This window comes from Gopherus flavomarginatus, chromosome 3 (assembly GCF_025201925.1).
Source record: "Gopherus flavomarginatus isolate rGopFla2 chromosome 3, rGopFla2.mat.asm, whole genome shotgun sequence".
NCBI classification, from domain to species: domain Eukaryota; kingdom Metazoa; phylum Chordata; order Testudines; family Testudinidae; genus Gopherus; species Gopherus flavomarginatus.
The window spans coordinates 62,385,285-62,529,463 of NC_066619.1; the positions used below are offsets into that span (position 1 = coordinate 62,385,285).

Sequence of the window (144,179 nt, forward strand, 5' to 3'; positions counted from 1 at the left end):
GAAAGGTTGCCGACCCCTGCTCTAATTTAAGGCTTCGCGTGCCGGTAATACATTTTAACATTTTTTGGAAGGTCTCTCTATAAGTCTATAATATATAACTAAACTACTGTTATGTATAAAGTAAACAAGGTTTTCAAAATGTTTCAGAAGCTTTATTTAAAATTAAATTAAAATGCAGATCTTATCAGTTTAGTGTGATCCTTGCCCTTGCTTTTCCTTGCAGAGTTTTCCAATGTCTGGCATGTATTTGGATACTTTAAGCTGCACACAAGCTTCTGAGTGATCCTTTGTTAACCGGATCCAAGAAGGACAGATTTCATGTTTGAAAATACCTGTTCACATAGATATGTGGATCCAAATGCTGAAAGCATTGCAAATGCAATTTTCATCAAACAGTTAAATTTCACTGGCAGGGACATCCAGCAGGTCAGAATAGAGGCCTCATAATCTCTCTCAGTAGCTTCAAGTGCGCTCTGCAGATCCACAAACTTTGATGTCCACAATTCTGAGCTTTTTAACTGAATGAGTTGCATTTCAAAATCTTCAACACCCATCCACTGAAATATAGACAAATCCAAGTTGCTTTTGTTGAACTTTTCAGGTTTAATTAGAAAAGAAACCATTGGGCCAAATCACTGGAAATCCTGAAATCTGTCAGAAAATTCTGATTCCAGTTCTTGCATGTACTTTCCAATCTCATCGACATTGACAGTGCAACGTGTTGATAGCTCTTTTATGAGTTTGAAGTAGTGGAAAGTAGAAGATTGAATATCCCTGGAAAAAAAACTGCTAGTTTCACAACAAAATGCTTTCCAGGCTTCATAAAGATTCAGAAATGTTTGCCCTGTACCCTGGAGATGGAGGTTGAGTTCGTTTAGGTGAGCGGTGATATCAGTTAGAAACATGAGCTTACAGCCATTTGTCATCATCCAGTTCGGGGTAGTTTTGTTCTTTTTCCGACAAAATGGCCTTGATTGTCTCAAAACAGTTTACAAAGTGCACCAAAACCTTGCCACGACTTAGCCACTGAATGTTGCTGTGAAGTGGGATGTCATTATAAGCGCTGTCCATCTCTTCTAGCAGTGCTTGAAACTGTCTGTGAGTCAAAATAGATCGAGCAACAAGGAAATTCACAATTCACACCACTGTATTCATCACATTATTAAGCTCTGAATTAGAAAGTTTAGCACACAGGTTTTCTTGATAGATGATACAGTGAAATTTGACTGTCGGACTGCCAATCTGATCTTCAAGTAACTTTACAAATCCCTTCATTTTTCCGACCATGGCAGGAGCACCATCTGTTGTCACACAAAATATTTTTCTGATGTCAACTCCTTGTTCTTCAAAATGGTTTACAAAACTTTCCAGTATATCTTCCCCCTTTGTTGTGCCATGCAGGGGTTTCAGGCTACAAAGTTCCTCTTGGATTTCATCGGAAGCACAGTATCTTGCAACAATTGCCAAACATGGAACGTCGTTTATATCCATGCTCTCATCAGCTGCAACACTAAACACTGATGTGTCTTTCAATTCAGTCGTCTGCTTTTCTTTAATGTTTTCTGCCATTTCACTTATGTCTCTCTCAACTGTTCTGGCAGAGATGGGCAGTTCTTTTATTTAGATATGATTGTATCTTTATTTGGCAAATCATTGAACAAAATTTCTGAACTGCGGAGAAAAACTTCTTTTATACATTCCCTATCTGTAAACAACTTTCCATTTTTTGCAATGCACTGTGAGATCTTGTAACTTCCTTCTGTAGATTGTAAGTAAAAATCACTTACGCTTTTAAAAACACTGCTTTGCTTCTCATAGGCTGCTACTGCCTTTTTGATTGATTCAGTCTTGTCTGCTTCGTCAAGAAAGGTTTTCTCATGCTTCGTTTCAAAATATCATCGAACACTTGATGTGCAACAAACATCACTTTCATAATAGAAAGCACAAATAGTATGGTCCTTCTTTTCAATAAATCCAAATGCGTCTGTCCAAGCAGGCTGAAATGATCGGACATCTAGCTTTGCTTTCTTAGGAGCTGCCATTTTGTCAAATGTTCCCTTCAACTCTCAGTGGGAAAAAAAAATGGTGATAGAAGGCAGGCACAAGGTCAAATGCAGTGTGGTCTGAGATAAGCAATTTTAAGATTGGAGTGCTGAGCTGCACGCCCTCTTGCCTGGTGGGGACAGTGGGCCACAGCGAAGAGGCTGCAGAGCACTGGGCCAAGGCCAGGAGCAGAGCCCAGGGTGGCCTGCTGGGACTCCAGGCCAGAAAGCAGGCTGAACAAGGCTCGAGATCCAGACCCCGGTTGCAAGAGGTCAGTGGCTGGAACCCAAGATTGGCAACTGAGGTGAGTGGAGCTGGCGGCTGGTAGGCCTGAATAGGGCTAGAGGCTTGGACCCTCCAACCGGAAGCAAGGTGAGTGGAGCTGCACGGTGGGGACCCCTGCTGGTGAGGGGCCAGCAGCTGGAACCCCAGAGCAGTGACTGAGCAGCTCAGTCCGCTGCCACTCTGGGGTTTCTGCCCCTGGCTCCTGCCAGCTGGGGTCTCAGCCCACTGCCAGCCTGGGGTTCCTTCCCCCAGGCCAGCAGCGGGTGCTGAGTGGGACCAGCGACAGGACCCCAGCTGGCAACGGGCCAGCAGCCAGAACCCCAGAGCGGTGGCAGACTGAGCAGCTCAGCCTGCCGCTGCTCTGGGGTCTCAGCTGCTGGCTTCTGCCAGCAGGTGTCTCAGCCCGCTGCCAGTCTGAGGGAAGGAACCCTAGGCCAGCAGCGGGTGCTGAGTGGGACCACGGCTGGCAAGGGGCCAGCAGCGGGAACCCCAGAACAGTGACCGAGCGGCTCAGCCCACCACCGCTCTGGGGTTTACACCGCCGGCTCCTGCCACCTGGGGTCTCAGCCCGCTGCCAGTCTGGAGTTCCTTCCTCCAGGCCAGCAGCAGGTGCTGAGTGGGACCGGTAGCAGGACCCCGGCTAGCAAGGGGCCAGCAGCTGGAACCCCAGAGCAGCGGCGGGCCGAGAGGCTCAGCCCGCTGCCCCGCGTGCCATCAAAATTCAGCTCGCATGCCACCTTTGGTACGTATGCCAGAGGATGCCGACCCCTGGTCTCGGGGTTTGGTTTTGTTCTGTTTTTTTAAATGAACATAGTAGCATGTATTTATCTTGGAGAGGGCAAGTCAAAGAAGCACACCTGGCACTGGGAAGAAAAGGGGGCAATGCCTGTGGTGATTTTTAGTTATGGGAGTTTGTCCAACAAGGACTGATCCCCCAAGAAAGCTCTGCCTCCTGTGCAGATGACCTTTACCTTGGTGGTAGAATGTTACATTGTGTTACAGAAGAGGAGTTGTTAAAGCACAAGAATGAAGGCTGTGGGTAAGCAAACTTTTCGATAGCTTGGATCCAAGGTCTGGGACCTTAAATTTGACTTGATATTCTATGGGAAGCTAGTGTAGACAGCAGAGGACAATACTAAGGTAGCATGGGTTGCTGAGAAGATGGTGCAGCTGTATTCTGGACTTCTTTAACTAAATTGATTTTAAATTGATCAGAGTTTAGAGTTGTGTAAGTGCATCTACACTAGGGGGTTAACTAGACCAATTTTACTTTCCGTTTAAAATTGGAATTTGTATTTTAAAACAGATCTAACTATACCACTGAAGCCCCCAAGGCTTCAGCAAGATTTAATCAACATAATGTTTCCAGTGACTGAGTAGACAGGGTAGTGGATGCCACTATGTCTTCCCACGGTTAACATTAGTAGAGCTGAGCTGGTTTTAGTGACAGTAGCCAGAGTAAAGTCATTTCTCCCATGCCCAGAGAGACTTAGCTGTAACCAGAACTGCAGTTGGCACATGGGAAGTCTTAGCTTGTTTAATTCTCCTTCATATAAAAATGAAGATTCACACTAAGCAGGTTCCCCTATACATATGAAGATTTATTTGTGTAAGAGTTGCATAATTTATTCTTCATGCACATTTACAGCATGCAATAGAATGTCTCCTCTCGAGCCAGTAAACTGCTGTGAAAGCAGATTAACAATCAAGCAGACTGTACTATAAATCCATAAGGCTGATTGCAAAGCAAAAATCCTCAGGAAAATAGCCTTTGAGCATGCAGGTACTCTAATAAATCTCACCTCTTTAGAACAGAAGTTTCTGAGTGGGAGGGGCGGCTGCAGTAGAAATGAAGTCAGTTTTATGTTTTTATTAAAGCTGTTTCTTAGTCATAGGAGTGCAAACAGCATCTATAGCCTTTACATTTCTCTTTATTTTTCCTCCTATAGCTTCCTTGCTGATTCAGTTTCTCTTCCATGGTTTGTTTAGTTGATGACGATGTGATCAGTTGCTGGGCCCCAACTAACTCACTATATATTTGAAATTCTGTATATAGATAGGAACTCGTGTCCTACTTCCACCACAACTCCTAAAAAGGACGCTGCCTGGATTAAAACCAAATGGAACATGGCATGATCTCAGTGGGGTGTTTGAAGCTTGTTAAGAACCATTTTCTTTTAATTTTTCATAGCTAGTTCCAGAAATGCTACTGGTACATAGCTTGAGTACTTTGCTTCCCGATAATTCTAAATTCAGTTAGGGAGTATAAAACTTGAAACAAAGATATAGCAAAAAGTGCTGAGATTACATCTGAACAGTTTCATTTTGTTAGTATTCAGTCACCCCTGCATCAATTGCCAAATTCTTCAGAGTGCATGTATGAATCAAGCATCTGAAATTAGAATTAAACACCAACGACGCTTACATAATTCACTGTGCAAAGTATAAAACAGGACGTGCTGAGAGCAGCTGTAGCATGGAATGTTGATAATGACAAGGATATAGATGCACGTGCCACTTTTGCTGACATCATCAGGAGTTATGTGTATATATTAGGGAAGAACGTGGAGAAATTCAAGAATTGGTTTCAGTTCTTAACACTAGATGTTCTCTCCTCAGTAGTGGATATAGAATAATTATCTTCTTCTCTGACCCCCTTTCCTGTCTCTCTGTCCAGCCCATTGCTTGAGGAGAAGTGGTTGGGACAGGATACAGAAAGCTTATGCTGATCTCTGCCAAGCAGCTGGTCAGGCAGCACTTCTCACTTCCTGCTGGGGTGAAGAGGCTTTTCCAGAGTGGGGTAGTGGAGCCTGGGATCTACTACTGAAGCGCTGAGCCTGGGCAGCAGGACCCCATCCCTCCCCTGGAATGTCAGTGCCCTTATTCCTCCTCTCTCTGCATCCCAGCTCCCTCCACCACAAGGAGAAGTAAGGGGTTCAAAAAATTCTCCCCTCCCCCAGCACCTTTGAACAGGTCAGAAGCAGGATAACCCTTAAAAGCAGTAAGAGGGCCCAGTCCCCCAGTACTCTCCTGTACATAAGAACAGCCATACTGGATCAGACCAATGGTCCATCTAGCCCAGTGTCCTGTCTTCCAACAGTGGCCAGTGCCAGCTGTTGAGAGGGAGTGAACAGAACAGGGCGATTTCTAGGATCCACACCCTCTTGTTCAGTCCAAGCTTCTGAAAGTCAGAAGGAGATGCATTCCTGACCATCTTAGCTAATAGCCATGATGATCTATTTCCTTTTTGAACCCTGTTATACTTTGGCCTTCACAACATCCTCCGGCAGTGAGTTCCACAGGTTGACTGTATGTTGTGTGATGAAGTACTTCCTTATGTTTGTTTAAACCTGCTCCCCTCAGGTGATCCCTAGTTCTTGTGTTTAGTGAAGGGGTAAATAAACTTCCGTGGTCTGGCTGGGAGTGTGAGCTCTGAGGTGGGGCCAGGGATGCGGTGTTTGGGGTGCAAACTGCCCCAGAGTTGCTGTGGCCAGGCAAGATGCACCTCTCCCCACCGCAGCCCCAGGACAGTCTGCACCTCAAAACCCTCATCCCTGGTCCCACCCCAGAGCCCACAACAACAGCAAGAGCCCTCATCCCAAACCTCTGCCCTAGTCCTGGCCTCCTCCCACATTCCAAACACCTTGGCCACCCCCACCACACATCACTTCCAGATTTGTGCACATAACAAAATTCATTGCACACATGGATGTAAAAAATTTGAGGGAACATTGCTCCCAACTTGCTCACCTTTTGAGAGTGGTCCAGTGTGGTAGGCTTGCTCAGAGCACATCTACCAGATCTGGGCCTGCAGGTGAGGTAGGTGGGGGAAATGCCTAGTTTGAGAATCTTACTGCATCTTAGGTAGAAGCTAGGATCCAAGCAGCTTTACATGGCAGGACTTAGGCAGTTTTGCACATGCCCTCTGGTGGAAACAGATGCCTGGGGAATTTAGGTGGCCACAACGTTAAGTGGCAGCTGAGCAGGCATTCTGTTGATCCTAGGGTGTCTAAATCCAACATTTAGGAACCACTAAGTCCTTTGCTGAACTATTAGAACTAGATCCACAACTGTACAACTGTATATTCCACACATAAGGCCCTACCAAGTTCATGGTCCATTTTGGTCAATTTCATGGTCATAGGATTTTTAAAATCAAATTTCATGATTTCAGTTATTTAAATCTGAAATTATACGGTGTTGTAGAGGTCCTGACCCAAGAAGGAGTTGCAGGGGGTGGGTTGCAAAGTTATTGTAGGACAGGTTGTGATACTGCTTCTGCTCTGCTATTGATGGTGCCCAGCTCTGAAGGCAGCACCGCCACCAGTAGCAGTGCACAACTAAGGATGGCATGGTATGGTATTGCTACTCTTACTTCTGCACTGCTGCCTGCAGAGCTGGGCACTTAGGCAGCAGCTGCTGCTCTCCAGCTGCCCAGCTCTGAAAGCAGTACAAAAGTAAAGGTGGCAATACTGTGACACCCCTAAAATAACCTTGTAAGCCCCCTGCAACGCCCTTTTGGGTCAGGACCCCCAATTTGATAAATGTTGGTCTCCCCAATGAGATCTGTATAGTATGGGGTAAAAGCACACAAAAGAACAGATTTCACTGTCCATGTCGTTTTTCTTGAATTTGGTAGGGCCCTAACCATGGGAATATTTGGTTCAATTTAAAGGAAAAATGTATTTATTTCAGTTTGACATGGATACAAAAAACATAGTTTAGCTGTTGTAACACTCTGGTGTTAGTCTTTTCTGTTTTCCTGTGACATACATATTCACCGCCTAATACATAGCTTCAAAGAGGATATTCATATAACTACAAATTATCTAGTTTACAAAGAGATTTTCCTGTTTAACAGCTTTTAGTACTTTTGAGACTTGTTTGTCAGAACTATATGAATTGAAACCAAACTTCAAGGTAACTTCTTAATCTCTGCCTTCTGGACTGGGTTAAGTTTTCCATTCCCAGTGTTCCTGAGTTTTCTGTACAAATATGTATTCATAGAGTTTAAGTCCAGAAGACACCACCATATCATCTAATCAGACTTCCACTATATCACAGGCCATTACATTTCACCCAGTTACCCCTGTACTGAGTCCACTAACTTGTGCCCGATTAAAGTATATCTTCCAAAAGGTATCCAGTCTTGAGCTGAAAAATCAAGAGATGGAGAATCGACAGGTTCCTCCTGTTAGTTTATTCCAGTGGTTAATCACTGGATTACTCACTAAAACATTAGTATCTTATTTCTCATTTGAATTTCTTGGGCTTCAGCTTCCAACCACTTGTTCTTGTTAGGTCTTTCTCTGATTAGAGTAGAGAGACTTTTACTACCCAGGAAGGTATCTTTACCCTGTAACCAAATCACCTCTCACACTTCTTTTTTGATAAGATGAACTGCACCGTCTCCAATTTTTCAACGTCCTTTTTAAAATGTTGACATCAAAACTGGGCACAGATATCCAGTATTCTCACCTGTGCCAAACAACAGAAGTAAAAATCACCTCTTTACACCCTACTCTCCCATTTATGGATCCATGGATCACTTTAGCTCTTTTTGCCACAGCATTGTAAATGTTGGGAGGCCATGTTGAGTTGCTTATCCACTCTGACCCCTAAATGCATTCTGGAGTTGTTGCTTGTATGCAGGGGTTAGCATTGCCTCCATCACCTACTATGTAGCTGTGGCTAGCCTTGTGGCTTTTCACCTATTGGAGTATGGCTGATTCTATAAGCACCCTTATTTTTAATTTTGTAGGAGTCAAAGAAAGTCAATAGAGAGTTTGTAGTTACCAGGCAATTCCTTGCTTCTATTTCATGCCACTGCACCCCCTCAGCCACCCACCCAATCAATATTTTTAAAGCTACCCATAAGCCTACATCTTGTCCAATTGATTAATTGATTCATTCTGGCAAATTGGTTTCAGACACATTAGGGTTATAAACTATTGCTGCATTATGTTTATAGAAGCAGTTAACTTTTAACCAATAGGCTTTAAAAGGAAACCCATATTTGGTGGATAAATGTTCAAGTTTATATTGGCATCGCTTACTCATGTCACTGGGCTTCGCTTCTAAGCAATCATCTTTTCTATCTTATCAGTAAGTTCCAGGAAATGTCCTCCCCATTGGTCATTATTGCTTAATTCCAAGTAATAAAACTGTCTCATACAAATTGCACCTGATAATACAAAGACTAGATTCAACAACAAAACAAAATGTGCTGGACTGCCAGCTATGAAACCCACTGAGGGTCTCCCAGATTAGTTGCCTTTGCCTTATAAACACTGTCACAGGACAGCAGCCAAACATAGCCTTTGCTGAATGGACAATTAGTAAACATTTTACAGAGAGGAATCATAGTCTTGTGATTAAGGCATAGTACAGGGAGTCAGGAGGCCTGAGTTCTGTTCTTGGCTCTGTGGCAGGTTTCCTTGAGCTTGGAAAGTCATTTACTTCTGTGCCTTAGTATCCCAACTGGAAAATTATGATAATGCCGCTTCCTTGGAGTGTAGTGAGCCTTAATTTATTAACTTTAGTTACATTACTATATTCTGCTAAAAGCCACAGGAACACCAACATGCACTAGGATCAGGACTGGCACTAGGGTTTCTCGCACCCTAGGCGCACGGCCATTTCGCTGACCCCCGCACTGATCCCGCGGCTCCGGTGGAGCTGCCGCAGTCATTCCTGCGGAGGGTCCTTTGGTCTGTGGCTCTAGTGGAGCTGCTGCAGGCATGCCTGAGGGAGGTCCATCGGAGCCACGTGAGCAGCCAACCGTCCGCAGGCATAACTGCGGCAGCTCCACCAGAACCGCAGACCAGCGGGCGGCAGGTCAACCGGAGCCACCTGCCGCCCCCCTCACCCCCTGGCAAAATGCCGCCCCCCTGAATAATCCTGCAGCCCTAGGCGATTGCCTAGGCTGCCTAAATGATAGCGCCGGCCCTGACTAGGATAACTCATCCATAATTCTTAAATCAGGAACTATTTGCGTGTTAGTTTCTCCATTTCAAGGAAACGTTATCAGCTCTCTAGGCTTTTCTCTACTCTGTATCATAGTGATTGTAAGAATTGCTAGTGCCATCTTGTGGAAGATGTAGCATCTTTGTTTTAACCACTCATTCATCCCTTCTGATCTAGAGCCGGATTGTATACACACATCAGGGATGCTCCTGGCACCAGCTATTCACTGTATGAACCAGGATTGAGTGAGTTTTTACAGGATATTTTACAGTAAAAAAATAGAAGCATATTTTCTAAGCATTTTCCTTGTGTGATGCTTGTTCTGCTGCCCGTCCTATACTTCCTTTAGAAGAAACCAGACCACACCACAAAATCGGCACAATCACATTAGTCTTTGCTTTGCACATCTGGCACAATGAGATATCCCTACATTTACCCAATACACCTTTCTCCTCACCACTTTCCTTTCATGCACAGTGAGCCCCCCACCACTAGGGTGACCAGATAACAAGTGTGAAGAATCAGGATACTTTTTCAGGGGGAGCATAGTTGTCTATAACAAAGCCTCTAATATTGGGATGTTTGGTCACTCTACCCACCACCAGCCCTCCAGTAGTATCCTAGGTCAGCTCTTGATGTCCATTGGGCAACCATGGGAAACAGACAAAGATTATTTTCCAACTTGTACATTTTGGCTACAAAACTTGAAGGATTTGCCTGTGTTTTCCTAAGAGTCAATGTCCGCCTGCTGCTACAGTCCTCCTTTTATACCAAGCCAATCTCTTTCTCCTTGGTTTACCTGGGGAAGCCCACTGCTTGTAAGTCCCAACTGAGTTTGTCTGTCATTTGAGTTAGGGAGATTTGCTACCGTGCTATCAGGATAAGCCTCCTCCTAAGACTGCTTTAAACAGTTACCAGATGAAGAGAAAGGCCTTTTAAAAGAAGATTCAATGATAGCAAAAAAGGAAAATCTACATAATAGATGATTACCCTAACACTGTAAATTACACAGGTTCTAAACCAGACAGAATCTTTAGCCATGTCTAAGCATTGCCATCACTAACAAAACATTATTCACTTCTTACTAATATTTGGCAAATTATGTAGATATAGTATTTTTGCCAATCTTTGTTTGGAAGGGATTTTCCATATTGTTACTGTCCTCTCAGGCTGGCTCATTGACTAATTCTAATCTCAGGCAAGCTTTAAATGCACCCAACTGATTTAAAACACTTGTCCAAATAGATTTGGACAGATACGTCAGAAGCAGGGGATATAGCTCACAAACAGCAACAAAAAAGGCATGCAGGTTACACCTACAGTGTATATTTATAGCCACAGCCGTGGTCCAGGGGCCCTGACCTCAGCAGTCTGTCAGCAAACACCAGCCACGCTCTAACTTCCAGCAGCCTTGGTTATTACTTGCAGGGTGACCCAACATGCTCCCAGATTCCCCTCCCGCTGTGCCCTCCCCCCCGCCAAAAAAACTCCAGCCTAACAAAAAACAACATGTTCTGCACTGTCCAGCCCTCTCCTGGACAGTTGAGCTCTATTAGGTATGTTGCCTCTTTAAGGGAATCAATATACTGCAATCTGCTACCTTAAATGGAGTTATCCAAACAATTCATAACACTAGCTTAATTTTGATTAAAATAAAACAAGTTTATTTAACTACAAAGAGAGAGGTTTTAAGGGGGTTTTAAGGTATTAAAGTTAGAAATAGTTACACGCAAAGATAAAATGCTTCCTAGTATTAAAACTTAAATTAGACTTGGTTTAAGGTGAAATCTCTTACCACATTTCCAGTAACATTGCTGACCAAATTCTCAGGATCTGCTCCCAAAATCAACCACTGTTTCTTTGGACTTCTTAGGTGAGAGAGAGAGAGAACTGTCAAACAGATAGCTAAGGGTTAATGTCTCTTTCACCTGGAAAGGGGTAACAAACAACACCTGACCAGAGGACCAATCAGGAAACAAGACTTTTTCAAATCTGGGTGGAGGGAAGTTTTGGGTACGAGTCCTTTGTTCTTGGTCTGTTCTCTTTCTTGGCTCTGAGAGTGACCACAGGAATCTCCAGGCTTTCTAATCTTCTGTTTCCAAGTTGTAAGTACAAGGATAGTAAGACAATAGGTTTATATTGTTTTTTTTTGTATTTACATGTGTGTAGTTGCTGGAATGTGTTAAATTGTATTTTTTGGATAAGACTGTTTATTCATTTTTGTCCTTTAAGCAATTGACCCTGTATATTGTCACCTTAATACAGAGACCATTTTATGTCCTTTTTCTTTCTTTTTATATAAAGCTTTCTTTTTAAGACCTGTTTGAGTGTTTTTCACTGGTTAAAGCTAAGAAACGAAGGGAGGGGGAAATTTCTTTGTGTTAGATTTACTAAGTCTGACTTTGCATACCCTCTGGGTGAGGGGGGAGAGGTTAGCTCTCTCGGTACTTGTGTTTCAAGGACTTGAAGCAGGGAGGGTGGAATCCCTTTGTTTAGATTCACGGAGCTTGAATCTGTATATCTCTCCAGGAACCCAGGGAGGGAACACCTGGAGGGGAAGAAGAAGAAGGGAAGTGGGTTATTTCCCTTTGTGGTGAGACTCAAGGAATCTGGGTCTTGGGGTCCCCTGGGAAGGTTTTGGGGAGACCACAGTGAGCTAGGCACTGTATAATTCCTGGCTGGTGGCAGCGATACCAGGTCCAAGCTGGTAACTAAGCTTGGAGGTTTTCATGCTAACACCCATATTCTGGATGCTAAGGTCCAGATCTGGGAAGAAATGTTATGACAAGAACACACGAGAACTTGGAGTGTTTTGTCTCTCACTTCTATAATTCAGGGTATGGCTACATTTGGAATTTCAAAGCGCTGCCCCGGCAGCGCTGCGGGAACGCTGCCCCGGCAGCGCTTTGATGTGTGAGTGTAGTCGGAGCAGCAGCGCTGGGAGAGAGCTCTCCCAGCGCTGCATGTAAACCACATCCCTTACGGGTGTAGCGTGCAGCGCTGAGAGCCACGCTCCCAGCACTGCCGCCCTGATTACACTGAGGCTTTACAGCACTGTATCTTGCAGCGCTCGGGGGGGGGGGGTTTCACACCCCGAGTGCGAAAGTTGCAGCGCTGTAAAGTGTGAGTGTAGCCATGGCCTTAGCCACCCATTGAAATGTATTGTCCTGAGAGTTGCCCCTAGATAAAGTTCATTCCCATTGTGTGGACAGCAGCAAGGAGTCTGGTGGTGAAAGAGATTCCATGCGGTTTGCTAAGATGCAGATCTGTTTCCTGCTTCCTTCCTTGCCCAAGAATGGCCACTTGATAGGTGATGGCCCATCAGCTTTGATGGCACCTGGCTAGAGGCATCTGTTTGTCCTTTGTCTTTGAGAAACAGGTTTCCCCACTCCCCAGACTTATGTTCATAACTTTACATATACTGTTGCTACATACATTTTACCATGCTATTATTGACCAGCAAGTTATTAGTTTTCAAATGATACCTCACAAGGCATATTTTGTACAGATTACTACAATGGTGTGTAGGGTGTGAATTCAGGGGTGCACTCCATCACACCCCTTCTCTCCCCTCCCCAGAATTTTGGTACTACTTCACCATCTTTTGTTAACTCAAGATGGCCAAGTTGTTTTTGATAAAAACAACTGATTCAGACTAACTAGACAAAGACATTTTTGGAAGTCTGAAAATGTTAACTGTATTTCCCTTCCTCTCCCTCCCACAACCCCTATAGAGACAGATTAGAAATGGGAATAGCGGTGCCAAAATACAGTGAGAGCTCATTCTTGTGTTTCTAGCCAGCTGGAAAGAGGAAGCAAGTGAAAAGTACCAGATGCAGAGCTGGTCAAAGTGTTTTTAAGCAAAGAACTAGCCACCGTTTCTCTGTTTTCCACTGAGCTTTTTGATGAACTCTAGTCATGAGAGTGTTCTAGCAAGAAAAGGCACTGATCCTGCAAACTTTTCCATGTGGGAAGACTCCTGTGCACACAGAGCCCGAGTGACTGCACAAAGGAGTCCACCTTTGCAGAGTAACTTTCAGAAGTGGGTTTTTAAGCTAGACATTTTGTAGCCTCAAGAAGCTTATATAGATCAGAAAAACATCCAGATTACTGGGTGCTTGTCTGAAACGAATCTTTTCAGGCTCACTCATCATTTTATATTTGCTTCTATCCGTCTAACCAGTACCTGTCTCCACCCTGACCTTCCTCTCCCTCCCTGCGTCATCCCTGATGTCTTAGTACAAGGTCAGCAACTCTTTCTCTCTCAAGCAGCCACTGGACCAGTTAGGCAGGATACAGTCTATTGGAACTGGCAGCAAAATATATGGGCCTGAACTTACAAGACATCTAGGTCAGACAAGGGTATCAAACTTATTCTGCAAATGCGGGCAAATTCCATTCCTTCTCTATATGCAAGAGTTGCACTTCTTTAAAAGAGTATTAAAACTGTGTTAGTTAAGCTAGTGGAATATCCTGTATGGACAGATATTCAGATTGAAGCCTGACATATATTGATTTAGAAGAATTTTGCAGATGTTTTTTAAACCAAATTTACAGTTAAGCCTATGCAACTTCCACAACTCCTTCGCACTTGCACACAGGAGACCACCTAAATCTATACTTTCCCCTACCCATCATTACATCAGCAGATTGCTCTCATATCCTACCTCACTACTGACAATACCCATGGCAAGATCCCAGTGCCCTGCTACTGACACAATTCTGTACTGAAATGATGTAGACTGAAACCTCGAGGCACACATGCAGCACCTCTTTACTTTGATAACACACTGGGCTGGGGGGCGGGGAGGCAGGGAGGGGCACCGCAGACCCAGATCGCCTCACATCACAATCACAGCTCTCCCAACTCATTTCTTCACCACCATTCAGTATAGCTACACTTAGCACAGTTAATGCAGCTGGAGAGCATGTGGATAATTTCCAATGGCTATTGCCAGCTCCATGGGGACAGAATTATGGGTGCATAGGTGTTTATCTGAAGCCTGTATTTCTTGGATGTCAGAAGTCTGAATTCTGCTGAATTCAGTATTCTGAAGGACATGAACTGTTACAGGACAATCTTAACTCAGTGTTAAAGGTTTTTGCCATTTCATTATACTAAAATCCCAGTACATTTTTGCTATTACAATGTTTTACTGCTCCCAACCTTCAAGACAATCAGTTGTGTGGCAAAGTACCTGTCTCTCCTCTCCTAGCTCAGTCCTCCTCAGCCTTGGAGACACAGGCTTGGGCAAAGCAAAAGCCCTTCACAGTCACGCAGGGTCTGGCTGATCCCTTCTCAGTCAGGCCCTTGTTCTGTTTTCCTCTCCTTCTGGGGAGAGTGCAACCTGCCTTGCAAGAAAAGTTTTTAGAATTCAGCTGCCTCTACTTCTCTCCTCCCCCCCCTTGCTTCCCTGCCAGGGAGGGTTTAAAAAGGTCTCCAGCCATTGGGGCCAGCTGAAACTAATTACCTCCCTGGTAACCCCTGTTCCAGCTGAACCTATTCCTCCATGGTTAAGCCTTCTGGGACTAATTACTACCCCACTCTTGGTAGCTAAGTGCCCTGAGTTTGCCACAGTTATAATACACCTTCCCCTCCCATCCCATTTTCCATTATGAAGAAGGTTTTTTTCAGAGCTAAACTCCAGGCATTTCAAATATTTGAACTGGGCCTCTGATGCATTAGAAGGGATTAATCCTCACTAGCCAGCCTCTTTTTGCTAACCATGGCTTGCCCTAGACCAAATGGCAATCCAGGCAAGGAGCATCTTTGCCCCCAAACACTTTCACAATTACACAATAAAACAAGGTTCACAATACTGCAACTAGGCTCTCACTTCACTTCATTCTTATATCACACTGACTGACTGGCAATGCCCCACCCCTTATATACCGCAAGGGCATGTCTGACAACATTCTAGGAGGATCGATGAAAATTTAGTTCTCAGAAAGTCTGGAAGGTTTCATGAGATTCTATCACTGTCCAGAACATTCTAGGTTAGTGAAAAATGAATCCACATACAGGATACCTGAAACATTTTACTTCAAACATTTTATTTTCCCTTTTGTTGCCAACAAAAACAGCACCCAAGCCTGGCACTCCCCCAAGCTGGCACCCCAGGTGCTTGCCTGGGGCACCTACAATTTAGAAAACTATATTTAGGTATTGATCTAAGTGCATCTCAAAATATCTGAACGGCAGTGTATTTAGTTGTTATGCTTGTGTTTTGTGTAACAAGTACTCTGCTGGTTTTTGGAAAAGGCAGCCATTTTATGTTTCATGCATGTTACTAGAGATACACACTAAACTCACTCATGGAGACAACTCTTCTTCTCATTTTAGATTGAAAAAAAATCACTTATTGAAAGCATCTGTTTTCTTTGTGTGTATAAAAGACTCTTCCCTTACACTCTGGCAGTAGATTGCATGTATGTGAACAGGAGAAGAAAGCAAAGCTAAAGTAATTCTGAGAGCCTCAGCCTCCACTCCAGCATTACTACTACTTTGATTAAAGGATTCAAAGTATCAAATTGACATGAGCCCCCTTTCCCTCACTCTCATTTGGTTTCCTTATAGTTTCATTTCCAGGGCGTAAATGCATTTGTCTAAGCTTTGTTGCACAGGTCCATTTTGGCTTCAGTCACACACTGACTTTTGGATTAGTCACAAACTTGCATTTTGACTTCTATTGTATATGCATCTCCTAGCTTGCCCGTTTCCTAGGGAAGCCCTGCTCCTTCAAGTCTCTCCTGTTACTATGTCACATATCCATTATTACCACATTCACAGGAGTGCAAATTGCTTAAAAAAAACAAAGTAAGCTGGGGACATTAATTCAGAGATCAGAAGAGCAACACCTGCCTGACCAAATCTCTCTCCCTGCCATCAGCATCTCCTGTGGTCAGTGTACGCAGTGGTGCTTGCTGCAGCTGGCTCAGACCTCAGGCTCTGTTCTATATAGTAATAGTCATACAGAGAGGAACACTTGCATTCAAGTTGAGCAGGATGGTTGTGAGAGCTGAGACAGTTCATGTGAGGAGAGGGGCAGGGAGCCCATCATCAGAGACTTGTTTTTGTCTAATCTCAAGGAGAAGGTAGTTCAGACTCTTTCTTACTCACCTTATAATTATCGCCTGAGTTCCAGTGACCCAACAAGCCCAAGAACTAGGGTAAAACACTCTGTCACACAATAGCAAGGATTCAGACATATTACTTGTTACACAACCCATAACATGCATGATGAGTCACAAGGAGAAAGTGATTGAAGCAGAGACTAGAGAGACAAGGTGGGTGAGGTAATATCTTTAATTGGACCAATTTCTGTTGGTGAGACACACAAGCTTTTGGACTTACAGAGCTCTTCTTCAGGTCTGACAGTTCAAGTGAGACCTAGACACATTTTTGGTAGAAAACTATGAAGAAGTAAAATGGCAGAGTGAAGAGAATGACAGGTGTATTAGACCTATTAGCCTGGTCTCAGATTTTCTGGCAAATGGTATGATACAAGTGCTGTGACCTGCTCAGGTCACACAAGGCTATTTCATGGCAGTACAATGCTGGGATGCTTCAGAAGCCACTGAGATTTTAGACTGATTCTGAAGTGTTAAAAGTTCAGAATATCTGCTATTTACTAGAAGATTCAGTGCCAGATTTTCCCTTCACTTAAATTAGTAGAAAGTCCATTAATTTCCATGAAATTAGTCCTGAATTTATGCCAGTGTAAGTTAGAATCAGGCCCACAGGGACTGGCTACATGAAATTTTCCAGCAGGAAGAACTGATTCAGTGTAAGAAGAGGACAACAATGGCCTACTATATTAGAGCTGCCCTGGGAACAAGTGCTGTTAGCATTGTAAATTGCAGAGAGACTAAAAGGCACATTTACATATGCAGAGTAGAGGCGGGTGTGGAAATACTCCAAGGGCACTGTCCCCTTTAGAGTTGATCTAGGTTAGAGATAGGAAGCTGTACACTTTGTTCTACCGGCAGCTACTTCCAAGTTGTTCAGAGTAGACAAAGACTGGCGATGGGTAGCAGTATAAAAGTTTGCATTCCACATCATCTGAGTGCCTTATACACAAAATCAATAGCAGTCATGAAGTCCCCTAGTCTCTGGCTCGCCTCTCTTTCCAGAGCAAGTTGTTATTTGTGTCATCACCCAGCAGGCAGAGCATTCTACTGCCACACAGCATAAATGCTCTTTCCTCTGAACTCTGCAATACCTCTACACTCTTCACCTCTACCCCAACTTTCAAATGACACACATTTTTGAATATAATGAACCAATGTTACTCCTGGGGGCTGTTTATAGCCAAATCTAATAGCCTTTGCACACAAGTAATCCCTATTATTGGAGAAGAACCTTTGGTGTTTTCTTGGAGTGGGGAGGGATGGCGGAGGTTAAGAACCTCTCTTACTAGGAATTTTAGCCTATTTTGTAGCGCCATGGTGTGGATGCTTTCTACATCAACAGAAAGGGTTTTTCTGTCACTGTAGTTAATCCACCTCTTCAAGAGGCAGTAGTTAAGTCAAAGGAAGAATTCTTCCACTTACATAGCTGTGTCTACATTGTGGGCTAGGTCGATTAAATTTCTAGGCGTAGAAAGAAAAGGCATATGAGATAGTATTTATTGGACTAACTTCTGGTGAGAGACAAGCTTCTCAGTCTCTAACTCCTATAATAACCCATTAAATTGATACATAAACAAGGAAGCCATGTTCACCAAACTATTAGAATTCTTTGAGGGTATCAACACAGATGTGGACAAGGGTGATCCAGTAGATAGAGCATTTGGACTTTCAGAAAGCCTTTGACAAGATCCTGTACCAAAAGCTCGTAAGCAAAGTAAACAATCATGGGATAAAAGGGAAGATCCTCTCACGAATCAGTAACTGGTTAAAAAATAGGAAACAAAGGTAGGAATAATTGGTCAGTTTTCACAATGGAAAGCAATAAATAGTGGGATCCCTCAAGGATCAGTGCCAGCACCAGTGCAGTTCAATGTATTCATAAATGATCTGGGAAAGGGGGTAAATGGTGAGGTGGCAAAGTTTGCAGACTATACAAAATTACTCAGAATAGTTAAGTCCAAAGCTGATTGCAAAGAGTTATAAAGGGATCTTAGTAAACTGTTTGACTGCATAACAAAATTCCAGATGAAAGTCAATGTTGATAAGTGCAAAGTAATGCATGTTGGAAAACAATCCCAACTATACATACAAAATCATGGGATTTAAGTTAGCTGTTAAAGAGATCTTGGAGTCATTGCAGATGGTTCTCTGAAAACCACTCAATTTGCAGCAGCAGCCCAAAAAAAAAAAAAAGCCGACAGAATGTTAGGAACCTTTAGGAAAGGGGTAGAAGATAAGACAAGAAAATATCACAATGCCACTATATAAATCCATGGTACTCCACCACCTTGAATACTGCATGCAGTGCTGGTCACCCATCTCAAAAGAGATATTAAAATTGGAAAAGGTACAGAAAAGGACAACAAGACTGATTAGAGGGATGGAACAGTGTCCATCTGAGGCGAGATTAAAAAGACTGGGACTTTTCAGTATAGAAAAGAGATGACTATGTGGGGATTTGACAGCGGTCCAGAAAATCATGAATGGTATGGAGAAAGTGTTATTTCCCCCTCATGTAACACATGAGCCAGGGGACACCCAATGAAATTAAATAGCTCGCAGGTTTAAAACAAAAATAAGGAAGTACTGGCAATGAGTTGACTGTGTGTGTTGTGAAGGTAAAAAAATATAACTGGCTTCAAAAAATAATTGGGTAAATTTATAGAGCATAGGTCCATCAATGGCTATTAGTCAAGGTGATCAGGGACACAACCCCATGCTCTAGGTGTCCCTAAACCTTCCTTTCTTAGAGAAAATGAATGAGTAGTGTCCCCAAGCCTGATTAATTCGTTAGTAGATTCTGATCCTTCTACTTCCCAAGATGGGACAAAAATATTTGACTGGGAAGACACTGTTCTAGGTGTCCCTAAACCTCTGACTGCTAGACACCGAGGTTTAATCACTTGATAATTGCCTTGTTCTGTTAATTTCCTCTAAAGCATTTGGCACTGACCATTGTCAGAAGACAGGATACTGGGCTAGATGGACAATTGGTCTGACCCAGAATGGCCATTCTTATGTTAATATCAATTTCAAATTAAGAAATACATGCACACTTAGGGGAGAGTCTTGTCTAGCTTCTAGGGCAATAAAAATAAAGTAAAAACTAAGTATAAACTAGTATTAGACATTCTCCAGCGCTACTGGAAAAATACCTACATGTTGTATATATTTCCAAGCATGGGGTCTCCCCACCCAGTAACAAAGTATAGATGAATAGAGTGCTGAGACTGCAAATACCACAAGATGGCACCATGTCATGCAGCTTAGTTTGGGACCTTGAAACATAGCAGGAAAAATGACAAACAAGACATTTCTCATGTGGAAAATCAAGTATTAATGCAATCTCTCTGGTTACATTGTTTTGAGCATTAACATGAGATTTTAAAGGGCATTTTCTAGGAAATAAAAGTCCACAAGCATATGCCACAGCTACAGTGTATGTGTAATTACTGAATGGATTCTGTGTGCAGCCACGGTATTTGCAATATGCAAGTACCACAGCAGGCCATTCTCCTCCATAGTGCATGATCTTGGAGGTCCACACTGTAAGCAAGTGCCCCATCTCCACCTTCTCTCCATTAGAAGTGGCTTTATTCTTATCCCTGGCCTGTTGGTAACTCTGGTGGTTCTTTGAATCATCCATCACACAAGGCCTTTGCTTTGTAATTGCACTGATTTCTTTTTCCTCTGTTGTTCCTTTCATGATCATTTGAGGTAAAAAGTTTGTATTCACCTGGGCATTAGCCCATGTATTGTGCTGCTATTTGTGCCTTCAGCTGGGATATGGCACCAGCTGACTGGAACTTCTCAAATCTTTACTGCCTCCATTTCCTTTATCAGTTCTTTAGCTATTTGACTGCAGTTGGCTCAGACTCCCAGTTCAACGACTGCCATAGGACATCTGGTTATGTGTTTTAACTCCCACTCTTTAACAAACTGAGCAAAACACATTGCTTGCTAATTGTGGACCATCATTTGCCACTATCCCAGCGAAGTCATAGCAACTTTAATGCCTCTTGTGTCACTCCACAAATGGAGCAGTGGGTGTATAGGAGGCTAAATTTAGTAACCTAGACCTTTGGCTGTAAGCAAGACCATACTAACATTTGATGTCTCTGTATTTAAAGTCTCAGGTATTTTGAATTTGACCTTTGAGAAAGGCTTCCTGTCTAGAGCTGCACAAATATATGTTCGATACCTTTTAGTAAAACACATTCAGATTATTTTTCTGTAACTGCAGCAGCATATACGGTAATGTTTAGGGATAGACTGAGGGTTTCACAGACTTGTTCTCTTCATGCTTATTCCTGAATTAATATGGACTATTTCCGGGGTGCAGACTGATCCACTCCTTTTCAGTTTATGTATATTACATGTATGTATGTGCGAGAGAGAGACACAGACAGATAGACACACCACACACACACACACACACACACTACAAACTGCCCCTCTTGGAACAGCTTTAGGCCTCGTCCACTTCCCTGATCACCTTTTTTCAGTGTAATATCTTATGGGGGGAAGTGGAGGGAGGGGAGAAAGAGTGTGACACCAAACATTTAGTATCTATTCAATGCCTTTGTTACTCCAACGTTAGCACTTGTAATCTGTCATTGCTGGTTAGGCACGGAGGAAGCTCTCATCTGCAATAGTGGGATAGGAATGCTGAGGGATAATTCAAACCTCAGAGAAGCCATGCTGATTGCGAGTTGTCTAATTTGAGCATATCCACACCAGCTTGAACTTCCCCCTGAATCTGCGGTATGAGCAGGTGCCTAGTATAAGAAAGGCCAGTCAATCTAGTTTTTTGTTCAGCTTGAAGTTATTTTGTGTTGTTCCTCTAGCTGCCTGTAGTCTTGGTCATCTGCAATTTTTTCAGTGCATCTCTACAGCCAGTCACCAATGTCATCTACAGTAAACTCCATGCCACAAGCTAGCCACAGCTTCATGCAGTCACCTCAGCTACTCAAAATTACAGCAAGTTCAGGAAACTGGCATTCCAAGCCAATGTTAGCTTAAGTTTTTTCTGGACCCTATTATATGCACTGTTCCCAAAGCCATCTTTGGATTCAGGATGGAAGAGACTTGCTTGGCTAAGCAAAATCTTCCTTCCTACCCCCATCCAAAAATAGTTTTCAGGGAATGTGTACAGTTCAGTGGTCAGCTGAGGTCACCAGGATGGATACTTAGTTAGAAATTAACTGGATTTCTATAACCATACAGATCCAGTCAGCTGGCTCTGATGTTTTTCAAACACCTGATTCCATGAGGTTGTCCTGAGCTCTGTTTTAGGAGTCTTGGTACTTTACATGGGTTACAGTGTACTGACTTAGCTTTAGCACTCAACTCCCAACGCTACTCACTTAGTAGGCACTTGAGTCCAAGAAACAGATTAGTGAGCCACGCCTTATCACATCAGATGCCTTTTCCCCCAGGTCACTATAAAGTGTTTCTTCTACATTTGCTAGGACACTCATTTCCTCATGCATGGTTTGGGGATTCTGCATCATTTTTACTACTTATAGGTCAAAGATGCATAGTCTAGGGAGGCCCATTGTGCCAGCAAGAGTGACCAGGGTTGATGGTGTCATGTAAAGATGTGAAGCAGTCTGGCCCAATTCTTTGAATTCACAAATATCTGGGGCAGCCCTGTGAACGGTGCTAGGTAGTGTCAGGGTGTGCACCCCCTTGTGAGTCCATGAAGAGTTTGGACGGGTGGGTGGGTATGGAGGGGAGGATGTTTTTGTCCATCTTGGAGACATGGCTGAAGAGCATTCAACACCACTTTCGAATGTAGTGAGTGAGTGAAGGGCAGGCCAATTTTTGTAAGATTTTGACATTTTGTACAAAGTCAAACCACTTTACACTCGGATTTGGCGAGAGCACGGCCAATGGAACGCCACCAGCTACTTCAAGTCTGCCTGGAAGAGGGTCCAGGTTTCTGAAATGTATAGCAATACAAGTAGTATTCAGGATCTATCAAACCTGTGCTTTGTCTCAGTGCAGAGATGTGTCTGTCCATAAGCGAGATGCAGACTTTGTGCAGGAGGCAGCAAGACCTATTTGTCAAAGAACATCTAGTTTGCTGCAACTTGGACTCTGCAGAATAGGAATATCATCTGTTTTATCTTATGTACAGTTCACTGTGCACAGGATACAAGAGCTTCATATAAAACCTATAATGAATTCTCATCTTAAGATATTTACTGTGTGATTGAAGAGGTTACACAGTCCATCTAGCACAGGATTTCCTCAGAAGGGTGCTTGTCAGTGCCCTTGTTCAGAATGATCTACCACTACTTTCCTGTGATTTATTCTGTTCTGCTGTGTACAATATGCAACATTTATTCAGCCATTTGCATCCTATTTTGTCAAGCACTCTGAACAGCAACACTGATTTTTCTTATTGTATACGGCCTTCCAATGTGGGACAGTTTGCCATTCCTACCGTGCTTGGTGCCATAACAGTGGCACATTAGAGTTTGCTTTTGTACTTAGTGCTTGCTTTCTTCTTCTTCTCCTCTCCCTGCTGTTACAAGCCTTGGCGACATGAGTAATTTAGCATTAGCAGCAGTGCAGCTCTGCTGGTGGCGCTGCTAATGCAGACCAGTCACTAGCACTCACACCAGCTAAAGTTTAGATGACACCAAGAAGCTGACACTCTGCATTAGTATTGCTACTGTTACTAATGGATCTTGCACTAGCATTTTTATTAATCTTCCAGCTGTTGGTACATACATCTCCAGAAGTCAGCCCTAGAGAACAGAGTGTCAGTTTATCATTTGAATTTTCAGTAGCACAATTCTTGCTTTTTGACATCCAATATATGGGCTCTGAACATCCTCGGGTTATTGTAGTAGAGATATTAGGTAGCTGGACATGTTTCTCAAGTGGTCTGTATGACAGCCCCATTTCAGCAGTGAAATACAGAAGCACTATTTCCTCATCTAACAAAGCAATCCTTATCTCAGGGCCTCTTTCACTTTGGTTGGATCTTCATTATTTCATGGAAAAGATTAGCAGACAGATCTCACTTAGAGAGAGATTGGAGATTGAAGTGGGACTGCAGTGTCCCCACTGCAATAGAACACCTAGGGCTGGCCTGTGTCAGCTGACCTGGGCTTGTGGGTCTTGGGCTGCAGGGCTAAGAAACTGCCATGTAAACATCTGGGCTGGCGCTGGGATCCCATGAGAGGGGAGGGTCCCAGAGTCCAGGAGCCAGTCTGAGCCCAAATCTCTGCATGGCAATTGTATAGCCCTGCAGCCTGGGCCCTGTGAGTTTGAATCCACTGACAAACACCTGTGGCTGGCCTAAGGGTAGGTCTACACTTCAGTGAGAGTCCAGGCTCCTTCTCTTCTCTAAGTCTTCAACAGCATCTTAAACACACAGATGTACTCAGTTCCTCTGGCACCTTGTTTCAGTATAAGAGTTAACAACTTGAAGCACACAGAGCTTTGTGGCAGCTGTATTATCTCATGGGGTTGGGGTGGGGTTGTGGAGGGGGCACACCCCACACTGAGCTTAGTTCACTTTTCATCTTACTAGCTACAATCACAAGCTCCTTTCATATGTAGTATTGTAGAGCGGTGGCCTTAGCATCATGGAGGTCCAGGCTCAGAGACGGGAGCAAATAGAAGAAACCAAGGATAAGACTATCTAACCAATAGACTTTTTAGATATGTCATTAAATCCCACATTACAACTGTACTCCCATTTCTTAGCAAAAAGGCTTACCTACAGTTTCTCCACTGGTATTTTCTCTTTATACTGGTATTTCTAAGTCTTCAATAGGATCAGGCCTATTATTAAAGTCATGTATTCTAAATAATGAAAGCTATTCATAGCTGAGACACAGAAATGAAACTGAATTCAATAAATTTAGGTCTTCATTGACAGAAGGTTGTTCATTTGTTTCAATAGATTCACCAAATCAATTAGGTCTTTGCTACATGATTAGCACAAGCGACTACCACGCAGCCATGAATTAGAAAGGAAAGAAAAATCCATCCATAAAAATTTTAAAACCGTTCTTCAGGGCTTTTTCTATCAGGATCCAGAGATTCAGTTCTACTAACCCATCAGAAAAGGAATCCCCCCCCCGCCCCAAGAATGAACCCTGATGAGAAAGAAATCTGCTAACCCCTTCAGGTCCTCCCTTGCTGTGAAGAAGATGAATAACCTGTTCCACCAGCACACACTGCCTGATATTTATATTTCTTAGTGAGAGAGAAAGCTCACCTTGTCTTGTTAAGAAGGAGAGAAACAAGTCACATCTGAAGGTCCTTTCCCTATTAGCTTCCAGGCCTGGCAGAAAGGACCTCCAGATTCTTCTGCTACCTTCAGATTTAGAGTGTTGGTTCAGGCCCCTGTCAAGACTAAATCTGAACACATTTGAAGGTTGTGTCTGAATCAGGCTTTCCCCAATCTTTGTGGTTCATCCTCTCTCTAACTGACCCAGAGCATAGACCTAAACTTGACCTAAACTTTGTGATTTGAACCACTGCAAAGGTATTTTTGTAGCATGAATAAACTTTTCCATTAGGATAGCATTGGACCAAGACTCTGAATTCATTTCACTCCCATTAGCAATTGGAAGTAAAGAAAGTCAAACAAAATAAGAGTTCTTACTGACCAAAGATTTTGAAGTCCAAGATGTAGCAGCAAATGATCACTAAGATTCCTAGCCTTCTCTTGTCAGATATTTTTCAGTGAATCTATGCTAAAAAAGGTGTTCTAAACAAATGCTTTGTTGATTCTGAAGTCCTGATCCTGCAGGGAGCGCCACATGGGCGGACACCTCTATCAACATGCAGTCTGACTGGAATCAACAGGGCTTCGCCCATACAGTGTGCTGCAGGATCAGAACCTATGGAATGAACAAACTTAGCAGCATACTAGATATTAATTAATTGATCTTGCTAAAGCTTTTCCTTACTATTTAGGAAATACATCAGTTTTGGATTAAGGTTATGTAGAGTTTCTTATGGTGATGTGATATTCTTCCAGCTAATTTGCTTAATTGTAGAACTTTTAGTATTCCATCTTCTTGCTTTGACCTCCCATTATGAGCACTATGACTAAAGGCAAACTGTATTTTAATATTTAGAATTCTAATTCAAGGGGGGAGTACATCATGCATATCAAGCAGATAATATTCTATTCCCTGACCACATCAGAAATCAGTGAAAAAGTTATTAGTTTCCATTCCTAGTAGTCTCAAGGAATACTAGAAGTTTGGAAAGGTCTACAGTCTTCTCTGAAAGAACAGTTTTGCAAGGAAAAAACAAGATCTTGGGCTACTTAGAGCTTGTCTACATTACCTGCAGGATCGACGGGCAGCAATTGATCCAGCAGGGGTTGACTTATCATATCTAGTCTAGACACGATAAATCAACTGCCAAGCGCTCTCCTGTCGACTCTGGTACTCTACCAGAGTGAAAGGTGCAGGTGGAGTCGACAGGGGAGCGTCAGCTGTCGACTCACCGCAGTGAAGACACCTCTGTGAGTAGATCTAAGTACATCAACTTCAGCTATGTTATTCACATAGCTGAAGTTGCGTAACTTAGATCAATTCCCCCCCACAGTGTAGACCAGACCTTAGCATTGTTAACACCTTGAGACAGCATCATCAGTGCTGTTGGCTCAGTGAAAGTTAATGATGCTTGGAAGCAAAACAGCAGCTGCAAGATGTCTGCAGAAGCTTGTGAAGTTGCAGAACATTTCTAATAGCAAGATAGCTCCCTTGAACAGGATGATGCAGAAGCTGGTAGACATTCTTTGGGCAGTGTAAGAGAGTCACGTGTCCATGCCTCAGTTTATCCTCTTTCTGCTGGCCCTTTGCCTCCAGTAGATGGGGGATTAGGGTCCAGCCCCTCCAAAAAACCTCAGTAATAATCCTTCTCCTTTCAGGGCTGGAGTTTCCCCAAAAGACATCTGGTTAAAAGACCTACACCTAGAGACTGAAGTGGCATTTGTTACTCAACCGGCCTCACTAGGTGGAGTTGCTTACCCTTACATCCCTTGGCCTGCGTCGCTTCCCACAGCCCCTATTGGCCTGGAGCAGTGAACCATGGCCAGTGGGAGCCATGATCGGCTGAACCTGAGGACGCAGCAGGTAAACAAACTGGCCCGGCCCGCCTGAGTGAGGTTGCTGATCCCTGTGCTAGTGCATACAAAGCAGAACTCTTCACCTCTCAGCAGATGCCCCTAACCACAGGCTCCAGCCTGTCAGAATTGGCCCTGTTGCTCTCTTCATCTTCTTTCCCCATTCATGCCTCCTTTTCAGAGGACTAATCTGCTTCTTTAAAAGATTCCCTTGTTGACTCCAAGGCTCAGTCCCTTTGCCATGATGTCCATGGAGGCAGACTCTGCACCTGCCCTACTGAAGGGTAGAAATTTGAGCAATCTTTCACTTTTCCCATTTAGCACTGTTTCTACCTCTAAACCTTTCTTCAAACCCTTCCCCCGCACCCAAATCCTTCTCCTACACTTATCTGCTTATTAGTGATCACTCTATACCTTTCCTTACCAAACTGTTTCATCTTTGTCTTCCCTCCTTACCTGGCATCGTAAGGCACACTAAGTGTTCTGCACAAAAACAACGTGAAAATTGATCAAAGGAATATTGTCCTATACTCATATGCTGTATTTTTTCTGTGGAAATATTGGATCTGTTCTCACAGCCACTTCTGGCAGTGGAATTGCATACTAGATTTTATTAGTCAGTGAAAGGAATAGCAGATTATCAATACAGAAATGAAACTGAGGTACCAAATAATTCATTAAGAGAAGAATCACTAAAGATCTAAAAGGTAACAGAACCATGAGTAACAAGCAACCAATGAAACCAAATTTGATTCTTTTAAAACCCCAAAAAGCAATCACAATGAGTGTGAGTAGGGGAAATGCATTAGATGAGCAGATATATATTTGGATTGTAGGAAAGCATTTGATGCACTAATGAAATCTTCACTAATAAATTAATGAAAGTTGGCTTCTGTAGGAATATTCATATGGCAAAAATAAATGAAATGGCAATATACTAGACTGGAGAGAATTATCTCATAAGTAGTGCAGGGACAGGTGTTAGGACTCATTTTATTCAATATCTTCATTAATGATCTGGCAAAGGAAGTAAACAGGGTAATGAAATTTGATATTTGGGAAGAGTTGCAAACACCACTAAACTGAAAAATACAAAGGACTCTAGAAAAATTAGAAATATGGGCAGCAAATAGAGACTGACCTTAGAACAACTAATAAATATACACAATGAGAGAAAGGAAGAGGTAGCACTGAGAGAAACCCATGGGTGATGACGTACAGCAAATTACACAATGGTTGCAACAAAGCCCAAAGCAATTTGCGGCTGTATCTTCCGGCAAAGAGGTAAGTCTCTCCCTACATGAGTTTTATGCTATTCATCCTGGGATAGTGTGTTCAGTTCTGGGCAATTCACTGCCAGAAATATAATACCAGATTGGAAAGAGCTCAGAATGCAGTAATAAAAGTGATTATGAGTGGTCAGGATGGACTGATCTATGAAAAAGGATTAAAAGCACTAAATAGCTTGACAATTGCAGCTCGCTTTGGAGAAGCAACAACTAAAGGGAAAGGGAAAAGAGAAGCATGGCAGTTTGCATCTAAGGAGTCATGAAAACAATGGTGCCAACTCCTGCAATCATAGGGCAGGTAATATTTTGTTTTTCATAAAGCCTCAACTCCTGGAGTCATGTTAGTACCTCAGAATCTCAGCTTTCATTTTAACAGTAGCTTTCTAGCCCTCGTGGTTTCAGAGAACAGTTTGCAAGACATGAAACCCAAAGGCTCAAAATCCAGAAGACAGATTAAAAATATCAAATTGATTTTTAAAATCTCAATTTTTAATCAATATCTTTTTCGGGGGAGGGGGGTGTCATAAACAGATAGTTAAGGGTTAATGTCTCTTTTACCTGTAAAGGGTTAACAAACAGGGACCCAAACACCTGACCAGAGGACCAATCAGGAAACAAGATACTTTCAAATCTAGGTGGAGGGAAGCCTTTGTTTGTGGATTTTGGGTTTGTGGGTTGTTCTCTCTGGGTCCTGGACGGGACTAGAGGTGCAACCAGGTTTCTGCCAATCTCCCTGCTACAGTCTCTTATCTATTCAGAATAGTAAGTAAGTAAAAAGGCGGTTATAGTCTTTTAACTTGTTTTTCTTATTTGCAGATGTGTACTTGCTGGAAGTAGCTTAAATTGTGTTTCTGCTGGAGAAAGCTTCTTTCTATTGTCTATAAGCTATAAAAACCCTGTATATTTACCATCTTGATTACAGAGACAATTTTTATGTTTTTCCTTCTTTATTAAAGTTTTCCTCTTTTTTTTTTTTTAAGAGTCCAATTGATTTTTTGGTTATCTTTTGTAAAACTCCAGGGAAGGGAGTCTACACTCACCAGGGAATTGGTGGGAGAAAGGAAAGGGAGGAGGGAAGAAATAAATGCAGAGAGCAGGTTTCTCTCTCTCTCTCTCTCTCTCTGGGAGAGAGGGAAGAAGGGTGGAATCCCTTTGTTTAGATTCACGAAGCTGGAATCTGTCTCTCTCTCCTAGTGTACCCAGGGCGGGGAGAATTTGGGAGGAGGAAAGGAGGGGGAAGGGAAATGGTTTATTCCCCTTTGTTGTGAGACTCAGGGAATCTGGGTCTTGGGGTCCCCAGGGAAGGTTTTGGGGGAGACCAGAGTCTATCAGGTGCTCTACCTAAGTCCTGATTGGTGGCAGCATATCAGATCTAAGCTGGTAATTAAGCTTAGGGGAATTCATGCTAGTACCCATATTTTGGATGCTAAGGTCCAGATTTGGGAATTATACTATGACAGGGGGTCAGACTCATGATTTTTGAAAGGTTTGGCATTGGCAACATTGCCGCAATGAAATAAAGCAAAGGAGAATATAGGTTGAACACCAGGAAAAACAGGTAGTAAAATCTATTGTGCTGAAGAAAGTTTTCCAGGGGGACTAGTAGAAGCTCAGTTACCTGAGACTTTTGAAATTAAACTGGACAGTTGGGCAGAAGGCTGCCTTTAATGAAAGGAAATAGAATGAATCATCTAATAGGTCTTTACTATTTCTGACAAATAATGGAGCTCAAAATGCATAAGCCATAATCTACACTGCTAAGCAAGGAAAATGCAATATAGTTTTCTCTGAATTACTCTAATTGAAATATCAATGGGACTTGATAAATCATGAGCCTTAAACAGTAGATCGAGACAGGAGGACAGTAACAATGCAATAAGATACTATAGTTCGTGTCTAAGTAATTTTGGATTGCATGATAAAGGCCAATGATCAAGTAACTTTAAACATCTGAGAAGTGCAATAACTGCCCTCAGATGCCCTGCCAGGGATGTCTTAACTTCTATTATGAAATGTGATTTATTAATAAAAATAAGGCAAAAATTCAGGCCAGTAACTGACTGAGCATCATTGACACTGCTTCAGCATAGCTGCCAGACAGTGTTGAGACACTATTTGTGGTCAGAGCCCATCTGTGAGTTCCTAATTCTAGCTAGTATTGACAAGACTCCTTTTCTGGCACACTCTCCACATACTAAAGAAGCTGGCCTATTGTTGTGTGATGTCCATTTCTGGGAAGTCTTTAGTGAGCAGATTTTCAAATCATACTGCGCAATACTCGCTAGCCAGACCAGCAACACCAGAGGGTTGCCTGGAAAAGATGACATGGAATCTTAAGAGACTACAAATCTATTGCATTATATAAAGTTGGTATTCGCTATAACATGGACATGGTTCCCAGGCTTCCCCTCCCCTGCATATTATAGTAAAGACAAGACTGCTGTAGTAATAGAATATTCTTCAAAGCAGCGTGACATGTCAGTTTTCACAGGTACAGTGATAATGTAGACAAGCAACGGGGTTACTTGCATAGTAATTCGCAATATGCAGCATAAGGAAGGGGACTAGAACTGGGGCCCAAGGCTTTGTAGCTGACAGGCCAAATCCTGGTTTCATTTAAGTAAACGGCAAGACTCCCATGGACTTCAAAAGGAGCAGGATTTGGCTCTATCAGCTTTACAAAATCTCCTCCCCTGCTGCAAAACGTTAGATTTTTCTGGGTGAGTTCAGTGGTTTCCTCCTGATAACATAACTCTCCTGTCTGGAGCTCTGATATGTATGTTAGTACACCTCATGGACCGGATTCTGCTTTTACTTTCCCTCATGCTGGCATAGCTGACATAGCAGTATCAAGCTCAGTACTCTACAGATCTGTACTGCCAAATTAGCGCTCCTGAACTCTAACAAGGCTCCATGAGTTGTAGAATCCTGCAACGCTTTCTTTTAAGACACATATGGAGGGAAAATGTCTGATAATCTCTGTCAAGGCTGATTCCCCACTCTGGCACTTTGGGTGCAGAAGGTGGGGGCCTGCAAAGATTCTAAAAATTAATACTGGCCACTCCAAGCTTGTATTAAACTCAAGATTACAGTTTCTCTCTGACCTTGGATGGGTAGGTGCTGCCACCACATAAATACACAAAAAAAAACCCTTTGAAACCAGAAAGGGGCACTTGGGAATTCCTTCCTGTGGGGTACCCTCAAGCCCTTTCACACCCTTCCCTCCCCACCTTCCCTTCCAGGAAAGAGCTAAGAAAGAAAAACAAAGGAAATCAGCTGTTGCCACCAGCTAATTTAACAACATATGCACAAACCTCTTAGGACACCAAAAATCCAATCCTGTTCTTAAAAAAAGGTAAATTTTATTAAACATGGTAAATTTTATTAAAAACAAAAAGAAAATACATCTGGAATTTAGGCTTTTGCTAGATTTAAAAAACTCACATACAAAATTTAAGTATCAAGAATAACCTTCTTGAGGTCCAGCTTAAAGGTTACAAGCAAAACAAAATAACACTTGGGGTTAGCACAGAGGAATCCACAAGCCTATAAGAAACAAGCAGAAATAAACCTAATCATGTCTTTCTAGACATTCTCTACTTCACTTACATATCTGGGGTTTCAGATAAGCAACCTCAAGGTATGATATGATGTTTTTTTCAAATCTGGCTTAAGCTTCTCACAGCATAACTGCTCCCTGTTCCCCTCTTTCCCGGAGAACCACAACACAGACAAAGGGAAGTTTTTCCCCAATTTTAAGAAGTTCTAGCCCTCCCATTGGCTCTTTTGGTCAGGTGCCTACTCCTTTCCTTTTACCTGTGGGCTTGTTAACCCTTTACAGGTAAAGCAAGTAGAGAGCCACTACCAAGGGGGATTCCACAGCCAACTGGCTGTCTGTCTGTCTACAAAAAGGAGCTATCCCCCCCTCTCATTTATCACAATCTTCTTTCATCATGTGCTCAGTCATTCAACGCATAGAGAGAATTTCTCCGCTGGATGTAGGCAGGGAAGAATAATTATTGCAGTCAATTATTTGTAATAAATGAATACAAGTGTCCTGCTTTGCCCTTCTATATGCCAAGTGGGCTCAGCTATTCATAGAGAGAATTAGGAGTTCTAATGAAGTGAACACGTTGGTGTTTTCATCATTAGCAGTGTGGGATGGTCTATTCACTCCTGGGAGGTGTTTCCCAAACCAAAGTAAACAATGTCTGTAGACAAGTATACAAAATGGCTGTACTGGTTTCATGGACTCTTGGTGACTATTCTCAACTCATACTTTCAGATTATCCCTGGCTTGAAAGAAAAAGGTTCCCCTTTCCTCTCCTCCTATCTGCTTTAGAATGACTGATTGGAAAAGAATACAATAAAATGCCAGATTTCAGAGGCCAAGTTGAACTTCTTCTGTTTACATTTTTAAAACATTCTGAATTGTTTTGACTCCTTTCTAAGGAACAGCACATGCTGTTGGTCCTCAGTCTTCAATTTGTTATGGCTCTTGATTAGGATTCCCCTGTGAGAAAGTTGAAGGTGATGAGCATACTGTATTGCAAGTTGTTTATGTATCACAGTAACACCTACAACCCCAGCTGCGGTTGGGGCTTTTTTCTGCAAAGTGTTTTATAAACACGGTCAGATTCTGATAATTAACTTCAATGGATCTACATGTGAAGAAAGGGACTACTCCTAGTAAGAGATGGTTCCTTCCCCATACTGCTTACAATCTAAATAGAGATATACAAAGGGTGTGAGAAAGGTACAACATATCAGCAGAGAGCTTCAAACAACTGACTTGAATACCCTCCGGAAATCCATTTTCTCCTCTTTGCAAGCAAGGGGCTTAATAGACAGGAATGGAGGTTGTTCACAATTCTGAACAAAATGTTATGGTTGTTCTTTCAAAAGTTTACAACTGAATTTGACTTAATACAGCTTTGAAACTTTACTATGCAGAAGAAAAATGATGCTCTTTATTTTTGTAGTCTGGTCAGTTTGTAACTCTGGTGTTCATAACTCTGAGGTTCTACAGTATGTGATTTTCCCACATCCCATTGTGGTTATAGAGAACTGTTTATGCAGTAAATGAACAGCTATGAAGTGAGAATCTCTCTGAATCTCGGCTAAACTTGGCCCTTTGTGTCTGAGCCTGAAAATGCTGTGCTGAGTACTCCCTGGAAAAATGCTGAACAGCAGTCAGAAAGAGTGACTACAGAGCTCCCTGGAAACTGGTAACAGGGGCTTCTTGTAAAAATTTCCTGTTTTCCTATCTGTACTAAACAAAGGGAAACCATTTTATTAAGAAAATTCAAGGCAATAATTTTGATTCTTCAGCAAAGTAGCAGCATTTCCCCTGCATGTGAAGGATTTGCTACCGGGGGATCATGACAACAGTACCAAATGGGATGCTGTAATCACCAGCATGGACTTCACTCAAACAAAGCACTGCTGCTGGGAAATGGGATAGATATGATGAGCTGTGATTATGGTGATTACTGCCGCAAATTGGGTATGAACAGTGCACACAGCTAGTCTATACTAAGGCATCCTATTATTGTGCCACCTCTGTCCTTCTCCTTGCCTCCCTGTCCATTTATTTCTCTTTATTAGGTCTTGTGTTTTACACTGTGTCATAGCATTCTCTCTCAGATCTGAACCTTAGAGTTCAGAAAATGAGATACTAGCACCTGAATCCTCTAAGCTTAATTACCAGCTTAGATCTGATAGCACTGCCACCACCCAAAAATATAGTGTTTTGGGTCACTCTGACCTCCCCAATCTTCCCTGGGGACCCCAAGAACCCAGATCCCTTGGGTTCTTAAAACAAGGAGAAATAAACCATTTCCCCCACCTTTCCCCCTCTCAGAATTTCCCTCCCTGGGCTATCCTGAGAGATACTGATCCAACCTCTAAATCACCATACAGAGAAGAATCTCCCTTCCCTTCCACAAAGAGGCACACAGATTCAAGGAACACAGAGAGAGATTCTCTCTCTCCCCCTCCCGTCTCCCCCACCCGTCCTGGTGAGTTATCCCAATCCCCTGGAATAAAAAAAGGGAGACAAGAAAAAAAAATCAATCAAGTTCTCTAAAAAGAAATCTTTTAATAAAAGAAAGGAAAAAGTAAAGAATTCTTTCTGTAACTTCAAGATGTAAATATTACAGGGTCCTATAGCTTACAGACACCAGAAAGAGACTTTCACCCCAGTACCAATACAAATCAAAATATTCCCAGCAACTACACATATAAAAGTTAACCAGCCAGATCCACAATTGCAAATAGAGTAAAACAATCAAAAAAACCTAAACCGCCTGTTTTTACTTACTATTAGAAAAGAAACTTAGAGAGCCTGTAGTAATGTCTGGTCTCTCTCAGACCCTCCGAGAGAAGAACACACAACGGACAAAACACACACGACAGCTTCCCTCCGCCCAAATTTAAAAGTATCTTGTCTTCTGATTGGTCTTCTGGTCAGGTGTCCCGTTCCCTGCTTGTAACCCTTTACAGGTACAAGAGACATTAACCCTTAACAATCTGTTTATGACACACTGGAAGCTATTTGGGACAGGGACTGTAATACTCTGTGTTTATACAATACCTAGCACAATGTGGCCATGATCTTGCTGAAACCCCTAGTTGTTAGAGTAAATCGTTAAATGCCACTGCAGATTCACATACCGACCAGCCTAAGTGCACATCTTCTAAACCTAAATTACATATACAACAACACTGAGGGGAGGGGGGGTGGAATAAATACATTCAATCTACTTCATGATAGACATATTCCATGTCTATTAAGAAGAATCCAAGCTTGGATGGGAGAAAGTACTTATACAGCAGATGGTGCACAAAGCAACAAAACATGACTCAGCTCCAACAGTTAAAGTCTGGAAAATTATTTTTATATAACTGCTGTTGTACTTGAAGCAATGTTAGGTATATACAGAAGCAGTTTCTTTCTTTTATTTGGGTCACCATCAGCTGCTAAGGAGTAGAAACCCTTACAGAAGAAACGCTTTGCACAGGAGGTCAGCTGGTGAATGATCGCAGTCCATTTATTTCTACAGCTGGCTGCCTGTGTACAAGACTACTGGGCTTCAGTGGGACACAGAACGTGGGTTCAGCTCCATTCCTACACCAAGTGCAATACAGGAAATTGGGAAATCTGACCTAGAGATTCCAGACAGGTGGCAACATTTGACAGTGCTGGAGTCCCACAGTTTTCCAGATTTGCTTATGCAGGAATATATTTTCCTGATTAAAAATGAAGTTAATTTAGTTAGTTTGGGTTCTCTCCAGTCTCCCACTCCCAAATGGCAGAGAGAAACTAAGGCCAAGACTACACTAGAAACTTTTTCTGGTATAATAATGTTGGTTAGGGGTGTGACTTTTGTAAGTGACATTTAAATACCAGCAAAAGCCATATTATAGACAGTTATACTAGCAAGAGAAAGCTTTATTTTGTTCAGAGAAATGTTATAAGCTATACGAGCAGCATCTACATTAGTTATACTGGCAAATCCATTACAGTGTAGGCAAGCCCTATGCTGGTGTGTCTTTAGGGGGAAGCATGGGAAAATCAACTGACAGGATATGAGTTTTCAGTTCCTCTTTTTGCAGGTACATGCAGGTGAATGGGGGGTACTCTGCAACTGGGGGCCTATTTTCAGTTCCTCATATGATCATGCCTCTGGGCAGAGTTCCTCTGAGCAGCACTCACTTACTCCTTAGATATCTTTGAGGACTGGTGGTGCTGTCCAGGTTGCTCTGTTCAGTGCCCCCCTCATTTTTAACATTTGACCTCACTCCTGTTCCTGTTCTCCCCTTAGTTGTCCTATATACTAGTGGTCTGGGCTTAGTAGTTCCCCCCCACATTAGTGAGGGGATGGGCCTTTACTTTTGGGCAGGCCTAGACCTGCCTCTCTCAGTCCTGCAAATAGTACATGCAAGCAGAGAATGGTATTCTAGCTGGCAGATAGTATAATTTGTGAATGCTGTGATTCTGTCTACGCCATGTCTTCAAACTGCTAGATGGGTCAAGCTTTCACTTTATTTGGAAACTGAACATTGTTGCTCAATTCCCTCATGTGGTTCTTATAATGCAGATGAACTCTTTTTAAAAAAAAAAAAAAAAAAAAGACACACCATACCTTCCTTTAATCATTTTCTGTGGATTTCAGAAGATTTCTTACTGAAGCAAAAAGGTCGCTCTTAAAATGTAAGTAGCTAACTATGCTGCTAACTTTTTCTTGATTCAGTTCTTTTGAATGGGTTGAAAGACAATAGTGTGAATATATAAAAAAGTAATTATGGCTGGTGGATCAACTCCATTAGTGATACAGAAGAGAGTTCTGACCACCATCAAGTGACAATAGAATCCAGCTAGCAACCTCTTTTGCGTGCAAGGTACAATGCAGTAAATTAAATATTTTCTTCTACAACTGATTGTGTGGATGGGAGTGACAAAGAACCTCATTGAATGACTTGACAATGAAGCAGATGCAGGCAAACAGCATACATTGACCACTTGAGTTTCAGCTCTTTTTTAATTAATTAGAATGCTTGTACCCATGTTAGCTTTTAAAGAAAAGGTGAATAATCCCCTTGTCATGCATTGCAACCTGTAGGAGGCATATTTGGTTCCAGAAGCCTGTGTTACGGGCTGGCATTTTTAAAAGAGCCTGAGAGTTAGATGGCATATGCTATTGAAAGCCAAATGGGAGTTGCACACCAAGCATCTTCAGGCTTCTTGAAAATCCCAGTCTTTGCTGGTCAGAGAGTCTATGATAAATACTGTTTTGTAATTATACTGCAGAGAGACTTAAGATGAGTTTTGAACTCTGTCTCTGATGCCCCACTCTTGAGTCCACACAACTGCGATTGACTTCACTGGGAGTCCAGAGTGCTCAACTTCTCTGAAAAATCAAGACACTAATTCATATGCCTAAACATGGACAGAGGTGCCAGATCCTCACTTGGTGTAAATTGGCATCATTGAAGTCAATAGAAGTGATTTGTTCTGGTCACAATTTCAAGACCTTGGCCATGTGTAGCAAAACCCAAAACAGGTTTATTTAGCTATTGCCCCGTCAGACAAAGCATCACCTGACAGTCTTACCTCACAGTAAGAAGCAAAAGCAGCAAAGAGTCCTGTGCCACCTTATAGATTAACAGACGTATGGGAGCATGACCTTTCGTGGGTGAATACTCACTTCATCGGATGCAAGGCACTGGTAGCAAATAGTGGTCTCACATCAGGGCTACCTTCCCTCAGGGAGGCTTTGGCAGGCAGCAGCCTCTGATACAAGTTTCTGGTAGCCAGTCACAGCACTAGTCTCACAGCAGGCCTACCTTTCCTCAGGGAGACTTGGGCAGGTAGCAGCCGCTCAAGGACATCAAGTGGAGTCCCACATTCCCTCAGGGAGGATCTAGCAGGCAGCAGAAGCTAATGCACTTCCTGGCTCCAATCAGCCATCTCCTTGCCATCTCAGAGCTCCCACCTGAGCACTGCTGTCCCCTTTTAACCTCCCCCTCCAAGCCTGACACCTACTGCAGGTGCAGCAGGGTGGGCAGACTGAGACCACAGCACCTCATTAACCCATTCCTGGCCAGTGTGAGATTTGTATACTCCATCACAGGATGTATGCTAATTTGCACCAACTGTGGATATGGCCTAAAGCGCCAAACCTTGGACACCCTAGTTGGAAAATGCTGGCCTTTGTCTCTGATGTTTTAGGAGTACGGATGTTGGTAGGAATGGAAGACACCAGAGAACAAGCAAGCACATGATTTTAAAACATAAATTACAATTGATCAGCAATGAGCTGCGGAAAGTTTTTGTGATGTTACTGTTCTGAATATCCCTGAGATTATATGGGAAACTTGGAAACAAGACAATGTAACAAATAGCAATTTATTGGTAAAGGAAGAAAAAGAAAGGCAGAAAACACTCTCCTGGGTCTAGACCTTCCTCTCCCCAGTTCACCATCTCACTCTTTCACCATTCCCTCTATCTGCAATAGGATGTCTGACTTATATCTGAGTGCTAGATTCACCTCTCAGTTACACATGTGGAATAAGTTCAAAGACAGTGGAATTACTCTGTGCTTACTTACCCCAGTGTAAATTCTGAATTTGTCCCCTAGATTGTATGCTCTTTAGGGCACGGGTCTTATGTATTTGTAAAGCACTGTGCAGTATGAGATTACACCAATAATTATAATAATGCCTCAAGATCATCTGTTGAAGGCTATGTTCTATGGTCAACTTAAGAACCACCTGAGATGCAGAGGAAGGCCAAACCTCTGATACAGCAACGTGGTCAAGCAAGACCTCAAGAAATTCAGCATTCCCACTGACAGCTGGGAAAATCCTGCCCACAATCGCTCAGTTTGGAAAAGCCAGGTTAAGGCTGGTGCAGTCACTGCGGAGAGCCATCAGAGAGCTCAGGCTGAGGCCCACAAGTGAGCCAGGAAGCAGAGTGTGCTTCAACCTCCATCTGGCAAGTGGACCTGTAGCACTGTGGGAAGGTTTGCCACTCACTCATCGGGCTCTTTTTCCATGCCATGGCTAAGCACCACTGGTGGATCAACTTTGTTGCATCTCCTTTCATCTGTCAAGAAGCTGGACAGGCAATATTAATATTGTAGATGATATTGTTTATCATCTTATGCAAAAAAGGATAAAATTCTCTGACCTTCAGGTTTGTCACAGATATTCTGAGAGAATCTAAGATAGTCAGATGGCTGATAAAATAAAAATTAAGTTGTGTAGACAGTAGGATGTCTGGAATTGCTGTTAGAGAACAGTTGTGAAACTAACTGCTAAAGACAAAGGATCTTATGCACTGAAAATTCCTTTTCTCCTAAAGGAGAAGGAATGAGATTCACTAATATGAAATCCAATACACTGAAATGTAAGCATTCAATGAAATTCAATTAGCCAGTGCATGAAATCTAAGCATGACTCTTGATATAGAATTGGATAGACAAAGAATAACTAGAACAAATCTTCAAATTCACTTGCCCTTATTCTGTGCAGAAGGGCCCTGATTCAACAGTCCATTCCTACTCAGCAAAGCACATTCCTAACCTCAGGCACATATGTAAGTGGGACTTAAGCCAGAGTTTAGACACATGCTGAGGTGTTTTGCTTCAGAAAGTTGGACTGAAGCATGTACTTAAATGGTTGGCTGAGTGGGGCTCGTAGGCAAAGGGAATTTCGCCTAAAGATAGCATATAGGCCTCTGTTAGGGAATGCTCCACTCACCATTAGGATGGCACCTCCTCCTGGTCATTCTGCAGACTAGCTCACACAGTCAACACCTCTTCCTATGATTCCACACCATCTCTTCGCCTCTGTCAGTCTCCAGCTGCCCTCTTGCTCCACAAGCTACTGTGGACTCTTCATACTCAGCCCTCCAGCCCCGTCACTGTACATATTTTCCCCTTCCAGGATACTAAAGTCTTCCTTTAGCAATCTTAGACAATCTTCCCATTCACTGACACATAGTGCTTCTCCCTCAGTGGCTGGCAGGGGAACCCAGCCCCAACCCTCTACTCTGGGTTCTGGCTCAGAGACCCTCTAAACCAGCAACAAAGGTCGGTTCTCCCTGAACCTTACTGCCTTTTCCTTGACATCTAGCACTCCCCCCCCCAGGTTTGCCAGGTTCATGACTCTCTCCATCTGGGAAGCAACTGCAAGCTACTGGTTTCTGCAGCCTCTAAAATCTCCTCCCTTTCCCTAGGAAGTGACTGCAGTCTATTTCCCAGCTACCTCCTCTGCTACCAGTTTCTTGTCTGTATAGTCCCAGCCCAGTTCGTTACTCCTCAGCTGGGCTTCCTCAGTCAGTCAAGGAATTACTTAGCCACCTAATTCCCCTCAGCTGTGGCTTGTTGGGTTTATTAGACTCCTTCTGGGCAACTGGAGTGTAAACACCCTATCGCACCCTCTGAGAGTGCAGCCTTTGACCCAATTACTATACTGAGGCCAAATTTTTTAAGAATTAGCCACTGATTTGGAGTGTCTCCATTTTGTGGTGGGTGCTCAACCAGATACAGCTTGAGCTTGATTTTCAGAGATACTAAACACCAGTAGCTCTCATTGAAATCAGTTGGAGTTATGGATGCTCAGCCTCACTGCAAATCAGACCCCAGGTGTCTGAAATTGGGCTCCCAAAACCCGAACAATCCAAAATCAATAGATACTTTGGAAAAATTTTCACTGTAGTGTCTTCATGAAAGATCCAAGATCAAGCACTTACTGTACCTAATGCAATACATAGTCTTGTTATTCAAATATTTCTTTTAAAAACAATTTAACCCTCTCCACCCTAAAGGCTCCCAGTTTACTGCTAATTTAGAAATATCAATAGTTCATTATGGATGAGGGTCAGTTTTCTACCAGGGCAGATATATAGCAGTATGTAAATCAGCTATTTATCACATTAACAGTTCAAAAAAAAGAAGTGTCCATATATTGCTAATATTAAGGCCTGACACAAAATCAAGAAAAGCAAGGAAACAAAAAGCAGCTTAGAACTTGGCCTTTATCACACTGTTGCTCCTTCTGTATGACCCTCTGCCATTCCTGTTCTTTTCAAATAACGCCATGCTCTGCCATCAATGTAAATGGCTTTATCATATAAATATGTATTTAAGCTTTCTTCTAATGGCATCTTCTTTATGGCTGATCAACTGCAATGGCCTGAGAGGAGCTGATGGAAGTTAATGGCTAAATATTGTCACAGGGTGACTGGCCTCTTTAATAGGAGTCAGGGTCCACTCTGCCCATGACAAACACATTTTTAATGGAAAGTCTGTTTCTTACATCTTCAGGTATTTTTGAAAAACATCTTTCAGGCATGCTGTATCAGTCTAAAAGCCAAATCACTGAAATACTATTAAATAATAGAGATAAATTAATAGCTACAGCTTTTAAAAATCTGTTTTTAATATTTTTGTTTATAACTATAAGCCATAGTATATTTGACTGAGCTATTGATTGGCTATGCCCTTTGCTTCCTGGATGTTTGCAGTGCCATGCACCATAGCCTACTTGGTCTTAAAATGTAGGACTATTGCACTAATTCACTACATTTAATGGAGCTGACATATGGCTTGATTTTTAGTCTAACCTTTATTGTTTTATTTCACAGGGGCACTTTGCAAATCACCATAAGCAAAACTGCAGGCCTTGAGTTCTAAGTGCATCTCCTTATCAGAACAAATGGCATGGCATTATATTGCATACTAATGATTTGGAGCACTGACTGATAACATACATGCATAGTTAAATAAAATGTTACAACATAAAATAACAGCAAATCCATTTATTCTTGGTGAAGAATGTCACAACAGGAAAAAGATTTACTCTCAGCTACATGCGGTCATAGAGATCTAAATAGCTGAAATAGTATAACCATTAAGAGCTATTTTCCTGATAACTATTTATTCCTTTATACACTGTCTTTCTATTTTTCTCTGTTATATTAATGGAACTTGACAGTACTTGGCTTAAATTTTTACATTAGGTATTCCTTGTGTTTGAAGCAAAACTTCCATCCTTTATTTCTTACATTGTCTCATAAAGTGTGACAGTCCAACAAAATGGTAATTTTAATGAGTGCCTGTCATTAGGCTCGCAAAGTGTTTGCTTAAATAATTTGTATTTATGCCTAATGGGATGGAAGCTTGAGTCTTTTCAATCTGTGAACTGAACTGTTAATGGCTGAGGAGTTGATTCAAGGGAAAATATACATTTTCCATGGTTGGAGCTCTCCAGAATGCCATTTATTTGAATGAGTAGCTGGGGAGTTCTCATTTTGTGAGGCTGGGTATATCCACAGGTCTTGGGATAAAATGGGCATTATAAAAGGACACATCTGATTGTATAGCAAGGTTTTAACTATGCAAGTATATTGTAGGTAAGGTAAGGTAAGGACATAGTTTATTTAGACTCCCCCAATCATAATAACACTTCTGAAATGATTGGAAAAGGTTTTCCTACAATTTTTTCATTTCAATTTATTTTCAAAGCTGAACACTGCAGACTTTAGGAGCCTACTGGTTAGGAGCCTATTGCTTCCTAAAGTCTGTAATGTTTGAAAAATGGCACTGGGAGATTTTATTTTGCTGTTCCAACAGAAATCTATAAGTTGTAATGATTCACAAGCTGCCTCCTCCTATTTCTAGTCACACAGAAATGAGCACTCAAATATCATTTCTATAAGCCTACCATCTATATATAAGGTGACAAATAGTAGAACTTTAACCCTTTCCACTTAGTTTAATTTTAGAAAGCTAAGATTTAAAGGCTCAATTTTCCCCTGTGTACAGAACTACTGATGCAGTAGTGACTGGATGAGGGGAACATTATGGAGTCAGTTATATCTTCCTGACCCTGAGCTGGTTTGGTGCTAACATCAAACAGCATGGGGTGTACTCTAAATTGAATAACTAGTATATGGTTCCTAATGAGCTGTATATCAATGGAAAATTGATATACCAGAATTGCCCTCCACCAGGTCCCTGTCCAGCCCCTGGCTCCCCTGCCCTGCCCTTCTTTGCCATGCCCCTACATCTCCATCAGACTTACACCAGCCAAGAGTTCCCCTTTTCAAAGAAAATTCTCCATGGACAATTTACGGTGAGACTGTATAAGGGCCTGATGCTCCCTTGCCTGGTACCTTGGGTTGTTATTTACCAGCTTTGCAAAACAGATGTTAAATGTTGCTATTCTGATGCAAGGCAGTGGAAAAAATCAAGATCTCTACGCTCATGTGTCACTTCATTATAAAGCTGGTACATGTGAGACACGTGCTTCTGTTAATGATCACAGACAAATAGAGTGCTTTTATATTTCAGACCCACATGGACTGATCCTGCTGTCATTGAAGACAATGGCAAAACTCCCATTGACTTGAATGGTGGAAGATCAGCCTCACAATATCATCTTCTGCATTGCCAGAGAAATCCTTTGTAAATTCTCTGTATACGACAAAATATATATTATCTTCTCTCCCCCTCAGCCCCTGTCTCAGGGGTGAGGCCACTCATCCTTTGTAAATCTAATTACATTTCATATTTCCCAGCTAAGTGAATCCATAACCTGACTTTGTCTTTTCTTTAAAAATGTTAAGACCACACACTCTGGGCTCTGCTAACATATTGTATTATGCTATTTTTAGACAAATGTAATTTTAACATCACATCACATACATGTTGCAGCTGTAGTTGAACATGCCTTTTAAAAATACTTTATTGGATGAAATTGTTTCTTTCTCAAGAAAAATCTGGTGCTTTAATATATTTTATTATGCCTTTTAAAATTCTGTGTTTGATAAAAGCTTTGATATATTATAAATACCTGTAAAGAAAATAGAATTTGAAATTCTGAGAGAAAACATTTTAGTCTTTTCTTTTTCCTTTTACATTTTCACAAAACCCACACAGGCACCAAGAAAAGACTAACAATAAAAATAATTTACATCTGTACAATATACTCTGGGTTGGAAAGATTCAAGAGACAGATTTTCAGCAGGTTAGTTTTAAAGCTGGTCTCTGATGAAACTTTGGCTACAGCATGGGGACTGGGCTTAAAGCAAAGGAAGGGTCATGTATATTCCACATGGTTAACATGAGCACTGCATTCACGGACTGGACATTGTTGCTACTGCTGCTGCTACCAAAGGTGAGCAGTAATAATTTTCATCTATAGCAAGGACTAGCTGTTACTGCTGTTCATTGAAGAAAGCAGCCTCTAAGAATCTTGACACAACAATAGAGCTGGACTGATACAACAAGAGCTAGGTGAAATTTTGCAGCTGAAATTTTGTCTGGCAAAAAATGCAGATTTGGTGACACCAAAACATTTAGCAAATTTGTGTGTGTTTTATCTTAACTGTTCATATATAAAAACCAAAATTTCTGAAAATGTCAAAATATTTTCTTTGGACATTTTTTAAATGAAACATTTTGATTTTCAATTTGAAGCACCTTTTTAGTTATTTACTTATTCCTATAATATAAGAACTAGGGGCCACCAAATGAAATTAATGTGTAGCAGGTTTAAAACAAGTAAAAGGAAGTTCTTCTTCACACAACGCACAGTCAACCTGTGGAACTCCTTGCCTTAAGAGGTTGTGAAGACTAGGACTATAACAGGATTTAAAAGAGAACTAGATAAATTCATGGAGGTTAAGTCCATTAATGGCTATTAGCCAGGATGTGTAAGGAATGGTGTCCCTAGCCTCCATTTGTCAGAAGGTGGAGATGGATGGCAGGAGAGAGATCACTTGATCATCATCTATTAGGTTCACTCCCTCTGGGGCACCTGGCATTGGCCACTGTCAGTAGACAGGAGACTGGGCTAGATGGACCTTTGGTCTGACCCAGTATGGCCATTCCTATGTTATGTTCTTTTTATTTTCAAATTTCATTCACTTTTATTTTAAAAAACAACAAAAAATTCTTGAAATTGAAATGAAACATTTCCTTTTCAGTCAGACAAAATATCTGACCCAAAACAATTTTTTCTACTTTTGGATTTAATGAGAATTCTTAAAGATTTTGGTTTGAGGCCAACTGGAAAATAAAATTAAAACATTTTTGGAATTGCCAATGCACCAGAAAATCAGTTATTCATCCAGCTGTACACACATCCTAGCAGTGTTGTGTTCTTGACAGGGTAGCTCCCTGTTCTAAAAACTAAAACGCGGGTGGAAAGTATCCTGCACTTCCCCCTGCCCAGTGCTACCTTTCAAATTAGTCAAGGTAAGTTGTCTCTGAACTGCCTGTCTCTCTAAATGCTAGTTGAATTAAGGAACATCATGAGACTGCTTTTTGATTTGGACCATTTCAACATTTTGACAGTTTTCCATGCTAAAGAAAATGTTGCAAATTAGCACAGAGAGAAGAGGAGATTTAGTAACAAGAGACAGATCAAACAGGAAGTCACAACTTTGAAAAGTGGGTAGAATATGATTCTCCTTTCACTCATACTGGTGTAAAATCAGGAGAAATTCCTTATGTCAGTTGAGTTGCATTACTGTAAAGCTGGCTTCATGCAGAATTAGGCCCTACAAATGTATGCTACTGTTGGAATGAATGAGAAATCAGAGATTTTCAAAGTTGTTATAAAAGAAATCTTGCTATTTTTTATTGGTTAATTTAGCAGTCGTTACTATGAGAGTAACCAGGTTTTGTTTAAAACAACATAATTTCACAACAGCTTTGAAAGTCTGTGTCCAATCTGATGAAGTATTAGCAAAATGTTAAGCTCCTAGTTTGAGAGATACCAGCATCATTTATGAAATGGAGATACTGAAACACTGACAAGTATTTCTAAAAGCTGTTTGGAAAAAGATAGATAGATAGATAGATAGAGATGTAAATTCTAGTCAATATCAATATCAGGTATCTTTGGCATTGTAGAGAAACATTGCATTTTCCATTTCACTTACAGTCTTTGTATTACCCTGCCCAGGGTTCCCTCACTTTTTTAACTGGGTATTCAGCTGTGCGCTATTTTTTGACTCTATGAGCAACAAAACCTATACCCATCCAGGGCAATGAAACAATTTGTATAGTGGGGGTGCTGCAAGCCATTGAACAAAACTGTAAACTCTGTTTATGATGGAAGCCACTTCAAGCTAGGGGTGCTGCCACACCCCTAGCACTCCTAGTTCCAGCACCCTGGACCCATCTTGATTTCAATTCAAATAAATATATGAAACATTTCTACTCTGACATCCACTATCCCTCAGCCATTTTGTCCCAGAATTTGTCTTCCTACGTTAGATAAGGTGATCTGACTTCTCCACTCAGCCAGTCCCCTCAGTTTGAATCAGATCTTCTGGATGCAGCACTTTACTTGACAAGAGTTGCAGGGACCATTCTGAGGGACTTCTCTCCATCTCCCTCTCCCTCCTCTTTTCTTTTCTGACTCTGACCTTTCATTTTTCTCTTGTCTTTGACTGCTGCCTCCTCTTTACTCACATTCCATTTCATCCTTTTTTCCCCCTCTTATCTATTCTTTCCCTCTTTTTTCAGGCCTATACAATTTCTTCCTATCTTGGTTTTTTCTCTCTCTCTCCATTTACCCCTCATCCCTCCAAAAGATTTAAGAAATGCTGCAATCAGCCATTGGAATGCCCACATCCAGTCTTGCCGTGTTCTCTGATGATAGAAGTCCTCTCCTTAGGCCACAGTTAGATTAGGGAGAAGACAAGCCGGTCACAGACTTTTGTGCAATATTTTCAACACTGTAGTTACTGATTCTGAGCTCCTTTACACCAGTGTGACTCTGGATTAGTGTAAATCAGGAGTAACTCCCTGGTGTGTGATCAGAATCAGGTCCAATACTTTCTTCCAGCCATGGATCATAATGAATAGTTACTCTCCTGAATTCTCTTGATTTATAACTGTCTGCAAAGCTCAAACCCATTGCAAGCTTCCTCTCTGCTCTAGAACCTGCACGAGACAGAATTTGCAGCCAGCATTAAGTCTTCCCCATTAAGTATTTCCCCATTCCTTGGCAGTTCACAAAGCACTGGCAGTTCTGTTCAAAAACACTGCCTGCTAAAGGAATCAAGTGGAAAACAATAGCGAAAGGAAACAGAGTTTGAAGTGGAGCTGTAGTATTTTCAGAGGAATATAGTTGCATTTCATGCCAGAGGAAAGAAACTACCCCTTTTGGTGATAATGAAGACAAGATTTGAATAGAGCAGAGGTTCTGAAACTGTGGGTCGGGACCCCATTTTCATGGGGTCAGCACGGCTGGTGTTAGATTTGCTGGAACTTGGGGCTGAAGTTGAAGCCTGAGGGCTTCAGCCCTAGGTGTGGGGCTTAGGTTATAGGCTTCCTGCCTGGGGATGAAGTCCTTGGGCTTTGCCCCTGCCCCCGACTGGGGCAGTGGGGATCGGGCTTTGGGTTTCCCCGCCCCTCACCCACCTGGGGCAGCGGGGCTTGGATGGGCTCAGGCTTTGGTCCCCCTTCCTGGGGTCGTGTAGTAATTTTTGTTGTCAAAAGCGGGGTGTGGTGCAATGAAGTTTAAGAAGCCCTGGAATAGAGCGGTTACTGATACCCTTCAACTTAGTGCCTTGCCACTAACAAATTACACTTTCTATTTGTTTCCCACCGCTTGACATCCTGGTTAAGTATGAAGCAATCAAAGTAGTAATCACATGAGTAAAGTGTAGAATATACTTCAGAAAAGAGCAGTGGGGGTGGGGAGCATGAATATTTCCAACTCAGTGCCATACCCTATATTTTAGTTGTCTTCATTCAGAATATCAACCAAGGCTTGCAGCAGTCTATCATCTCTATGTTTGTATGGTTTGACATTGTAAAAAAGGTCAACATAGTCACTGTACAGAGTGTCCTCAGAGTCTTTTAACTGGGAGGGTTTGTTTAATTTTTCAAGGGCTTGATAGAAATGTTCATATGGAATATTTAACTTTTCATTTGGAGTCTTCTTTGGTGCTTGATTCTGGGCCATGTGCCGGCTAAAAGCACTTTGCAATAGACGAAGCATTGCCTCTGACGGGATTTTGTCTCCCATTTTATCAGTGCTACTGCTGGTACCTTCGGTGACCTTGGGTTTTGCACTCAGGTTCTCTTGCGTGGTATGATCCTAAAATACAGAACAGCATCAAAAGTGTTAGATATCAGTGAAATGCTGATTGAAGTAGGCCTTGTTATTAATAGGGATTTGTGTGTATGAATAAATGCTACTTTGATCATTTAGAAACCACTGGCACCAGGAAAGGGATTGCAAATATCTTGTGCAAAATGTTTAATATCCCGAATAAGTAACAGATCATAAAAGTGTTAATTTGGACTCTACTAGCTGGTTACCTATTCTGTGTACCTAGCTACCATCCTACATTATATAGTTATCCCTGCAGATCTTAAAAGGTGAATACAGTTGGATTGGGTGCAAACTTGGAAAGAACACCTCTCAAGAGCTAGTGCAAGAAGTGGTGACTCAGTAGGTGGCATTTTCCCCTCTCAAACAGGACTAAATCAACACTCCAAAATAGTGAATAAATTTCTGCTGGGGGTGCTGTTTCAGATGAGACATGAAAATAATGTCCAGATACATTCTGCTCAGCAACTTCCCTCTGCAGTGTCATCTGACTACAGTTTTACTTCTCTTCCCATTATACACAATGATAGAACAAGAAGCAATGGGCTTAAACTGCAGCAAGGGAGATTTAGGTGGACATTAGGAAAAAGTTCCTAACTGTCAGGGTAGTTAAACACTGGCATAGATTGCCTAGGGAAGTTGCGGATCAATAGTCAAATGCAGCTTGATTGTTTGAAGGGGTCCTTCCCAAACACATTATTCAGCTTCTTTACAGACTGAGTGGATAGTTCGTTTTGAGAACTGATAACATAAAATGATCACTAGGTCCCTCATGTCATGTATCAAAGCACCAGATAAATGAAATAGTCCATTGTTGGTACAGATCACATCACAATACTCACATAGCTCACAAATGAACAGGGCTGGGTGAAATGAATAGAGAGACAGGTACATTCAAAAAAGCAAAACCACCATTTTTTCTAAATTGTTTTAAGAATTAAAAGTAAAATGTGTAGGAAACACCACAAAGTGACTGATACCTCTACAAAGTCTGCCATCTTCTCCACTCCTCTTCTGTCATTTTGCACAGCATTGTAGGATGTGTATACACGAGGCTGCTTCATGTGCTCAGGTTGAGTAGAAGTGCCATGCAAAATCAATTTCCAGTTCACAATTCTTCCTTCATTCTGCATTCTCCTAGACTAAAGGACAAGCATGAGTATTGTATTAGCATAGACTCAGGGGATGAGAGAGAAGAGAGAGGACGGCTGATGTCAACATAGACAGGAGTCACACGAATTGTTTATAGTACTTTTTAAATGTAAATTTAGATGCTGATTTACAAGCACTGAAATATACCGCTGATATGATACATAATGTCTGATGCATAGCAGAAGGTGAGAATGAGTCCAGTGATTCTAAACTTTCCCAAACATGCCAAAAGTACATGTATGTTTTTAATAAGTATCATTATCATTAGTTCAGTCATTACAGTGGAAATATAGTACAGAATGCCAAAAATTACTAAAGCAGATATTTCATATTGTTAGTACTTGTTCTCTGAGCCACTGCACAGCGATTTCTGCACTGTGAGCAATAGATTTTTAATAGTGTTGTACAGTAGTAACACTGCTCACTACTGTAAGCAATAGGATTTAGGACCATGACTGTGTAATACAGTAATTTTAAAATCTGATAAGGGAAAAGTCAAATATGGAATTTTCTGGAACATATTTTCAACAAACATCATCTTCAGAGTTCTTGCTCAATTGTCTACCTGAACTAAGACAGCTGTTGAAGATCCACCTATTCTAATAAAACCCTACATTACTAGCCTTGAGATTTAAAGGCTGTGAAGACTATTTAAAATTAGCAGTAAATCTAAGTGAGGATTTCATTAGGTAGTTATATAGTGTGGTCAGTAGTGTGAGTAACTGTTTCTGGAATAACAAAAAGTGCCAGAAGCTGAAGAAATGGTGCATTGTTTTTCAGGGAGAAGGCGGGATTTGTTTGAGAGTTCAGGTATCTCGTATTTGAAGATGGAACATGACTATCCATCTAACTAAAACCAAAATGCTCTTCTTATATACATTCCAAGAAATATTATGCCTTGTTACAATGAGCTATTGATTAGGGCACCTCTAACCACGGGATTATCTGACAATCCTACAAATCCTACAGGTAGTATTAACACTACTCCAGAGCTCCCTGTGGAGAATAATGTTTGTTTCTGCTGCCTTCTCCACCTGCCATGTGCTTGGCATTACTCTGCTGCTTACAAGTTCCTCTCATTCCACAATGTACCGTTTATTTCTCTACATGGTGATCCTCCAGTTAAAGATGTGCCCCAGAGAAATACAGAATCAGTGTTCCTTTTCCAGGACTAAGGTCTAAAGGATAGATCCTGAAAGGTGCTGAGCACCTTCAACTCCCACTGATTTCTATAGAGACCAAAGGGGTTGGATACCCTCATATGTCTCATAGGAGGCACTCAGCACCTGATAGGATCTGCCCTTAGTGACAAGCTTATTACCAAACTACTTCAGTGAAATTCTTGAGAGGTGAGTGAGCTTGGATTGATTGCTTTCCCTTTGAAGAGAACGATTTCTCAGTCATCTACCCAGCAGGTTTCTTCTCCAGCCTCTCACTGTTGTAATGGAATCCATATTCCCATATGGTTTAGTAAACATTTATTATATATCTCTAGATTTCTTGGCTATAATCCTTGTAGACCATTCATTACTTTGAGAGAGAATATAGGGGAAGATATACATCAGAATTGCTCTCTCAGGTCACCAGGAATTAATAGACTCACAAGCTTTTGAGTCAATGAAAATTATGTGCATATACCAAGAAGAGACTAGACCTCTTCTTGTGCTTTACTCCCCAGGAAATCAATTTGCAAGTAAGCCATTACATATTCCATTTCAAAACCACACAAAAATTGCATTAAATGGTTATTCTTCAGCCATGTGAGGAGTATGTACAGCATGGTAAATTATTAAAAGCTAAATTTGGCTGATAGTTGCACTTCCATGAAGTTACCCTGGTTTTACACAGCTGAATTTGGCCCTATCTGTTGAATTTCTATCTCTTTAGCCTGTCCTTTTCCACTTTTTATCCAGGTGCATGTTTTGTTTTGTTTTTAAATAAATCAGTTTTTCACTGAACAAACTCCAGCTGTTCTCCATCCTGGAGGATGTTAGTGATCCATGGGTCTATGTCACCAACTCATCTACTTGGTTAATTAGCACGCACACATACTTACCACATCAGTAATTCTCAAAGTCCAAGTGCCTTTTGGATTCTCTCCCCATGTGTGAACAGACATGAAGTCCCAGTTTTTAAAGCCATTGGGAGACTTATCTCTCTCTCTTTCAGCCAGTAAGACAGTGTTGGTGCCTATATTAGTGCAACAAACAAACATTAATGGAATTAGCAAGCATCCATTGATTTTGTTGAATTACAGCTCCTGTAAATCCTCCCCTTGTATCTGCTCTCCATTCATCACCTTTTAGAGATTTTTGCCTATCGTCAAGAACTGCCCACCTTGTTAAACAATACCCATGCTTGCTTTAAGACTGAATAGACCATTTGACTGTTGATCCAAGGCTCTCTTATCTTTCATACTATCAAACCACCAATTGCACTCTACTATCACCTGGAGCAGTTACACTTGTTTTTAGTTTGATTATGGGATGAGACAATGTTACTTCTGGATATTAGCTGTTAAACTAATTTCAAAGCAGGATTTACTATGGAGGATTGCAGTAAATCCAGGAGATGTAATGGAGTATCAGAATCACACCAGCAAGGATCTCACACCCTAACAGACAGTAACATACACCCACAAGGGAAGAGCTTGCAGGAATTAGGAAGGCAATGTCATGCTTTCCTACCTTATGAAGTCATTCAGTAATAAAAAACAGAACTGAGGAAAGCTTTCCCCACTTTAACCTCTGCAGATTAAATTCTGCTCACAAAGTTTGCATAGGGGTAAATGAGAGCAAAATTTACCACTGTGTATTCAATGAGCATGGGGTGTATCTTAGCCCATGTCTACACTAAGGGCACTACAGCAGCACGACCACGGTACTACAGCCATACTGCTGTAGTGCTGAAGTGTAGGCACCTCCTACAATGACAGAAGGGGGGTTTTCAATGTAGCTAATCCACCTTTCCAAATGGCGGTAGCTAGGTCAACAGAAGAATTCTTCTGTTGCCCTAGCCATGTCTAGCACACGAGTTAGGTTGACAGAATGCATTTTTCACATCCCTGAGTGCTGTAGCTCTGTTGACCTGACTTTTAAGTGTATACTAGCCTCATACTCAGGCCAAGTCTACACTACGGGGACGTTAGTGGCACAGCTATGGTGCCGTAGCTATGCTGGCGTAACCCATAGTGCAGGCACAGCCTACAGTGATGGAAGGCGGTTTTCTATTGCTGTAGGAACACCACTTCCCTGATCAATGGTGGCTAGGTTGAACAGAAGCATCTTCCATCAACCTAGCTGAATCTGAACCAGGGATTAAGTTGGTGTAAGCTGTAGCTATGCCATGTAGGGGGTGGTTTTTTCATACCCTTGAGCAAAGTAGCTATGTGAACCTAAATTTTATGTATAGGCCAGGACCGGCTTACATTGTAACACCATGGTGACGAGCTCTAACAAGGAAAAGGCATTTTCACTATAGTACTGGCCTGAGTAAAAGCCACTACTTGCATCTTGCTTGCAACACTCCTGCTAATACATCCCAGAATGATGTTCGCTTTTATTGCAACAGTGTTACACTGCTGACTCATATTTAGCTTGCTATCCAGTATGACCCACAGATCTCTTTCTGCAGTACTCCATCCTAGGCAATCATTTCCCAATTTGTATCTGTGCAACTGATTGTTCCTTCCTAAGTGGAGTATTTTGCATTTGTCCTTATTGAATTTCATCCTATTTACTTCAGACCATTTCTCCAGTTTGTCCAGATCATTTTGGATTTTAATCCTATCCTCCAAAGTTCTTGCAACCCCTCCCTGTTTGGTATCTTCTAAAAACTTTATAAGTGTACTCTGTATACCATTTATCTAAATCATTGATGAAGAATAGAACAAAACCAGATCCAGAACAGATCCCCACGGGACCCCACTTGATATGCCCTTCCAGGTTGACTATGAAGATAACTATTCTCTGGGAACGTTTTTCCTACCTGTTATGCATCCACCTTATAGTAGCTCCATCTAGGTTGTATCTTCTTAGTTTCTACCTATCTATTCCCAGACAAAATCTAACTAAGATGGAGTCAATGTTGAGAGTATGGCTCAGTAATTTAGAGTAAAATATGTTTCAAGGATGTTGCAATTATCCTCAAAACAGACATTGTAAACCCAGGAAATTCAGAGTTAAGGTTATACTTGAAAGAAATCCAAACAAGTTAAGGGTACAAATGCACAACCCAAAGAACCCTAACTCTGCCTTCTAGTGACACCATGCCATGAGTATATGTTTAGGATTAATGCAGTTTAGTGTTTGTGTTCCCAGATCAGATAACACTGATCTCAAAGACCATATTAAATTGCTACCCCTCAACCCTGTGTCAATACAGGATGATGTTAAGATTACTTGTTTTATAGTTTAAGGCAACCATTACTACAATATCTAGGTGCCTGATACAAACATAATGCCTCCATTCAGGCGATGCATTTGCTCACCCCCATCCCAGAGCTCCGTTGACTCACTGAGTCATTGTCTGGCCCCTATAAAGCATAAACTACAAGCTGGTGTCCTACAGAAACCCCCAATATGGGCTACACACCCTCAGCACTGGAACACTATACCCAGAAGTCTTGTCTCTGGAATATGGGACATCAGAAAATGATGCCTCAAAACTAACCAATCACTGTTTCCAACCCTGCAGTATCATTTTCATTTACGGTTGCTACCTCTGAGATACAAAAAATGGGACATCTGGAGTGATTCTGAGCCTGTAAAGGTGAAGAGCTGACAGTGTCTACTGAGCATCCTTACAGAATTCGCAGGACAGCGAATACCTCACAAAAGGAACAATCCTCAGAAAACCTGGATGTGTGCAAACCTACTTTTAGTATCATTTCAGTTATCATTTTGAGGCCTTTGCTTTCAAGAATAACTTAAAAGACACGGAGGTAGATAGTGAGGCATAGGCAGCCAAATCCCTGCCTTCACCACGTTTCCTCCACGAGTAGCATTGAGGATCTGGACCTTTAAGGGCTGAGCTTCCCGGACAGAGTCTGGGCAACGTGCTTTGAAGCTCCTGCTGTTGTGCGCATCCAGTTGGAACTGGACATAGAATAAAGCAGAGATTTTGCAAGCACGTGAAGCACTGAGAGATCACTGAGCACCACACCAAGCATGTACCTTTTGGAAGTAATTACTTTTCCTATTCACCCATTTCTAACACAGGGCGATTAAGTGATTCTTACATAAAGATTAATAAGATCAATGTCTTACACTGCAACAGCAGAAACTAATCATTTCTTTGAACACATTTGTTTGCCTCTTGTACCTGATGGGGAAGTGAGGGTGACGTGAAGATCACCTCTGCGGGAATATTCAATTGTTGCTTCAAACTGCACATGCTCCAGAGATGTAATAGAATTTTCTTGCCCTTCACAAGCCTTTGTTGGAATTTCAATAGTTACTTCTCCGTTTGCTCTTAATAACCTAGCAAAGATACAGGGATTATTTGGTTACATACTAGCTTATTACACAAAGTCCAATGGATGCATTTTACATTTGTATCATGAACGATCAGACTGGGGGAAGATGTACTGCACTCCTTGCTCATCCCAAACGGCCAGTGGAACCTCCAGGAGCTCTGAGTGCACACGAAATACAGAAATCAGCCAAACTGTTTAAACCGACCGGGCCTGATTTCTTCCACACACTACAGAAGCAAGCAAGTTGGATAATCAATATATTCTTTCAAGGCTTAATGTCTACATTGCTCTCCAAGAGACTCCTAAAAGACATTCTCTTTAAAATTACAGCATCACACGAGTGTATCAGATGTACATGTTGTTTACCTCAGTAAAATCACCAGCAGGAATATTATTACATAGTTAAAATGGCTGGAAAAAGCTGCAGCAGCTGTAGCCCTCTGAATCATTCCTAGAATAGAGCCTACACCTTCCCAACATTTTCAAAGCATTGTGCATGGTTTTCTCTGTACAATTCTCATTAACTTTAATGAGACTCTGGTGCTTGAATCCCTCCCTACACAATGCATTAAAAATGTAGGAGCTTGTGAGCTTTGTTTTTGTAATGTAACATAAAAGGATTGCAGTAATAATACCTAACTAATAAGGTTCATGTACATCAGCGCTCTGTATTAAAATCAAAACACAAAGGAAAAAAGATCAGACTGGGAAAAAAAAAGGCAAGAGAGTTTTAAAAAAGCACTATAATAAAAATAACATAAATAAACAGGTTACCAAGAAGTGAAACACCACATAGCTGTATATATTTCTACTTGGTGCACTTAGATGATGTCATTTAAACATTTATTATAACTATCTTTATTCCAGACAACAAAGCCATAAATTAACATGTGAAAACCAAAAAGAAGAGAGTCTCAAGGTCCTTATTGATTAAACAAGTTAATTATCGAGAGAGTCGTTGTGGCTTGCCTGTATTAATACTGAGTCTATGTGCAATGTATAGGAAATATTTGCAGGTATGATATATGAGGTTTTATCAGAGTGCATTTGGGATGGTTTTGTACATAGGAACGGCAGGATAAGTGTGAGTTATGCAGATCACCCCACAAGTGCTGCTGATACAACCTTTACTGTCAGGTATGAGCTATATGTCACGTGTTACAGAAAAAAATATTTTAGGAACAATTTAGAAAAAACAAATTAAACTATATCAGGGCTATTTCTTGTATTTCTTCATCTTAACTGGTTGGATTTAGCATAACAATGCTAATAGTCCTGCAGTGTCATCCATCCAGATGCCGGTTACACATGCAGGCAGAATATTCATTCTGTACTGGATCATGGATCTTAGTATTTTGCAGCAGTCTTACAATGGACTCCATGAAACAAAGAGATGGGGAATTACTCACTCAACTCCCTGGATTTGTGAGAAATAGAGCTAGGCAAAACCAAAGAAACTGAAATTAAATATCTCAATCTCATTTATACCTATTGGACAAATTTGTGCAAGATACTACCTTCCTGCCTTATATGAGAGAGAGATAAATTGATATGAGGTATTAATTTCAATGCAAATTCTTACCTAGGTTCAAAGCTGTTGTCCTTGACTATACACTCTTTCTTTTCAGGTACTCCTTTCCAGGTTTTAGGATCAGTTAAATCCACCAGTGCCTTGGCATTAAGTAATCCAAATCCAAATCTGCTATTCACCATTAACCCTGCTCCATTCTTCTTCCATCCAGGATTGTTGGCCAATGGGTCATATTCTGAAGTCCAGACTACCAAATGCTGCATATCCCTCCAGGTTAGATTAGGGCTGTTTAAAAAAGTCTGGTTAATTCCTACAAAACTGTCAGTCAGCTTTCTCTAATGGTATAATTTTACTCTACACGCACAAAGATGTTGAAAAAGCAATCTTTTTCTGTTAGGTGCTTATATGCACCCTTGCCCCATTACTGTAGTATCTGACAGCCCCACATACAATGTATTTACCCCAAGAAAATATGGAAGTACTGTTATGGCCATTATACAGATGGGGAACTGAGGCAAAGAGAGACTAAGGGACAGATTTTAAAACATATTTAGGGACCTGAGTACTTTTAAAAATCTGGCCCTACATGACGTGCCTAAAGTAAGCCTCTCGTGAAGCAGGGAATTGAACACAGATCTTCCAAGTGCCCTAAACATTGGACCATCCCTTCCCCACTCACAGTGCATTTCTTCTCTGAAAAAGGATTTTGTGAAAATGCTGTTGTGAGGTTACATGATTTTTCGAAGACATTTTTTCTAACTATCAGACCTGTAAACTCAGCATTGTTCTCTGAGCCCCGATCTACACTACAACATTACTTTGGTATAACTACATCATTCAAGGGTGTGAATAACTCACACCCCCTGTACAACAGTTATACCACCCTAAGCACTGGTGTAGACAGCGCTATGTCAGTGGGAGAGCTTTTCCCACCAACATAGATACTGCCTCTTGTGGAAGTGGACTTCCCACTTCTCATTAAGATGGGAGTGCTTTCTCCCATCAACGTAGAGTCTTCACTGGAAGCACTGCAGCTGCATCGGTGCAGACACACCACTGTAAATTTGTTTTGTAGACCTGCCTAAAGACTCAGTCTTGGACACTTTCCAGTTCATGTATCATCACTAACACTACGGGTTCTGCAGACTGAATTAGCACCTCATTTAAACCTGGGCAACCCTATTGTCTTCAGATTAGGTGCTCACTGACACGTGTGAAATCCCATTGCCTTCACAGGTAACTGACTGGAATTTAAGCTATGTCTACACTGCCTTGAGTTTGGACTAAGGGAGTGTGAATGCAGTGCGTACCAAAGTGCTGCACTGTAACGCCTTGTGATGGGGCGGCTGCCCCTCACCGGCAGAAAAGGGGTTAAAAGCAGCCATAGGGAGGCTGTGCCAGAGGCAGTCAATCAGAGAAGGGCTAAAAGGAGAGCCAATCAGGGCCGAGCAGGCCCATATAAAAAGGGAGCTGCAGGGTAAAGGAGGGCAGTCTCTGCTGGGAGCCCAGGGAAGAAGGACTGTGTCCCTGGAGGGCTGAGAGAACTGCCAGCACTCTGGACAGAGCAGTGCTGCTAGCAGGAACCAGAAGAGTGAGAGGCACTCCTTGATGGCTGCTGGGATTTGCTGGCAGAGGCCCTGAGGCAAGGGCAAAGAGGATGGTGAGGCCATGAGGAAATGACCAGACAATTCATTGCAGTAGCCACTAGGGGAAGTGGCTGAACAGAGGACTGCAGGTCCCCCAGAAGGGGGGAGCACAGTGTGTGGCATGGCTGGAGGGCTGTGTCACTGAAGAGGGTGTGTGGTCCTTGGAGAGATGTGGGCCCTAGAGCAGGAATGATGATGGCAAGGCACCACCTGAAGAGGGCACACTAACACCCATAGCTAATTCCCAAGACAGCCAGCAGAAGATGCCAGAGTGGTAAGCGCACCCTGTTACTCTCCCCATGTGATGCCACGGTCATGAACTAAATGATTCTTAGTTCTCATTAATGTACTCCTGTTTGAAGAAGGTGATGGCATTGAGAAGTAGGAACCTTTTAGTTTGTGCCTGCAGCTTCCATATGGGGGAGTTATCACTCTGCACTTTAGTGTGCAAGGCTATTCATACCTCCACAGTCCAAACTGCAGGGCAGTGTAGATAAGCTCTCAGTAAACAGACTGTTGCTGATGCCCAGAATGAAACAGAATACCCAGGATGACCCTATCTTCTCTATGTTGATTTGCCTGGCTAGCAGGGCTTAAAAGGACTACTAACTTATCTTTATCACTAAAGTTAGTAGGCCTAACTCTGACAGGAAGCGTACCAGTTGAGTGAGATTGTGCCATTTTTGTACAGTCACAGTATGAGTGGACTACATAAGTAGAGAGTTTAGGAAGTCTTACTTTGCTTCAAGAGCTAGAGCAAAAATCCCTGCTGCCAATGGAGCAGATGCAGAGGTCCCAGTGTGAGTCTCAGTACATTCGTTGTGAAGATCAGCACTTGTCTGAAAGAAAACACGACTAAAATGAACATGAGAAGCTGAATAAGCATTATTGTTTATATGTTTGGATATATAGTTATGCATCCTTTACCCAGTGTACCTTAATTCACCGTAGAAAAACTTCCCCCCAGTGAACAAAATAATGGACGCTTAAATCTGATGATAATTCAATCTACCCTTCCAACCATAAAAGCAGCAAAGAATCCTGTGGCACCTTATAGACTAACAGACGTTTTGGAGCATGAGCTTTCGTGGGTGAATACCCACTTCCTCAGATGCATGTAATGGAAATATCCAGGGGCAGGTATATATATGTGTGCTAGCAAGCAAGCTAGAGATAACGAGGTCAGTTCAATCAGGGAGGATGAGGCCCTGTTCTAGCAGTTGAGGTGTGAAAACCAAGAGAGGAGAAACTGGTTCTGTAATTGGCAAGCCATTCACAGTCTTTGTTCAATCCTGAGCTGATGGTGTCAAATTTGCAGATGAACTGAAGCTCAGCAGTTTCTCTTTGAAGTCTGGTCCTGAAGTCTTTTTTGCTGCAGGATGGCCACCTTAAGGTCTGCTATAGTGTGGCCAGGGAGGTTGAAGTGCTCTCCTACAGGTTTTGATTGAACTGACCTCGTTATCTCTAGCTTGCTTGCTAGCACACATATATATACCTGCCCCTGGATATTTCCATTACATGCATCTGAGGAAGTGGGTATTCACCCACGAAAGCTCATGCTCCAAAACGTCTGTTAGTCTATAAGGTGCCACAGGATTCTTTGCTGCTTTTACAGATCCAGACTAACACGGCTACCCTCTGATACCTTCCAACTATATCTATTTCAACTATAATTTTTGTATCAAAATGCCTTGTATTGGAACAAAGTACTCCCACATTGAATATCTTGCCTGATTCTGAGATCTGAGAGATATAAAAATAAGTGATTCAGACTCATCTGTGAATCATAAAACCCCATCATTGTGTTTGGTCTAGAACATTTAAAATTACTGCTTGCTTAAAAATTACTCACAGGCTTAGTAGTAGCGCTCTGCTTTCTCTTCAGCAGAAGCACTGTAATTTGTAAATGAAACATACATTTTATTTGAAAATGAAGTACCTAATTTCTCTGCCCATGTGCCTGCAATATATGAAAGTGGGTATGCTGAGAGCTTTACATCTCAGCTACAGAGAAGCCACTTTGGAAGGGCATTCTTTTGACCTACTGAAATGAAAAGTTATTTTAACCTCCACCTATGCAGTACACTGTAAGATTATCATCCACCAGATCAGAGCTGTTATAGTTACTTAAATGCTACTTTATCACATGTAATCTCTTTATGTCAGGGACTATATACATATATACACGCACACTGTTAGGTGCTGAACATATATAGCACCTAACACAATCGGATCCTGAGCCCTGACTGAGGCTTCTATCTGTTACCACAATAAAAAAAAAAATGAAGGCAACATAGAGCCCAATTCTGCCTCCTGCTGAGCATCATTTGCAAGGTGCTGAGCAGTTCTGCTCCTACTATAGTCAGTGAGAGTGGAAAGTGCTCAGAGCCACACCAAAGGGGCTGAACATCTAGCACAGGGGTAGGCAACCTATGGCACGTGTGCCGAAGGTGGCACATGAGCTGATTTTCAGTGGCACTCCACTGCCTGGGTCCTGGCCACTGGTTGGGGGGGCTCTGCATTTTAATGTAATGTTAAACAAAACTTCTTAAACATTGTAAAAAACTTATTTACTTTACATACAACAATAGTTTAGTTATATATTATAGACTTGTAGAAAGAGACATTCTAACATTTTTAGAAGGTATTACTAGCACACGAAACCTTAAATTAGAGTGAATAAATGAAGACTGGGCACACCACTTCTGAAAGGTTGCCAACCCCTGATCTAGCACAATCAATCTCAGAGTTTGGAAAATTAGAGTTAGTTGGAAAACCACATTTTTATTCCCATAAGAAATTTTGAACAAAATCTTTTTTCTTTTACTGTACAAAGTTTCAAACTGCTTCAAAGTGATCATTTTTGTTCCAAATTGACATCCTGACTTTAAAACAAAAACCTGAACTAATTTACTTACATTTCAATATTAAAAAAAGAGACCCAATGCCCGAGGTACTCGAACTCATCATTAAATATCAACAGCATTACAATAATAATTTCAACTTAACCAGCCAGGCACCTATAAAACTCCTTTCCATCCCTTTCATTGTTCTAGGAAACAAACCCTCAGGCCTCTTAGAAAACTCTCACCAACAGATGTCTTTTTCAATGTCCCCTGAAGGGCATTAAATTCTGGCTATTTCAGACAAAGGATGAGACAGGAAGCAAGTTCCAGAGTCCTAGAGTCCTCACAGAGAATGCCCTGCCAGCTGCCTCCTATCTTGGATTATGAGGGGGATACAGCTGAGGCACCCCTGCTGACTCAACTGTGCCATGAAATGACATTTTAAGTTGGACCAAAATGAACATTTTCCTTCCATTTTGAAGTGTCAATTAGAAGTAAAAATTTTCACTTTGAAATTGCTCCCGGGAAAACCAAAATTTCCCATCAGATTTGACATTTTCCCACTAGAAATTTAGATTTTGACTAAGCTACATTTTGGGGTAGAAAATTTTTCAACTCAAAAAATGTCAATCATTCTAATGCTGATGATAGGCACTTAGGCCAAATGATTGTTAATCACAGGCAGTGGAAATTCTTAGAGATTTCCTAACACTTGGAGATTAAAAAAGAACAAAACAAAACACTGAATCTAGGGTTAGATTTAAATTCCTGTTCTGGTCTCAAAGGACACATACCTGAAAATACAATGATCCTCTTACTAGCAGGGAATGTAACATTCTGAAGCACATTTATATTTGTGTTAAAAGGTCAAGGTCCCAACTAGAAATGGACTTGAATTATGATAAGCAGATCTGAACCTGAACTTCCCCAGATTTTCAGGCCTTTGGGTCTTGTGTTGGGGTTTGGATCTGTCTATATTCCTAACATGTAATCACCCCTGATGTCATATGTTTTAATTCTGAAGAGCATATATTCTTCCAGCTGAAGTCAGCATGAATTTACACTTGGGAATTTTCCTTCCTTTTTCTGATGGTATGAACCCTCCATAGTTTTGTATTTTATGATTCACCAGCTTTGCGTCAGACCCCACCAACTTTTTTTAGACTCTCCCAACACAAGGATAGATGAGGTGTGGTTCTGAATATCTTCCCTTTTGCTGGATATCATCTCAAACCTCTATCACATTTAAATAGCATAACATTTCAGAGATCAACTGTAATGAAATGATGGTACTATGTAATTATTGCTTTAAAATTAAGGGACGTTAAAGGGTTGCAACCATTTTTTTCAAAGTGCTAATTCTCCAGGGTTCCAGCATGATAGTATTAGGCATACAAAACATAAGTAAATGAAGCACTTAAAAGTCAGGCCTTTAAAAGTGGTTTCTGCTTTGTCGTTTTCATATATAAAACAATTCTACATGTGTTCCTCAAGCATGTTTATTAAATCTGGTAAAAACAACCTACAATTCTCTGGTCAGTATAATCCCCACTGCTGTATGCTGTGGCCAGTGTTGAGGAACACTTCTCTGCATACCAGGGAGAAAGACCTTGTTGAGAAGCACTGCTGATGGATATAGTGTAGATACTATCTGTGTAACCATCACAGTCACAATTATCACCCTGACGACCACCATTCCCAGAAGCCCATACAAAAATGGAACCTTTTCCATTTCGGCCCTAAGGAAAAGAAAGGGATGATTATCATAAGGAAGAAAGTCTACAGTCTCTTTAGTACATTCACACCAAAAATCCACATAATTAAATGATCTGCAGACAATAAAGAATAATTGTTCATATAAATCATAGAAAGTTAGAGGTAGAAAAGACCTATTATATGTTCCAGTCTATCTCCCTGCCAGTGAAGGATTGCTCTCTATAGTACATCATCTTGTGATTGGTCCAGTCTACTTTTAAATGTCACAATTAATGGGGCATCTACCACGTCCACTGGAAATACGTTTTGGATGCAAATCAGCAGACTGTGATCAATAGATGTGGTTTTTCCTATGAACACATTTGGTACTGAGTGTGTTTACGAAAAGCAGAAATATTTTTTTCAGTAAATGGAACTTCATTATGAGTTAATTTCATGTGCATTTGTTGTGATCACAGTAATATTGATAAGCGGTATGTCTGATGTGTGAGATGACATTTCCATCCAACTCCCTTTGTAATTATGCCCTTTACAGTTTGGCATTTACTTGACGAAAAACTGCAAACCCATAAGCTCATTTTATTGGCGAGTCTACTCATAACTCCCAAATCTGTGGGCTTCCAGTCTTCAGTCTCAGGTCACAATTGCCCCCACTTCCTATTCCAGTTTCCAATGTATAATTAATTAGTTGCAGCTATAAAGTTGCTGACAGAGATGTGGAGAGCTGAGGCAGCATGAAAAATGCCATGCTTTTCCTAGTTTAAACAAGTATTTGCCATTACATCTTAAACTCTTGTAGAATTTAAGTGGAAAGTATCTGCTAATGTGCAGAGCAGAAGCTTAGATTTTAATTCAGTATTAATTTATGTACATTCATTATAGAGAGCAACTAGAAAAGCAGATAATCAATTAATCCCCTCTAATCAACATTGACGTAACTGATTCAGGGGCCAAGTGGCAATTGCAGCAATCTCAAAATAAAAAATTAAAATAGAAAAACAAGCTACACTCTTCCTATTAGAGTTGTCAGGGTGACTCCATTGGAAATCACAATAAACAAAATAACTTGTTTTAGTAACTGTGGCCCCAATCCACCAACACACTTAAACACATGAGACATGCCATTGACTTCAGCAGGAATACTCATGGGGCTACTCATGTATTTACTGTTAAACGTGTGCTTAAGTGCTTTGCTGGATCCGGATCTAGGGGGCCAGTCCTGAAGCTAGCTTAACACTGTCATCTCTGACTGACTTCAGTGGGAGTTGAGGGCACTCAGTACCTTACAGGATGGGTTAGTTTGGTACAAAATCAACCTTGAAAAAATGCTGTCCTCTTCACCAAGCAAATTTCCTGATTTCCCAGGTCCAGGCCCATGATTTCAGGGGCATTAGTTCCCTACTCTTTCCACTGCCCTTTCTGCCCATCTTCCCTTCCCACCCCCTAGGACTTAATTTTCCTCTCTCCCTTTTCCTGCATTCCTCTCCCTTCCCATCTCTATCTCTCCCTTACCAACACTTTTCTCATTGGTTAGAATTTCCCACAGTTGGCAGGCTCCCACTTCTTCTGTCACTCTTTCTGCTGTTCCTGGCCTTTCCCTTGTCTCCAGACTCCTCTCCTCTTCTACAACTCCAACTTCAGGCTCTCTTTTTTTTTTTTTCCATTTATCTCTCTGCTGCATCCCCCTGTCAACACTACCACCTCTAGGTGTCTCGATGTCTCCTCCTGGCTAACAGGTGGAGACAGTGTTTATATGTCTGTTTCTGTGTGTGTACCCAGCACTCTCATTGAACACACCACTTGTCTTCTAACCAGATCTCTAGGGATAACATAAAAGAGAATTTAAAAGCCGCTGCTTTCAGTATTCTCCAGCATGCATTCCTACCATCTTCATTTTAATTGGATTAGGTTATGCATAAAGCAATTAACATAGTGCATGTAACAGAATAACACAACCCATCCACACAGTGCTAAAACGCATCACCATTTTACAAAATGAAATATTCGTGAAGCGAACACTTCGTATTAAATTTTTATAGGAGCCTCTGCGCAGAAATCCAATTACTATTCAGAGCAAAACATGCAGACAGAGAGGAGGAGGGGGAAGGGAGGCAAAAAAGCAGCAAAAGGAAGGATGAAGAAGGAAAGCTAGTCTGCAGAGAATAACCCCTTGAAAGCAGAACACTGTAAGAATGCTTTCATAAGTCAGGTCCCAGCTGGGAAATTTTGCTGAACCTTTACATTAACATCCTTCTAAAGAATGATTCAGTTTCTCAAATCTGTTTGAATGAGCAGAATGCTTTAGCAAGAAATAGACAAAGAACGGACCATTTTCTCACCCCTAAGAAGCATTTTAAACTACAGTCTTTACCTGCAAGCTGGGCTGTATTTCAACTTAACTACCTGTTAGCATACCTGTTTGATCCCATATTCAAAAGCCTTCTGTGCTAGCCTGCCAGGTCCCTCTACAGTTTTACCATCATCATTAGGGCCCCAGCTTGCACTGTAAATATCCACATGATCTGGATTGAAACCAATTGAACTGGCTTCAATGGCATCAGTGACTATTCCATCCAGCATTCTTATACCTTAAAATAAAACAAAAAACAGGTAGAATGAATCTATTTCATGTTTCCTTTACATTATCATTGTTAAGTGCTTATACAGCACCTAACACAATGTGGTCCTGGTCCAAGATTATAATATCATTGTAAAACACTTCACGTATGTATCATCCTTCCTTTGAGGAATTCAGGGCATTTTACAAATATTAAAAGTGACCTTATAAAAATTGGACTGTGCCCTGCTATTTCTCTCCTGTTCTTTTCTTTTTATAGTGTGGAGAGAAGGACGGTGAGCGTTCCCCCTCCCCCAGTTTATTTTTTACCCTTGAAATATAAAAAAGGACAAATCTGGTCTACAGTGTTTTTTTCTTGAGAGTCTCCTGAATGTCTCATAGAAGATGTATTGTATGCTCTTATTTTAAGTTCTCTCTGTCTGTCTGTCTCTCTCTCACCTTTTAACAAAGATTTCTTTTCTCCAAAAGTTAGATAGGTGTTATCAAAAACAGAGTTTTAAAAGTCTTTTGTCTTTAAAAACTTTGAGTTTAAAAGTTTTGTTTAAAATGAAGAATTTTAAACACTCTGACTAAAAAATCCCTTCCTCTCTCAATTACTAAACTATCCAATCCTGAATACACAAAGAAATATTGCAGAAATTTCCCAGCATTGCTAATACTAGTTAATTTCTACCATTGTGAGCAATGTGGGAAGCCCCAGTGATAGCCAGCCATTAACATTCTTATTAGAACCATGTCATCTAATCTTGCACAGAGCAGGGCTAATCTCCAGGATGCCCTAAATTCCAATGGCAGCCAGTGGCTCATCTGCACTAGAGCTCCCAACATTGCTAACACTGTCCATTATGTTAGGAGTGGTGGGGAACTTTTGCAAAATTCCAGCAATGATGCAGTAATGGTAGCAACAGTACAACTGCTAATGTCATGAGAATTTGGAACAGGTTTTCATGGCACAATAATAAAAATGCTTGGGCTCTGTCTATGCTAGAAATTTAGTACCAGAGAAGCTGTATCATTGCTGGCAGTTGCTGAACTATGAATTATAATTCTTCTAGTGTAGAAATTCTCATACATTTTTCCAAAGAAGGACAGACAAGATCTGAATTTCTAATGGGGAGGGGGACCACCAAACCTCAGGCTTTGATTCCTTCTTTTGCATTATTAAGAAACAAAAAAGGTGAACTGACTGCAGGATTAGGGCCCGAGATTGTAATATGCAATGAAATACTTAGAACACAGAAGCTAGTATAGACACTGTGAGAGCACCAATAGAGGTAAAGACAGCTGTACAGATTTGTAATATAGTACAAGAACAAACAATTATATCCTCAGCACACTAGTGAAAAACAATTTAAGCAAAACTGCTGTTTCAGTTCAATTGTCTGTGAAAATTCTGTTTGTTTTCTAAATAAATTCAGGGATATGATTATTGCAAAGGTTTTTCATTAAATTAGTTTTCACCAGTAAGCAGAGTCATATTATTTGTCCATACATTTGTCTTTCCTTTTTCTTCTACATGCTTGTTTCCCATCATCAGCCTCATGAATTCAAAAACAGGCAAAAGCAAAAGGAATTTCAGACAGATACATGTATCTGCCTGACAGATGGCTATTTTTAGCATCACATTCACTGTGTTGGAACTCTCAGCCCAGTCCTTCGTAAAATATAACTTCTTAATCATTTGATTTCCATGCAGCATCAGAGAAACAGTGCTGTGGTGATGTATGTGTAAATAAATAAATTCCATTTACTATATGGCGTATGGGATAAACCACATTTCTTTCTTCTACAGAAAATAAAGGAGGGGAAGTGCATGTATACACTAAATGAATTTGAAATGTAACCTTTAAAACTAATACAAGGAAATATTTTTCAAACAATGCACAATAAGCCTGTGGAACTCAATGCCACATGATTTCAATGAGAGCAAGAATTTAATAAGATTCAAAACAGGATTGGACATTTATATGGATAATGAGAACATCCAGAGTTATGATGTTAAATATTTTAAAAATAAACAAGAGCATTCCTTCCTGGAGATGTGTACCAGGAAAAACCTGTATCTCCATTTGCAAATCACATAATAACGCATGCAAACAGGTATGAAATAACCTTCTTTGTATATGCAAGTGCTTGGAAATGTGGGTACAGCGGATGTTCAACATTTTTGCAGTTTCATCCCTTCACCCTGCTTTAAATATTTGATCCTTGGTGTCTTCATCTTCTGAATGAGATCTTTTATTTAAACAGTGTGTGAGAGCATAAAGGTGGACAGGAAAATGACATCTGTGACAGCTCTAAACCTCTTTGAGAAAACAGGGCTCAAACTGTGAGACCAGTAATCTCAGTTGTCAATCCCAGCTCAGCTGTCCCATTTGAGTCAAGCAAAAAATTGTGAAATTGAAAAACTACAAATGTACAAGTCTATTTTCTTTTGTGCTAAATAACCACTAGCAACTGACATTTTGATCACGTCTATTTCACAGATCTGTAATAAACTAGACTTTCAGACACCATTCTATTGACTAACAGATAAACAAGTCTTTACCTGTTTTCAAAATTAACATGTAAACTGAAATGGAGAAACAAGCAATTGAAATGGAAATCACAGCAATATTAATACCTTGACTGACATGACCTTTCTACAACTGTGTAGACAGGAACAAAACACTCTAAAAAAGAGTAGATAGGAAATTGGATTTTCTTTCTTTCACTCTGCAGGTTCTATTTATTTTTGTTGAAAATGAAATACCAACCCACCATTCCCTTATTTAAAAATATAGCCCTCTATTTATTGCAACCAATAATCATATTATGGATCAAATCCTGAGAAACTGATGGCTGCTCTGCAATTGGGACAATATATATGTAGCAATTTACACTATTTCTGTATGAAACTAAATACCACAAGGTGCTGAATGCCTCTTTAGAGACGCTGAGCACACTCAGCTCAAGGTGATGGTAGCTCAGGGTGCTCAGCACCTCCAACTAAGTGCTCAGCAACTTTCAGGGCCAGTCCCTTACTTCACTTTGTTTCCATTCACATCAGAAAAAGTAAAGTTTAAATTAAATTATTGTTTGGTTTCTTACCTCCAACTCTGGAATTGTATGCCACGCCAACACCACATTTCTTGTTATTGGCCTGCATGGCAATTTCCCCTGCACATCGTGTTCCATGTCTGGATAAAGTAAATGATCGTTTAAATCATACTATAAGTCAGTGCATTTATTTAACCTACAGAGACTAGTCACTGTTCTGCTTGAATTGGTGCATTCTTTCATCACCGAGATGTGAACTCTTTGAATATTAAATAGGTATGGAAATATATCTATTTGGAAAAGAATGCATTTTTTGTACTTAGGCTTTGGTAATCATAATTTCAAACCATCCCATGATCAACAGATCATCAGGATGAGGCACTAAGGACCTGATCCAAACCCCACTGAAGTCAACAGAAAGATCATGTTGTTACAATGTCTACCATGAGCTGTACCATGTCTACTATAACAGAGTGCAATAGTGAGGCAAATTTGGAATGCCAAGAAGATGCTAAATCCCTTAAAAATATCATGAAAAAAGCCACTTTTAAGCAAAAATTTAGATATTTAATTTATTTTGGAATGCAGCTGGGTAGTATTTAAACTAAACAAACCTCTTCATCTTCATGAAATGATTCCTCTAACAAGATATTTTGAATGAAAAATCTTTTGCCATGAAGGATTCCTACCCTTCATAGCATAACAAGACAGCATAACTATAGAGTTACTTTATCTGGTACTACAGCTTGGTATGCAACAAAATGCTTCAATGCTTCTGGATGGAATTTCATTTACATATTAATAAAGATTAGAGGTAATGCAGGTAGATTTAAAAGATAATGTCATTGGAATAAGAGGATAATGGCCTCCTACTGCTATATAAATGCTGTAGCAAAGCAGAGACATTCATTTTCAAAATCATAGAACATTTCTTCTCTGATAACTTTCCATTCTGGTGACTTTATTTCTATTATGCCAATGGATTCATGATGTGGATGCTACCATTGTGCCTGATAGACGGTGGGGAACCAGAGTGTGAGTTCCTCATTGTATCATTATTAAATAGTGACATCCTATCTGGCTTACATAATTGACTTGTTCTGTGCTACAGCTTGTAAAGAGGTCTGTTCTCTTCTCTGTGGACTCGCTCTCTCCCTAAACTATCATGGAAGGATCTAGGTGCAGCAGAACTACCATTGTGTTTCACTGTGCAGAGGAGATGTGGGTTGTAGGGAGGTCATGCGGGAAGATTCTTCATTCATTCCCTCCCACAAAATGCTATGAAATTCCACTAAAATAAGTGGCCAGATGTAAAGGAGGGAGCCTGCTGCACCTTCACAAGGGATGGTGTGGTAGGTATGTTCCCCTGGTGCAGGGGCAAGCAAACTTTTGGCCTGAGGGCCGCATTGGGTTTTGTAAATCGTACAGAGGGCCAGTTAGGGGAGGGGGTCATGGCCCCTTCCCCCTGGAACTCTTGCCCAATCCAACTCCCACGTTCCCTGAAGGCCTCCCCAGGGCCCCTGCCCCATCCAAGCATCTCTTCTCCCTGTCGCCTGACTGCCCCCAGAACCCCTGCCCCTGACTGCCCCCTGATGGGACCCCTCCCCATCCATCCCCCCCTCCTTCCTGACTGCCCCCCTGAAACCCCAGTCCCCATTCAATCCTCTGTTCCCCTCTCAACCACCCTGACCCCATCCACACCCCAGCCCCCGATCACCACTCCAAACCCCCTGTCCTCTATCCAACCCCCCATGCTCCATGCCCCCCTTACCGCGCTGCCTGGAGCACTGGTGGCTGGCAGCACTACTGCCATGCCACACGGCTGGAGCCAGGCCACGCTGCTGTCGCCACCACACAACTCGGAGCACCGGGTCAGGCTGGGCACTGCAGCTGTGCTGCCCGAGGAGTTCACAGTCCCACCACCCAGAGCACTGCGCCGGCAGTGGAGCGAACTGAGGCTGCAGGGGAGGGGGAAGAGCAGGGGAGGGGCCGGGGCTAGCATCCTGGATGAGGAGCTCGGGGGCCGGGCAGGACGGTCCCGCAGGCCAGATGTGGCCCACAGGCCGTAGTTTGCCCACCTCTGCCCTAGTGCCTAAGACACAGTCCCTCCTAGAGGCCATCTGATGGGCAGATGTAGTTCCTCTTCATCCCCCATGCAAGGCTATGCACTACAGGCATAGCTGACTAGAAAGTCTGCTTAGTCGGATCGGTGTGCCGTATAATTCATTAGCACTAACAACAAAAGATTGTTCCCTTGAGATTACAAATACATTATCAGTGCTTTATACATAGAACCATATGAAGAAGAGAGCTTCAAAACATAATGGGGAAATTAAACTGAATAAATTCATCTTGATCTGGAAACTTATTCAACGTGCATACATAATGTGAGCAAAAATACCATAATGTTTTTTCCTTTTTACATGTAATAGTCCTTCGGAGTACAAATATTTCTCAGGTTAATAGTGAAGAGCTGTGCATTTATTTGCCTGTTTTAAGGCACAGCATAATACTTCATTAGTTTGTTTCTTTTCACAAAATGAGAGGCTACTCACTTGTTTTCATTTGTTGGATCATATCTGGGAAAGGGATCGTGATCATTGTCATTGAAATCATAACTTGCCTCTGGATCCTAAATTAAAAAATAGACTTTACAGTTACAATGAGAGAATATCCTCTAAAACAAGTTTTCAAGTTTCTGAAGTCTATACTAGGCGATGACATAATATCAGCTAGATAGATGTGACATCAACTTTAATGTATACTTTGCCCTCAGCGTTAGTCATCATTCTTGATGTTTAGGTGAACAGTTAGCTTCCATAAAATAAAAGTACATAACATTTAAATTAATCTTCTAAAGCAGGTATTGATTAGCATGCACGTGGGAAAGGTTTTTTGCTATTAAAGCTTTGGATGTTGGAAGGCTAGTGTAGGGAGGCCTGCAAAGAAAGGTTTTGGGATATTTGGAAGAAGGGCACTGGATGGTTTATTTATCATCAAATCACTTTACAAACATTTAATTCAGGAATCCTCACAGTCAGAGTTGTTTTGAACAAGTTTTTGTTAAATGAAAAGTGGCTTTTTTCAAAACCAATTTTTTTCATGAAAAATTGGTGAAAGTTTTTTGTTTACAATCTGTTTTCAGTAAAAAAGATTATAACCATTTCAATAACGTTTTCAAAAATATTGTTTTAATTCTCCATTTTTTTTAGCAAAATTACACATGGATCTTTTAAGAAATCTTTGAAATGACAACAATTTTGAACATTCTAATTTTTGTGTAGTTAAATTCTGGAACTGGCTTCCAAAGGAGGTTGTGGAATCCCCATCAGGTTTTAGGAACAGGTTGGACAAACACCAGTAAGGGATGGTCTAGGTTTACTTGGTCCTGCTTCAGCACAGGGGGCTGGACTTGGTAAGCACTCAAGATTCCTTCCAGCCTTACATTTCTATGATGCTGTGAATAAAAAATCCACAAAGGGCTAAAAGAGTTGTAATAGTTCAGCATTAAACTATTGTGTTTAAACATGCCCAGGGGCTAAACCGCCCTGAAGAACCCACTATCCTGGTAAACTTATTAATCAATTCCTAGTGATTCAGGCCAGGGTCTAAATTATGCGTGGGGTGAGTATTTCAGTTTCTCTGTCATGTGGGAGCTGTCTTACTAAACAGAGAGAAAGCCAAAGAAGAATGTTTGTATATAAACACCTGCAATTGATTTATTTTTTCTACAGCATTCTTAAATCACAAACTTACATAGTTAGTATATATGTCAGTGTGATTCCACTCCAAGCCATCATCGAGCACTGTTATAACAACACCTTTGCCTGTAATCCCTTTTTGCCATACAGGAATAACATGGAGATCCAGTTTTGGCAGAGATGGAGTCACCCTTGTATCTTGCTGGAGGAAAAAATGATGGTAAGCATTTAAGCATTTATACATTCATATTACACCTGTTCAAAGCTGTGTTTGAGCCATATTACAAATGTGCTTTAAATGAACCTTGGTTTGAGTGTGACCGGAATTTGTAAGCCCTACCCAAGTTTTACAAAAAATCAACAAAGACTGGCCTGTTCAAATAGCCAGGATACTGACAAACCTCCCTGTCTCTACCCAACTTCCCTCATTCTGTTCACCATATGATGTATGATCCTCCCAAAAGATATCTTAGGTAAGAAAGCGGCATCCTGCATCTGATAACAGGAGTAAGGGAGACTGAGGAGCAGGATGTGCTGGATGATCCTTGGATATTTGAGTTAATAGTCAGATCTACAAAGGTTGGTTCTCCTTCACCCACTGAGAACCAAAACTGCAGGCACCCAGGATATGAGGAGCTGTGTTTTCTCTTAATGGTCTCTCCTTTGATGCCCAGGTTAGCTAGTGGAAAACAATTAGGAAATGGAAGGAATTAAAATGATGGGTTGATTATGAAGGACTGTGCTGAATCACAATTTGCTATTTACAGTCTTCAGTGGACAATCTCTTGGAAACATGACTTACCTATGCCCTCTTTCCTTTCACGGAAAGGTCTTCAAAGATTAAGTCTTAAACAGATTATTTTTCTTTTGTAATGTTAACCATAACCATATATATATTTTAATATATGACAGCGTTACCTAATACCTCTATAAAAACACAGGCATAGATTCAATCACTAATGTTTCCTTTGTGTTTCTCAGCACATAAATATATTATTAAATAGGACTTTTAAAAATTTTTTTGTACATCTTTGTTTCGAGAAAAATGCTGAATGACGCGTGAGAGCCAGATAATGAAATGTACTGTGGGAACAAGATTTCTTGTATTACAATGCGCTGTTTTCTAGCAACTGCAGTTCAAGGAAATATTCTAGGTCACAGGGTTGTTCTGTAGGATCTATCAAATAATTGCTTTTCTGATGACTGTGTGAGGATAACCTGGGGCAGTGGGTTCTATTTTGTCATCAGAGCAGCCAATGAGCAATATATTTATTACATGAACAGGGAAGTACCTTGGAAAAAATACTTGACCATTAAATAGCACTTTTTATTTGAGGATTTCAAAACACTTTGTAAAGGAGGTAAGTATTATGATCCCTGTATGAGCAAACTGAGATGCAAAGAGTTGAAATGACCTGTCAGAGCCACACAGTCAATTGTGGCAGTACCAGGAAGAAACTAGGTCTCCTAGATTCAGTCTATTGCCTTTTCCACAAGACCACACTGCCTTTCTGTGTATTTGCATTCTCCCCATTGGAAATGAGCTGGAAAGAGAACACAGGGAAAAGGTCTCCCAGAAAAGTAAGATTCTGAAAATTTCCCATTGCAAAAAACCAAAAACAAGAACAAAACAAAAAACCCCACAGCTGACCAACCAGCACTGGGGTTGGAGAAAAGCAGGCCAATTAAAGAACAGCAAACAAAAAATGCCCAGTGGCATAGCAAACAGTGCCCCCTTGAAGCTGATGCTCGAGGCAAATGCCCACCCCTAGAACCAGCTCCATACCCTCATTCCCTCTTTTGGAGCTAATGAAGTCTGAAGGTACAGGCATAAGTAGATGCACAGTGTGATCATATGTGGTGAACAGGCTTAAGTCTAGTTATGATAGGGAATGTCCAGCAGATTCTCAGAAAAGCAATGTAAAACTCAGCTGTTCAGCTGTATTTAGCTGGGTTGTTGCAGGAGGTCAAAAAACATGTACAGGGCAGAAAACCTCATCCTCTGCCACCTTTTCATTAATGATTTGATCCTATGAGACACAGAGCACCTTCAACTCCAGTCGAAGTCAATAGAAGTTGGGGTGCTCAGCACCTTGCAGGTTTGAAGCTTTATTCCCTGTTGACATATGCAGCGTGCATTATTAGCTACAACACAGAAATATGCTACCAACTAAAGAGGTTGAACTAGAGACTGGTGTTATTTGGTAAAACTAAAATTTATATTATTGTAAACATGGTTCTTAACTGTTTAACAGCTTTCTAAGGTATCACATAATTCCAAGGATCAGAAACTTGAACTGGATGACATGGCCTTTGCATGAACTGTGGTTTAAAGAGAAAGAATGTTGCTTGGTGATATCAAATGCTAAGACCTATCATTTCCACGGGCCACAACAAGGAAAGTGGCTACAGTCTGCTCCCTTCTGTGCACCCTCTTTGACATCAACAAAATAGCACAAGTGATCAGTATAAATATAGTTCATTGCCTGCTAATACCATATAAAAATAAACTCTTACCAGGTACCATTGCTGATTCCACATAGGATCGTTGAAAAGGTTTTCTGCTGAGTCTCTCAAGGCTGAACGCTTAGTTCGCTTTTTTTCATACTGTTGCTCTGCCCATGACACCTACAAGTATTTTTATCAACAATAACAATGTATAAACCCACAGAGATTAACTGGTTTTGAGAGTGTTTCATTGTAAAACAGAAGCTTGATATCTAGAGGGAAAAGTGGAGGGTTCATTGCTGCAAAGTGCATTTCTGCATTCAAGTGTATCTTAAACAGAAGGAAGATTCACTGTTTAAAGTACAGCTAGAGTGAAAATCTATTATCCACAAATGCCCCATAATGCACCCTTTTTTGTCGAAAGTATATAGCCATTAGAAGATTGCCTAATCTGTGGTAGTGACTCAAACGAGCAAAAATACCATTTGTTTCATTCTTCAACCTACAATTTAATCTCTCTCTGTGTGAACAAGGAACCGTGAATTTTTAGAGAAGGAAAAAGAGCCATTCTTGCTACAGTCACAGCAATGTTGCTTCTCATAGTCAATCTGTCACTCAAAGCATCTTTCTAAATGGCACTTATGATCACAATCCACTTCAAAGTGTAAATAATTAGAAAGCAGTGAATAGTACGTCAAATTCAACACTGGTGTGACTCTATTAAAGTCAGTGGGGTTACACCAAAATGAATACATTCACGTGTGTTTGTGAATGTGTCTATGCATGTAATTGCATGCCAGTTATAGATATACTGACTAGTCTAATTTACTTGAAGGTATTTTCAAAAGGTTTCTCGTTTTGTCTCTTGGAATGAATTACTCCTTTGTCTATTTACCCAGAAAAATTCAGTTCAATTTTAACAGAGACAGATTCTGATACCCTTACTTATGCTGAGTGGAACCTTATTCTGCAAATAGTGCCATTTATTTCAGTTGGGGAACTATTCATGGAAGTAAGATGCTACTCAACATGAGTACGGGTATCAGAATCTGGCCCATAGCTGGTGTCTAACACAGACTTGCTTTTTGCTCCAGCTTGGCAAAGTGAAAACAAGTTAGTTGACTTGCCAAGATCCTACAACAAGTCCTCAGCTCAAGATGTTCCCGGCTCCCTAACCCTTTGCTCTAAATATCAGATTAGGTTTTTTTATTAGGACTCGTCTCTCTATGCTGTGCTGTCATACCTTTTTGATTTACACGTCTGTCACAGGATATGTCAGTCACAACTGTGATTATGAAAAACCTAATTTAATGAACAGTTATATTGATATGATTTAAATGTATTTTAAATAAGGGAAAGTTAATGAAAAGCTCCACATAAGAGAATATAGCCAAAAAAAAACTGAGGCCGCTACACGTACATAATTTGAGAGTTTACCGCATAATATAGATTTTCCTACTTCGTGTACATTTAGTGCTAAAAATGTGTGCTGAGTGACAGCCCTGAAGACTGTAGTTCCCTCCTTATCCAATGAATATGGACAGTATTAGTGCAAGAAATATTCTACTACTGCCCCATCAATATGCAGGAGGACCACTGCTACACAAGTAAGGATGGTAATTTTTAACTCTCTTCCATGTCCATTCAGTGCTTGGCCTCTTTGTCAGTTAATGCTTGTTAACAATTAATGTCAACTGTGCTCATCATTTTTGTGATAAGGACAACTGCCTTCTGGAAAATAAGCCGAGATCACCAAACTCATATATCAGTGAAAAACATAGTCTAACAAGCCAAATTTTTGTCACTATGTAGTTGGGCTTGATTCAAACGGTCAATCTAATAGAGAGAAACAAGGTTCTGTACTAACCCATTTGGAGCCAACCAGCCATTGATATATAGAATAGTTAAAATTATCCCTTGAATTTGATGTAATGTTGTTGATATAAAATGGATTTTTAAACTAGTCTGAATATTAGAAGAAGTTAGGGAACCAGATAATTACACATTTTTAAAACAGTTAAAAGCATTACACATTTTACTTTAAACACTGGACAGATTATAAAGAGGCATAGCTCCAGGACCTTACTTATTGCATTTTGATAAAAAAAATTAATATTCTCAATACTATAGGCCAAAAGTTTCCCTAATTTACACCCACACAGCCCTACTAAGGTAAATGGAATGCTACAAACATAGCTAAAGGCAGGATTCTGTCCATTGTCTTTTGAAAATGTATTTAATTCTTTTAAGACAGGCTGCTCTTGAAAATGTATAGATCTTTAGTGAAGATGTCTATGTATAACTGTATAGCATTTCAGCATTGCTTTGGGTTTACTGTATATACTTACATAATTACGTCTCACACTTTCAAATAGCTTATCTGAATACTAGATGGTAAATAAAAAGCAAATTGGAAATGATTTTGCAAATGTCACCTGCAGCATTTCAAAGCACTCTATTCTTTACTTCAATAGATAAATATGCATTAATGATTGTCATCACAGTCAGTCAAACAATTGCCTCCACTTTCTGTGTTACAGCAGAGAAATATACTAGAAACAAAAATGGTAGTACTTCCCCCAGTAATGAATAAATTAAATGTAACTCTGGATCTGATCTGATCTTGGTATTATGGTTGAAAATCTGAAGCCAGATCTGGATGTGCATTTGGAAAGGCAACCCTTATTTGCAATGAGCCAAACCCAAATCTTGGATATAAACATCTCCAAATGTAGAATGTTCGCATTTTTCAGCTTGAACCTATCTCTATTATCAAAGGAAACGCTAGCAGTAAGACACAAGAGGAAGTGTGACTTTGAAACTGAGCAAGCAGAACAAAGTATATCCTAACCCATTTTTTCTCATCTCTGACTAGCTTCTCATATAGAATGTTGCCTCCTAACAAAAGCCCACAGTCTAATTTTTTTCTCTGAGTAACCGATCACTTAAACATTTTTCTTCTTAAATGATTAAATGTTTTTTCACAACTGGATTTCTAAATATTATGGTAAGTTTAGATTTAGATTTTTGCTGTTCCACTAGATAGTAGTTTTTATTTTTATGAGAATTCCTAACTTTTAAGCTAGGCTTTCTGTTAGTGAAAAACTAACCAGTTACCTGCATGTTTAAAAAGCAGCCACCACCTTTACCATCCATAAAATTAGATAAATGGAGTGTCTGTTTCACCAGTATAACTAGGACCCTACAAGGTCAAAACTCCTCTTGATGATTTCTGCTGTCGGATTTCCATTAAAGTTTTGAGTGCCCGAATACTGAAAGACTGGGTCCTGTAACAGGCCCTTTTAAAATGTTAACTGGACAGTTAGTTATTGAAACTGGGTATTGCAGCAGAATCTCAGCATTTTTTTCTAATTTTTTCTAATATATAAACATTATTAACTAGACCTAGATTTCCTAGAAATAGCACAGAATGAGCTTTCAGTCAGGCCCTCTGAAGTCAATGGAAAGACTACCATTTACTTCAACAGATTTTCGATCAAGCCCTTAAGTTCTTTGTACATATTTTCACCAACCACACATGAGCATTTCAATCCAGAACCATTGCAGGTCTATAATTATAAAACAGCAATTTGCAGAAAAATACATGGCAGCTTAGGGCCAGATTTTGCCAGTCTTACCGACGTTGACTAGTGCCTTACTCCTTGCAGTCAATGGGCCTGTTCATGGAATAATGTACTACTCCACATGAGAATGGATGGAAGAATATAGTAGACTTGCAAAATGTGTCTGTGACCACATTACAAGTCAAGCAATAAGCTGAAAACATGGATGCTGGATATCAGAAAGGGTAAATGCTACACTTACACGATGATCATCGGAGAGTCGCTTGGTGATATGAATAGCACTCCTTCGAGATCTTCTTGGATGGCTTCTATGTCTGAAGAGATAGTGATTTTCGAGTGACCCAATCTATAAAACAAAGGAATATTTTACATACTGCCAGATACTTCTTCCATTGCAAACAAATACCAACATTCATAACCTGTCAGAATTAGATTCCATCTTCAAATGAGTGAAAACTAGAATAAATGTATAGCTTATAATATTTTTATTCTAAAATAAAATTCTCTCCAAGATAAGGTGTTGATCACTAACAAAAGCTGTGTTATTTGGCATAATGTTGGGAAAACAAGGGGCACAGTCCAAGCTAAAGCTGAAGCTAAAGTAGTTACTTTTGATTTACACTGGTATAAATTAAAGTAAAACTTGGCCCCTATTTTGACAATCTTAATTATATTACATTTTGAGGATTTTTTTTATTTCTGACCATGGTACATGCTACTGCCTACAGCATCTCTTTGGGATGCTAATGGGATTGAATAAGGGAATGTATATTTTCTTGGCGTATCCAAATGTGTAGCCAGTGTGTATGCAAATATGAGCTCCTTGTGCATGCAGAATAGGCTGATGGGGTTCTCTACTCCAGTTTATTGTTTACAGCTATGAAATCTATATTTACATATGATAAATCTATATTTTCATATGGCAGATTGGGAGTAATATACATATCCATCCATAGTCTACTAAAGTCAGTGGCAGTTATGTCATTGCCTTCAAAGGGACCAGGTCCAGGCCATAATCATGGACCTAGTATTATACACAGTACAGTTTGTTTTAAGAAAGGATAAATCTCTTTGATGAAGAAGGCCTGTCTTTCACTAGACAATAAAGGGCCAAGACACTGTTTGGGAAAACTGTGGTGTTAGCAAATGAGGGACTAGAAGAGGAGAGATGGATTTTAGACTTGGGTCCCCAAGCTCTCTATCTTCAGCATCCTCTCTTCTACTTGGGTTACTTAGATACAGGCTTTTTTTGCCCTTGCACAGTGGTTTGGTTCCTAACGCCGCCAATCTCATTGGCTGGAGCAGCACGACCCAGGGGGCTGGAGCTCCAGAAGAAGAGGAGCAGCAAGGATGCTGCTACGTCAAGGCAGTTACTCATCCCTGACAACGCTGACATCACGGCATCCCGAGCGCACGAGGAGCTCGCTGCCGGGAAGAGGGTGAGCTCTGCAACTCCGAGCGAGCGCCGCCCGACCACCCGCGCCCCGCCTGCAGAGCCCCAAGTTTGCCTAATCTCGGAGCCCTGGCTTTGCACGAGGCAGGGGAGGACTCGCTGTCCGCCGGCTAGACACACACTACGGCCTCTTTCTCTTTAACGCGCACAGGCGGGGGAGGCGAGAACCAACCCCCGGGTAAAGCAAAGTTAACCAGGCTCCGTTCCCTGCCGGAGAAGCAGCTGCCATCGCAAGCGGCCGCTCGCAGTCCCGCGCCTAGCGCGGAGATCGCCGCGGGGTGGCCGCCGCTGGCCACTCGCTGAATGCGGCGCTGCCATGTTGGACCCACCTCCCGGCGCGGGCGGGGCGGGGCGGGAGCGCACTGGGGGCTGCCAGCTGCCCTTGGGGCGCGAGTTTCAAGGCAGCCCCGGCCGGGGCGGCACCACGCTTCCCGCGCCGGTCACTGCTCGCCTCTCCCTGGGCTCCGGCCCTGCCGCCGGGCGCAAACCTGTGCACACCGCAGCTAACTGGCTCGCCGCCCGCCCATCGCCTTCCAGCCCCAGCGTGGCAAGCCCGCCCAGCGCTGGGACGTCCCTGGTTACACGGGGCCGGTCGGTGCTCGGGGCCGGGGAGAGGCGCCCGAAAGTTACCTGCCGGCTGCCCCTTACCTGGCCCAGCAGCTCGTAGTCCAGCTCCTCCGCTATGGCCTGGGCCGCCGCCGGACCGCCCGGGATCTCCGCCGCCCATTCATTGACGAACTGCTTGTCCGCGCCGGCCAGGCTGGCGGCCGCGCACCAGGCGCAGAAGAGAGCCAGAGCCACCCGGCGCCCAGCGCGGCGTCTCCTGTCCATGGCCAGGCGAGGGACGCGGGAAACCAAACAACAAACACACGCGGGGCGGGGGGAGACCAGGCAGCGGCTCGATGGCTGCGGAGCCGGAGCCCTTTCGCTCCCGGTTGCTATGTGGACACCGGGCAGGCTGCAGGGCGCAGTGTCTCCCAGCCAAGCGCGCCACGGCTCTGGCTCGGGGCTGAACGGAGCCCAAACCCTCTCCCGCGCCGGGCTGGAACCGAGTGTTTACACGTCAAAACTACGAACGCCAGCCTGACGTCAAATGTAGCTGGCCCCCGAGCGAGCGGGCTATTCCCAAGCGGGGAGGGGGAGGGGGGTTGCTAAAATAAGCCGGAGGGGCGGACGCACATTCAAATAAGAGGAGGAAAAAAATCCAGCCAACCCTCTTCTAGGAGCTGAACCCCTCCACCCTGCCCACACAGCCTCCTCCCTGAGCGCTGCTGGAGATAAGCTCTCTGTCAAGTGCATGGCACTAGCGAACATTATTGTGCCTTTTCTTGTCAGGGAGCTTTAGGCTCCTTCCAGGCTCTAACCCGCAGAAGGCACGAATTAATGCCGGACACAGCTCTCAGGCTGGCTCTAACCGCCCTGGGGAAATGCTTGCACTGCCCCAGCAGCTGACTTGTACATAGATTCCGTCCAAGACATAAACAGCTCGCACTAACCTCGTCTAAAGCAGCTACAGCTCCCATTGCAGCAAAGGGATGTGCAGTTTTCTAATGTGCCAACTTTAGTTTACCTCCTTACTCCCGGGGATTTTAAAAATCACGGCACTGGGAACAGGCGTGACAGTATGAATCACCGTGTGTGCTGCGTGCAAAATAACATAGCTCGCAGGTTGAGATAAAGAATATACGTCGGAAACCTGTTCCATTTCTTGCTCTGTTTAAACGAGAAGAGCTCTTTGCAGGGAAAAGGGTCGATGGGACAATGAGTTAGAGGCACAGTCTAAATATCTGATGTTATCCCTTGGAAAAAATATTTCAAAGTCAAATTTTAATTACAAAAATAAATGGGAAGTAGTGGCTATGTAATTAAACGTCTTCCCAATAACGATATTTAGCCGAGTACAAAGCGTTCAGAATCGTAAAAGATTTATTTTCCCTCTCTATTAGTACAATCTTTTTCATTACGTCAGGATGAAGAAAGATCATCCTAAGTGCTGAGAAGTAAACATGCAGTTAAAGCAGCTTGAGAAAGGAAAGGCGCAAAGTACTATTGATTCCTTGTGTCCAAGTGCAGGTTTGCTCAAACGCAGTCCAAAGTATGTCACATTTCAGCATGGCTAGGATGGACAGCGACTAGCGGCTGCATCTGGGTGAGCTGTGCATCTGGATAGTCTCATGCCCTCTCGGCCGTGAATCTCCGCTCCGCTTGACTCTGGCTTTAGATGCAACTTCTTTTTTTAATAAGGCAGTAATTGAACGGTGTGGCAAGTGCGTTGGCAGACTCCTAGCGGTATCTTAAGATGAACATATGGTTGCTGTTTTTTCCTACAAACTCTTAAGATTCATCCTGTACTAAAAACTGGAAATAAATAAAGATTTTGCCATTTAATTAAAAACAAAACCTTTACAGTGTGGGGTGGTTTTTTTTAGCTGCTAGCCATCCTTGGGAAGAGCTGTGCTCAAGACAGAGAACAAATAAAAGAGAAGAGCTGGGACAACAAAACATTTTTCAATTAAGCTAATAAGACAGAACTTAATATGCAGTAATACTTGATTAATGCACATTGTCTACTTTCATTGCATCACAGTTATGCATTAATCTGCACCACTCCCCAGTCTGATTGTCTTTAAAATAAAGTACAATTGTTAATTTTGAAAGAATTAAAATATTATAATGCCATATCATGGCATGGCTCTGTTCCTCAGTAATGCTGGCATTTGTTATGAACAGAAAATTATATATATAAAATATCATTTTATTGTCTGTTCATTATTTCCCACTCTCATGCTTTATTTAGCTCTTCTGCTGCCATTTCATTCTCTTCCCTCTCCCCACAGCTCAGATACCCTCCTGAAGACTAGTCACTACCCTTGTTTTGCCTGACATTACCTGTCCTAAACAGTTGGTCAGTTTGGTTTTGTAGTTGAACAACTACATGTGGGGTTGCTTAATGCCCCTAGTTTATTTTTACAAAGAATAGACAATTCACCTGAATACTCCTTCCAGGGATGTAGCTGAACGTGACATTTGTACCTATATTTGCCAAACCGTTGCCCACCACGCAACCTCAACTGCACTATTCCCATGATGTTCCAAATTTGGCCTGTCATTACATATAGTTCATACAGATATAAAGTTAAGAAAAAGGTCTGAGAAAAGAAAAAAAAGTGCAATCATGCTATAAGAAAAGTTAACATTGTATGCCGTAGTTTGCATAGTCTACTTAACCCTCTCAGAGACATTATAGTGTAAAGATCAAATTTGGCCCTCATATTCAATTGCACGACTCCCACTGATGTCAAGTCAGTCACTGATATGCAGCACACAGAAATCAAAAAGTTGTTTTTAATGTCAAAATCATGGCACAGATGCAGTTTTCCTGGCACTATTCCGCAGCCTGACCAGCACGTCTGTTCTATTTCATAGAGGCCACCTAAAATGTGAGAGCAGTAAACAGCTTCTCCCTTTGGAAAAAATCCTCCTCTCAGATACAAAGTAGTCTCTGGTCTGATATACTGTCCTTCCAACATGAAATGAAAACAGATACCAAGGTGCTCATATTCTATAGAGATGAGTTCAGAATAAATATCTAGATAAAAATTGATTAGACAGACACTCTAGAATCAAGTGGAGATCTGCCATGCAGAAGAGTGGAATTGTATTCTTAGTTTCCTAATACAAAATAAATCTGACAAAGGTAGTTGAAGCACCAGTGGGGGTAAGGTTGGGTAGAAGAGAAAGTAATGCTGGATGAACCTGCGATCACCAGAACACTTTACAAAGAAAAAGCAAGCTGCTTTAAACTTCAGAGAAGTGCCATGGGAGAGTAGTTTTGTGTTCTGCTTTATGCAGGTTCTTAAACCATTCATATTACCACTGTGTCTGAATGCCTTATGATATCTGTAGTCAATCATCTGGCAGAGCTGGGCTCCTCAGCTGAAGTGCGAAACAAATGAGGCAGGAAGTCGAAAGACACAGAAAATGGTAGAGGTTGCCAGAGGACAAAAGATTCTGGCAAGGGGGAAGGACCACATTTACAGGAGACAGAAGTAGCAAGATTATAGAAGCAAGAGGTTTAGAGAGGCCAAGGGAAGAAGAAGGGTGATGTAAGTAATAGATTAGACCAGTGGTTCTCAACCACAGATACGTGAACCCCTGGAGATACACAGTGGTCTTCCAGGGGTACATCAACTCATCTAGATATTTGCCTAGTTTTATAACAGGTTACATAAAAAACACTAGTGCAGTTAGTGCAAACTAAAATTTCATACAGACAATGACATGTTTATACTGCTCTATACACTATACACTAAAATGCAAGTACAATATTTATATTCCAATTGATTTATAATTCTATAGTAAATATGAGAAAGTAAGCAAATTTCCAATATTAGTGTACTGTGACGCTTTTTATTTTTATGTCTCATTTTGTAAGCAAGTAGTTTTTAACTGAAGTGTAATTTGGGGGTACGCAAGACAAATCAGACTCTTGAAAGGCATAGAGTAGTTTGGAAAGGTTGAGAGCCACTGGACTAGACAGGCTAAAATAGAACAGCAATTAAAATAATGGTACTAACATTGAAATTTAGTGCTGCTAATTTTGAATACTCTTATGTACTGAAGTATGGTAACCTAGGTTGAGATTTTCAAAGCCAACAATGGGATTAGTATACATCTTCCATTAATTTTATTTCATTTTAATCGTTCCTTGATTTTATCAGTGTTCAGTGCCAAGAATACGATTTCTTCAGTTTCCTGGACAATTACATTATAGGTCTCTTCCTTCAATTTTCTAGGCCTTCTTAATTGTGGAATCAATCACTCAATGCATTTTCTTGGGCTTCCTAGATATTTATTTCATTTTTTTTCAGTATTATAACATTGCAAGCTCATATTGTCTTGTGTGATAAACTTTCACTCAATATTTGAACAATTCGATAAAAGCAGTATCTATGTGTAAGAAATTATGTCAAAGCTGCAAAAAGGTGATTCTAATTCATATTACAGAATCTCAGTTAAAAAGAATGGGATTTCATGTCTAAATCTCTTAGATTGTTTTGAAAATCCGGACCCTGTCTTTTATAGAGGATAGGTCCATCAATGGCTATTAGCCAGATGAACAGTGATGGTGTCCCTAGCCTCTGTTTGCCAGAAGCTGGGAATGGGCGACAGGGGATGGATCGCTTGGTGATTACCTGTTCTGTTCATTCCTTCTGGGGCACCTGGCATTGGCCACTGTCAGAAGACAATATACTCAGCTAGATGGACCTTTGGTGTGAGCCAATATGGCCTTTATTATGTAATAAAAATGAAGGTTGTAGCCCATTATATTCCTATCTAATAATAATGCAATGTAAAAGCAATAGCCTGTACAGCAGAATCAGGTGAAGCCAAAAATAATTGTTTCATGCTCCATAAACATCATGACTTCGCACTGTTTATGAGTGACAGATGTGATTATTCCATGATGTACCCAGTGGTACTGTAGCTAAATACATGCTAATATACAATCAATCAGACCAATTTAAAAAAAATAAATTTCTAAATGCACAACTTCAATTTAATGTAAAGACAAACTGATTTTCTAAACCCATATTACTTTTCATTTTTCAGCAGACTTTTTTTCTTGAAAGGCATAGGAGGTGGGCAGAGATAAGATCAACCTTTGGACAGAGAAAGATTAATGAAAAGGCTCATTTTTCAGTCCATAAGTTAAGAAAAATCATTAAAATTCTTGAGGCAAAGGATGACCTTAGGGTTAAAGTACAGAATTAGGAATTTGTTTATCTGTACATTTTTACTATGCTCATCACTGTAGTATCTAAATATTTTGGGCAAAATCCTGACCCCACTGAAGTCCATGGGAATTTTGCCATTGACTTCAGTGGGGCCAGGATTTCAATCCTCAGGCCCTGATTTTATTTTCAAGTTGGCATAAATCAGGAGTAACGCTACTGAAGTCAAAAGAAGTATAGCAGTGTAACACCAGTGTAAAAAGACAAAATCAGGCCCCCGGGCAGGAGACCTTAGGCTCCTGTCTCAGTTCTGATTCTAACTGGCCTAATAAATCACTTCATTTCTTTGTGCTTTAGGTTTCCTATATGTAAATGCCTATCTCACAGGGATGTTTTGAGAAATATTTCATTTATGTTTGGTAAATTGCTCCAAGACCTTCAGGTAAATATAATACTAAAATAGTCATTTCATCCAGTGAGTGAAATCATTTCCCTGTTAAATTCAGCGGCAAAACTATCACTGACTTCAGTGGGACCAGAATTTCACTTTTTTCCCCTATGTACCTGCAAATAAGCCTTTAAAGATTCTAGACCAGATTTTCAGCATTGACCACATATTTGAATGTACATTTCTGCATCTACAGAAAACATGTACACAAGAACAGAGACCACCTGGGAAAATCTAGGTGTCTGCACATACTATCATACCTTTATGAGATTAGTTAAAACCTTGTTCACACTGATGTGTGAATGCAGCATTCATTTAAAATAGCTATACGAGACAGTTAAGGGACTACACCTAAAACAAGCCCTAAAGAGTCTGTCCAGAAATTAGCACCATGTGGGCAGGGGTTGCTACTGGGTACTGTGACCAGGTGCATGTGAGTGGATGTGTAAGAGAACACACAAAAACTGAGAACAGACAAGAACAGAGAGGACAAAGGCAAAAAGCAGGAAAGCTAAGCTGTAGTCTGTGAGCACAGTGTGATCCTGCAAAAAGCTAGAGAGACCTTTTGGGTATGTTGGTTAAGAGGCCTGGGGCTTTAAGCTAAGAATCTGCTCCTTTTGTTCTTGGTTCCTCCTGCATTTGGAGAAGCAGGACATTGTTCATTCCTGATAAATAAAAAAGATTGCATCAAAGAGAATACCAGGCTTACTGAGTTTCTACTGCTTCCTGGAACACGCCAGGACCCCAACACTTGACTAGCTGCTCAGGTCAAAATGGGCAACAAAACTTCCGCATATATTATACATGCTAAAGATACAACAGAATTAAGTAAACAACACAAAACTGCAGATTTATCTTCCAATCTCCACTCATACATCTATGTTTTGGAACCAGCCTGCAACAGAGATGCTCTAGTGTCAATCAAAAGCACCCTTATGCTCTTTGACTTAACCACTATCACACTGAAACTGCCTCTGTTGAACTGTTTAAATGTTCAGTGACAAACACATCCTAAATTGCATTCAAGAGGAAGGAGAGTAGGAGCCAAAAAGCAATTTGTGTGAGAGGTTGTAGTATTGATACAAAGGAAAGAACATTATATATATCTCTCTATATCTATATATATCTATATATCCATCTATCTATCTCCAAGTAGTCCAAGGAACTGCTTTGGGTGATTACGAAAGGTCTGCACAGTGCAAAGCTAACAATGCAACAAAAAACTCCTTAAGGTAGCAGTCCAGGAAAATGAAGACATTATATTCCAACAGAAGCAGTGAGTGCTGATAATACCAAGGGCTGAATATACTGAACTGGCTAGTGTCAGTAACTATACAGTAGGTCTGATTATGACAGGCACTAAAAACCTACAGCCTCCATTGACTTTGCTGAGATATATAGGTGCTTAGCACCACTCAGAATCAAGCCCTGTTTATTTGTTAATTCTGAATGGTCTCACGTAGAAGTGATTTATGTTTTGCACTTGAAGAATGTTATAATGGAGAGCATGTCATCACCATGACTACTTGAGAAAACAGAAATATTTGAAGCTACCAAGGTGAAATACTAATTCCAGATCGTATGAACACAGAGCAGCCAACTATCTTTTTTCTATATTGAATTTTTCTTACAAAATCTTAATAGTTACAATCAGAAAATACATCTTCCATATGTCTTATAGATGATAATAGTACTCCCTTTCCAACTCTGAAAGAGCTACATTCTCTCTCCCCCCATCCCCTCTGCCCCCTAGGAAACTCAGTTTCTAGTCATTCAAATGGCCAGATTTTCAAATTGTGCCCACATCACTGGAGCATACATCTGTGGTTTGATGTCACATATACATATTCCTGTTTTATTTTCTGAAGAGGCAGAAAATAAATAATCAGTGAATGAGAAATAGTGTCATCGATTGTAGGTTTCTAATTGAAAGGAAGAAATGAAGGTTGCCAAATTACAAGAAGCCATAGTTTAACCAGATGATCCATAAAAGTATGGAAAATAAAATAAACTCATTAATAGACATTATTGGCTTGAGTTTAACTCCAAGTACAAAAATCTCAAAAAAGTATGTGCATCTTTGTATATTATGTCTGAGATTCAACCCTTTATGGAAGAAGTCTGAACAAGGCCCCCTATGAACCATTTCAATCATCTTAAAATATGGCTTATATGCTCCATAGGGTCTTCTATGGGATCGCAACACTGGAACAAATTTCATCTGAGAATGGTAATGTATTCTATATATTGATGCACTTTATGCTCTCTTTCTTGATGTGCTCACTACAATTGGTGACGCACACTATAGACGGTGGGCCAAATTCATTGCTAGTGTCATGGAGCTCAACTCCATTGACATCAGTGAAGTTGCACCTGTTTACACTAGCAGCAAATTTGATCCATATGCTTTCCCATTCAAGATATCACTCAAAAACACCAGTCAAAACCTGCCACAAATGTTAGGTCTGGCAGATCCAGCAGCCTGCAAACCCCTATCAATGGCAGCCTGTCATCTATCAAACATGCTGATTACAAGATAATAAACACATTTAAGACACAGCAGCAAAGCAGTGAGACTTGTCAGAATGAGAAACCAGTCATTAATAATCAAAACACCTTGGAGGAAAGTCCAAAGAGATCAGTGAAATTCCCTCATCTTTGTATAATTTGGAGAACACTACCACAATATGGGCTAATCATACTTATGTAACTTTCATAATGAAAACCGACGCCAAGTAGAACGCCTGCATTTTATGTTTTGGGGTGGGAGAAATACTGTTTGTAAGGAACAATCATGCGCATATCAACATTTCTTTGTGAAACAGTCATAAAGTGGAATACATAGGGCAAATTCGGTCCTGGTGTAACTTCATACATTTGAGTCAATTGCATATGTAGAATGGAACTCTGCATTTTTATTTGCTCACATGGGCCTTATTTCATTAATTAGAATCCACTAAGCTAAAATATTCTTTCCTCCTAGATAAACTGTTAGCAACCTTGTTGGTAAGCAAGAGAAGATTTATTCATACAGAGACAATGGACCACATCCTTGGGGGCATTACTGATCCTTTGCACTGTACCACATGTAATTTGACAGCAAAAGTTGGCTGCACGGATCAGTGCAAGGGTGCTTCTGCAGACACATACAGCCAACATAGAGGCTTGGACACCACACGCCTTCCTTGCTTTTAATGCAGTAGAGAGGGGGTTAATAATTTTTTTTTTTGTCAGATGACAAATGTTACTGGTTTAGTTGTTTGGACAGTTGTAACCATTACAAGCTCTCATAACTCAGCACCTAGTGGCATGCACTGAGCTACACCAGGATAGTGCAAGTTGGAGCTTTATGCCAGTATTGTTCAATACCTCTGATTTGCATGCTGAGCATTTAGGTAGTTTCCTAATGAGCTAGATCTCTAGGTTAGAGCCTGAAGCTTTTCTGGTCTTTTCAACATTGTCCTGTCTGAATATCTTAAACCAGATGACAGATTCACTGTAAAAAAGTACAGTGTTATAAAAAGATAAACTCTGTAGTTCTTGTCACTGATTCTACAAAGCAAATATGATATCTTGGAAGAGCTAAGAAGAGCTAAATGGTTCAAAAGAAAAACAAGACTTTCTACTGGAAAGTTTTAAAATGGCCATTGGTATCTATAGTATTTTTATTGATTTCAGAGTGCAAATATAGAATGTTAATACCAATTAACAGATAAGCAGGATTTTTCCTACCAGATGTTACACTTAGTCTTAATTTGCTAAGTCAAATCAAGAAATTAAACGACTACAGTGGCAAAAAACATAATTTGGTGGCTCAAAATTTGTGTGCTCATTTAGTTTAATTATTTCAATATTAAAAGGGCCATTCTGCTTAGATTTAATTTGGCTCTATACCAAAGCACACTCTTAAACCCCACTCTTTATAATCAGTACTATTTCTTTTTGTGCTGGAGCTAACACTACAAAGTAATTGAAGGCTAATATAAAAGAAGCCATATGTGTAGGCAATCACACAGAATATAGGAAACACCTGTTTTTACTTCAATTACTGCCTGCAGACTAATAGTGCATGTTTATTTTGGGGCATTAAATTTGCTTGTGTAATAGTGCATGACACATTTTCAGTTCTCCTGCAGATGAACACTGAGGATGTCTAACAGTATCTGAATAAATGAAACACAAACATGCCCTCCCAGCCACACATGCAATTGAATATGGGCCTAATGACACCACACATTACCCACTGCATACAAGCAGGAAGCAGTTGGTGAACAACCTTAATCTTTCCATTCTTAGCAACCTGTAGACTTTTGTTTATTTAAAGTCTCAAGTTAATTCAACCAGAAGGTATGGAAAATGCACTGGCAGGACTGTGTAAAACACAAAGGGAACTGATGAGCAGCAGTGACTTTATTGTGAGGAAGGAACAAAGCCAAAAGAAGGTATGGTTTGATTTCTAGACACTAGACCATTGCTGGTCTCATGATTAATAACAGAGCTCATTAAAAAAAATGGGAAAATGTGAAAAATATGGTAATTTTCATGTTCTTTCCATTGCATAGGATTTGAAATGATCTCATTTTTTTTATTTTTTTTGTAATAGCTATTAATATTTTAATTTAAATGTCATATTGTATGTATCAACATCATTTATGAACATTTTAAAATTTCAATACCTTTAATTATGGTTTTAAAAATTATTTTGATAAATAACTGATTAAATACTGATTAAAAATCTAGCAGAAAACTTCATGTTGGATTCAAAATAATGATCTCAACCATTTTTAATGAAAAATTTCGTATTTTAAAAAAGGCAATTTTGATGCAAAATATTTTAAGAAGCCAAATAAATAAATAATACTTCTTATATAGTGCTTTCCACTCATATATTTAGTAGTAAGATCTTCTTAACCCCCACATAAAGGATAAGCAATATGTAAAGGAAGAGGGAAGAGGTAGGGAGAAAAAACAAATGGAAAACAACTACACTTTGAGAGAAAAGTGAAAGGAAATGAAAAAAAAAAGTTACCAAAAAGTAAACAAAATGTTATTAACCATTTCAAGGATGTCTTCAATTTAAATAAATAAAAATATCAATGAAAAATGAAAAATTTCATTTTAATTTTATTGCAAAGATTTTCAGTGGATAAAGGGCATTTTTCAATGAAAAAAAATCATTTCAAAATATTTCCGCCAGGTCTAATACAAATCTGTCAGATCTGTACAGATACAGGGGAACATGAATGAGTTATCTTATGCAGATTGTTTTTACTACAGTACTGCAATCATCACATGGTAGTTCTGCTGTACTCCAATCATTACATGGTAGCACCCAGTCACCTATAACAACCCTTTACTTGTCATCATGCTAAGGGTGGCTGGACATGTTAGTTTTCTCATTCAGTGGATGGAGTGAAGCTTGAATGTATTTCACTTCTATTTCCTATGATGTTGCTGTGTTTTCCATCTAGCTAAGCTCTTATATCATGCCTATGACTATTATATCTGACCACCATTTTGGTAGCTCCGTTTCAATAAGTCTGAGGACTTGTTCATAGTAGAGTTGCACCAGTTTAACTATATGTGGATGATTTAAAGGTGTGAATTTAAACCAATTTATTTGAACTGAAGCAAACTCCTGTGTGGACATTCTAATTTTGGTTTAAACTGAGCTTATTTTGGCATAGTTTATGTTGATTAGAAACAGGTTTATACTAAACCAAAACAGGGCCAGCTCCTGGTTTTTTGCTGCCACAAGCAAAAAAACAAACAAACAAAACCTCTGATAGCGCAACTGCCACACCTGGAATTGTGCACATGCTTGGTTTGCTGGTGCCTAGAGCTGGCCCTGAACCAAAACAAGCCACAGAAAACTGAAATAAGGGTATGTCTACACTACCCGCCAGATCGGCAGGCAGCAATCTAGTCTAGACGCGATAAATCAATCCCTGAACACTCTCCCGTCTACTCCTGTACTACACTGCCGCAAGAGGCACAGATGGAGTCAATGGGGGAGCGGCAGCAGTTGACTCACTGCGGGGAAGACACCATGGTAGGTCAATCTAAGAACATAGACTTCAGCTATGTTATTCATGTAAATGAAGTTGCGTAACGTAGATCGATCCACCTCCCCCTCCGACCCCAGTGTAGACCAGGCCTTAGAGTGTCCACACAGGAGTTTGCACTGGTATAGCTAAACCTGTATATAGGCAAGGCCTGCATGTGAACTTCACTCCTCCGCAGGATGGTATTTTCATCTCCGTATATTATCCAAATTGTACTGTTAAGTAACACTTAGCAACATATAGCCTTCAACGAGTATATGTGCACTTTAATATAAAAAGTCAAATGCTGACTTATATCAAATGATTAAAATCCATCTTGAAAATTACAGCAGTTTGAACTACTGAAGCGTAACTGACTATTGGAGCACAGATTTTAAACACTTCTTGAGATAAGGTTTCAGCATTGGTAACCAATTATAGTTCTAAGAAAGCTATTCATGACAACTAGATTTGCTGATTAGATATGCCAGATTATGCACAATAGATTACACTTCAGTGAGCACTACTGGTGATGCATGTAAATAGGAAGTATTTTTACTGTGGCTTTTTTGTTGTGTAATAAGCAAGGTAATATTTTTGCAAACTAGGCTTTTTTTTTTTGTTCTCAACATTCAGTACTAACACTACAGAACTTTTCTATAGCAGTCCTTATAGGCTGGCATCCAGCCCCCAGCCTGGTTTATAACTGATACTTCAGGGGAAAAAGAAAAAAACCCATAATGTACTCGGTCAATTGTGCAATAGTGTAAAATGAGGGAAGGGAGAAATTTCTTCCTGATTCCTGTGGTAAGCAGTTTGTATCTTCACTATTGAATTATTACTTAATATTTGTATTGAAGCAGTGTCCAGAGGCTCCAGTCTGGACCAGGGCCCCACTACACAAGGCAGTGTTGTTGTGCAGAGACCTATACTCTAAATTGTCCAATGTGACAAAAGTCCAACTCAACCTGTTACATAAAATAATTTATAAAAGTCAGCAACAGTTAAAGACAAAAAGACTGAATTAGTCCAAACAAGAATGCCTGCTGATACCATCCAAAGACTGTTATAAGATCATGACTTGTAAACAAAGGAGAATGGAATCAGAAATTAATGGACCAAAATTGGTATGTTCAAAGTTCAGCCTATCTGAACAAAATAATGAGGGAATGGGCTATTTCACCTCTTACCCACTTTTGGAGTCTTTAAAAAAGAGACTTTGGTGAGAGGATCAAATGGTGGAGGGTAGGTGGACTGAAAGGAGAAAGCTTTACAATCCACAATGTGGATGTCAGCATTTATCTCCATGACCATCTTTGGTACTAAATCCCACACCATGATTGCAGGATGTTTGAAAAAGTATATCCTTTTATTACTTTAAAATGTACCTGCATTAAATGTCACTGCCTGACTCATTCTGATACTGCATTATGAGGTAGCATAAAAGAGAGGGAATGATCAGTTACCTTTTCAGATTAAATACAGTATCTCAGTTAACACCCTTATAATTCATCTTTTTCATGCTAAATAATCCTAGATTTTATTCTCTCCCATCATATGAATTGCTGCAGTACCTCTAGCTATCTTCATGGAAAAGATCCAGAGAAGAACAATCTTAGCTATATAGCATCTTTCTTGAGGTAAACCATCAAAAGCACAGCACAGTTCTCTGAGGGTCTGATCCTAAAAGGCAAACAAAATGGAACACAGTTCCCTACAGGATCAAACTCTCTATTCCAATGGAAGTTGAAGGCACTCGACCCCTTCCTGGATGCTGGTGCTCAGCTCTTGGCAAAATCATACCTGCCAGGGAACTCATTCAACTGCAACATGCACGGAAAACAAACACAAAGGCTAAACAACGTCAAAGCACATTGATTTCAAACTTCAAACAAATGTTTGTGAACAATCTTTTCAGTATTCTTCTAGCAATAGCCACCACCACATTAACTAACTATCCCTAGAACCTCTTCCAGAAGATGTGCTTCTGATAATGTTGCTGCCATATCTGGAAATATACCAATGAAAATATTCCCCTTTCCTTGAAAATATATACAGCTGTTTAATAAACTCTCTCCTGTCTGAAATAGGCTATGATGGACCGTGTGTTTCTCTAGGCTGATTTCCACCCACTATCTCTTTTGCATTTTGTTCAACAAAAAGAGAATGTTTGCTGTCTGTGATATGTTTGAACAGGACTCCATATACAGGTTTAGTGAGTTAAATTAAAGGACGACGCCTAATTCAGATACAAGAAGGCTCTTATATTTAACGTCTCACTGATAAAATAGTCTAGTTTTGCATTTTAAGGTCTGAATCTCCAAAAATCAATTTAATCACATTTCCATGAATAATTTTTGCTGTTTTTTGACAAGAAGAGCAACACGGCAGCTTTCAGTTTCCTTTGTATTTTTATATAATCACTATGAAGTCATGTTGCTAGGCAGAAACAAAAATCAATATAGAAGTCAAGCCATATCAGTTCATCTCTGAATCACTGTGGACATTTTGCTTTCTCCTCTCCTCTTTTTTTTTAATGACTCTTCTCTACTAAAATGTGAGTATAGCAAATCTAGCTCAATGCCATTTACATTACTTACAATATATTGCATTCCACATTCATTTCTCTATTACCATATGTTTATTTCCTGCATATATTACATGAATAAGAGTATGCAGTGTTGTTGTAGCCATGTTGGTCCTGGGATATTAAAGAGACAATGCAGGTGAGTTAATATCTTTCATTGGACCAACTTTTGTTGGTGAGAGAGAGAGAGAAACTTTCGAGCTTACATAGAGATGAAGAAGAGCTCTGTGTAAGCTTGAAAGCTTGTCTCTCTCCTGAATAGTAGTTAGGGTGATCAGATAGAAAGTATGAAAAATCGGGACAGGGGGTGAAGAGTAATAGGTTCCTATACAAGAAAAAGCTCCAAATATCGGGACTGTCCCTATAAAATCAGGACATCTGGTCACCCTAATAGTAGTGTTATTTGGGAGAAAATTATACAGGCAACCTCCAGTCTTAACTGAGCAATTCAAAGGATCTCCAGTCATACTGCATACAATTCTGCTTCACCTTTAGTCGAAAGCTCCTTCCACTAAGCAATCAACTTTTGTAGACTCTTTAGTGGTAACCTAAAGGGAAACCATTAACCATCTAAAACTGTGTACCAGTTACTGTTGTAAGAACTGCATAAAATATAAGCAAAAGAGATTATAGCAAATATTTTTTTCTGGTTTTCATTTTGTTTACCAAGTGCATTTGACAGCATTTTGTGAATAGGAAATTTTCCTGTTGATGGGAAGTCACATTTCCTGTCTCATGCACTAAAGCAGGAAGACATCATTCTCTTGTACAGATCTTGGGAAGCTCTTGTGCACTTTCTTCTCTAGGCCCCGCATGAAAGCATTCAGCAGTAACAGTAGCAGCAAAACTGAACCTGAAGAGGCAGCAGGAAGATGTGCACAGAGAGAAAAGGGGGATCATGTCTGGCACTCATCCAAAAAAACACTTGATTTTTAAAATCTCAGATTTTGGCATTTGGATAGTTTCAGAACATTCAAGTTGTCAGTGCCCCTTTAGAACAGATTCCATTGTTTTATATTGCCGTCCATATGTAAAGCAACTCCATAGAATCTCACTGTAAAGTATGGGCAATAGAAAAGATCAAATTAGATATGTAGATACTGAAATAGCTACACTTATATCTACACTCAAAATCCTTGCCAACTTGTGGTATAATTTCTAGAACCACCTCTGGTGCCTGAGACAGCTTTACTTTTGAGAATAACATCGCAAAGCCAATAAATTACTGCTTTTTGCACTGTAATGTTGTTCTGGTGGTACTCTCTTCCAGAATTGGCATTTCATAGATTGGCTTCAGAAAGCAGGCTATGTAAGGGGCAGGAGTATGCAAATGCTAGTCCTTCCTACAGGTTGAAGGGCATCTTTCCCTTTAGAGACCCCAAACTCACCTCTGAATACTAACAAGGTCTCCAGATAAAATTTAGCATCATATAATTTCACAGGTTCTCCTTTGCTTGCAGCAAAGGCTGTTATCGTGGTTACAGAAAAAATCAGGAATCAGGAAGATCCTTCGTGGGATTTTGAGCTGAGCACATTTTGACTTCTGAGTAGTAATTTAATCTCCCCACTTCTCAGTCAAACTGGAAACTTTGGTATAAAAGTGGGATCTGGCTGAGGCCCAATGGTTTAGATTTAAATCGAGGCTTGGAGTTCTAATCCTCTCTTGGTGTCCAGCTTCCTCTTCCCTCCCGTAGTTATCAATGCCCTTCCTTCCACTGACCCTCCAATATTTCCTTGGGTCACTTCCAATTCCCCAACCACCTCCGCTCTGCCACACCACATACACACCTTTAAAGATCCACTCACAGGGCTCAGATAATACAGGAAAAATCTGTGGTACAGGTGAGTGTTGAACCTGGGTCTCTGGCTAGCATTCTAATCACTGGACCATTCTTCCTCTTCATCAGATGAAGAAGAAAAGGGACATTAGGAATGCTTTTGAATATCTGACATGTAGCTACAGAATCTGAATTGCATAATGTTCGTCCTCTTTGTAATGGGATATTTGGTTTTCATGTACACCTCTGTAAGAACATCACACACGCACACACACACACAGAGAAAAGAACCCACATCTACCCGATACATTTGCTACTACCATACCAGCCACTCCTTGCAAAAGGCAGGTTTATTTTTTAAAACTGAATTCCTTCCCAGTACTTGTGGAAAAACAATATAACCTTGTTATATACAGCAGTCTCAATACCCAAGACAGAAATAGGTAGCAAGTGACGCAGCAGATCTAGCACAGTTCAGTTTCATTGGATTAAAACAATGATTAATTCATGAGCTTTATGCCTAAAAGTTATTTTAGAGGCAGCATGAGCACTGATTGGAAATTCCCAAATAGATACCAGTGCATAGCAGAGTGAGTAAGTGCACACCCACAGGAGCACATATTTGTTTGCACTATCACACTACATATGACATGTACTTAACCAAGGCTTTGGAGACTGGAGTGGGTGGTTAAAAATAAGCAGCTGAGCCCAGAACAACAAGTCATTATTTTGACTTGTGAACGTTTCACATCAAAGGAGAGATCTAAGAACAGAGAAATAGGAAGTCCATGAAAACAGCTCTGTGAGTAGAGAAATAGCATTCAGAGACAGCAAATTTGTATGAGCTTTTTCCTCTTTGAAACAGAAGGGAGTCGGAGGCCCTTAATTGCACCAGGAACAGGGCAAAGTGTCAGAGATATTCAAATGAACATGCAAGGATTCAGCTCCATGGTCTCTATTGTTTGCCCTACCCTACCCTTATATATATGCACACATGCATGCACAAAGAGAGAGAGAGAGCGCTGTGTGCAATTTTCTGTGCAGCTGATTGAGTACCTTGGTTATAGTCTCACAATATGATTGTTGTAACCCCCCAGCCTTACTGTTGCTGTCCAATCAAACAGTGGCCTTCCTTCCTCTACTTTCTAGTAGGCCCAGTTCCACCTCCTTGGAGATTTCTGGGGGCACTGGGTGGCTCCTTCTCCAGCTTCCTTTTTCTGCAGGCCAAGAGGTCTGGACACTGCTCCTCAAAATCCACATAGTTGGACCAGTGGAAAATGGAGCCTTTCTTGCATGTTTAGGTTCCATAACACCAATGAACAGATCCTACAGAGTTCAATACCTGTAATCTCATGAACTGGAACCTACAATGGTGATGAAGCTCTAGATATAAATCTTATTACTACAGCTAGCAGGGATTCTCCTTTAGCTCAAGAGTTTGGAACAGAAGGAGGCTATCATAAAATCTATGGAGCTATGGTATGCAGTATAGCTGGTCACCATGATATCTATTCAGCCAAAAATCCTTACACTGCACATTTTGGAGATGTGCAACTTTCTTTGGAGTACAGGCTGTTGTCTTGTCATAATGGTAGCCTTTTCGTTCATCTCCTCCTTAAATGAAGAGATTTAGTAAGAGGCAGTGAGTCAGATTAAAGATATTGGTATCACATCAGGCTCTTGCCTTCCAAGGGAAAGCCATGCTTAATATGTAGGGTTTTTTAGTTGTGCAGCGGAGCTCTTCTATATCTGTGATATGCTCATAACAGCATATTTTGAATGCAATAGAATATTTGTTCATTGGTTGGAATGATCATATGTCGTTCTCTGTATTCCTTCCATTGGCTTCCAAGTGCCTGACAGAGGGTTAGTGCTGTTGTTTTTTAATGTAGGCTTATGCTCTATTTGAGACCTCTACCCTACACTTTGCCCTGCTAAGTACCTCGGCTCAGAGACCACCTCATTTTAGGAATCTGACTGTTACATCTTAGGTCAACAGGCGATTACTCCTTTTCTGTGATAAGGGCTTAAAGAGTGAATTACATTTCTCTTTGATAGTCACCACAGTCAATTCCTCTCCAGTTACAAAGAACACCTTCAGACTTTTTATTTCCAAGGTATTTTTCACTATCAGCCATGTATTTATTACCCTCCTTTCTTCTACATTCATTCATTTGAAATTTTAATGAGGATGGTGGGAGGGGGGATCTTAATCATGTTTTCACTGAATTTTAATTTTGTTGTGATGCTCTGTGGCTTCCAGAGCACTTTTGTGAAGAGAAAACCTTTATCATTAAAATGATTATTTTCCAGGCTGACTTAGAGATTAGTGTTAGACTGGCTTTGCATACAGCAGTTTGTCAATGTCCAGCCCTGGCATTAGGCTTCCTCTATCTTTTGACTTGTGCAAATAAACAACACCTCTGATATTACCAAAAAAATGGAAATCCCCAAACCTGCCAGCAGTAAAAGAATGATTAGAAGAAATCTCACAGTGTTGCATAAGTGAAAGCAAAAGATTTCCATCACACATTTGAAGCCACTTGGGCACGCTTCAGGGTTTGCATTAGAAAAACCAAGCTATGAACCATGAACCTGTTATTCGCAAATATGGCAGAACACTGTGAAAGCTGTGAAGAACATAGATGGGTACAAATAGTCCTAATTCATTTTTTTCAGTGGGAATTTTGCTAAACTTTTTGCAGTTAGATAGAGACTCTGTTCTTATTAAATGGAACATTTCTCGTCTTGTCTGAGCAACTTACACTTTCAGATCTCTAGAGCAATGCGTCTAAAAACTATATTGATAACTGTATTTATAGTTCTGTAAAACATAATACCTAGGCCTAGTCTTGCAGCCTTTACTAAAGTGAAATTCCCACAAAAGTCACTGGGAGCTTTGCCTGAGTAAGAAATGTAGAATTGGGCCTCTCACTTATTATACTCTCAGAAGACCAGAGAGCAAAAAGAATTAAAGGAGGCAAAGCTGATCTAAAAGTTCTAAGAGTAACAATCTATAACTATTCCGACTGCAGGTCCTTCTCTGCATTCCTTCACTTTTGAATGAGAGTTTTGGGTATCTGAAGAATGCAGAAGCTGGTTCTATGTCTTCATTTTCCTTAGAAATAATATCCACTTACCTGAATATTCCACAATGAGGCAATGGTGGCACTTAGACCTCCATTCAGTGAAGCACTTAAGGGCATGTTCTTAAGTGTTTTGTGAAAATAGGGCCTAACTTCTGGATAAAGAAAGGAAGGAAAATTATTTTGATTTACTGGAGTAAATAAAATAATGAAATGAAAAATATAATATTTTGAAGTACATTCTAATACTTAAATATGTTTTCCTGAGATAGTAATAAGTAATAATTATAATACCTTTTTCTTTTATAGCACTTTACAAAGGAGGTTATTATCATTATCCCCATTTTACAACATGGGGCAACTGAGATACATGAATGGGTGCCCCCAGGTTACCCAATGGCAGAGCTGGGAATACAAGCCAGGACGTGTGAGTTCCAGCCTCATACTCTCTTCAGATGTTGGTGTAAATTGTTTTTGAAGAGTGCTTTGTATCCCTGGGACTTAGTTTTAAATCAATTCCTGAGCACTGAGATAACTTATTTAAAATGTTGTTCATCCTTCTTTTTTTTAACGCATTATAAGGCAATGCAAATTGGGAAGGTTGACGTGGATGAGATGATTTAACAGTAATCATTGATATTTAGCATTCTGCTAGCTCCCTTTTGCTCCAGAGCACTTTGCAAATATTAATATTAATTTTGTTGAATGCAAGTTCCATGTTTCTTTTGATTTAGGTAGACTTTTCCATCACTAACTTCTGTGATTCCCTGAAAACTTCTTTAGGGTTGCCAAAAAAATCCAAAAGCTGTTGTCTAATGCATGTGAGAGAGGAGGGGTACCCAGTGCCAGCATCCACTTTGAGGAAAGCACATGCACATCATTCCAGTGGGAAAATGAAAACGGATTAAATTACCACTTAAAACGTATCCATTTGTGTAATAATTATGAGGGAAAATGTGATCCTGAAACGCAGGGACAAATTCTAAGAATTGCACTTGATTGAGATGGGAATTTGGCCCATTATATTTAAATATGTAGCATGCTAATTTAATTAGATAAGACGTGTGTGCGAATACCAAGGCTTGTACATTTCTAGATAAGGCAAGCCACCTTAATGACAGTTTTCTTTACTGTGTTATTCTCAGGGCCAAATTCTGATGCTCATGCACAGCCCAAATAATTGAGTCTGTGCACTGGAGAACTATGCAGAAGATAGCAGAGATACCATACTCTTCCCTCATACCCATCAGGCAGGCTGCTAAAGCACTCACTCCCCATGGCAACTACCACAGCTTCAGGGCTACAGTACCATGTGTGACCTATTACATGGTCTACAAGTTTGGGCAAATGGATCCATATAATAGTGGCTCACCGATTATTTTACAATGGCTAGTGCTACAGAATGAGTCACACACACTGTGCTTTCTCATGGAGACTTTTTATTTGTTCCTTCTTTGTTTCCTTTGATCGAAATGAAAATCAAGATTAAATTCTTACGCTTTATTAAAGAACACAACACTGATGTAGCTGGGTGGGTTGCACTTAAGTTAATTTGTTAGGGAGAAAGAGGATAAGATGAGCCCATGAAAAAACATGAAATTAAGAAACAAAAAAACCCATAGACCAGTTTCTTATGTCAAAACATTTATGTTTTTTTATTTTCAGACCTTCCACTTAAACAAGTTGTTAGGTGTAGTGGTCTAAGTTCTACTGAAAACATTACTAATGTTTAGCCTGCCGTTTTTGGAAAAGCAAGGGGAATGCTGTATTTGCTGCTGCAGTATGCCAGTCAGGACTTTCTGATGACACTTTGCTATTGGAGTTTCCTTTTAGAGAAGGAAAATTCTGTCATTTTCTCCCTCATTTTTACTCTGACACCAGATTGTCATGAAAAATTCAACACACATTCTCCTTTCTCCTGTGACCTTAAGAGAGAACATACAGAGCTCTGAGCTCTCCCTGGCATTTTCAACTAAGTCTTCTGCTCCAGACTGTCCACTGGCTTTTGTAACTAGCAATGATGTGTTTAAAGTTTAAAAAAAAATATGACAGTTAGTGCTATGTGCTAATAGCTTTTAGAGAAATGCTCAGTGTTCAGCATATCTTATCCAATATTTGTTAAATACGTAACATTTCACCCCAGATCACCCAGATGTTGAGAGGTGTCACATTTTCATGGTAACAGTATCCGTATATCCCCTTCATCGTCCACCAAAGGCACCCACTTAAAGGTTTCTGGCTCCAAGCTGTCAACTCTCTTTGTCGCAGACCTGCAACTTACTCACTGCTGACCAGAGTTTATCCAGGCTGGATGGTTCCTGGTGTACATTGCGATATCCTCAGCAAGGCAGAGTGCATAAAGCTCAGCATCTGTGCTTTGCTTTCGCATTGAAGGCTGCAAACAGTGCATTTGCCAACAGTTACAAGTCACCACACACCTCTTCATAAGCAAACTTATTCTTAAGGTAAAAGTATTACACAGAAAATATTAAAAACAATACTAGTTTCTATACACATGCTAGGAGCTTGTCAGAGGTCACACATCAGTCTTAAGGGGACCTAATATGTCAATTCTTTCCAACCCTTCTGAAAGGATTGGGGTTCCCACTTAGGCAGAAGGTCCTGCCTGTTTGCTGGATCAGAAAGAAGGCCCCGAGTCAGTTTAAAATCCTTTATCCAAAAGTCCTTTCTTTGTCTCTTGGTCTCTAGAGAATCTAGTTTGAACTAGTACAGGCAAACCTCTCCAGGAGGTGGTACCTCTCTGGGTGGGTTAGAACTGGCTGATTTGCCTTAACCACCACCCACCATTTTTAGTTTTTGGAGGAACTGTGGTAGCCCTCCCCCATGTGGTAGAACAAAATCATACATAAGCCATTCCTTTAAAACAATGGGCCCCAAAGATACTGCGTGAGATAAACTTATTTGTCACCAGAGGAACTGGCCATATCCCTGTGGCCTTATGGGCTAACCCACAGATGTCAGCTCCATGGCAGACTGTCCTAGACATAAGAAAGTACAATTGCCACTGAAAGCCATAATGGGGGAAAAGTGTGTTCTGACAGGCCATAACTCCAGCTTCTATCAAGATAGCTTTTTGTATTGTACCTGTCACCACAATATAACTAAGCCAATCCCCTCTCTCTCTCTGTCTCTCTCACACACACATATACCCCTTTCACCACAGTATCTGGGCCGAACCCTCCCCACCACATACACCCACCTCACCTTCTTTGGTATAACACAGCTACTAAAGCCTTTCTCAAACCTTTGTATTGGTGATTCCTTTCACACAGAAAGCCTCTGAGTGCAACCCCCCTTATAAATTAAAAACACTTATTTTTATATTTAGCACTATTATAAATGCTGGAGGCGAAGCAGGGTTTGGGTGGAGGCTGACAGCTCATGATCCCCCATGTAATATCCTCGTGACCCCTGAGGGGTCCCGACTCCCCAGTTTGAGAACCACTGTGCTAGAGTGACTCTCCTGTGAAGCCCCAAGAGGGAAAATAGATGGATTCTTCCAAGTTTGTAGGTCTACAAACTCTTTTCTTTTTCTACCTTAAAGAAGACATGCATGTTAGTGGAAGGCATCCCTTAGCACTGGTCATGCGGCAATGGATGTGGAGGCCCTCATCCTGTGCAAACCATGAGAGAGTTATTAGAGAGGCTGCCTTATCCTCATTAGCAAACTCCTTGGCAAAGGAGTTCTTGCCCTTCACAGGGGTGGCTCCAGGCACCAGGGCAGCAAGCGCGTAACTGGGACAGCAAGCCACAAGGGGCGGCCTGCTGGTCACTGTGAGGGCAGCCAGCAGGCTGCCTTTGGCAGCGTGCCTGCGGGAGGTCCACGGGTCCCGCAGCTTCAGTGGCCAGGACCGGAGGTCCTCCTGTAGGCATTCCACCGAATCCACGTTAGCGGACCGTCCACAGGTGCGCCACCGAAAGCCGCCTGCCTGCCATGCTTGAGGTGGCAAAAAATGTAGAGCCGCTCCTGACCCTTCATCACCACTTTTCAGGAGTGAGTCTTCATCTCACTGCTTACTCCTGTCTTCTATCTGTCAGGAACACAGCTAGATGTATGTCAGAGAGATATCAATATATTTGGGTCAAACTCATTACCCTTTAAAAACTCTGCACTGACTCACTGACATGCAGAACAAGAACACAGTTTCCTGACGTGAGCACCTGTAGTCTGTTCGTTTTCACTATGCTGTTTTGTATCAGATCACAGCCAGGTCCCTCCAAAGAGTAGCTATAGTCGGAGTCGGTCAATCTATTGGAAACAGGTCGGCTAGAAGAATTTTAATCTCTCCAGATTTACATTTTGTGTCTCAGTGTCTCCATGGCATTTCATGTCATGTATCAGCCATAGAAAAGGATGTATTGAGTATTCTCAGTTTAATATGATTTTGCCCTTTCATACTCTGCAGTAGCCCTCAGTTCCATACTTGTATCTCCTATGTACAAAAATAGTCTCATATTTTCTTCTAATAAAGCTCCCTCCCAAGCTGAAACCCAGTTTAAGAGACCAGTAGCTATTTTATCTTTGCTATCTTAAAAGGGAGAGGGATAGCTCAGTAGTTTGAGCATTACCCTGCTTAAACTCAGGGTTGTGAGTTCAATCTTTCACGAGGCCACTTAGGGAGCTGGGGCAAAATCAGTACTTGGTCCTGTTAATGAAGGCAGGGGGCTGGACTCAATGACCCTTCCTTCCAACCCTATGAGATAGATATATCTCCATATTATTAAAGAAAAAAAAACTTTTACCCTCTGGGTGAAATCCTGGCCCCACTGAAAACAATGGAAAAACAGCAACTGACTTCAAGGAGACTAGGATTTCTCCCTAAATATTTAATTTTCTATATAATTTATCTCTCTCTGCTATTTCATGTTTTTTCCTACATGGTTCCTGGGAGAGAGGTACCAACTCCTTTTGATTCAGAAATATTTCTTTTAATCTTTATAACCTCTCTCCTACTAATTGAAACTGGCTCATTGTCCTCTCTATTAAAAATCAGCCCTGGGGTTGATTCCCTGGCTGCTCCCTCCCTGCAAGAGCTGGGAACCTTGCAATCAAAGTTTGTTATTTGTATCCCTTCTTTTAATCCGGCAGGCTGACTTGGATAGTCTGTTTAATTCTGTGCACAGAGGATGCTCATTTTGCAAGATTCCTATCAGTGAACTAAAGACAGCTCACAGAATCCTTTATGCTAACACGACAGCCGACCATTCCTAACATAACAGATTCTGACTGCTGCAGTTACCTCTGGGTTTCTGATAAAAAAAAAAGAGAGAGAGAGAGAGAGCCTGCATATTAAATACTTACAATTTGTTAGCATCAGTGTCAACATATTTCTGAATCTTCATCAAGAATGGGGGAGAGGAGTTGTGGCCAGATCCAGGGTGAAATCCTAGCCCTGCTGAAGTCAATGGGAGTTTGGTCTTCAGTGGTCCAGGTTTCACCCACTGTCTTCACTCAGGTAGAACTCCCAATGAAATCAGTAGGCCGCCTTGTCTGAGTAAGGATGACAGGACCAGATGCTTGGAGAAAGGCTGAATGGATGTGTGGGATCTAGAATATTAGATCAAGCTGAAGTGAATGATCCTAGGATTACATTAGGAGTGGAATAAAATAAAATAAAGGTCAAGGCAATAGAGACCAAGGTACTTACTAAAAATTATTGGCCTGATTCCTATGGTTTTTACACCTCGTATTTTTCTGCAACTCTGCTGATTCACTTTTGACTTAAGCCAGTATACACGAGAGGAGAATCAGGCAATGTTTGTTTTAGACTTTACTCTTAGACTTTAGGGTCAGAAGGGACCAATGTGATCATCTAGTCTGACCTTTTAATGGTAGTTCTATTGGTGATGGCTGAAAGATTTTGATCTAGTATGTGGAGATTTGCAGTTGACTTTCACTTGGAGAAAATATCTTAACTGTTCTTACTCAAATGAATATTGAAGAGTTGAGGGTTAGCTGGAGGGGTAGGGAGTATGCAGCACATCCCCATGCATTTGGGCAAGAAATTAAATATTCACTTGAGAACAGAGGTGCATTTTTCTCCCTCATTGTCTGTCTTTGGAGTAGCACTAGTCAGGCCAGATGGCTCATGGCTTAATGTCTCATATAGGGTTATTAAAAAACAGAACCGTTTACTTGAAATGTACATGAAAGTGCAAGATTTACATATAACCCTAATAGTTCAGCAACATATTCAAAATAAATCACTTTCACTGAAGAGAGAGTGACACTTAGTATTCAGAATATAATGTCTGAATACATTGAATAAATTGTATGTGCCAAAGGATTTGCATATTGCCTGACTATAAGGGTCACTCAGACAAACCACCAAAACATCTTCAGGATATTTCCAGAATACAAATCTCCTATCTCTATTGGACTTTGGAAGCTGTTTGAAGACAGAGTTTGTTCCCAGAAAGGAAGGATGATCTTGGGGTTCACCACACTGGATTCAGGAACTTTGTTTGATTCCCGGTTCTGCCACATACTTCCTATGTGATCTTTAGCAACACACTTCATCTTTCTGTGCCTCAGTCCCCCATCTATCAACTGGAGATAGTCATATTTCCTTTCTCCTACCCTTTGTCTGTCTTGTCTATTTTGATTTTAAGCTCATCAGCACAGAGGCTGTCTCTTACCATGTGTCGGTACAGTGCCAAATTCAATGGGGCCCCAGATATATTTGGGGCTTCTAGATTCAATATTACAAATAATCAAGTGCAATTTAAACACAGTTCCAGCTAAATGTAGATAGGCTGGAGAGTGATTTTAAACTAGTTTTCATAAACAATTTGATCCCATCCTCAATAGCCAGCTAGATCAGCTTTGAAATTGGTTTAGTTAGAATCATATTTAAATTCCTGTTTGCAGTCGATTTTTAACTCAGATTGCACTTTTTATTGGGATGTGATTTTGGTAAAGCTGCATTTTAGAATTTTCCACCCTGCAGAGAGGGCACAGACTAAAATGCAGTTAAATTAACCCTTACCAGTTAAGTATCAGAGGGGTAGCCGTGTTAAGTCTGGATCTCTAAAAGCAGCAAAGAGTCCTGTGGCACCTTATCTGTTAGTCTATAAGGTGCCACAGGACTCTTTGCTGCTCTTACCAGTTAAGTGGTTGAAATACACAGCAACAAGCTGCACATTTAATTATTGCCACTGTGCTCAATCACAGAAATGGTTTGCACAAATTGTATACCCCTCTAGTTTGAAACTCTGAGTCACAATTTTTAGAACTCTTTAATAACATTAAGGTGGTAAGACTGATTACCCCTATTTTGCAGAGGGAAAATCAGGCAGAGTGATTTAGGACAAAGACCTCACATTTGCCATGTCAGTGTCATGACTCACAGGCCTCAAATCCAGGTCCATAGGAGCAGCCAAGCTTCACCCGCCACTTGGCAACCTGCTGACAACTTCTGACCCAGGACCTAGCCCCAATTTGAGGCTTCTCTCCAGATGTCCCATTAGTGGAGTCCAAGAGAAGTTGATTGGCCCACTGGCACGACTTAAGTCAGCAATAGGAACAGGAAGCTATCTGAACAACTAGGATCCACCCTGTGTTGGCATGTATGCCTCCTGCTCCCCTGGCTTGACTTCCTGGCATCCTGACCTGGCTTAGCTTTTGACTTCTGATTTGTGGTTCTAATCTCCAGTTTGTCTCTTACCTCTGACCTGCTGGTACCCTGACCCAGCTTACTTGTGACTGAACTCTGGCTATAACCACTTGGTCTGACTGCCCATGACCAGGCCTTGACAGTCAGTGACTTCTTCTGTGTCTCTGAAAATTAGACAGCTTAATTAGGTGACAAAATATGAAATTAGGGGTAAAATTTTCAAAGAAGTGTTTACATGACTTGGGACCCTAATTAATACAGACTTTCCCACCCTAAATCCCAATGTTACCTTAGGTACCTAATTGATGGCACCCAAATGTGAAAATTTTGGCCCAGTTACCTTTTTCTACTGAATCATCTGACCTTGGATTCATCACATTCAATTTTGGAATTCTGGTTAAAGATGTCACCTAAAAGTATTTCATCTTTTTAATTGTTACGGTATCTTTAAAGTAATTTAAATTAAGAGTTGGTATGTAGATTTATGAATATATTTATTATAGCTTTGATCTTGTGAGTTGTTGAGGGTCTCATTCAAGAGGCTGAGACGCTGAGGAATTGAAAGAAAGTCAAAGAAAATAATAATCATGGTTGTTTGAATGATTCATGGACAAAATAATAGCATATTTCTTTGTCTTTCTTGCCAGCCATTTTTATGCCTGCATTTTAAAAACAGCCACCTACTGGAGATTTGTATATGCTATTTCAGTTATTTTCTTGATCACCATCATGATATAATCTCCTTCCATAGCAATTTAATTAGCAGAGTGAAAGGACTGACCTTTCTCAAGATTTTATTTTCTATCATGCTAAAAATATCCATCTGGATATGTCAATACGATCTTTGATGCACACAGAATGCTGATACACTGTGGAGAGGAGAGAAGCATTTGAGAAAAAACTATTTTAAACAGATAGCAAACTGTATCACTAACTTTCACTTGAAATGGGCAATATTAGTGCAAACGTCTGTGGTAAGAAAAAGGCTCTTCAACAATAATAAATAATACCTAGCTCTTGTATATCATTTTCCACCAGTAAATCTGAAGTATTTATCCTCCATTTTACAGATAGGGAAACTGAGGCACAGAGCAATTACATGATTTGCCAAAAGTCATCCAAGAAGCCAATGCTAGACTTGGGAATAGAACCTCAGAATCCTGAGTCTCAGGCCAGTGCTTGATCTCCTCGTCCCTTGTGCAATACAGACCCCTTCGTTTAGCCTTAATTTTCATTCTTGGCTGCTCACAAAAGCTTCATCTTAAATAAATAGATTGGACAGTTAGCTGCAAATTTTGAAAGCCATCCATGCCTAAATGCATGTACCCAGTTTAAGCACACAACTCTCACCTGAGCAAATGCAAATCAGAGCTGCTTGTGTGCATGTATCAAGGAATTGCACACTTAAGGCTCACACATCTTTGATAATGCCAGGCTAGAAATTCTTGTTCTTCTACCTGACACAGAGTTCCAGGAAAGACCTTTTTGCCTCACACAATTTCACAACAACGTAAGAATTATAGTTGTATTTGAATGGTTAGGTTGGATTTGATTTAAGGCCATAAAAACAAGATTTCAGGTTTCACTGAAACCTAAGGACTTTTTTTTTCAATATTATTCGGGGGTGGGAATGAGTGGGGTGTCAGTATCTCTCCTCTTTTATTAAACTCTCTAACTGAAGCTCATTTACCAGGATTTCTGTCTCACCCAGTAATCTGAAAAACTGCTCTGCTTCTGTCTCTGATACAGGCTCTTTTCTAAGTCTCCTCTAACCTTCTCTAACCTCTGACATTGTTCCATGCTCTTTCCTTCACATCTAGGCCTCCTTGCACCTGCTGAAACTGTAAACCCTGCAACTCTACCATTTTCACAGGGATGGTAACTATGATAATCATCAGATTTGGTAATTTGAGAAAGAGTGTAGTTGAAACAGAATATCACAGCTCAGGCCAATCTCTAGTGCAAGTATGTTCTTATCACATTGTTGGAGCATCACATACAGAGCATTTTCAACTCAAACTGGGATGTGAATCTATGCTGCGTCTTTGTAAACGTAAGCGCATATTATACCATATGCTCAAATTCTTTTTAGAGTGGGCACAGCAGGCTAACTATTCCGAGCAAAACACTCTCGAGGCTGACTGGCAAGCTTCCTGGAGAAGTCTTCCCTATTAACCTAGCCCTCATGGGGAAAAAATTTAAAAAGCACTTCCGAAGGCTGTTGTTGCTAACTGCCACTAGGGATCAAAGATCAACCAACATGCATAATCCTGGAGAAGAGTCTGGCCAATTTGTGTCCATCTTTTCAGTACATTTCTAATATTAGAAAGAACACAGCTTGAAATAGTGCTTGGAAATAATGAAGCTTTGTTAGAAGATACACAGGACATGCATCTCTTAGTTATAACACTGCCTGCCCTTTCTCAAGTCATTTTAACATTTTAGGTGAAAGCCAAATAGTTGTGTTAAAGCTATTTACAGTCTGGGCAAATGCTAAATATAGATGGCTTTCTGATGGTCAGTTGCTATCTCAAAAAGCTGTTGTATTTTCATGTTAGGTTGCTTAGTGCTTAATGACGACCAGTGAAATATACTTTGCCATGAATAAGGAAAAAAATCTACACTTGTTCATGGCATTTTAAATTATTTTTGAATGACAGTAGCTCTTAGAAGCCACACTCAGTCACAGCCCCGTTGTACTAGGCACTGTACAGACATAACAGAAATGACAGTCCCTGCCCCAAAGAGCTTGCAGTCTTAAGGCTGGTCTTATTCTCTCTTATACTAAGGCCCCTTTACATAACTCTGGCAATGTAAAAGCACATAAAAGTGGGTAAAAATGTACGTTAAGGCCTCATTACAACTCCTTAGCAGTGTAAAGTTGCCCCAGTATAAATGATAATCTCGCCCATGGTCCCAAACCTACAATTGTATCTGCACAAGCATATCCTGACACTAACCCCCATTGAAATCAACGAGACCTAGGCCAGCTTATTTAGAGTGTAATAACACTCAGAGTGGCTCGGTACTTTACAAACACAAAGAAGGACAGCGTATCTGTCCCAAAGAACTTACAGTATTGAAAATGTAAGCGAAACAGATATTGATTGGCTTATTGGGAGGAAGCATGACATAGTAGTTAGGTCACCAAACCTGGAACTTGGGAGACTTGGCTCAGTTCTTGGCTCTAACATACATTCTCTGTGTGGGCTTGGGCTAGTCACTTAAGGGACCCTGTTCCTTATGTGTAAAAAGTGGAGAACATTTCTTTACCTGACATGCTTTTGCCAGGATAAAATCTACCAATGATTGTGAGGTGCTCAAACACTGTGGTGATGAAAGCCATAGAAATATGTAGATAGGTAATTGGATTATGCACATTGGAAATATGGCAAAATGCCAAATGTAACAAGACTAAATGATAGGGAAAGAAAATGTATTAAAGTTTCCAAGTCGTTATCACAGAATTTGGGGAGTGTACAAGAAAAATATTAAATGCCAAAAGTCCTTGACATGCCCATTTAAATTATAGGATTGACACACCAATTTTGCATCAGCATTATAAAATATCTTTGCACACTGCCAAGAGTTTTCACTTCTGACTGCAGTAATTTTAATGCAAATAACGGTTTCCATTTACCATGGCTTGGCACCCCCAAAATGATATTTTGCATTCCTATAGCACCTTCAACCCAAGGATTTTAGGGTGTTTGGAAAACTTTAATGAACTCAACCTCACAACATGTCTGTGAAAAAACTAAGTATTATTATCCCCATTCTACAGACAAAGAAGCTATGGGACATAGCATCCTCACTGGAGACAACTCAAGTTTGATTTTCAAAGGTGCTGAACCTCTGACTTCATTTGGAGTTAGAAACACCTCAGCATATCAGATCAGGCCTTACCCCTACCAAGTGTGGATGATGATACCTAAAAACCTGAGCCATCTGAACTAGAGGCTACTTTTGAAATTTGGCCTGAAGTGACTTGCCCAACTTGTCACAGAAGAAGTCACTGTCAGAGCCAGGAATAGAGCCCAGATCTATGTCTCCTGGTGCTGCATTATATAAAACCATGCTCTCATTCTAAAACTTAGTAGGACTTTTAGTCCATTGGTGTGACTGTTGGTGCTTAATTAGTCTGAATACATTTAAATAAATGTAATTCAGGAACTTAAATAATTAATAATCCATTGCCATGTAAGGAGCTTGTTGGCTATGATGATCAGACTAGTCCCCATCACCTTACAAACATCACCAATAGCAAAATATTTTAGACCAGACAGATGCTTCTCTCACATAAGAATTGTGTCATAATCTGTCAGCCTGATTCAGGGCGTCTGGTCACTACCGCAATATAAACATTAGTAACAACATCATTAGAAGGCTGGATTCAACTTTCCACTGTCCCAAAGAGTTGCCATCATTCTGGTCAATGAAACAATTCCTGCATCTGCTCTTGTCTGGCCCACAGTCTCCTTTTCACCCTGTAAAGGTCATGAAAAGAAAATGATTCCATATTTTTAATGGATCAAAAATGGGAAATATTTCCTATATTTTAATGGGTATTTCAAAAATATTACATAATAGCATAGCACAGATGTGGGTAACTTTAAAGTGTCAAACTGTCAGGATCCCAACAAGGGCAGCTACTGAGGAGCCACTCTGTTGCCTAGACACTTCCTGGAATGCCCCTTGGGTTTATATAGGGCAAAGAGCCAATCAGGAGCCATCAGGCTGCTGCCTGTCAAACCCTTAAGACAAAACCTTCAAATGGTCGGTGTCTGCAGCAGGTTGCAGGCAGCAGAGTGCAGGTTGGTTATAGCTTCTGCTGGGGGGCAGCCTGGAGATGTCAGCTGCCTGGAAGCTCTGCAGACTCCAGTATCTGTAAAACAAGTGAAACATTAATCTATATTGAGGATTGTTCACTGCTCTTTACTGGTTGCTTGGACTATGGTGGTAACATGAGGATGCATGAAACAAGCACTAGCCTATGCTTCCCTTCCCATAAGAGTGCTGGATTGACAGCACTGGTGATTTTTTTTTAATCAAGATTGTCAATCAAGGAAACTTCTGGAACTTGCAGACACTATTCTGAGGTTTACTCTGGACCCGTTCTTGCATATATTGCATTTGTATTAATAGAAGCTACACAGACACCCTGAGATGGGAAGACCTCTCTGCTTCTATATAAATATAGAAATACCTTTCTAACCTCCTTGAGGAGCCCAAGTAAAATAGAGGTAAAGGAGCACTGCTACTGCTCTCATAAAAATTTAAAGGACAATAAGATTTTTATTTTCCTAAGAGCTTATTGTTTTCTTAGTTTATCCATATTGCCTTATGTGGAACACTCATTTCCTTGTCAATTACTGGAGAGAGTTGATCAATAAAATATGATGGGCTGCATGAATTTGAAACAGTTAAACGTAAGTTACAGAATATGCGTAATTCTAACATCTTGGGAAGTAGACTGCTGTAAAACTGCACACCAATCTGCAGACTTTGGGGGAGGGGAGGGGAAGCCAAACTATTTCATTTGGTTAAGGTAGGGAAATGCTATTATCCTAATTATTTTTTTTAAGCAATCATCAGTTGTGGACATGGGTTAAGATTTATGACTGTTACTATATTACCTTTTTGCTTGCTGACGTAAGTTAGCTTTCTGAGAAACCTAAGGTTATTTCTCAATATGCTCTTAATGGTCTGAGTCAGAACTGCTGATGATCTCTTTTTTTACAAAGGATTTGGAGTAAAAACAAATGAGAAATTGTGGGAGCTTCCGTTGTAAGGGCTATAGAAACAGGGACAAATGTTTCATGAGTGTGAGCTCATCCTCTAGTATGTTGCAGGTGCTGTTCAGTAAATATGACTAACCACGAAAGCAGAGTTTACTTTTCCAGTTGGGTCAGAGTGATGATCATTCTAATCATTGACATTTGGCTCGTTAAACAAGGAAATTTATTATACCACAAATTGACAATACCATGTCCCTTAACCTGATGGAAAGCTTCTTGTGTCTAATGTATTACATGCACTTCACTAGTACAAGGGTTAAAGTGACAAATGCACTTTTACATCCTGTATGGAGACTTTAATATGATGAATCTTGTGAAATAAGTTTCTTACTCCTGTTCAGTTCCTATTAAAGAGTTGTCCACATCACATAAGCCACCATTGATAGCACAATGGTGGTAATTTTAACAGATAGGGCAAAGAGTGAACGGACTGAAAGCTGAACAATCCTCATCAGCAGAGATTGTTCCTCCAAGTTAAGGCTGAGGCACAATGGCAGAATCGGGAGCTGTAGCTTCACTTGTGCTGGTCTGTGGGGTATCTATTCTATGATTAAGCATGGTGAGGTGTTCCCATATTCCAGCTCTGAGAAGCTGGAATCTTTTACCAAGCACTAAAGTAACTGAATTAAGGGGGAAAAGCCTACCATATACAAACTTAATGTTCTTTTCTTCCCCAGTGGACACCTGTCCACCACATAAAAGTCACCCCACAGTTAGTACAATGGATAGTCTCTAATCAAGAGGTCAGGAAAGAAATAGCAGAGGAGCTGCAAGTAAGATGGAGAGGTGAACTGACAGAACTCCCTGGGACAGTTTGCAGAAAACTTGTCTGATTTATGCTTGGCGCTAGTCAATGCTGTTAGTCCCTTGGCTTAGGGCAAATTCATAAAAAAAACAACTCATCACCACCAAAAAATAATACCTAGGTTCTTCTTGCAATGGCTCCATGCAGTCACCATGAGCTAGAGAGAAAGGAATAATTAACCTAACAAACATTTTTCACAACTTGGCTTAACATTGGGCTACTAGAAAGCCTACTCCCTCAACGTGTGTCCCACTGTGACAGTTCAGGTGAGCTGAGATGCTCTTGCTTTTGATTCATCAGTGCTTATGAAGCGAGCATCCTCTTTGGAATATGCCACCTGGCAGCCACACCTTTCTCCTATACCAGACAGAACACCTTGTTGGCTTTACACCACATGGGGAGACCCTCATGCTAAAATTATGAAAGAGGGCCTGCATTGCAGCTGGGAATCTGGCACTGTGGTTCTTGCACAGCTTGTTAACACTTTCATAAGAACGGCCATACTGGGTCAGACCAAAGGTCCATCTAGCCCAGTATCCTGTCTACCGACAGTGGCCAATGCCAGGCACCCCAGAGGGAGTGAACCTAACAGGTAATGATCAAGTGATCTCTCTCCTGTCATCCATCTCCACCCTCTGACAAACAGAGGCTAGGGACACCATTCCTTACCTATCCTGGCTAATAGCCATTAATGGGCTTAACCTCCATGAATTTGTCCAGTTCTCTCTTAAACATTGTTATAGTCCTACCCTTCACAACCTCCTCAGGCAAGGAGTTCCACAGGTTGACTGTGCTATGTGTGAAGAAGAACTTCCTTTTATTTGTTTTAAACCTGCTGCCCATTAATTTCATGTGGTGGCCCCTAGTTCTTGCATTATGGGAATAAGTAAATAACTTTTCCTTATCTACTTTCTCCATATCATTCATGATTTTATATACCTCTATCATATCTCCCCTTCGTCTCCTCTTTTCCAAGCTGATAAGTCCTAGCCTCTTAATCTCTCCTCATATGGGACTTTCTCCAAATCCCTAATTATTTTAGTTGCCCTTTTCTGAACCTTTTCTAAGGTCAGTATATCTTTTTAGAGATGAGGAGACCACATCTGTACCCAGTATTCAAGATGTGGGCATATCATCGATTTATATAAGGGCAATAATATATTCTCCGTCTTATTCTGTATTCCCTTTTTAATGATTCCTAACATCCTGTTTGCTTTTTTGACCGCCTCTGCACACTGTGTGGACATCTTCAAAGAACTATCTACAATGATGCCAAGATCTTTTTCCTGATTTGTTGTAGCTAAATTAGCCCCCCATCATATTGTTTGTATAGTTGGGTATTTTTTCCAATGTGCATTACTTTACATTTATCCACATTAAATTTCATTTCCCATTTTGTTGCCCAATCACTTAGTTTTGTGAGATCTTTTTGAAGTTCTTCACAGTCTGCTTTGGTCTTAACTATCTTGAGGAGTATAGTATCATCTGCAAACTTTGCCACCTCACTTTTTACTCCTTTCTCCAGATCATTTATGAATAAGTTGAATAGGATTGCTCCTAGGACTGACTCTTGGGGGACGCCACTTGTTACCCTTCTCCATTCTGAGAATTTACCATTTATTCCTACCCTTTGTTCCCTGTCTTTTAACCAGTTCTCAGTCCATGAAAGGACCTTCCCTCTTATTCCATGACAACTTAATTTATGTAAGAGCCTTTGGTGAGGGACCTTGTCATAGGCTTTCTGGAAATCTAAGTACACTGGATCACCCTTGTCCACATGTTTGTTGACTCCTTCAAAGAACTCTAACGGATTAGTAAGACACGATTTCCCTTTACAGAAACCATGTTGACTTTTGCCCAATAATTTATGTTCTTCTAGGTGTCTGACAATTTTATTCTTTACTATTGTTTCAACTCATTTTCCCAGTACTGACATTAGACTTATTGGTGTGTAATTGCTGGGATCACCTCTTGAGCCCTTTTAAAATATTGGTGTTACATTAGCCAATCGTTCCAGTTATTGGATACAGAAGCCAATTTAAAGGATGGGTTACAAATCATAGTTAATAGTTTAGCAATTTCACATTTGAGTTCTTTCAGAACTCTTGGGTGAATGCCATCTGGTCCCGATGACTTGTTAATGTTGAGTTTATCAATTAATTCCAAAAACCTCCTCTAGTGACACTTCAATCTATGACAGTTCCTCAGATTTGTCACCTACAAAAGCTGGCTCAGGTTTGGGAATCTCCCTAACATCCTCATCCGTGAAGAATGAAGCAAAAAATCCATTTAGTTTCTCCATAATGACTTTATCGTCTTTAAGCACTCCTTTGGTATCTCGATTGTCCAGAGGCCCCACTGGTTGTTTAGGAGGCTTCCTGCTTCTGATGTACTTAAAAAATATTTAGTTATTACCTTTGGAGTTTTTGGCTAGCTATTCTTTAAACTCCTCTTTGGCTTTTCTTATTACGTTTTTACACTTAATTTGGCAGTGTTTATGTTCCTTTCTATTTATCTCACTAGGATTGGCCTTCCACTTTTTACAAGATGCCTTTTTATCTCTCACTGCTTCTTTTACATGGTTAAGCCATGTTGACTCTTTTTTAGTTCTTTTACTGTGTTTCTCAATTTGGGGTATGCATTTAAGTTGGGCCTCTATGATGGTGTCTTTAAAAAGCGTCCCAGCTTGCAAGGATTTCACTTTAGTCACTGTACCTTTTAATTTCTGTTTAACTAACCCCCTCATTTTTGCATAGTTCCCCTTTTTGAAATTAAATGCCACAGCATTGGCTGTTGAGATGTTCTTCCCACCACCGAGATGTTAAATGTTATTATATTATGGTCACTATTTCCAAGTCGGTTATAGTTATCTCTTGGACCAGCTCCTGCGCTCCACTCAGGACTAAATCGAGAGTTGCCTGTCCCCTTGTGAGTTCCCATACCAGCTGCTCCAAGAAGCAGTCATTTAAAGTATAGAGAAATTTTGTCTCTGCATTTCATCCTGAGGTGACATGTTCCCAGCTAATATGGGGATAATTGAAATCCCCCACTATTACTGAGTTCTTAATTTTGATAGCTTTTCTAATTTCCCTTAGCATTTCATCATCACTATCACTATCCTGATCAGGTGGTCAATAATAGATCCCTAATGTTATATTCTAATTAGAGCATGCAATTACTATCCATAGAGATTCTATGGAACATGTGGATTCACTTAAGATTTTTACTTCATTTGATTCTACATTTTCTTTCACATATAGTGTCACTCCCCATCCCTCTGCATGACCTGTTCTGTCCTTCCGATATATTTTGTACCCCGGAATGATTGTGTCCCATTGATTGTCCTCAGTCCACCAGGTTTCTGTGATGCCTATCAGAAGGCACTCTAGTTCACCCATCTTATTATTTAGACTTCCAGCATTTGTGTACAAGCAATTTAAAAACTTGTCACTGTTTATTTGTCTGCCCTTTTCTGATGTGTCTGATTCTTTATGTGAATGTTTCTTGTCTGATCTGGCCTTTACATTATCCTCTTCCATCCTCTGCTCCTGACTATAACCTAGAGAATCTCTATCAATAGAATCTCCTCTAAGAGAAGTCTCTGTCCGATCCATGTGCTCCTCTCCAGCAGTTGGGTTTCTCCCGTCTCCTAGTTCAAAAACTGCTCTGCAACCTTTTTAATGTTAAGTGCCAGCAGTCGGGTTCCACTTTGGTTTAGGTGGAGCCCATCTCTCCTGTATAGGCTCCCCCCATCCCAAAAGTTTAGATTCATTAGAAACTGGGGAAACCCCCCCTCTCTACACCATCGTCTCATCCATGCATTGAGACTCTGAAGCTCTGCCTGCCAACCTGATCCTGTGCATGGAATAGAGAGCATTTCTGAGAATGCCACCATCGAAATCCAGGACCTCTGTCTCTTTCCTAGCAGCCTAAATTTGGCCTCCAGGACATCTCTCCTACCCCTCTCTGTGTCAGTGGTACCTACATGTACCACGACCACCAGCTCCTCCCCAGCACTACACACAAGTCTATCCGGATGCCTCAAGAGATCCACAATCTTCGCACCAGGCAGGCAAGTCACCATACGCTTCTCCTGGGCATCACAAACCCAGCTATCTAGGTTTCTAATGATCAAATCTCTCATTACTAGCACCTGTCTTTTCTTAGTGACTGGCGTTCCCTCCTCCAGAGAGGTAACCTCAGTGTGAGAGGATATCCTAACACCATCTGGAAGGAGGTTCCCAACTATGGGAAGGTTTCCCTCTCCTCCCATTGACTGCTCTGCTTCCCTGAGCCTTTCATCTTCCTCAACAGCACAGGGGCTGTCTGACCAGAGGTGGGATAATTCTAGTGTCCCGGAAAGCCTCATCAACATACCTTTCTGCCTCCCTTAGCTCATCCAGTTCTGCCGCCACCCTGGCCTCAAAAGCCTGTACACTGTCTCTGAGGGCCAGGAGCTCCTTGCACCAAATGCACACACATGTCACCTGCCCCCAGGGCAGGTAATCATACATGCTGCACTCAACACAATAAACTGGATAGCCCCCACTCTGCTGCTGGGCTTCAACCTGCATTGTCTCCTGCGGCTACCTAGTTAATGAAAGGGTTTTGTTTAAAATCAAGAAGTTTTGAATGTAGTTTAGTTTACAGGTTTTAAAGAACAGCAAATGAACCTTGCCCCCTTCTCACTCCCCTTTTAAATTCCCTTGCGAAACTCCCTGTTAGCAGCCCCTGGTAGCAAAGCTCCCTGGTCGGTTGTGCACTGCTTTATAAAGCTCTGGCCTTCTTGATAGCCCTGCCCACTGACTAAAGCTCAGCTAATTAACAGAGGCTTCATTTGGGAAATGATTTTCACTAGCCCTGCAAATATCCACTGTTTTATGCAGAATCATGCCCATTTATTGTGATAATTAGATCAGATCAGTTAAACCACATCTAATTCCAGCTCTGATTTGTACACTGTTAGCTGCTCAGATTCATATGACATAGTATCACAAGGCATGTCTTGTAACAACTGTTAATTCTCACCTAGCAGCTAGTTTCTTGTAAAGAAAATGCGCTTCTCTCAAGTGAGATGTTTAGACAGGCTTTTGAAATACTGTACTTGCATGAATTTAGCTAGCAGTTTGGCTCCCACCTCAAGCTCCCAATGGAATTTACTGTAGGAGTATGTCTACACTACACTGTAAAGCCAAGTCTAGCAGACCCACAACTTCAGACCCATTCCTGCTAAGCTTGCACTTGAGCATCCACAATGCATTACTACGCAAGCCTCATACCCATGTCCATGTCAACATGTCCATGCTGTACTGTCCAGACTCAAGTCAAGACCTTATTGGTTCTGGGAGCGTATCCCCAGGCTCTTAGCACCCTTGCTAGCTAGAGCTGCTCTAGGCTTTTAGTTCAAAAATGTATTATTGTGGGACAACTTATCCATCCAGCCCACAAAATTTGACTGGAAGTGATCTTGGCCTGCCAACACATTTAGCCAAGCCATTTCAGAGTCTGCATGCTCCCAGCAACATGAATCCATCACCTGTGGAAGAACCTCTCCTGCTTATGCTTTTGCTTCCTTTTCAGCAATCAGGCATAGCATCTCTCAGATGCTGATGGACATGTTGGCAGCAGTGTTTATCCTCTTGACGATCCTCTTGGAAGGGAATATAGAGACAGCAGCCGTGACCCAGCTGATGCTGCTTGTGTCTCTTGCCCTAACTGCAGATTCCCCATATGTAGACCAGCATTTCTGGAGCAGGACCACAAGCAGAGATTGGTGGGGTCACAGTCATGCGACCTGGGATGACCAGCAATGGGTCCAGAACTTTTGCAAAGAAGCAGATATTCCTGGAGCTGTGTAATCAGCCTGCCCTGACTCTCCAGTGTCAGGACACATGCATGAGAGAGGCTGTGCAAGTCTAGAAGTGGGTTATTATAGCCATCTGGAGGAAGTTAGCTACCCCAGACTGCTACTGGTCTATGGCCAACTAGTTGTGTGTTAGCAAGTGTCATAACCTAGTCCCAGATTTGGACCTTAGCGTCCAAAATATGGGGGTTAGCATGAAAACCTTCAAGCTTAGTTACCAGCTTGGACCTGGTAAAGCTGCCACCACCCAAAAAATTAGAGTGTTTTGGGGCACTCTGGTCCCCCCAAACCTTCCCTGGGGACCCCAAGACCCAAATCCCTTGAGTCTCACAACAAAGGGAAATAAACCTTTTCCCTTCCCCCCTCCAGGTGTTCCTGGAGAGACACACAGAAGCAAGCTCCGTGAATCTAAACAGAGGGATTCCACCCTCCCCATTTCCAGCCTTGGAAAACAGAAGTACCGAGAGCTAATCTCTCTTCCTCCCCTCACCCAGAGGGAATGCAAAGTCAGGCTAGTAAATCTAACACACACAGATTTCCCCCTGACTTCTTCCTCCCACCAATTCCCTGGTGAGCACAGACTCAATTCCCTGGAGTTCCCCACTAAAGAAAACTCCAACAGGTCTTAAAAAGAAAGCTTTATGTAAAAAGAAAGAAAAACACATAAAAATGGTCTCTTAAGGTGACAAATACAGGGTCAATTGCTTAAAAGAAATATGAATAAACAGCCTTATTCAAAAAGAATACAATTCAAAGCACTCCAGCAACTACACACATGTAAAATACAAAAAAACATATAAATCACTATCTGATCTTTTGTACTTACAACTGGGAAACAGAAGATTAGAAAGCAAGAGACAGAAATCCTCCCATAGCTGAGAGAGAGACAGGCACAAGACAAAGAACAAAGACACAAACTTCCCTCCACCCAGACCTGAAAAAGTCTGGTTTCCTGATTGGTCCTCTGGTCAGGTGCTTCAGGTTACCTCTTTCCAGGTGTAAGAGACATTAACCCTTAGCTATCTGTTTATGACAACAAGTCAACTGTGGGACTTGTGGTGAAGGTTTGTGAGGTGATCAGGACTGTGCTTATGCCCACCATCTTTGGATAAATCAGTGTTCCTGAAACAATTGCCAGCTTTGAGAGAATAGGCCTTCCAAAGTGCACTGGGGAATCAATGGGACTCATGTGCACATGCGTTTGCCCTCTGCAAAGAGCGCATGACTACATAGCTGCAAAGGGTACTACTCCATTACTATGCAGGACCTAACTGACCATGGAGGCAGGTTCATGGACGAAAACATGGGATATAGTGGCAGGGTGCAGAATACCATGCTTTTTTGATTTTCCTACTGAATGACATTTTTATAAATAGAGTCACTCTCCTCCCCTTATTCAAAGGGACTCTGCATATCCCATTTTGCCATTGTTTATGAAACCTTACCCTGGCCACAGAGGCCCTGGCAAAAGGTTTGACTAGATGCTCAGTAGCTGTAGAATGGTGAAGAATGAGCAGTTGGCAGATTGAGATTTCAATAGGGCTGCCATCAAAACTATTTGCATGCCAATGGTTTTTATGCTGTCTGCATTATTGCACCACAAATGTCTGCAAGGACAGAGGAAAGCCATTGCACCAGGACTGGACTCAAGATACAGCTTGATTGCTACACGCAACCAGAAAGTGCTTCCTTTACTGGGGGAAGATCTGCACATGCAACAGCAGTCCGAGATGCTTTGTGCACCCACAAAATGGATTTCCACAGTGCAATGGAAGAGGGAGACATGAAATAGTATTTGTAATTGGGCCACACTCATCCCTCTATTTCTAGGGCAGCTTTGGAAGTTTTGTGTTTATGAAATTTTACTATGCATTTTACATACACTTGATGTACTTCAGGAGACACAGCTTATGAATTACTGTGATGTTCTATTTGAATAAAGTTAATGAAGCCAGCTTGTGCAAATTTAACACTTTGTTTTTAAATATGCAATCAAGTGCCAAGTAACCATGTACATACCTAATGGCAGATCAGCTGCCATCTACACATAAAACAGTGCATATTAAAAAGAGATTGACTAGTCTGCACTGTTATCTATGCATATATACTGTCACCATAGTAGTGACATGGCTCCTGGGTGTCACCTGTCCTCCTTGGCCTCATTTATTCTCTGGCTGTTCCTTCTTGTGCATTGGCACCTGGTTTCTTTTCTCTGGCCAGCAGAGATGGAAGAGCACATTGTCTGACCAGGAGAAAAAAAAATTATCGTTTTCCCGTGAGCTGCATCACTTGGTTTCATTTTATTCATACAAAAATCACTGTCCATCTCAAGAGGTCCTGTTTAGATGTACATATCAAAAAGTTACGCTCATTTATAAAATCTCCATAAGTTGTCCTGGGTTTGGGGCTTCCTGCGAGTAACCACATTACTAGCTGTGGTTGTACAATCCCTTCAGGCAGGGCAAGCTCTCAAGGACATTGATATTGAAGCATGAACTTTTTCCCCTTTCTTGTGTTTTTTTGTTTGTTTGTATCTATCTTGAGTAAGTGTGGCCTTATTTTATTATCACTAAAGTCAACAGCAAAATGCTTATTGACTTCAATAGTCTCAATCCTGATCCTATCTTAAATTTAAGAGTATTTAATATTTTTTTAAAATGAATCAAGACATCTTTTGTAACACTTTAAAGCTGTATAGCACTGTTAAGTGCTGCTGAGATAATCTTTTAAATGGTACTCTTCCCATGGAGTTCCCAGAGTGCACAATTGACACTTTCTATAAGTCTAGAAAGAAGCCCTGAGACCAGACTCTGAGGTCACTTCTACTCCCAATGGCCTTTCAATATGGTAGATCATTGCGCCACCTTATGGCCACTAGTATTCGATTTACAATGCATTTTTCAGACTTTTAATGAGTAACTAAGGTCTTGTTAGCTTATGGAGTTCAGATTGGCAAATGACTCATGAAAAGCATGGAAATTAGTCATATTCACAATTCAGGTACCTCTAAGAGATTTCAGCCAAATCTTTCCAAGCAAAAAGATATAGCATAAATTCATCCTACATAAAGACACTTTTAAAAATCATTTTTCATTAAGTTATTTTCATAACTAGGATGTATTGCAATACAAATCCATTCTTACTAGTAGTTGAAAGCCCACGCTGTCACAAGGGTGCAATTCAGATTCATGTGGGGGTGGCGGAACCAAAAATGGCTGAGAATTTAAAAATTAGATGATGACAGACCACAAATCCCAAGCAATGATTGAACCTGCTGATATTCTAAACAGAAAAAACTCACCCATGCTCATAGTTGTCTCCATTACTTTATGCTAATTCAGACTCTGTGATTCAGAGTGACACAGATGACAATCCTGGAATCTTATCTAAATTATATAGTCATACATATGCCCAATAAATTAAATGCAACACCTGCCCCCAGAAAGCAATTATTGCAGGAGATCAGCCAAATGTCAGAACAATCTGAAAGACAGGCAGATAAAAGCCTGCTTTGGAAGTTTCAGCCCAAAATAAGTTCGTCTGTCAAACTTACAAGCAACTGGAAAGGGGAAGCAATGGGAGTTTCATCTTCCATAACACACTCATTCAACAGGACCACAATGCACCGTAGGCACTTCAGCTGTGCCTAAGAGTTCCTCCATTGGTAAAGTGGGGATACTGCTCATACTTGCTTCACTGTGGGATTGTGATTAGTAAATTGCTATCTGTACAATGCTTGGAAAACAGAGCAGTGCAGAAGTATTTATCATGAGGTGCTTGCAGAAAGTAACACTGCACATCTAGAGAGACAACCTCTTTCTGATCCTAGCTCTGTTGCTTTCTGGACAGCCCAGGAAGAGTATGATAGAGTCAAAGAGAACATGGGCATGGGAGGGAGGAGGATTATTTGGCAGAAGCATTTTCTGCCAAGAGAGAAGCAAATCTCAAAAAAGAAACAAAAAGGTACACAGAGCAGCAGTGGAAACTGTAGCCAGTTATGTTATAGGGAAATTGCCTAGGTCTTGCTAATGTACTACCAGCAACATATATAATATCTGCATATTTGCTGGTCAAAGAAACAGGCTGTTATGGTTCAACTTTCCTTGCTGGAGGGTGTCGTCACTGAGCCTAGGGATTTAGGGCAGTTGGGCCATGACCACTTCACAGAAACAGGAACTAACAGACAGAGAGCTGTAAAAGCAGCAAAGAATCCTGTGGCACCTTATAGACTAACAGACGTTTTGGAGCATGAGCTTTCGTGGGTGAATACCCACTTCCTCAGATGCATGTAATGGATATTTCCATTACATGCATCTGAGGAAGTGGGTATTCACCCACGAAAGCTCATGCTCCAAAACGTCTGTTAGTCTATAAGGTGCCACAGGATTCTTTGCTGCTTTTACAGATCCAGACTAACACGGCTACCCTCTGATACTAGACAGAGAGCTGGTGACCAGGAAGTGTGCCAGAAAGGCCAATGAAAGAGACACTGCTGCAGCCTACTCAGACCAAGGGAAGCTTAAGGGCACACAGTCCCATTATATGAGGCCCAAACTCAGCAACCTGGAGAGAGCATCCAACAGGAGAAGCTTTACCAGGGCTCTGACATTACCCCTGCTGTAAGCAGAGCCCTGCTGAAGTTCAATGAAAGTGTGCCTGCTTTGGCCTTAGGAGTTTCAAGCAAGCCTGTGGCTATATTAAGCTACCAGAGCTGACCCAAGAAATGCTTTTTATCTGTTTGGGGTTTTTTCCCCTCCTCCAGACATTTGGCTGGAGATAATGAGAGAGAAGCAAACAAACACAGCTGCCCTTTAAAAAAAACCAAACACACACACACAGAAAAGTTGTTTGCTCATCATCATGTCTGAATTCAGGGATGTCACAATGATTTTCAAATAATTATGTTCTTTGACTTACTTAAAATAGAGGAATCAATTACATAACATTCGGGCCTGTCATAACTCTCCTACTCAGATCTGAACCTTAGAGTTCAGAACATGAGAAGCTAGCATGAAACCTCCAAACTTAATTATCAGTTTGGATCTGATATCGCTGCAACCAGCCAGAAAAATTCCAGTGTCTGGCTCACTCTGGTCTCCCCAAAACCTTCCCTGGGGAACCCCCAAGACTCAGATGCTCTGAGTCTCACCACAAAGGGAAATAACCCACTTCGCTTCCCCCTCTTTACCTCCTCCCAGATTTCCCCTCCCTGGGGACCCTAGGATACTCCCTGCTTCAAGTCCTTGAAACACAATTACCGAGAGATCAAATCTCTCTCTCCCCTCACCCAGAGGGTATGCAAAGTCAGGCTTAGTAAATCTAACACTAAGAGATTTTCCCTTTCCCCCTGTCTTCTTCCTCCCACCAATTCCCTGGTGAGCTGCAGACACAATCCCCTTGAGCCCCCACTAAAAAAAAAAAAATCCACAGGTCTTAAAAAGAAAGCTTTATATAAAAAGAAAGAAAAAGACATAAAATGGTCTCTGTATCAAGGTGACAATATACAGGGTCAATTGCTTAAAGGAAAAATGAATAAACAGTCTTATCCAAAAAGAATACAATTTAACACATTCCAGCAACTACACACATGTAAATACAAAAAAACAACATAAACTTATTGTCTTACTATCCTTGTACTTACAACTTGGAAACAGAAGATTAGAAAGCCTGGAGATAGAAAGATCACTCTCAGAGCCGAGAGGGTCACCGAACCAAGACAAAGAACAAAGAACTCACACTCAAAACTTCCCTCCACCCAGATTTGAAAAAGTCTTGTTTCCTGATTGGTCCTCTGGTCAGGTGTTTGGTTCCCTTTGTTAACCCTTTACAGGTAAAAGAACATTAACCCTTAGCTATCTGTTTATGACAGGGCCAATCTGATAAAAAAAACAAAAACTCAGAGTGGTTTGTGGGACAAAGTTAGGAAAGAAGCCACTAGGGTGACCCGTCAGCTTCCAGAATGGCAACTTGAGCTGTGCTCACATTGATGCCTGAAATATACCCACTGACTGGGGAAAAAATTGGTTGGGAGAGAATAAGAATAAATTGACTCTTGCTCTCAATTAGTTTAAAGAGAGATGATCTTTCCCGAGGCTCGTTTTAGTTTTGAGATAACATGTTGTTGAGGCTGAATACAAATAAGAACTACATATATTTCCCCCTGCTATCCAAAGAGTTCAGGATGCTACACAGCAGGATGAAAATAAGTACATAATACAAACTTGTACAACAGTCCCCTCTTAAAATGCTATTACACAAAAGGAGGTCCAGTGTAAAAGGGTTGGGAAGGAAGAGTAATAAATACAGGGTAAACTGACCATTCCACAGGGAGAAATGAAAAAAGGAATCCAGGTGGAGTAAGTCCTACACTATAAAAAGCGACAGAGTCCTGTGGCACCTTATAGACTAACAGACATATTGGAGCATGAGCTTTCATGGGTGAATACCCACTTCGTCAGATGCCAAGTGGGTATTCACCCATGAAAGCTTATGCTCCAATACGTCTGTTAGTCTATAAGGTGCCACAGGACTCTGTTGCTTTTTACAGATCCAGACTAACATGGCTACCCCTCTGATACTTCTACACTATAGTCTCCACTGTGGCAAAACTGATCTGCTGACTTCATACTTGATCATGGGTCTGTGCTGCTTCCATAAGCAACAAGTGATGGAACATCTCTAACAAGATCCCTGTGAAGTGGCAACTGCAGTAATTAAGCTTAATGATCAACACTGAATGTTTTGTTACATTCAGGCCACCATAGCATAAGGACCCAGCCAACACAAGCTGTCAAAGGCAGTGCTAGCCCATTGGGGGCCCTAAGCAGTAATATTTTGGGGGGCCCTCACACATTCACAGTTAAAAGCTAATAGGGGGCACCTCTTGAGCTACTTGGGGCCCTAAGCAATTGCTTAATCTGCTTGTGCCTAATGCCGGCCCAGCTCTAAACATATGAACACCACATATACCATGTCTGATATCTGGTTCCCATGGAAAGGGCACAATGAGAAGGAACACCAAAATTCTTAACCTGATTTTGAACAAATCCCTTCAACCAGCAGAGGCACAAAGGAGGAGTGAGTTTCCTCTTATTTATGTTCACTACCCAACAGCAAGACTTCTGCTTTGAGGTTTGAGGATGTACTCCTAGTCAGCAGACAATATCAGTCAAGTATTGCTGCAGAACAGAGATCAAACTTGTACGGTCCACCATTCAAGAGATACACAGTTGCATATGATACATCAATAATTTCTTGTTTAGAAGTGATCTCACAGTTAGGCTCCATATACACCTTGTGCAACATGGGAAATACAATAGAATCTTTGTGTGATGACTTTTTAATTACTTACTGACACCATTCTCCAGGTGTGATGATAGCCATTGGTGTGATGTTCTAGACAGAATAGCAATATCTTTCATTCACTGAAGCAATAATCCATATTAAACAATCACATTAACAGCTACTAAGAGCTCCGCATGACCACAATGCTCACTTAGTCTCACTCTAAAACCTGCCAAAGATTTTCATTACCCTAACAAGTGCCATTTCAGTTCTAAACGAAGGCCAGAGACCGGGCAGAATCTTACCCAAGTTGACAACGGTGCCCATGAGCAATTCTTTGGCTATTATTCTCCTAATGCAGCTACTAGTAAAATAATTCTAGCCCATATATTTTTGTACTTTGTGTTAGCAATTCCATCAACTTAAAATTGGAGATCTACTAACTTGAAGTCTAGTTCATTTTAAAAAATTAGTTAGAATTGCTGGTACTGCCCCGCCCCTGAATCCCCCTGCCAATTTTGGGGCATTACAAACACATTTTCCTATATTTTAAAAATGTGTTTCTCCCCTGCTGCATGAACGGCCCACACTAACATGGGAAACTGGCTAACTGACCAGCTGGAGAAACAAAACTGATTAGACAATTCTGTAAAATGCCTGGAGAGAGAAAAAAAGTTTGTCTAAACTGGTCAATTAAAATAACGTTGGGTGTAATATACCACACTACCTCAAAAGAAATTCTGATCAAAGTTTGTTTTTAAACTAACAGTCCTTTTAAGAATGTAATTTCATTATGCTCAATACAGCTTGATGAATGTGTTTCCTCATCAAGCTCACACAGTGATGTTACATGAAACATTCCGGCTTAAGGGACTGTGTGGTCATTGTGCTGTTCTACTTGCTATATTTTTCAACTCAGAGCCACCCCGCAAAACTCCCTCACTATGCAGGTTATTCAACCAGTGCTAAACAAAACTTCACCACTTTTAACAGCCTGCCAAACAAAGAGGGGAAGAAATCAAATGGACAGGAAACTGTACTTATCCCATCTCACCACAGAGTGTCACCCTTATTCTATGTGTTGCTTTGGTAGGCAATATTTCTAAGGAGCTGGGAAAACAGAATTATTAATGGGAGCCAGGGTCAGTGTTGAGTAGTCAGGCTGGAGTTCGATCATCCTTTATGTAAACTGGTTTTATTTCATTATTCTTCTTTGTGTATTTGCTTTTTAAGTCTCTTCCTTCCTTTTCTTCACCAAGAAGCTGGCTGGAGAGTAGATACAAACTCTGGGAAAGAGCTTACACAACATGCACAACCCTACCAGCCATCCAACAGAATTTTAAATGAAGTTCTGTAATGTGTGTTGCTTAAATACTTTGGGCCACTGCACTTTTGGGAGAAGATTTCTTAAACTTGAAAATGCTGGCATGTAACTGTGCACCAAGATGGCTGCCCAACATCTGCCACATACCTGTAGCTTGGTTATTGTGACATAAGATTTACCTGTCTGTGCTACAAATGCAACCAAAGTATTACTAGAAGAGGGGATAATCCCATCTTTACATAGTATTACCCTATTCTAATGTGATTAGAGGATTTAGCTGCTGATTTATGGTGGAGAGCTCACAATAACCCCTCTGAATGCATTGCCAATGTCATGGTGGTTCTCGGGGACATCAGAGGTGGTCGAAGTATGTTGTTTCCAATTTGGAGTATCTGGCTTTCCATTACAGAAGCCATTCTTCTCTTTGTACATCATACAAGATGGACATATGAAAAATGATACCATGGGAATTAGCTTTGGATACTTGGGCAGAACCATCTTGTAGGGATTTTGCGGGGGTGGAGGGATGTATTAGAGAGTGGTGATGATGATACAGTGAAGCTCTCTCACTACCCTACATTCTGATGTTGGAATAGTATTGAAGTTATACTTGTAGTGATCATATGAGAAGCTCAAAACTCTTTCATGGAAAACACTTTTCCATTTGATTTTTGGATGTTGGCCTTTGAGATTAGGAAAAAATATTGCCATTGCATAACCTTGTTACTATGTTTCCTTTGAATTTATCTTTTCAGTCTTGCACATTTGTTTTTTTGTTGGTGAATTTTGAATGTCACCTAGGTTTGTAGTTGTTTGGGGTTGTTAGAGACTTTTTCAGATTGCTGGGTGCACACTTGATTATTATATAGGTCAATATGTATTCCCGTCAAGTGGCTTTACTTTATGCATAACAATGAGGGACACATCTTGTAATAAATTATACAGAGGAATGTCATTTGAAACTTGACATTATAAAGGTAAATGAGTACTGCCCTGACAAAAACAAACCCTTGGTGGTGGTTGTAATAAAGTTATGACACACCAGAATTTTAGTAAGAGATTAGACTTCATTTCATGACCCCCTCATACAATTACAAAAGGTTGATCCCTGTCATGTGATGGAAATCAATATCCTCTAATACCAGTGGCTGCAGTTACAGTCATGATCAGACTCTAGTTCATTTATTCACCTTCATGAAAGTTTAACAGCGAGATGATAGAAGACGTGGACCTCTTATGCTGTTATAGGGTAACAGACACCCACAGAATCTTCCTAAAGACCTTTCTGTTTACAAACTAGAAGGCTCAGTATAACAGAATCCAATGAATTTTTGTGGGTTTGCTTTGCAAATACCATCTGCTTTCAGTCACATTCCCCAACTTACATAGATGACATGTGGATCTGGATATTTGTCCTTTTTCAAGGACAGCATTTCCAAAGAAAAATGTTTTGGTGCAGAACCAGCTCTCAGTGCCTTAAACAGAAATATCAAATTTTCATAGAGCATGCATAGTGCAGGTCTAAGATTACCTGATAGAATTAAAAAAAAATTAAAAAAGCTTTTTAAGCCTTCTTCTATACAGACACTAGGTTGACTCCTTCCACAAAACTAAACCACCAGTGTCACTGGGCAGGTGAGTCACATGACAGTGAAAATATCTAAACAATGCAGCAGCATGAACATTTAAGTCTCTTGTTTGTTACAGTCCTTGGGCCACTTCAGAGGGCTAGTCCATATTATTTAAGTCCAAGAAACAATGGAGATGGTGCATGGGTAGCTACACAGCCAAAAGCAGTTTTGGTCATTATTAATTATCAGAGCCATATTGGAGCCCTAAGTACAGCTTTATCACTGTGTTATAAAAAGGCTACCATCCTAGTGAGAAAGTACATTAGAGGCCAACCAGAATGGGAGGGAAAATAATGACTGATGTAGTTAAAGGTTAAAAAAAGTAGGCTCTTAATCCTGCATCTGTTGAAGTTTTTTTAATTGGAACAGGATTAGTCCCCTTTCTCTTTCCAAAAAGGACCTGTTAATGGGAGACTTATTGAGGTATAGAGAATACATGCTATAGAACAAGGTATATTAGGAATGGCAATATACAAAAACCTGTAGGGGAGCACTTCAACCTCCCTGGCCACACTATTGCAGACTTTAAGGTGGCCATCCTGCAGCAAAAAAACTTCAGGACCAGACTTCAAAGAGAAACTGCCGAGCTTCAGTTCATCTGCAAATTTGCCACCATCAGCTCAGGATTGAACAAAGACTGTGAATGGCTTGCCAACTACAGAACCAGTTTCTCCTCTCTTGGTTTTCACACCTCAACTGCTAGAACAGGGCCTCATCCTCCCTGACTGAACTGATCTCGTTATCTCTAGCTTGCTTGCTAGCATGTATATACTGCCCCTGGAAATTTCCACCACATGCATCTGAAGAAGTGGGTATTCACCCACGAAAGCTCATGCTCCAAAACGTCTGTTAGTCTATAAGGTGCCACAGGATTCTTTGCTGCTTTTACAGAACAAGGTTGTTTATGATAGTATCCAAATCAAGATTTCTATAATTACTTCTCTCTTTTCAAGAGCATAGCCCTCTGCAGTGATTAAATTTCCACAGACATTTTGTTTAACTTAATAGTATGTGACCCAGATATAAATATCACTGCAGTAGCTTATGAGGTGGTATTGTAATCTATACTAGGTGGAAGGGAGAAACAGCTAACATGATATTCCTGATACTAGTAAGAAGTTGCCATAGCTACAAGATGAGTCACTTATGAAAAATTAAAAGCTGAACTCTGACTAGGCTGACATTGTGACATGCCTGTATTTTAGTTTAAGCCACAATGATCTCTTCTGGTGGACTGACAAAAAGAAAAAACTCCCAGACTTGACAGCTTAAACTCCTGCTTAGCAAGTTTGAATTTCCATATACAAAATTAAGTTTAGGGAGAAATAGCTCCAGGAACCTCTACTTCGCATCAGATTTTTTTTTAATTCTATTGTCCCTTTATGTGCATTCAGTACCCTTTGAGATGGAGAGAACTATTTAGAAAAGTGAACTGAGAAAACAGAGGGTAACCATGTGAAGAGAGAACAGATTTTCCTCTCCCCTCACACAGGGCAAACTATACAACTTATAGCAGAAGTAGCTAAGAATAACTCCTGAATTTTCCCCAACAAGCTAATAGAGAGGCTGATCTTTACTTCCACTTCAGATCTGCGTGGTAGTGATTCATCAGCAGTGTACAGTGTGAGGGTTGCTTGTTTAGTTTTCAAAGCATTTAAATGCAATGAAAACAACTATCTCCTGTAAATAATTCTTTAAATGCAGAACTTGCAAGTTCTGTATACTCTTCAACACTCTACCATCAGCAATTCTCAGATGGTGGGTCGGGACCCTATTTTAATGGGGTTGCCAAGGTCAGCATTAGACTTGCTGGGGTGGAAACTGAAACATGAGCCCCACCACCCCAGACTGAAGCCAAAGCGCACAGGCTTCAGCCCCAGGGTGACTCTCCCCTGCCAGGGATCATGTAGTAATTTTTGTTGTCAGAAGAGGGTCACGGTGCAATGGTGTTTATACGTAGAGCAGCAGTTCTCAAAATACTGCAGAGGCAAAGAGGATAACTTTGCTGATAGAGTCCCCACCCCATTCCCAATAAAATGACACTTTTTTTTAAGCCACTCTACAAGTCACCCCTCATGGGGGGGGTTATTAACAAAAAGACAACTCCAAAGTAATATTTTAGCCTAAACCTTGTCCCCAGGGTTGGTTCCTCCTAGAGTTCCTTCCCTCGGGACCTGTCTGTCCCAAATTCTAGCTGTCTGCTAGAGGGTAGAATCTAATAAGACCCAGTGAGTCAGCACCAATTAGCCCACAGCTCCAGGAAAGGTTCCAACACCTGCTGTCAGAGTGGTGTAACAGGAGAATCCTGTCACTCTCAGCAGCATATCTGTAACTGTTGTAACCTTAGTATTTTTGGTTTCTTAGAACTGGTCTATACTGGGGGGGAGAAATTGATCTAAGATACGCAACTTCAGCTATGTGAATAGCGTAGCTGAAGTCGAAGTATCTTAGATTGAGTTACCTACCGTCCTCACGGTGTGGGATCAACGTCCGCGGCTTCCCCTGTCGACTCCGCTACCGCCGTTTGCGTTGGTGAAGTTCCAGAGTTGACAGGAGCTAGTTTGGGGATCGATATATCGATCCCGAGAAATCGATTGCTACCCGCCGATACGGCCAGTAGTGAAGACGTACCCTTAATCATTTAAATACCATGTCACCTACAGTAGTTGGGATTCCAAAGAACGTGGAGAAAAGATTTCAAAACCATGTCTGCGAGAAGCAAAAATAGGCAACACTTTAGGAAGTAAGTCTTTTCAGAGGAACACAGGAATTACCAGACTGGGTCCATGTAGACCAGCATCCTGCCTTCAGTTGTGGCCAGCACCAGATGCTCCAATGGAAGCATTTAGCAGCAAGCAGTCTGCTCCTACCTCCCCTCTTTGGGGGGTGAGGGGGAGAGCCTCCAAAGGCATTTGTACTCTTGTCCTGCTTTTGAATGCCAAAATGGGCCCTAATGTGTTAGCAAGGACACCTGCTAATTGCATGTCCCCCTCCCTCTACTCAATTCCTATCACAAGAATGGTCATTCATAATGAAAGAACCAACGTACCATAATCTTCTAGTACCTGGGCAGTCATTACATAATCTAAATTCTTCCTTTACAATGTGGAAGTTGACCTCTGAAAGTCTTAATAGTCCTGCTCCATTGACTCAGCACCTCCCAGCTTTGCCCTCATCTTCTAGTGAACGCTACAGGAGTTGAGGTGGTTCAATCAGTGCCACATAGGATCAAACCCTGAATTTTGTCAGTTCTTCATTCATATTTGCTGTCATGAACAATGATCTGTCATCCTGTTAACAGGCTTGCTTTTCCATATTAATCACAAGCTGCTCTACTGGTCTTGCTTGAAAAGCTTTATGTGTCAAATTAAGAGCCACACAAATTTGTTTCATGTTCAAGGTCTTTTAGAGAATTATGTATTTAATTTTAGCTACATTGGAAAACAGTTCTCACTAAGTACAGAATGGACAAGAGACAAATCAATTAGCACATTCAGAGGATGACAGGGAACACAAAGAAACATGCTACCCAAGAGAACTATAGCAAACAAATTCTTCAATTGGATATCAATAATATACTTGAATCATAATGGTTTATAATACATTAATATTGCATTAACAGTGTTTGCATTTAAGGTAGTACAGTTGAAATCACAAAGACTCAAGGAATACAGAAGTTATGATTCAAATAGCAATAATAAACTGTGCTTAAAATACAAGATTTAAAATCAGCAAAGAATCCTGTGGCACCTTATAGACTAACAGACGTTTTGGAGCATGAGTTTCGTGGGTGAATACCCACTTCCTCAGATGCATGTCTGCTTTTACAGATCCAGACTAACACGGCTACCCCTCTGAAGATTTAAAATATTAAGATACACAATCAGAATAAAGGAAATATAATAGACTATGTGCAAAGGAACATGGATAACAAAATCTAGAATGCAGTAAAAACCTGCAGAGATCCTGAAGTGATAGGACCTGTATTGTTACTCACCCCCAACCCCCAAATGTTATAGGCATTTTTCTGGATTTTTGTGTGTGGTTTTTCACTGAGAGCTTACAATTTCCCTTACACAAATGGTCCCAGCAGCAACTCCTACACCTGCTGGCAGGGGCACACACAGAAATAAAACTTTGGCTGTTTTTGGAGGGGCACTTTCTGAGCCCTCTGCAGCAGGAGGAGCTGGCTCGTACCCCAGCCCTGGCAGCCAGAGGAGCTCTCTCTCTCCCTGCCACCCCAGGGCTGCAGAAGCTGTCATCTCCTGCTGCTCAGCCCCAGAGGAGTTCTGTGTCCTGGCTGATTGGGGAGTGTGTGTGCATCTGCTTTCCCCTACCTGTGCATGTGTCTGCCTTATGGGTTGGTCAAGGTTTGGCAATCTGCAACACTTACCCAGAATCTCATTAAATTTCTTGTCAACTCTACATTGTGTTTTGGATTAATCTTGTGTGTCTAATTAAATGATATATTTTAAAAAGCAAAAAAGTTGAATACGATTGCTAGACTAACCATTCTCTCTTGCATAAAAGAGCCTCTAATACAAAGAATCTTAAGAAAGTGAATTTAACTCCCTTTTTCAGTCTCAGATTTGGCTTTTAATACAAAAATATAAGCCTCTATAAAAAGGTTACAATCTCAAAGGAGGCTCAGTGTGACACAAGCTTCACATAATAATCAGATGTATTTTAGAAGTGCTTCTCTTCCTTGATTGCAGGGGGAAGATTGGTAGATCTTTTCACTTTGGACAAGCATTGCTTGCGAGAAGAACTGGCAGCTATGATCACTTATCTAAAAGAGACCGAGAGTGCTACCAGGAAAACAATGCCATGTTTCTAACACATTGAGTGGGAAATGCCAATCCAATCCAACTTTGTCAGCAAAGAATATTTCCAATGGTGGCATTTTACTTTACAGGGTGATCTCTCAAAAGAGGATTAATACTTATTTTAAATAAAAGGAATAGATTGGGGGCAGGGGGGAAAGAGCTATGCTGTATAATTCAGGTCACATTTTTAAATTTAAAACCAACACCTTTTGAACCCCTGTAATGCATATGTCAAGTATGAAACAAAACACAGTATCATGTTGTCAAGTCATATCTGCTCACCAACATCTGAAAAAAGTGTGCTGTATCACAGGACTGATAAAAGAATGCTGACTTTGTCACCTTGGCTGTTAGGATTTGAAAACAGCAAGAGACACCTTGGAAAGCCACCTTCCCTCATATATTGGCAAGTATTACAACAGCTGGGCTGGAAAGATGGGTAATTGTGAGTGGTGGCCAATGGGAAAAAAGTAATAAAACGTTATTTCCTACAACTCTTACCCATGCCTCAGTGATTTAACAAAGAAGTGAATTACTATGTTTTCATACATTTGGCTGTTACTATGTAAACTTTAGGAAACTCTCACTTAAGTCCTAGTTAATATTTGTCCCCACAAAAAGATCACCGCACAACATGTCAAAAGTGTCAGTATCTCATGAGGGCCAAGGCTGAAACAGCAACCAGGTTGCAAATCAAACTCTGCCAACATACCTTAAACCAATCTTTAACCAGTGCTACTACTTTAGTCAGTACTAAATTCATCATGAAGTTTACCCCCTCTCCCCTCCAAAAAAAAATAGGTTATAAAATTCAGTGTCTCTGAATTTTAACAGTATCTCAATATCCACATAATGTTGTAGAGACAGCTTAGTGACTAAAGCCATTAAATCACACAGACAAGACCTTTTAGAACAGAGGGTACGTCTACACTACGGGATTATTCCGATTTTACATAAACCAGTTTTATAAAACAGATTGTATAAAGTCGAGTGCACGCGGCCACACTAAGCACATTAATTCGGCGGTGTGCGCCCATGGTGCGAGGCTAGCGTCGATTTCCGGAGCGTTGCACTGTGGGTAGCTATTCCGTAGCTATCCCATAGTTCCCGCACTCTCCCCTGCCCCTTAGAATTCTGGGCTGACAGCCAGCGGCTGATGGGGCAAAAATCATTGTCGCAGGTGGTTCTGGGTAAATGTCATCACTCAGTCCTTCCTCTGGGAAAGCAACGGCAGACAATCATTTCATGCCCTTTTTCCCTGGATTACCCTGGCAGACGCCATAGCACGGCAATCATGGAGCCCGTTCAGCTTTTTTTTTTTCACAGTCACCGTATGTGTACTGGTTGCCGCGGACAGAGGCGATACTCCAGCACTACACAGCAGCATTCATTTGCTTTTGCATGATAGCAGAGACGGTTACCAGTACCGTCTGCTGCCGGTGTAAATTGGCAATGAGATGACGGTTATCTGTCCTTCTGTACTGACTGCTGCTATCATGGGTGCTCCTGGCTGAGATCGGCCGGGGGCGCAAAGGCAAAACTGGGAATGACTCCCCGAGTCAATCCCTCCTTTATGGTTTCTAAAAATAGAGTCAGTCCTGCCTAGAATATGGGGTAAGGGTACTAGAGAAGCAGTGTAACAGAGAGCACAGCTGCTCCATGTCAGATCCCGCAGAAATGATGAGCTACATGCCATTCACGAGGGGTGCCCCTGCAACAACCCCACCCGTTGCTTCCCTCCTCCCCCAACCTTCCTGGGCTACCGTGGCAGTGTCCCCCCCATTTGTGTCATGAAGTTATAAAGAATGCAGGAATAAGAAACAGTGACTTGTTAGTGAGATAAAATGAGGAGGAGGCAGCCTCCCGGTGCTATAACAGTCCAGGCAGGACATTAAACGGTGTGGAGGAGAGGAGCCCAGCATCCCGCTGCTATGATAGTCCAGGCAGTACAGAATCTTTTCTTTACACGTGAAAGGGAGGGGACTGATGGAGATCAGCCCCCAGTTGCTATGATGAGGACGGTTACCAGCCGTTCTGTCCCATCTACTGGGAATGAGCAGGAATCATTCCTATTTTAACCCAGGCGCCTCCGGTCGACCTCACCTGAGGCAAGCCAGGAGCACTCACCGGCTGATGGGGACGACGGATATCAGTCATATTGTACCGTCTGCCACCAGGGAGGGGAGAGGAGCGGATACTGCTCTTCACTGCTGCAGCATCGCATCTACCAGCAGCATTCAGTAGACATAGGGTGACACTGAAAGAAGTCAAGAAATGATTTCTTTCCCTTTTCTTTCACGCGCAGGGGGAGGGAGTAAATTGATGAGCTATTCCCTGAACCACGCCTGACAATGTGTTTGAACCTACAGGCATTGGGAGCTCAGCCAAGAATGCAAATACTTTTCGGAGACTGCTGGGGACTGTGGGATAGCTGGAGTCCTCAGTACCCCCTCCCTCCCTCCATGAGCATCTATTTGAGTCTCTGGTTTCCCATTACGCTTGTCACACAGCACTGTGTAGCCTGTAGATTTTTTTTTTCAAACGCTTTGGCATTTCGTCTTCTGTAATGGAGCTCTGATAGAACAGATTTGTTTCCCCATACAATGATCAGATCCAGTATCTCCCGTACGGTCCATGCTGGAGCTCTTTTTGGATTTGGGACTGCATTGCCACCCGTGCTGATCAGAGCTCCACGCTGGGCAAACAGGAAATGAAAATCAAAATTTCGCGGGGCTTTTCCTGTTTACCTGGCCACTGCATCCAAGTTCAGATTGCTGTCCAGAGCGGTCACAGTGGTGCACTGTGCGATACCGCCCGGAGGCCAATACTGTCGATTTGCGGCCACACTAACCCTAATCCGATATGGTAATACCAATTTTAGCGCTACTCCTCTCGTTGGGGAGGATTACAGAAACCGATTTAAAGAGCCCTTTATATCGATATAAAGGGCCTCGTAGTGTGGACGGGTACAGCATTAAATCGGTTTAACGCTGCTAAAATCGGTTTAAACGCGTAGTGTAGACCAAGCCAGAGATATGTAAACAAATATGATGTTAATGATGATGAGACTACATTCTCTTAATCTGTTTAACTGTAAAACCAGAGCTGCTTTGACAATTCAAAGAGGAGAAAAGAATCACAGTGGGAAACAGAGAGATTCTATCAACACTAAACAGTTTGGTTTAGTTAAACTTCAAGGGCAGCTCTGCACATAGAGGGGTTGCAGGAGCAGACCACAGGACAAGCTTACACAGACTCTGTCCAAGCCTGGTTTAAAAAGACACTGTCTTATAGTTTAGGACCAAAATGCATTTTGTTTTTAAAAGTTTTACAAACTCAAACTTGAAATAGTATCACTCTGAAAAATATTTTATTTGTTCACTGGAAATAAAAGTCCATTTTAAAGACACTTAAAATTCCCCTGCAGTGGTGGAAATGCACTGTTGTTTTGCTGGATGTGACCTCCCACAGGCCAGCCAAGGTGTTTAAGTGCAGTATAAAGATACCCCCAGTGTCCTAGCTGCAGGAGGAAAGGGGGTAGCATAAGTTAATATTAGTCTACCTACCCGACTTGAGTCCATCAGTCTCCTTTGTCCAGATTCTCACCAGTAAGGCCCTCTCAACCCAATACCCCCTTCCGGAGTCAGGCTTCCTGCCATCACCTGAAGAAGGGCTCCTTTTTGGGAGTCAGGGATCCTGCAGACATCAAACCACTGCAGTTCTTCTCTACAGCACTGATTAATTCTCCAACAACCTGGACCTCTTGCTCTGTCTGGTAAAGTCCTTTTGCCACTCCAAGCCATTTTGGAGCCAGTTCCCCTAAGAAAACCCTTTCCTCGAGAGCTTCCTCTTTATGTTCCCTCAGGCTTTCTAACTGAGTTCTCATAAGTCTTTATTAGTTCCCTGTGCTCCTTCAGTAATTAACTGCCACCCAGCCACCAATTAACTGTTCACAGGTATATCTGGATTGGCTGTCAGAGGTAGGCTGGATACCTGACACCCTCAAGAATGGCCAGTTACTTTTGAAATAACTTTATCATAGAACTTCCACTGAAATCTGCAGCAGTTTTACATACATGTCTGAAGTGCCCTTGTCTACACTGCTTTTTGCACCAGTGTAGTGATTTAATGTAGCCATGTGCACTCATGTAAACACCTAATGTAGCTGAGCTGCACCTATGGAAATTGAGACTTATACCAGTATAGCTTACTCTGCAAGCTGTAGTTTACTTCAGTGCATCCCTACTAGAGGTTCACACCAATGGAGCTACATCAAATATCTACATTTGCAGCAAACCCCTCTCTCCTTCCAAAAACACACCAACAAAATCCCCACCCTAGTGTAGGTAAGGCCTGGATCCATTGCTCCCCAAGGCAAAGGTGGTCAAGGTGGTGTGCTGAACTGCTGGATGGGAAAAAGGGGCAGTGCCCCATTACCATATATTACTCAATAGCAACTCTTCCGTTCAGTTCAGGAGCAGTGTTAACAGACTGAAGAGGTTCTTTCTAATCCTATCTTTCTAAAAGATGACCAGCAGAATTCAGGGCTCAAAGATGGAGATGAAAAAAGCAGGTTGGGGAATTCAGATCTTTTTAGGACCTTCTCCCTTCTCTACTTGCTAGGAAGAAAAAATCCCAGCAAAAGATATTTTAGTTAGAATTGTAGCTACACACAATACATACTACAAAAGGTTCATAAAAATCTTTATAGTGACACTATTGTATTCTAGGCAAAATGTATTCATTCCCCAATGTCATGCAACTACACTTAAAAAAACAAACAAAACAAAATAAAATAGCAAAAAAAGCACATTCAAAGAACAATTAGGTTATCAAAGACACTCACGATACGATCACTGGCCACAACTCAGCTTTTCACTGCTGGTTCTGAACCACACCTGCTGGACTGCTGTGATTCATCTATTAACACTCCGTTGAATACAATGGAAAACTAGGACGCACATGGTACATTCAACAGCACAACAAGTGTGTTATTTCTGGAGGTACAAGGACAACAGAAATCAGCTGGTTAACCACTTCTGTAATGCACCTTCTTGAATGTAAGCTGAGGTTAGTCTGAACTCTGATTGTTTATTGCTTTTGTTAGTTTCTATTAGGACCATAGGCCCAAACTGTCAGTAAGCCTCTAAATTTCCAACCACAACATTTATGGGTTCATTTATTTGTATGTGCCAGATCTGACATTTGTGCACACAAATCACAAATACTCATTTGCAGATCACATGTAGGGTATTACAGATGGACACAGCAATGCATTTTATATAAAGAAAACTTAAATATACTCTCTCCTGCAGTGTTGGCATGCCAAAGCAAGAGGTTTCAAAAATATTATTTATGCTAAATAAATTAACTCTCTGTCATTTCAAGCTTCTTGAACTCTTCATGTTTTATTACCTCTTAACCCATTCCCCATATTTAGGCCTTTACAAATTGAGAGTAGCATGCAAAAAGTAATTTTAAAAACAGGATGAAGTAAATTAGACCATTAAAGATTTGTTTTAACTATATAAGAGATAAATATTATGGGCAAAGAAAGCCATATTTGTGAAATATATAGGATCACCTTCTGCTCTACCAATCATGTACAAGTAAATGGAGTTACACAAATGGGAAAGCAGAATTCGAGCCTTGATTTTAATGTTGATCATGTGCCTTTGACAAGTTCCAGCAGGTGGCACCAATGGCCAGTGTTTCACTTTAACCTTTACTATCAAGCACTGGGTAGATTTTACTTTGTATTAATTGTAGATGAATGACATTTTAGATTCCATAGAATCATAGAATCATAGATTCTTAGGGTTGGAAGGGACCTCAGGAGATCATCTAGTCCAACCCCCTGTAGGTATTATTGATGCTACCTTTCAGTATATTTGCACATCAGTAGTATTAAATTGTACAGTATTATGGGGACATTATTTTAACCTTTGGGCCCCTATTTCAACCTCTATATAGCATCCTTCATACAGAATATAACAAAAATGCTTTATTGAAAAAGCCATTTGCAAGCCAAGGGAAAAGGCAAGCTTTAAGCTGAAGTGATTTTTTAAGATGTCTTAGTGAATTTAATACAAATAACAGCAAAGGCTCACACCCAAGGAATACAGGCAGTCCCGAGTTTACAATGGCGTCAGTGGTGCCATGGAGCCAAGCCCATGCTCACAAGGGGCCCTGGCCTGCTCCACTTGCACTGTGCCCCAAGACCCCACCAGCCGCTGGCTCCCCCCTGCCCACCACTTGCTCCTCTTGGCCTGCTTGCTGGCCGGCTGAGAGCTCCTCTATGCCCCCTGGCTGGACCCCAGTGCATCTCCAGCTCTGGGCGGTCTCTGCTTCCCACCACCAATGGGGCCCTGCCTGTCTGCCCGGAGCTGAGCCGCCTGGGACTGGTGCAGAAGCCTGGTCAGTCTTGGTGGGCCCCTCCAGACAAGTGGGTCCTGAGGGACCCCGGCCAGGGCAGGTCCTGGCCTGGCTGATCGTGCCACTCCAGAGGGGCTGGAGCAATTCCCCACCCCGGGACCAGCCCTGGCTGTGCTGCCAGCTCAGCCTGGTAGGTACAGTCACCTCCCAGCAGGGCCGGAGAGTGCGACCAGAAGGCAGGGCATGGGGGAGTGGGTCTCTAGGCTGTCTGGGTGCAGGAGGCTCTGGGCTGTGAGGGGGCAGGAAAGATGTGTGTGTTGGGGCACTAGGGAGTGATAGTTCTGTGTGGAGTGGTGGGCAGTTTTGGTGGGGCTGTGGGAAGGGGAGTGCTGTGCATTTGTGGAAGGGGTCTGGGGGAGGCACTGGGCATAGCGGGTCTGGGGGTCTCTGGCCATAGGGAGTTGGGGGAGGGTGTTCGTGTTGGGGGGCGGGGCTGTGTGGCATGGCATGGGCCTGCCCCGGGTGAAAGGGACATGCTGGCAGCACAGGGCCAGGCAGGCCACTGTGCGTCTGGCAACTGCCGATTTGTAAATAGTCCCCTTGTACTGGGCTGTATGGAGCCCCTGACATGCCATGCCCCATTGTCCCTGGCTGGCCCCTCACTCTGGGGACTGACCTCCCCACGCTATGCTCCGTTGCCTCCATGGGAACCCACAAATATGTTTGGAGCCGGGCCCACAAAAGATTAATATGGCCCTTATGCAGGATGAGATGAGGTTGAAAGAGGAAATGACTCACTGGCTTGAGGGGAGAGGGAGTTCCAGAGAGATGAAGTAGTAAATGTAGGGGAAGGAGAATCAGGAGTAGAATGGGCAGGTAGAGATATAGATGCTTGTAAGGTCAAATTAATGTGGAAAAGCAGGAGGGTAATTTGAGACCAAAGCCAGTTAAAGTGATGGAAAGAGGGGTCAGGGGCCTGGAAACTTACTTAGGTTGAAAGCTTCTTGGGGCAGGGACTGTTTTTTTTGTTGCATGTTTGTACAACAGCTAGCACAGTGGGACCATTGTTTGTGATTGGGACTTCCAAGTGTTATTGCAATACAGATAATAAATAAGTTCAGGATTCCCTGAAGCTTACCAACTAGAAATATCAGACAATTGTAAGAGGGAATTTCAGGGGTGAAAGGAAGAAGTGATCAAAGGCCCGATCCTGCAAATAAAGCCGCACATGGAGATTCTTGCTTCTTTATAGAGTCAGACCCTAAAGCATGATAAAGATCTTGGCAGAGGCAGGGCCAGGGCCAGGTAAGGATGAATTCTTGCATTGTTTCAAAGATGGTGAGGGACTGATATACAGACAAAGGAGATGTAAAAATGAGATAAGACAGCTTGGAATCAAAGCTAACTCAAAGATTTCTGGCATTGGAAGGAGAGCGAAAGCAGAGAAGGACAAAGGATTCTGTCTGAAAGAATGAGTCAGATTTAGGCCTACATTAAGTGAAAAGTGGAGTACCAAGCCTCTCATTTAAATTTAGCAGTATTCACCTTCCTAAAATTTGGTGCACAGCTTGGGAACTTCATCAGCAACAGAATGGTGAGTAAGCAAACCGAAGCCTAGATCAAGGGGGAGGGTGGAGAAGCGGGGAAGTATTAACTGTTAGGAACGTTGCCAGGAGAAAGGTTACATACAGCAAACCCAAGCCTCTCAGACTCCAGAAGCGACTGTCCTGGGCACAAAGGCTTGTCCCCAGCATCCTACATAAGCTGTTCCTCTCCACCCATATTTTCTTTAACATTTACTCTGGAGATGGCAAAGGGGAGACTGTACTCAGCAAGTCAGGCCAGAGTGTTTGTATACAGTACACTGTCAGATAGACCAGTGGTTTTAAAACTCTTTTTTTTTCTGGTGACCCAGTTGAAAATTGTTGATGCCCACGACCCAACGGAGCTGGCGATGAGGGATTTGGTGTGTGGGAGGAGCTCAGGCAGAGGGTTGGGGTGAGGGCGCAAGGACTGTGGGGTGGGGCCGGGAATGAGGGGTTCAGGGTGTGGGAGGAGGCTCTCGCTGGAGCAGGGGGTTGAGGTGCAGGAGGGAGTCAAGGCTCTGGGCTGGAGGTGCAGGCTCTGGGGTGGGGCTGGGAATGAGGGGTTTGGAGTGCAGGCTTGGGTTTGGGGGGGCTCAGGGCTTGGACAGGGGGTTGGAATGCAGGAGGGAGTCAGGACTCTGGGCTGGGGGTGCAGGCTCTGGAGTGGGGCCAGGGATGAGGGATTTGGGGTACAGGAGGGAGTTCCAGGTTTCAGGGGGGCTCAGGACTGGGGCAGGGGATTGGGGCATGGGGTTGGGGCATGGGCTTACCTCTGGCGACTCCCAGTCAGCAATGCAGCCGGGATGCAGAGGCAGGCTTCCCGCCTGTCCTGACACCGTGGACCGTACTGCTCCCTGGAAGCAGCCATCAGCAGGTCCGGTTCTTAGGAGGAGGCATGCAAGCTCTCTGCGTGGCTCTCACCCACAGGTTCCCAGTCAATGGGAGTGTGGAGCCAGTGCTCGAGGTGGCCCCCACGCCTAGGAGCCAGACCTGCTGCTGGCCACTTCTGGGGTGCAGTGCAGTGTTGGAACAGGTAGGGCCTAGCCTCCCTTAGCTGGGCAGCATCACCAACAGGACTTTTAACATCCTGGTTGGTGATGCTGACCAGAGCCACCACGACCCATTGCCTTACATTCCACAACCCATACTGGGTCACGACCCTCAGTTTGAAAACCACTGAGGTAGACATTTGTTGCAATGCAGGATCTTGTTCCTCATTCCTTCACATTCATTGTGAATACCTCTGAGAACTCCAGACTCATATAGCAACTGGTAATATTTAGTCTCTTCCACCAGCCATTCAATGATTCACAAATGTTGATCTGGGGATACAGGCACTTAACCATTCCCTCCCATGAATATCAGGTACAAGCTGAAGATAGATTTTTTTGGAAGATGATGGTTTATAAGGTATATTGAGGGGAATCATGCAAGTCTGTAACATCAATGGGAGTTATGTCTGAGAAGAGAATATACCCAAGTGTTTTGGTTTGAGCTATTTCTTCATATCAGGAATCTACAACCTGTGAGCCACACTGGGGAAATGTGCTGGGATGCTGAGGGAGCCCCCCCTTCCGCCCTCCATGTAATTTATATAAAATGGAGCAGGCTGCAGCTGCCCAATAGAGATGTAACTCAGAGTGACTGCAAGTGCCAGCAAACAGTATTCCCTCCAGAGCTGCTTGGATCACCATGGAACACTGCCTGCTGGCATCTGTACTCAGTGCAGCACAAGCTGCTAGTCATTGGAAAAGACGACAGCAGGCTTGGGCCATATTGCAGGATTCCCTGGACCATGCTCTACCCACCCCTGCTTAATATTTTCTGACAAAGGACCCCTTAGACCCACAGTGGAAAGCTGCATTATATAAACAAAGGGCTAAGATTGGCTCATGTAACAAAGGTCTGTTGTTGCTGCATCATATGGATAATCTTCTAGTGCCTGATCCAAAGCTCACTGAAACCAGTGAAAAGTCCCTGGCTTTGGATCAGGCCCTTGCCAAGCACCAAATAGCCCAAGTAACCATGTTGTTACACCAAAAAATCACAGTGATAAAGAGGGTTATCTTGTGTGTGCTGAAATCAAAATAAGACCCTTTGATATGGAATAACTGCACATAAAACCATGAGCTAAGCATAATTATTTTATTTATATATAATTGTAAAATGATGTTTAAATTTTTTAGAATGAAAAGATGTCTTGCTTCCTCAGCCAGTGTTTATTTTTCTCACATGGGGCCATGAGACTTTACCATGTCAAATAATTATCCACTTATTCTTTAGATTATTTCCCATCCCCCTAAACTGTTTTGCAATTGGCCAAAGGCCTCTCAAGAGGAGTGCAAAATGAGCAGAGCAGATTTCTTATCCAACATTTGTTGATGATTCAGAGTAGAGGCATGAAGTAATTAATATGCTTCTAAAGTCTCAGCCCATTGTGGTAAGGGTGGGGGAGCAACTGCCTTCTTAATACAAATTAAAAACAAATCCAACTGCCCTGTGAGATAGCTCCTATGTTATTTGCTGAGGGTCAAATCCTGGAAATCAGTACAAATTCCAAGTAACCAGGTTGTCTATTTAGGAAAATACACGGCGTAGAATCCTCAGCCCTAAAATACTGCCGGTGTACTGTAATACCAGGCCACTGCTTCTATGGGAAAAGGAGTAGGTTTTGATTTTGTGGAGCAACACTGTGTATTGATCCATTGGTAGCACCAGCACGACACACTCATGAAA

At 41.3% G+C, this 144,179-nt stretch overlaps 1 protein-coding gene across 1 annotated transcript; it reads right to left on the reverse strand.

Moving 5' to 3' along the window:
• Window positions 1–46,341: 46,341 nt before the first annotated feature.
• PCSK1 (proprotein convertase subtilisin/kexin type 1) lies at window positions 46,342–98,448 on the reverse strand. The gene is made up of 15 exons (XM_050945750.1): window positions 98,369–98,448; window positions 79,285–80,994; window positions 77,425–77,529; window positions 73,669–73,779; window positions 71,207–71,353; window positions 70,006–70,082; window positions 67,502–67,590; window positions 64,249–64,421; window positions 61,644–61,856; window positions 58,010–58,110; window positions 55,677–55,910; window positions 53,941–54,098; window positions 50,675–50,808; window positions 48,447–48,608; window positions 46,342–47,451 (listed from the first exon to the last, which is right to left on the reverse strand). Exons 2-15 carry the CDS (start codon window positions 79,465–79,467, stop codon window positions 47,089–47,091), a joined length of 2,250 nt encoding a protein of 749 aa, XP_050801707.1. The 5' UTR covers window positions 79,468–80,994; window positions 98,369–98,448; the 3' UTR covers window positions 46,342–47,088.
• Between the last annotated feature and the right edge of the window lie 45,731 nt (window positions 98,449–144,179).

Bases quoted from the DNA above. Each gene is read 5' to 3' on its own strand.
- PCSK1 (XM_050945750.1), bottom strand. From the start codon at position 79,467: ATGGACAGGAGACGCCGCGCTGGGCGCCGGGTGGCTCTGGCTCTCTTC. The intron at 54,099-55,676 runs GTAAGAATTTGC...TATCTTTGCTAG, and splicing joins GACAACAGCTTTGAACCTAG to GTTATTAAGAGCAAACGGAG. The intron at 50,809-53,940 runs GTACAAGAGGCA...GCACTAATATAG, and splicing joins CACCCTCACTTCCCCATCAG to GCACCAACACTGTCTTACTG.